This window comes from Pistacia vera, unplaced genomic scaffold (assembly GCF_008641045.1).
Source record: "Pistacia vera cultivar Batoury unplaced genomic scaffold, PisVer_v2 Contig405, whole genome shotgun sequence".
Classification (NCBI taxonomy): domain Eukaryota; kingdom Viridiplantae; phylum Streptophyta; class Magnoliopsida; order Sapindales; family Anacardiaceae; genus Pistacia; species Pistacia vera.
The window spans coordinates 904993-1049171 of NW_022196230.1; the positions used below are offsets into that span (position 1 = coordinate 904993).

General features: G+C 36.3%; 1 protein-coding gene and 2 long non-coding RNA genes across 3 annotated transcripts; all 3 read right to left on the minus strand.

The window, feature by feature from the left end:
* Window positions 1-674: 674 nt before the first annotated feature.
* LOC116142202 lies at window positions 675-3181 on the minus strand. The gene is made up of 3 exons (XR_004129966.1): window positions 1975-3181; window positions 1345-1633; window positions 675-754 (listed from the first exon to the last, which is right to left on the minus strand). It is a non-coding gene; the product is annotated as an uncharacterized LOC116142202 (long non-coding RNA).
* A 36998-nt stretch (window positions 3182-40179) lies between these two features.
* On the minus strand, window positions 40180-40938 carry LOC116142116 (pentatricopeptide repeat-containing protein At1g62680, mitochondrial-like). Its single transcript, XM_031427563.1, has 3 exons — window positions 40771-40938; window positions 40611-40619; window positions 40180-40518 (listed from the first exon to the last, which is right to left on the minus strand). The coding sequence occupies exons 1-3, from the start codon at window positions 40936-40938 to the stop codon at window positions 40180-40182; spliced, it is 516 nt and encodes a 171-aa protein (XP_031283423.1).
* A 10423-nt stretch (window positions 40939-51361) lies between these two features.
* Window positions 51362-118027, minus strand: LOC116142174. Its single transcript, XR_004129962.1, has 3 exons — window positions 118001-118027; window positions 51594-51698; window positions 51362-51485 (listed from the first exon to the last, which is right to left on the minus strand). It is a non-coding gene; the product is annotated as an uncharacterized LOC116142174 (long non-coding RNA).
* Window positions 118028-144179: the final 26152 nt, after the last annotated feature.

The following is a 144179-nucleotide window of genomic DNA, read 5'->3' on the forward strand; positions in this document are numbered from 1 at the left end:
AACTGTTTACTTTATTGGTTCATTTTTGATACATTAAAACTAATAACTGATAAATGAACTAATACCATGAACTAATAATTGTTCTAATATTGTAAAACAGAAAATTGATCTGATACTATAAAACTAATAACTGATACTGAACTGATCATAAATGTTAACTGATACATTAACAGATATGACCGGCACATATCAAGTGATTAAACAGTCAAATATACACCCCTCTTAATAAAGAACTTTTGTTATGAATGTGCTTCCTAGTTCCTATAACATTGTAATCTCTGTTATGACCTTTATTTCTTGCAAAATTTGGAAACAATGGTACCCATCAAAACTAAATTCAGAAAATAGTTACAATAATAGGATGACTAATAGTTGAACCATATAATTTACATAAACACTTTAAATGTTTTCTTTTAAAATACAACTCACTAACTGACATAAAATTGCATGACAGTAATAAGTCACAAGAACTAATGAATTATGGAAACATCTTCTAGCAAGTGTAATACAAGAGTGACTGTAAAAAAAACCTTTTTAAGTGTTTTCTCATCCGATACCTTTAGGAGGTGGGCAACTTTGCAGAATCCTGCATGATATCTATTCAGACATTCTTCATTTATTGTTGGTTTCATCCCATTCCTACAAGGTTTTGGCCTTGTAATATTCCATTTCCTATATGGCCAACGAATGCATGTAATTTAGCGCTCTAAAACAATCAATGGTGGTCCAAGCTTCAGGAGTTTAGAAAAAATAACTACGCAGAAAACAGTAATGAGTCAGTCAATTATCAGGAACAAATAGTTCCGGAGCAGATATTTTTCAGTGTAAATTATGCAGAATGTAAAGTTTCCATTGTAGTTGGCAGAAATTTATCCTAAAGGCAGTAACCTGACGATACAGGACGTAAAGGAAGGACGCAAAAGGGTATTTAGTCCTTATCTTCTACATTTTAGGATCGAGTATTTGAGTCCTTGGTATCCCTTTCCTGATTTCCCCTCTTAACCTATTAATTTCTCTCTATCACCCTATATAGAATCCTATATTATCTATCTATGATATTCTTCTCCCCCTCCTCACCTAAGCAGCAAAAATATTATCTACTAGACATTATAACTACCGCAGTTTTGTCCAACATTTCACAACATCAAGAATCTACTAGAAAATGGTAAAACGGTACATCCACCAAAAAAAAAAAAAAAATGAACTAACAAAACAGATGATGAAATGAAATCTATACAGATTTGAGATAGATTTAGATCTAAAAAGCACAAACTCATACCTTAGTTAACAGCCTATTAACTAAGCTATAAGATAACAACTTTAAATAAACTTAGAGGTTCTTACACAAGTGCATTTTCAGACCATGCTACTTCATAGATTTCAATGGAAATTTGAAATCCCATATCGACCAAATCTCCATGATTATCGTTATAGCAACTGCATATGTAACACCAGACCATATTTTTCTTGACTGCAATGTTGTCATTTTAACTGTTCCAACAGTTAGATCCCATTGGCTGGCCCCTGTTCTGCATCCATATTCTTTAAGATATTCTGGTGAAAAACCTTCTCTAATGCTCTTTGTGCTTTGCCTTCATCAACTATCGCTGAAAGAGCACATGCTCGTGCATAACTACATTAGAGACACGCCTGGTAAGTTCCAATCTTATCAGATATGAACTAAAAATGAGAAACAGAAACATGTGAAACACCAAATAAATCAAGATTTATCAGGCCTAGATAATTGAGAATATCAATTGTTGAAATATAAAATAAGAAATAGAATTATTCTCTTTGTAATATAGGAAATAGAATTATAATAGGAATAGGAAATATAATTATAATAGGAATGTAACAATTTACTTCCTAGATTAGTTTTTTCTTTTTACTATAAATTCATTGTACATTTCATTATGAAATAGAAGAAAAATATTTCTCCACATCAATGAATGAAGTTAATCAGTTGCAACATACCATTGTCCAGTAAACTGATTAGCTTGAATAGATGAACTTGAGCGGCTACCATTATTGTCGTAGTTGAAGTAAGAACCATTCCACAATTCCTCATATACAACTTTTGCTTACTAAAATTTACACCAAAAATAATCCTCAAACCTTTAAGATCTACTACATGTGCAAATCCCAACGCAACCTGTAATGCTGCCACCTCCAATATATGTACTTACAACAGTGACAGATCATGTATCATATGTCTGATCAAGAAAACTATCATTCTCAATCATCCCATCACCATCCCTATCAAATTCGAACAGATAAAAGTGTTTATTGAATCTTCTGCTTACCATAACCAATATAGAGCATTTGGGCAGCTGGATGAACTTTTGCAGGATTCTGCTCTGAAAAAAAGTTTAATACTCACTAAAGTTTTATCAAGTAAACTTCAATTTCGCTTTTGGACCAGAAATTGAGGAAGCTTGTTCAAACATTCACTATAATTTTCGGCCTTCATTAGTAACAACATGACTAAGGACATTGTACATTCAGTCGGCTTCACATTTTTCTCCCCCATCTTTTGAAGGAGTTCAACAACTTTTGGTATCTCATTATTCCTGAGGAAACAAGACATAAGCGTATTAAATGTGACTACATTTGGAGCACAACCTCTTTCCTCCATATATGACAACAACTCGTTTGCCATTTCTAGTGCTCCATTTTTACACATCCCATTGATCAAAATGCTATATGTTACAACGTTTGGCACCAGGTTTCCATGAAGAGAAAATTTCTAAAATAGGTCCCAAGCAGTTTCGAATCTCCCTGTTTTACATAATCCATCAATGAGGGAACTCAAACCTTCAATGCCAACTGCAAACTTATTAATTACTAGAGTATTAAACATTTCCAATGCTTCCAAAACACATCCATTCTTGCAAAGTCCATCAATGAAAATGTTATATGTCCAGGAATCAGGGAAAACATCGTTAAGTCGATCTCACCAACCAAATTCCGTGCATCTTTCACCTTAGCTATAAGAAAAAAGCCAGTTAACAAGGTGGTATATGTAATCACATTAGGCCTAATTCCTTTTGAAATCATCTCCCGATAAAGACTAAGAGCTTCATTGACTTCTTTATTCTTGCAATACCAATTGATTAAAGTAGTGTAGCAAACAACATCAGGTCTATACCCCTTTCTAGTTATAGTATCAAACAACTTCTTTGCATCACCAATTCTATCTGCCAAGCAATATAACCGTCCTTTGAGACGTATGACCCAGGAAGAATAACTTGATCGAGCCAAAACTCCACTTAGAAAATTTGGCAACAGCTTCTTATCCACATGCTGTAGCACATCTTAGGTTCTTCATGCTCCTCGTTCTTAGAATAACCAAGATATCATCAATAAACACCACTATAATCGATCAAGACAATCCTGAAACACCCGTTCATTAAGTCCATAAAGACTATGGGGCATTGGTTACCTAAAAGGCATCACACAAAATCATAATGCCCATATTTGGTCGAAACTTCTTGCGCATATCTTGCTCTGCAACCCTTCTCTGGTGATAACCTGACCTCAAATCAATCTTTGAAACAACGCTGCTCCTTTCAACTGTAAAACAAATCATCTATCAAGGTACGATATTTATTCTTCATGTTACTTTAGTCTCTCTGTAATCTATACAATCTGTAGAGATCCATCTTCTTCTTCAAATAAAATTGGAGACACCCCAAGAGATGGCTAGGTCAATAACTTTGTCTAAGAGTTCTAAGCTGCTTTTTCAATTCCTGAAGTTCAGCTGGGCTCTGGTAAGGGCTTTAGAAATTGGTGTTGTCCCTGGTGCTAGTTCAATTGAATTCTACTTCTCTTTCGAAGGTAAACCACAATCTTTCGGAAATACATCAAAAAACTCTCGTACTATGGCACATTCTAATTCTGTTGTTGGGACATCATTACTGCACTACATGAGCAATATACCCCAACACACCCTTTTAGCATCTTTCTGCCTTACATTCTAATTAACATACTAGCTGGTGACCCTCCCAAAATTACTTATCACCATCATCAAGATTAAATCTTGTTTCTTCTTGACAATCAATCCTACTCCAAATCTCCCTAGGAAATCCATGCCCAAAATAACATCAAAATCGGGCATATCAACACTATAAATCCACTGGCACTTTTTTCCATGGATCACTACAACTCCCCTGAAGCATCTCTTGAGTTCCACACTAACACCATCTTAATCTATCTTATGGGACAATCCACTATAATAGGTTTCAAACCTAATCTCCTTTAAAATCCATGTGTAATAAATGAATGTGTGGCTCCAAATCAATTAATGCATAAGGGGAATGAGTGAAATAATAATTGACCAGACTACGGATGGCTAGCTTCAGCTTCACTCTAAGCTACTGTAAACACTAGCATTATACCTCTAGTGTCTGCGTGCGGGTGCAGGAGGGTCTTGCAATCTCTCATATGCCCTGCTACCAATCTATACATACATTTCACCAAATCTCTAAGACACTCCCATAATGATTCTTCCACACTTCTGGCACTGGGGAACTTCAGTTCTCGCCTTTTATTCTCCAATCCCTCATGTTCTTCTTGGTTGAAACTTTTTCTTATTTCCACCTCTATTAGTGGGGGCATCAGCCTCTATCTCTCTATGGACAGAAGGTGGAACACTAGGGGTACTACTGATAGAGTGCTGGGTTAGCTTATTCACAATATTTCGCCGTAAGGCTCGTCTAAAGCTTCACTATGTCTAAGGGGTGGCACCGCCATCACATCTCGCTATTCTGGTTTCAAGCCCAGCACACTTATCTCTCTCAATTCGGTGTACTCACTACACCTGGCGCAAACCTTGCCAGGGAATTAAATTTACAAAATTTCTTTCACTAAACTAGTCCCCTTTGCAAATGATAAACTCCTGAACCTTTTCATGAACTCGATAACTGTTATATTTTTGCCTCAAACAATCTTCTGAAATCTCCCCAGTCATCGAGGCTATATCTGAGTATCCTCCATCATTCCCCATATAGGCATCACCCTAAAAGGAAGCTTGCATACTGATCTTCTCCGGTCTTCATAGGGAAAAGGTGTCGTCGTACGCTCCCATATCTAAACCACTCGTCTGCCACTATTGGGTCGTCGTACCCTGAATCTGACGCTGATGTTGATAGCAACCCATATATCGGTTCATACATTCTACACCACGGGGTACCGCCTCTTCTCTCTCTCTCTCTGGGTGTCGGTCAATACTGGGTCTTAACTCTCTCCGGTACATCCCCGTTCTCTACAAGACTTATTGTAATACTAGGTTCCTCGCTTCATCAAGGACAGGGGAGTAGATTCTGAGGGTTGGAAGGTTCACCCTACTCATTGCCTTCTTATGCCTCTCGTTTCTACGTCTCATCTACATAACACCAACACTTTTAGTCAACTCAATTAACTCATCTACTAAAGTAAGGAAAGAAATAACTACAACGGTCGACTACGAATCGTCAATGGGGGAGAGGCACACTTGTCAAATCCCAAACCTTTGCTGTAATACCAAAAATGTAATACTCTTTCTCTAGCTAGTATATCTAAAATAACAGTAAACTCACTAAATATATATAAAAATTACAGTAGATGATATAAATAATAGCCCATAACTTTTTTCTTTATACAAATCTTTATATATATAATAAGTCACAAACATCACGCGGTGTGCAAAACCCTTCCGCTTCTTGACGTGCCAAGCGACCCACATCTTACACCTGCAAAACATTGAAAACAAGGGGTGAGCACTAATTGCTCAGTAAGTGAAAGCCTATGCTACTCTTCTCTCTCTTTGTTCACATTCTGAATTTCTTTCCTTACTCACACTCTCTGTTCTTCTCTATTCTTATTCTCACTACTCATGGTAGTAGGCATGGTATCATGCATAGGTATGTGCAAATGCACAAATGCATAGGTGTGCATTTTCTTTTCTTCTTTTCTGTTTCTTTTCTCTGTATTTCTTTCTTTTTTCTTTCTTTTCTATCTTTCTTTCTTCTATCTCTTCCTTCTATTCTTTCTTTCTTTCTATTCTTTCTTCTTTTTTTCTTTCCTTGCCGATCGGACCGGTGAGGCATGGATTTGGAACCCTGCCGTGTGGTTTATTCTCTAATTCTGGGTAGTCCTCATCCACATGCACTTCTAACGGACTGTAAAATTCTTCTTTCTGTTCTGAGCGCTCACTAAAGGACGTGCATGCGGCTATGTCACTCAGGTTCCCATCGCAACAACCTTCTCTTCTTTTATCTTTTTACATTCTTAAATAAAATTCAGATTTGAACTTCTTATATTTCTAATTTCTTTCTATTGTTTCTTTAACTTTAATGTTCATATGCTCTTTAATGCTCTTATGAGTATATGCTGTGATGGCTCATTTTTATATTCTTTCTAAATTCACATGTTTGGATGCAATAATGCATGGAATGTAAACATGTCATTTTCTACCATCTACAAACTCATCAAGATAACAAATAATACTCATACATGCACTTCTCTTTGACATTTCATCAAACAATTTATATGCCACATCAACTCTAATTTGGTTACACTTCTACCTCTCTTCTAAGCCACCAAAATTTGGATAAAACACACCAAGATTAACGTCAAACCTGTCCAGGATTCACACCCATAAATTCTACTCCAATTCTTCCATAATTCATCCAAATCTTCAAACATCAAGTACACAACACTACTTCTCATTGATAAATTCACCTCATTCAACATCCATTCCATCAACAATTCTTCATATATAGCACATACATGCATAAAAAAAATTTCTACACACATATTATTCAATCATAACTAGGGTTGGATTTACTTACTTAGATGTGAGCAATCCAACACTTTTAGTCTTCTTGACCACACTCTTTTTCTTAACTCCTATGAACACAAATCTAAGAATCAACACTTTAAAATTAAATCTCATATCTTAGTGCAAGATCTTACCTAAGGATGCTTGAGATTGAAATTCCACAAAAATAAACAAGATTTATGATTCCTTAAAAAATTGAAAATTTGAGAGAACTTGGGTGGTAAGTGGCGTAATGGAGGAGAGAAATGGCTGGGGTTTCATTCTTCAACTCTTATATAAAAAATATATTTTAGTTTCCATTTTACCCTTTCACTTTCTATGAAATTCATCTATGTCCCTTAGTCAATTACCATAATGCCCTCATTTTATTGCATCTCCATGAAATTCTATCTCTTTTCACTCCCCACTTTTTCAACTAATTATGAGTGAAAAGACATTTTACCCTATAAATTTAAGGCATTTTCTTCAACTTGTTCAAGTAACTTTAACAAAATTCACTAGGGTATAAGGGCTAGTAAGCTACTTACCTCTGGGGGCTTACATAAAATTAGTTAGTCCTATTTCCTTGGCATAACATAAGGAAAAAAAAAAAATAGAGAAAACAAGTAAAATAAAATAAGAAAATAAACTAAATTAGACTTAAATTTACAGGAAAATTATCTTACATATATCCATTTTGAAAAGAAGCAAATTATTTGGTATTGTTGTATTTCTCGATGTAAAAAAGGCTAACCTCTATTAAAAATTGCACCACATAATTGGAACAAAACTCCATTAGCGGTAGAATTGTTAGTTTCCAAACCTAAGGTGACAGGGTAGTAAACCAAATTGTCTAATTATAAAAAATTATATAATAGGACTTATTTTTTCTTGACAAATATATATAACAAAATAGAAAAAAGACAAAAGGTAAATATTTGTTTCTTTTATGTTATATTATTCATTTTTATAGTATTTCATATTTTTCTTTGAAAGAAAACTCTTTAGTACCAAATCCTTTTTGAAACAAAATGGTACATATCATAAATTCAAATGGAAATATGCATATATAGTCTATGGTGATAATCCTCAGTTTACATCATTACATCGGCGGTGACATGCAAAATGAAATGTCGCATGAACCAACCTCAAATGAAATCTTGTTAGCACGCCTGTGATGCCCCAAAAACTCACTGAATAGATGTTTTGTAAAACATTTTTTTCTTATATTTTTTGAAATAATGTCTATGTGATTATGGTACATTATTTGATTTATTTCTTAAAAACTGATATTAATAAACTAAGTATATTACATTTTCTCTGATTCTTTTTTTTAATGTCTATATGGTACTGAAACTATTATTATTAACTGTTTACTTATTAGTTATTTATGATACATTAACTAATAATTGATAAATGATCTATACCATAAACTAAATATATAATAAAAAAAATAGAACACGACAAAAGGTAAAAGATTTTTCTTTTATGTATATATTCATTTTATTATAGTATTTCATATTTTTCTTGAAAAAAACTCTTTATTACAATCCTTTTTGAAAACAAAATAATGCATATCATAAATCAGATGGAAATATGCATATAAAGTCTATGGGTGATTAGCAGCTGTGGGTCGGGTCACCCACGGCACGACACAAAAAAAGCACAGCCACTAGAGGCACGACACGAAAAAAACACGCATAGCCGACAGAAAATGTGGCCGTGCACGAGCCTTAAAAAAGCCTGTGGCCACACAGCATAGCACAAAAAAATAATAATAAATTAAAAAAATTAATAGTTATTTTTTAAATGTGTTGAAGCCATTATGTATGTAAAGATTGGGTCAGCAGATTTCAAGCTTCAAAATCGTGTTTGGAAGATATATTTGAAGATTTTAAGAATTTAGAAATTAATGAAAATGAAGATTTAATAATTCTAATCCTAATTTCAAGTTTGTATTTGTAATTTATAATTATAACTAAATAATAAAAAGTGTGAATTCAATTAATATTTCAGTGTCTCATTATTTATTATTATATTCATAATGATTATATTTTTAATTAATATAATACAAAATGTCACTAATATAACATATAAATATTTTAAAAATAATAATTATATAATCAAAAATTACCATTATTTATAAATATTAAAATTAAATATTTTTACAAGCACTGGACCGGCCCATGGCAGCCCAAAGCATGGCACATATAACGGCCGCCTGGGCTTTCAATTTGTGGGCCGCACGACGGGCACAAACTATGGGCCTTGGCACGACCGCCCACGCACAATGGCTTTGAATTTTTAGACACGGCACGACCCACCACCACTCTAGGGTAACCCTAATGAGCAAAATCATTACTGAGCATACATGCTGCAAATGAAGCTTACCCAACCGAGCGAAAATCACTACTCAACACGTTCTTGTGTTGACCTAAATTACTCAATGAATAAATGATTTTGTAAAATATTTTTTCTTTATCTTAATTTTCTGAAAATTTCTCTGTAATTATGGTAAATTATCTGAATTATTTCTTATAAACTGATATTAATAACTAGAGATATATTATATATTTTCTGATTATCTCTAATGTCTAGTATCTAGTACTAAACTATTATTATTAACTGTTTCTTTATTAGTTCATTTTGATACATTAAAACTAATACTGATAAATGAACTGATACCATGAACTAATAATTGTTCTAATATTGTAAAACAGAAATTGATCTGATACTATAAAACTAATAACTTAGAATGATCATAAATGTTAATGATACATTAATATTATCAGCACATATCAAGTGATTAAACAATCAAACATACACCCCTCTTAATAGACTTTTGTTATGAATGTGCTTCCTATTCCTAAACATTGTAATCTCTGTTATGACCTTTATTTCTTGCAAAATTTGGAAACAATGGTTACCCATCAAAACTAAATTCGAAAATAGTTACAAGAATATGACTAATTTGAACATATAATTTACATAAACATTTCAAATGTTTTCTTTTAAATACAACTCATTAACTGCATAAAATTGCAGACAGTAATAAGTCACAAAAACCAATCATTATGGAAACATCTTGCAGTGATACAAGAGTGCTGTAAAAAAACCTAATGTTTTCTCATCCGATACCTTTAGGAGGTGGCAACTTTGCAGAATCCTGCATGATCTATTCAGACATTCTTCATTTATTGTTGGTTTCATCCCATTCCTACAAGGTTTTGGCCTTGTAAATCCATTGCCCATATGGCCAACGAATGCATGTAATTTAGCGCTTCTCTCTATCACAGTCTTCCTCCACTTTTCATCCCCTAATGCCTCACGTATCGGTGCTGGGACCTTCACAATTGAGAGATTAGTGGTGAATGCCAAAAAATCATCTACCAACTTATCGTATGCCACATACTTAGCAATAGGATGCAACGTACAGGATCTAACACCCTTCCTTAGAGCAATAGGTAAATGTAAATCATCATGCCCTAATTTAGACTCATCAAAAGATAGTTCTTCCTTACCTTGTGACTGTGAATCACTGGTTTCTTCTAGTTGGGATGATTGCTCATGCAGATCATTAGGTTTCCTTCCATTTTGATAGTCAGTTCTTCTAGAATAACATTGAAGACCCAACTTATTTAATCTCTCCATACCTCCCCTTGGTTCCAATCTTTCCTAAGAGTTTGGTTTACCAAGAGTCGGCTATATAGTTAGAGTAGGACCTAAATTGGTAGGCTGACTATGAGACTAACTCATCCTTATGGGACTAGGCTGACCTATAAGAACCTAACCTGAATTAGGCTAACTAGGAGACTAACTCATTCTTATAGGACTAGGCTGACCTATAGGAAACTAGGTGACTTTGAACTTTGACCTGGACTGGGAGACTACTGAGACTGACTCAAGTGTGGTTGTAAGGGTAACACTACTTCCCACGAATGACCTCCACAATCTCTCAAATTCTCCCCTGAAGGGAAGTGGGAAAGAATGGATGTGACTCAAAAAATGTAACATCACTATAGACATATAATTTTCTCTTTATAAAGCAATAGCACTAATAGTCTTTCTGTGTGGGAGAGTATCCACGCGACATACATTTAATGGCCCTAGAGTCTAGCTTTTCTCTATTAGGAGACATAACATGTACAAAAGCAGTACATCCAAAAACTTTTACGGTAAAGTATTTAAGATCCTACAACTAGGAAAGATCTTTAGCAAAGTCTCAAGAGGTGTATGAAAATCAAGAATTCTAGTAGGTACTCTATTTATCAAATATGCAGCTATTAAAATCGTATTACTCCAAAAATACTTAAGTACATTCAAGGTAAACATTAAGACTCTAGCTACCTCTAATAGGTGCCTATTCTTTCTTTCGCTATCCCATTTTGTTGAGGGGTATTAACACAAGAGCTTTGATGAAAAATCTCGTGATGTAATAGGTAGTTTCCTAGAATAGAGTAAAAATATTCCTTACCATTATCAATCTGTAAAACCTGGATTTTTTTCTCAAAACTGAGTTTCAACTGTTGAATGAAAGTTTTTGAACAATTGACCTGTTTCAAACTTGTTTTTCATCAAGTATACCCAACATACTCTAGTGTGATCATCAATAAACGTAATGAACCCCTTTTGAGTCTTGGAAGGCCTGTGATAAAATCCATTGATATACTTTCCCATTTCCATTTAGGAATGCTGAGTGGCTGAAGCAAACTTGATGGTCTTTGGTGTTCTGCTTTCACCTGTTGACAAACCAAATACTTAATCACATAATCTCCAATATCTCTCTTCATACCTGGCCACCAATAACTTTTCTTTAAATCTTGATACATCTTGGTTCCTCCAGGATGAATAGTATATGATGTATCATGAGCCTCTACAAGAATCTTTCTCTTTAACTCAGCATCTTGGGGAATGCATATACGATTCCAAAAATGGAGGACACCATCTAACAGGTGAAATTCTGACATCTTGCCCTTAATCACTTGTTGACATACTTTCTGACACCACTTATCAACAACCTGTTTTTCTTTAATCTCTTCTAGCAAAGTAGGCTGAATGTTTAACCTGGCAAGCCTTCCTGGTATCACCACTATTTGGTCCTTTATCAACTCTCCTAATAACTCTTTCTGTCTTGTGAGTTGAGACAAGTAGGCCTCTCTACTCAAGGCATCAGCTACTATATTGGCTTTTCAAGGTTGATACTTAATTTCACAATCATAATCCTTTCCAACTCTAACCATCTCCTCTGCCTCATATTCAACTCTCTTTGGGTGAAGAAGTACTTCAAACTCTTATGATCGTATAAATGTTACTCTTTGCTCCATACAAATAATGCCTCCATATTTTCAATGCAAAAACTACAACAGCCAACTCTAGATCATGCGTAAGGTTTCTCGTCTTATACTCTTTTAATTGTCAAGAAGCATAGGCTATTACTCTACCCAACTGCATCAATACTGCACCAAGTCCTTGAAATGAGGCATCTGTATAAATATCATAATCTACAACCTCCTGTGGTAACATAAGAATAGGAGCTGTGGTCAATCTTCTCTTTAACTCTTGAAAACTTTCTTCACAGGCATTCGACCATATGAAAGGTGTTCTCTATTTGGTGAGAGTTGTAAGTAGCTTAGCCAACTAAGCAAACCCTTCTACAAACCGCCTATAGTAACCTACTAGCCCCAAGAAACTTCTAACTTCCTTTACTGTCTTCGACTATTGCCATTCCAAAATTGCCTTTACCTTACTTGGATCCACTGATATACCGTCCTTTGAGACAGTATGACCCAGGAAGATAACTTGATCTAGCCAAAACTCACACTTAGAAAATTTGGCAAACAGCTTCTTATTTCGCAATTGCTGTAGCACAGATCTTAGGCGTTCTTCATGCTCCTCTGCTATCTTAGAATAGACCAAGATATCATCAATAAACACCACTATTAATCGATCAAGACAATCCTGAAACACCCGGTTCATTAAGTCCATAAAGACTATTGGGGCATTGGTTAACCTAAAAGGCATCACCAAAAACTCATAATGCCCATATTTGGTTCGAAAAGCAGTCTTGCCACTATCTTGCTCTGCAACCCTTACTTGGTGATAACCTGACCTCAAATCAATCTTTGAAAACACGGCTGCTCCTTTCAACTGGTAAAACAAATCATCTATACAAGGTAACGGATATTTATTCTTCACTGTTACTTTATTGAACTCTCTGTAATCTATACACATCTGTAGAGATCCATCTTTCTTTTTTACAAATAAAATTGGAACACCCCAAGGAGAATGGCTAGGTCGAATAAAACTTTTGTCTAAGAGTTTTTGAAGCTGCTTTTTCAATTCCTGAAGTTCAGCTGGGGTCATCTGGTAAGGGGCTTTAGAAATTGGTGTTGTCCCTGGTGCTAGTTCAATACTGAATTCTACTTCTCTTTCCGAAGGTAAACTCAGCAAATCTTTCGGAAATACATCTAAAAACTCTCGTACTACTGGCACATTCTGAATCTCTCGTTGTGGGACATCATTACTGTGCACTACATGAGCAATATACCCCAAACACCCTTTTCTTAGCATCTTTCTAGCCTTGACACTTCTAATTAACATACTACGCTGGTGACCCTCACCAAAATTAAACTTATCACCATCATCAAGATTAAATCTTGATTTCTTCTTTTGACAATCAATCTCTACTCCAAATCTCCCTAGGAAATCCATGCCCAAAATAACATCAAAATCGGGCATATCAAACACTATAAAATCCACTGGCTACTTTTTTCCATGGATCACTACGAACTCCCCTGGAAGCATCTCTTGAGTTGCCACACTAACACCATCTAGTAATTCTATCTTAATGGGACAATCCGCTATAATAGGTTTCAAACCTAATCCCTTTAAAATCCTATGTGTAATAAATGAATGTGTGGCTCCAGAATCAATTAATGCATAAAGGGGAACTGAGTGAAATAATAATTGACCAGCAACTACGGATGGGCTAGCTTCAGCTTCACTCTAAGCTACTATAAACACTTGAGCATTAGTACTCTAAGTGTCTGCGTTGCGGGTGCAGGAGGGGCTTTGCAATCTCTCATCATATGCCCTGGCTACCAGTATCTATAACATACATTTCAACCCAAATCTCTAAGACACTCCCAATAATGATTTCTTCCACACTTCTGGCACTGGGGAACTTTAACAGTTCTCGGCCTTTTATTCTACCAATCCCTCATGTTCTTCTTGGCTTGAAATCTTTTCTTATTTCGCACCCCTCTATTAGTGGGGGCATCAGCTCTATCTCTCTATGGAGCAGAAGGTGGAACACTAGGGGCTACTACTGATAGAGTTGCTGGGGTTAGCTTATTCACAAATATTTCTGCCTGTAAGGCTCGGTCTAAAGCTTCACTGCATGTCTAAGGGGGTTAGGCACCGACCATCACATCTCAAGCTACTTCTGGTTTCAGCCCATGCACGAACTTATCTCTCTGCAATTCTGGTGTACTCACTACACCTGGCGCAAACCTTGCCAGGGAATTAAATTTTACCAAATATTCTTTCACTAAACTAGTCCCCTATTGCAAACTGATAAACTCCTGAACCTTTTCATGAACTCGATTAACTGTTATATATTTTGCCTCAAACAATCTTCGAAAATCTCCCCAAGTCATCGAGGCTATATCGTGAGTATCCTCCATCAATTCCCACCATATATGGGCATCACCCCTAAACAGGAAGCTTGCATACTGAATCTTCTCCTGGTCTGTCATAGGGAAAAGTGTCGTCGTACGCTCCACAGATCTAAACCACTCGTCTGCCACTATTGGGTCAGTCGTACTCCTGAACTCTGACGGCTGATGTTGATTAGGCAACCCATATATTGGTTCAATACGATTCTACACCACCGGGGGTACCGGCCTCTTTCTCTTCTCTCTGGGGGTCGGTACAATAACTGGGTTCTTAACTCTCTCCGGTACATATCCCCGATTCTCTACTAAGACTTATTGTATAACACTATGGTTCCTCGCTTCATCAAGGACAAGGGGAGTAGATTCTGATGGGTTGGAAGGTTCACCCGTACTCATTGCCTTCTTATTGCCTGCTCGAGTTCTACGTCTCATCTACATAACACCAACATTTTTAGTCAACTCAATTAACTCATCTACTATAAGTAAGGAAAGAAATAACTTACAACGGTCGACTACGGAATCTCAATGCGGCGAGAGAGGCACACTGTCAAATCCCAAAACCTTTGCTGTAATACCAAAAATGTAATACTCTTTCTCTAGCTAGTATACTCGTAAAATAACAGTAAAACACACTAAATATATATAAGAAAATATACATATAGATGAGTATAAAATAATGGGCCCATAACTAATTTTTCTTTATATACAAATCTTTATATAATATAATAAAGTCACAAAACATCACTCGACAGTGTTGCCAAACCCTTCCGCTTCTTGACGTGCCAAGCGACCACATCTTACATACTACCTACAAAAACATTGAAAACAATGGGGTGAGCACTAATTGCTCAGTAAGTAAAGCCACTATGCTACTCTTCTCTCTCTATTGTTCACATTCTGAATTTCTTTCCTTACATCACACTTCTCTGTTCTTTCTCTATTCTTATTTCTCACTACTCATGATAGTAGGCATGGTATCATGCATAGGTATGATGCAAATGCACAAATGCATAGGATGTGCATTTTCTTTTCTTCTTTTCTGTTTCTTTTCTCTGTATTTCTTTCTTTGTTTCTTTCTTTTCTAGTCTTTCTTTCTTTCTATCCTTTCTTTCCTTTCTATTCTTTCTTTCTTTCTATTCTTTCTTTTCTTTTATTTCTTTCTTGCCGATCGGACACGGTTGAGGCATGGATTTGGAACCCTAGCCGTGTGCGTGTATTCTCTAATTCTGGGTATAGTCCTCATCCACATGCACTTCTAACGGACTGTATAATTCTTCTTTCTGATTTTGAGGCTGCTCACTAAAGGTAGCGTGCATGCGAGGCTATGTCACTCATGGGTTCCCTATCGCAACAACCTTCTCTTCTTTTATCTTTTTACATTTCTTTAAATAAAATTTCAGATTTGAACTTCTTTAATATTTCTAATTTCTTTCTACTTGTTCTTTAACTTTAATGTTCAATATTGCTCTTTAATGCTCTTATGAGTATGTATGCATGTAGATGGGCTCATGTTTATTATTCTTTCTAAATTCACATGTTTGGATGCAATAATGCAATATGGAATGTAAACATGTCATTTTCTACCATCTACAAACTCATCGCAAGATAACAAATAATGATACTCATACATGCACTTCTCTTTGACATTTCATCAAACAATTTATATGCGCACATCAACTCTAATTTGGTTACACTTCTACCTCTCTTCTAAGCCACCAAAATTTGGACTAAAACACACCAAGATTAACGTCAAACCTGTCCAGGATTCACACTCCATAAATTCTACTCCAATTCTTCCATAATTCATCCAGACTCTTGTCAAACATCAAGTACACAAACACTACTTCTCATGGATAAATTCTAACCATCATTCAACATCCATTCCATCAACAATTCTTCATATATAAGCACATACATGCATAAAAAAAAATTGTCTACACAATATTATTCCAATCATAACTAGGGTTGGATTTACTTACCTTAGATGTGAGCAATCCAACACTTTAGTAGTCTTCCTTGACGCAACTCCTTTTCTCTTAACTCCTATGAACACAAATCATAAGAATTCAACACTTTAAAAATTAAATCTCATATCTTAGTGCAACGATCTTACCTAAGGATGCTTGAGATTGAAATTCCACTAAAAATAACTAAGATTTATGAATTTCCTTGAAAAATGATTGAAGAAATTTGAGAGAACTTGGGTGGTAAGTGGCGTGAATGGAGGAGAAGAAATGGCTGGGGTTTCATTCTTCAACTCTTGATATAACAAAATATTATTTATAGTTTGCCATTTTACCCTTTCACTTTCTATAAAATTTCATCATGTCCCTTAGTCAATTACCATAATGCCCTCATTTTATTGCATTCTCCATGAAATTCTATCTCTTTTCACTCCCCACTTTTTCAACTAATTATGAGTGAAAAGATCATTTTACCCCTAATTAAATTTTAAGGCATTTTCTTCATACTTGTTCAAGATAACTTTAACAAAATTCAACTAAGGGTATAAGGGCATAAGTAAAGCTACGTACCTCATTGTGGGCATTACATAAAATTAGTTATTCCTATTTTCCTATGGCATAACATAAGGAAAAAAAAAAAAATAGAGAAAACAAGTAAAATAAAATAAGAAAATAAACTAAATTAAGATCTTAAATTTATCAGGAAAATTATCTTACATAGTATCCATTTTGAAAAGAAGGCAAATTGTTTTGGTATTGTTGTATTTCTCGGATGTAAAAAAGGCTAACCGTCTATTAAAAATTGCACCATCATTAATTGGAACAAAACTCCATTAGCGGTAGAATTTTTAGTTTCCAAACCTGAGAGGTGACAGGGTAGTAAACCAAAATTGTCTAATTATTAAAAAAATATATTTATTAATCAGGACTTATTTTTTCTTGACAAATATATAATAACAAAAATAGAAAAAAGACAAAAGGTAAATAATTGTTTCTTTTATGTTATAATTATTCATTTTCTTATAGTATTTCATATTTTTCTTTGAAAGAAAACTCTTTAGTACCAAATCCTTTTTCTGAAAACAAAATGGTACATATCAAAAAATCAAATGGAAATATGCATATTATAAGTCTATGGGTGATAATCCTCATGTAGTTTACATCATTACATGCGGCGTGACATGCAAAATGAAATTGTCGCATGAATCCAACCTCAAATGAAAATCGTTGTTTAGCACGGTCCTGTGATGCCCCAAAAATACTCACTGAATAGATGATTTTGTAAAACATTTTTTCTTTGCTTATATTTGTTTGAAAGTAATGTCTATGTGATTATGGTACAATTATTTGATTTATTTCTTATAAACTGATATTAATAAACTAGAGATATATTATACATTTTCTCTGATTCTTTATTTTTAATGTCTAATATATGGTACTGAAACTATTATTATTAACTGTTTACTTTATTAGTTTATTTATGATACATTAAGACTAATAATTGATAAATGATCTGATACCATAAACTAAATATATAATAACAAAAATAGAAACAAGACAAAAGGTAAATAGATTTTTCTTTTATGTTATAATTATTCATTTTATTATAGTATTTCATATTTTTCTCTGAAAGAAAACTCTTTATTACCGAATCCTTTTTTTGAAAACAAAATAATGCATATCATAAATTCAGATGGAAATATGCATATAACAAGTCTATGGGTGATTAGAGCCAGCGGTGGGTCGTGTCAACCCACGGCACGACACAAAAAAAGCACAGCACGATAAGGCACGACACGAAAAAAAGCACGGCATAGCCCGACATGAAAATATTTGGGCCGTGCCACGAGCCTTAAAAAAGCCTGTGGGCCAACACAGCATAGCACAAAAAAAATAATAATAATAAATTAATAAAATTAATAGTTATTTTTTAAAATTGTTGTTGAAGCCATTATGTCAATGAAAGATTGGGTGGCAGCAGATTTCAAGCTTCAAAATCGTGTTGTTGAAGATATATTTGAAGATTTTAAGAATTTAGATATTAATGAAAATGAAGATTCATAATAATTCTTAATCCTAATTTCTAAGTTTGTATTTGTAATTTATAATTATAACTTATAAGTAATAAAAAGTGTTGAAATTCAATTAATATTTCAGTGTCTCATTATTTTATTATATTTCATAATGATTATATATTTTTAATTAATATAAATACAAAATGTCACTAAATATAACATATAAAATATTTTAAAAATAATAATTAATAATAAATCAAAATTACCATTATTTATAAATATTAAAATTAAATATTTTTACAAAGCACATGGGCCGGCCCATGGCACGACCCAAAGCATGGCACGATATTAACGGGCCATGCCATGGGCTTTCAAATTTTGTGGGCCGGCACGACAGGGCACGAAACTATGTGGGCCTTGGCACGACACGGCCCACGGCACAATGGGCTTTGAATTTTTAGACACGGCACGACCCACCACCACCTCTATGGGTGGTAACCGTCATGTAGCATAAATCATTACATGTAGCATGACATGTCAAATGAAGCTGCCGTGTGGACCCAACCTCGAGCGAAAATCACTACTCAACACGATTCTTGTGTTGACCTAAAATTACTCAATGAATAAATAATTTTGTAAAATATTTTTTCTTTACTTACACTTTTCTGAAAATATTGTCTCTGTAATTATGGTATAATTATCTGAATTATTTCTTATAAACTGATATTAATAAACTAGAGATATATTATATATTTTCCCTGATTATGCATTCTTAATGTCTAGTATCTAGTATTGAAACTATTATTATTAACTGTTTACTTTATTAGTTCATTTTTGATACATTAAAACTAATAACTGATAAATGAACTAATACCATGAACTAATAATTGTTCTAATATTGTAAAACAGAAAATTGATCTGATACTATAAAACTAATAACTGATACTGAACTGATCATAAATGTTAACTGATACATTAACAGATATGACCGGCACATATCAAGTGATTAAACAGTCAAATATACACCCCTCTTAATAAAGAACTTTTGTTATGAATGTGCTTCCTACTTCCTATAACATTGTAATCTCTGTTATGACCTTTATTTCTTGACAAAATTTGGAAACAATGGTACCCATCAAAACTAAATTCAGAAAATAGTTACAAGAATAGGATGACTAATTGTTGAACAATATAATTTACATAAACATTTCAAATGTTTTCTTTTAAAATACAACTCATTAACTGGCATAAAATTGCACGACAGTAATAAGTCACAAGAACCAATCAATTATGGAAACATCTTGCAAGTGTAATACAAGAGTGACTGTAAAAAAACCTTTAAATGTTTTCTCATCCGATACCTTTAGGAGGTGGGCAACTTTGCAGAATCCTGCATGATATCTATTCAGACATTCTTCATTTATTGTTGGTTTCATCCCATTCCTACAAGGTTTTGGCCTTGTAAGAGTCCATTGCCTATATGGCCAACGAATGCATGTAATTTAGCGCTCTAAAACAATCAATGGTGGTCCAAGCTTCAGGAGTTTAGAAAAAATAACTACGCAGAAAACAACAATGAGTCAGTCAATTATCAGGAACAAATTGTTTTGGAGCAGATATTTTTCAGTGTAAATTATGCAGAATGTAAAGTTTACAATTGTGGTTAGTAGAAATTTATCCTAAAGCCAGTAACCTGACGATGCAGAATGTAAAGGAAGGACGCAAATGGGTATTTAGTCCTTATCTTCTACATTTTAGGATCGAGTATTTGAGTCCCTTTCCTGATTTCCCCTCTTAACCTATTAATTTCTCTCTATCACCCTATATAGAATCCTATATTATCTATCTATGATATTCTTCTCCCCCTCCATCACCTAAGCAGCAAAAATATTATCTACTAGACATTATAACTACCGCAGTTTTGTCCAACATTTCACAACATCAAGAATCTACTAGAAAATGGTAAAACGGTACATCCACCAAAAAAAAAAAAAAAAAAAAAATGAACTGACAAAACAGATGATGAAATGAAATCTATATAGGTTTGAGATAGATTTAGATCTAAAAAGCACAAACTCATACCTTAGTTAACAGCCTATTAACTAAGCTATAAGATAACTTTAAATAAACTTAGGGGTTTTTACACGAGTGCATTTTCAGACCATGCTGCGTCATAGATTTCAATGGCAATTTGAAATCCCATATCGACCAAATCTCCATGATCATCATTACAGCAACGGCATATGTAACACCAGACCATATTTTTCTTGACTACAATGTTGTCATTTTAACTGTTCCAACAGTTGGATCCCATTGACCGAACCCTGTTCTGCATCCATATTCTTTAAGATATTCTAGTGAAAAACCTTCTCTAATGCTCTTTTTGCTTTGTCTTCATCAACTATCGCTGAAAGAGCACATGCTCGTGCATAACTAAATTAGAGACACGCCTGGTAAGTTCCAATCTTATCAGATCTGAACTAAAAATGAGAAACAAAAACATGTGTAACACTATAAATAAATCAAGATTTATCAGGCCTAGATAGTTGAGAATATCAATGAATGAAGTTAATCAGTTGCAACATACCATTGTCCAGTAAACTGATTAGCTTGAACAAATGAACTTGAGCGGCTACCATTATTGTCGTAGTTGAAGTATGAACCATTCCACAATTCCTCATATACAACTTTTGCTTGCTGAAATTTACACCAAAAATAATCCTCAAACCCTTAGGATCTACAACATGTGCAAATCCCAACACAACCTGCAATGCTGCCACCTCCAATATATGTACTTACAACAGTGACAGATCACGTATCGTATGTCTGATTAGGAAAACTATCATTCTCAATCATCCTATCACCATCCCTATCAAATTCGAACAGATAAAAGTGTTTACTGAACCTTCTACTTACCGTAACCAATATAGAGCATTTGAGCAGTTGGATGAACTTTTGCAGGATTCTGCTCTAAAAAAAAGTTTAATACTCACTAAAGTTTTATCCAGTAAACTTCAATTTTGCTTTTGGACCAGAAATTGAGGAAGCTCGTTCTAACATTCACTATAATTTTCAGCCTTCATTAGTAACTGCATGACTAAGGACATTGTACATTCAATCGGCTTCACAAATTCCTCCGCCATCTAATGAAGGAGTTCAACAACTTTTGGTATCTCATTATTCCTGAGGAAACCAGACATAAGCGTATTAAATGTGACTAAATTTGGAGTACAACCTTTTTCCTCCATATATGACAACAACTCATTTGCCATTTCTAGTGTTCCATTTTTACACAGCCCATTGATCAAAATGCTATATGTTACAACATCTGGCACCAGGTTTCCATGAAGAGAAAATTTCTGAAATAGGTCCCAAGCAGTTTCGAATCTCCCTGTTTTACATAATCCATCAATGAGGGAACTCAAACCTTCAATGCCAACTGCAAACTAATTAATTACTAGAGTATTAAACATTTCCAATGCTTCCAAAACACATCCATTCTTGGAAAGTCCATCAATGAAAATGTTATATGTCCAGGAATCATGGAAAACATCGTTAAGTCACATCTCACCAACTAAATTCTGTGCACCTTTCACCTTAGCTATAAGAAAAAAGCCAGTTAACAAGGTGGTATATGTAATCACATTAGGCCTAATTCCTTTTGAAATCATCTCCCGATAAAGACTAAGAGCTTCATTGACTTCTTTATTCTTGCAATACCAATTGATTAAAGTAGTGTAGCAAACAACATCAGGCCTATACCCCTTTCTAGTTATAGAATCAAACAACTTCTTTGCATCACCAATTCTATCTGCCAAGCAAAACCGTTTATCAAAATGTTATAGGTATAAATGTTAGGAACCACACCTCTCGGATGCTATTTCACATAACGATGTGCATATAAAAATTCAAGGATATGGTTTGTCCTTTTAGAAGTACATGAATAATGTTTCGTATCAATTCATAAGATTATCCGTATTCTATTGCTGAACTCTCTATATTACTACACAGTCTAGTGGCTGCATAGTTAATAGAATAACTCGTTGGTCTTTACCCTCGAAGTTTATCTTGGCGCCTTGAGGTTTAATACTAGTTTAAAAATATACGTCATAATTTCTAAACCTCCTCAACCTCTTTAAGTGCATTTTTGTCATTATCATGAAGCTTCAAAAGCGGTGGACTTGCATATACCTTAACACTTCTGCTCCTCTGTAATGTTCTCCATTAGCTACCCACACTTGTTTTTGTTTTTATATCTTCTACATTCACTCTCTGATCAACCCACAGCTCCACGTCACCTAGCCGGCGCCCCTATATGTATCGCGTCGAGTCCCGCGTTTTGTTTGAATAGTACTCTTATAACATATACTCTCAATTAGGACAGACGAGCAACATTGCGGTTAGTAACAGCAATTTGGGAAGACGACAAGGATAGGGTATCCACCAAAGAGACGTTCAAATTACTAAAACAACAGATTACAAGATTCTGACAACACAGGTTGGTACTAGGCTTTCACTGAGAGACATTTCTAAAATAGCTGGAAGATCGCGGTACAAGTGAGTTTCAGAATTCCCTATTTTACATAATCCATCAAAAGAGGGAATTCAAGCTGTCAAGGTTCAACTACCCCACTCTATTTACGAAAGTATGAACATTTCCACTTCTTCCGAAAAGCACATCATTCTGTGCAAGTCCCCCCCTGCCCCCTGTCTGGCTGTTCCCACCAGGACTCGGTACACCCTTCAGTTGACCCGTTTCAACCCTCCTGTTGTGGCCTCTTTTACAAGCTTCGCTGTCGCGCCCCGGCCCGTGTCACACTTGTTCTTATCCTCCCCTTGGCTCCTCCTTCTCCCCTCTTTGTTCCTCCAGGCCTCACGCCCTCGTGACTTATCTTTCTGCTTGCCCCTACCCTCCTGCTTCCATTCGGTTGGTGCAGCCCCCCCCCCTTCGGTCCGTCTCCCGGTGTGCGTGTCCCCAAGCCTTCCACGCCAGCGAATACGAGTGCCCTTTTTCTGTCTGTTTCCTCGGCCTCTTCTTCGCGGTGCGGTCCCCCCAGCACCCGCCTGGAGCGAAGGCACCCGCAACGGTCGCGGCTTGAACCGGTTTCACCATTCGGCGAGACTCTATTGCACCACTCCATACCGAGACTGGCGACTCACCTTCGACACGCGAGCACACCTATTAAGTACAGCGCCTCTGCCGCTCCGATACAGCGATTGGCACTCACGACATGTGTCCAGACGGAGCCAGACTCGGGTGGCGACCGCGCGTTGCCCTGAGGTCCGCGGTATTGCTGCCAGGCCTCTTGACTGGTAGGTCTACAACACAGTGGGTATACATGGCAAGCAGGCGTGCCTTATTTCTTCACGACGCCATCCCTATGTCCTTCTCCCGGGGTGTCGGGCACGACTGGCTCCTGTCATGTCTTCTTTCCCCTTCTCCTGTTACATGCAGTCTACTTTGAATCTTGGCCCCTTGTCGTCTGCCTCGCGCGTCCCATCTTTGAGGTTTTATGGGTTATCCTCATGCACAACGCCCCCACCTTTTATTGCGCTCCTTTGTCCTACTGTGTATCCTCAGTGAGTGCTCATCGACGCTCCCAGGGGTCTTATCACGGGGACGCATATACGGCGCCGAGCTGCCCTTTTTAGACTACATCCGAGGCCACGGCGTATCATCACGCTGCCGTCCCCCATTGCTTCTGGCTACGTCCTTATGCTTCCGGGACCCCTTGGCGGACTCCCCCCATCACGCGTGATATATTTCACCATTCCCCTCACAGAAGCGTTCCTCGACACACACCCATGACGAGTGTCCTCTTGCAGTCACATCACCTTCCCTTTGCTCCCCATATTCACTTTCGGTGGCCCCACCCCCCAGCTTTCCCTTTCCGCCTGCCGTTCACACCACGGAGCCATCGTACTCTCCTCCACGGGACGAGCCACAGGCCCGCCCCCCGCCTCTGGCCTCTCCCCCGCCCTTTCCCCCCCCTTTTGTTGCCCCAACCCTTGACCTACCCGCTTCCCTGACCCCCCGCGGGCCTCTTCCGTGTTCCCCTTCCACCCCCGCACCCCTGTGCACACCGCCGCCGCCTCAGCGGCACAGGCGAGACACACACCACGTCCGGGAGCCCGGCCGGCCGTCCTGGCGGGCGCCGACGCGCTTGCCCCTTCACATGACCACACCGAGCGAGAACGTCCCTTTCGCCTCTCGTTGTAGTCTGCTTTTTAGCGTAGAAGTCGAAACAAGTCACACCGCTCCCGGCCGGAAAGCGAGTGGCACGGGTCGACCTGCGGAGTTTGGGCGTAACAGGGAGCGGTCCGGCATCGATGTGCAGTGGACACTGCGCCCTTCAGCCTGTAAACCTGCGTCATAGAACCGGAAAAAGGCGGCGACGCGTCCAGCCAGTAGCCCGAAGTTTGGTGATGAGACTAAGGGTAAGGCTAGATACACAGACACTCCTCGTGGAGGGCTACGCAACGAGCGCTACACATCTAATGTCGCGTGATGCCATAGGGACCCCAAGTCCACTAAGAAATCCCCGACAGTCGCACTACCCCGTCTGATGGCCATCCCGCTGCGAATCCGCCGAGTTTAGCCTTTTGGTGTCACAGCTTGTGTCATAGGCAAATCCCCATTCCCAAATGCATGTGCGAAAAGGGGAAGTGGTAGACCAAGACTTCCACACATCGCCCCTCCCTGGGCCGGACGTATAGCCAGCCACGCTGGTTCGAGGCCACCGCGCGCCCTGGACCGCCGCCCTGGGGCCCCCCGTATCATGGGTCGCGGGGGGCATCTCGGGAGCCGGGTGTGCCGTGACGTACCTACAACGAAGGACCACCCGAGCCAACCAAAGCCACCCCTGTTCATGATTACGCAGACACTGAAACACCCGCTCCCGTACCGCTTCGAATGCCAGCAGGCATATCCTTCACCACTCTCCCTGGGCCATCGCCCGTTGGTCCGGTCGAGAATGCCGATGGGGGACGACCCAAGGTGGGAGAGGGTGAAGCCGTATACCGAGTGATTCGGCACGAGAATCGACGCCCCCGGCACCCCTTCGCATACCTTTTTAAGCAGGCTAGGTGTCTCCGGTGGCCCTGAGGGACGGAAGTGCTCGCCCAGTTGCCACAACAGTCCTGTTCTCGAGTTCTGCAGGAGAAAAGTGTCATTGTCGGTAAGCGCAAATCCCATAGATACAGGAATGAGGCTCCTCAGAGTGAAGACAAGCATAGGGTGAGAGAGCAGAGGAGAGTCACGTAGGGCATCGTCAATGACAAGACAAAACCGACGACCAGATGAAGCAAAGGGATGAAGAGATAGTATGAAGTGTGGAGCGGAACAGCGGTATAACGCTAAGAGGCAGAAGGAGAAGAATGACGAGGACGGGACATATTCGCATTCAAGGCTAAAACGTAGAACTTCGCCTCTAAGAACAGGTATTTCAGACCAAAGACCCATTTGTAATTGTCGCAATTTACCACAAGCAAGTGAGATTGCAGGCCGACATTGCTGTTTCACGTACACGAAAACTGAATAGTGGACTCTAGTGGTCCATCTTTATACATTAAGGTTTTCGTCATGAATAAGATAGTAAAATGGAATAGATCTCCGTTAGAATAGAATCAATAGGTACAGAAAAGCAAAGAACCCTAACAGATACAGCTTGCAGATTGAGTATTCAATGTATTTTAGACCAGAATAGACTCAACCACATATATTTTCATGAGTCTGTTGGATCTATCCATTGGTCATTTGTCAATAAAAAGGAACGATGCCATCTAATTGGACTAAATTTCTTAATCTTGGTAAGGTATTAGGCTAGTACCTCATCACAAATTGGATGAAATAAGTGTTCCATAGAAATATTAGAAACTTTACCCCTTTTGAATAAAATGTGTAAACTTGACATATCTGAAAGAAAATTAAAGGGTATGTGATTGATATATATATTTTTGTTACCTCAAAAGGTACTTTGTATAATATGTTATAGAAACATATAAGGCAAAACCTTAGTTTTTTTATAAGAAAGAGAAGTTGCAATACTGTGCTATTATTACATGTAACATGTAACCCAGGACAAACTCACTTCTTAAGGAACATTTCTCTGAACTCATTTTATTGACTTCGGCTTCCACTCACTTCCCCGAATTTTGGATGTGAGGAGGACACCAAGTGGTTGAGTTCCTTGGCATTGCAAATGTGTTCCCCCTTAGCTGAATGTTATCACTATGTATTTAGCAGCATGTGTGGCGCTCTAGACTCCTGAAAATCTGATTACTACTTTTCGTGCCATTTAACCCAGGAGTAAGAAATAAAAGTGTAGAAGTGGGAAACAACAAACATGACAAATGTCTAAGACTACAAACGTTGACACAAACAAACACACACACACAAGTAAATAACAAAGATAAACACTAATCCACTTAGCTACCTTTCCGGGCTCTGCTGGAACAGATTTGTCATATGTGCAATGCTTAGCCATCTTCCCAAGTATTTTTTTTTTGTTCTTATCCTATAGCTGCAAAGGTGTGCCATCATCGCAAAACCACATAGTGAGCCCTGCAAAAATCAATCAGGGATATTATAAATTAGTTATTCAAACGGCCCAAGAGCTCGTCTGTTGTAAACGGAAGCTGGAATATGGATAAATCATTAGTATGGACTATGGTTGAGGTCCTGAAGCATATCACTGCTACAGCAAAATGAAAAATATGCTCTTAGTAGTTACCGTTTTACTTAGAAAATTAGCTTTTACATATTGGGACATTACAGGAACTCCTTTGAGGTTTATTTGGATGCAGATCGTTATGGAGAGGGCTACCATCAGGTCTTAAACCAAACAGTGAACAACTAAATGATTAATTGATTGACAGCAGAAGGAAGAATCAAATTGAAGTTTCATGAGCACCCTGAGAATATGATCAAGAGAATAACTCAATTACAGTTTCATCTCCCTGAGCATCGCCATGCTGATCCCCATCTATTAAAATTAGTTCTTAGGCAATTCTTGGTACATCACATTATGCATACATATGTAAGTTTAAAGGTCCAGCAATGTTAAATAGGATTGAATAGACTATGTCACAGGAAGGTTAGTGGATAGCTTCCCCTTTTCATTTGAAGCATAAAGACAAAGAACATTGACAAATATGATGAGAGAAAAGAGTTAACCCTTTACTTTCCGTGAACTTGTCCAGAATTCAAACAGATTCAACCCCACCAACATCGCTAAAGATTTTTTTCAGATCTTCAAAGTTGCCTAAAAAATTTAAAACCATCAAATTATCTCTCGTATTTGCCGCTTGTCAAAAAGAATAAAAAGCAATCTCTCTGAAGTGCGAGAGAATCTCTACTTGCCCTGAAGTTAAGGTTTGAAAAAATGCAGTACACTCGTGTGTTACTTTGGCTCTTCCAGTGGTGGAGTCTTGATGTGTTCATTTGATGCTCTCAAAATTGGGTTTTGCTTCTCTACTTCGTTTTCTTAGAAGTTCTGTGCTTCCCTTTTTCTCCATGCACTTTGTTTGGGTTTGGCAGTATTTTTCTCTCTTAGCTGAGACGTTCGTTAGTCATGTTGACTATGTTTTACTCTTCCTAACACTTTTCTTATGGACTTCTCTTTCTGATCTATTAGTTCGGAAAGATTGGCTTCCTGCTGTAACCTAAATAGTTGCAGCTCTTCCAAGGGGTGTAATAGAGAAGGGCATCTTAAGCACATGAGTTAAAATAGCAAGGATTGCATACATTCATAAATACCACAAGATGTATCATAATTCAGTAACATCTTAACAAGTGTATGTAACATATGACTAAAAGCTAAATGAAGTAAGCGTTCAACAAACCATACTTAAAATTAACACAATCTCGTGGCTGAACACCACAATCACAACTATAAATATAACATAAATACAAAAAGAATTATAAATTATAAATAGAGCCTATTGTTATAAATTTTAATAGTGTTTTATTTTCGAAAACAAGGAATATAAAGAATTTATGAAAAAAGTTTATAAAATAAGTTGAAATGAGTTTCAAAACAATGTTTTGCATATAATCCTAAAAATAGTGTAAAATAAAACAAGAAAAATATCATTCTTCAGTCATATATGTGTTTTAACTTCAACAAACAATTTTAATACCAGATATTTTTCAAATATTTAAAATATTGAGATAAAGCTTTTATAAATTTTTAATTGTACTTAGTTTTTAAAATTATTTTTAGAATCACAAACCAAACTGGCCCAAATCTCAAAGAGATTTAAAAATAAAAAAATATTTTAATATTTAAAATTTAGAGTAAAACTTTAAATTTTTGTAACTTATTTTTCAAAATTATTTTTGAATCACAAACAAAATGGCCCAAATCTCATAAAGAGATTAAAATACAAAATATATTTTATTAATTAATTAATAATGATGTAGTAAAACTTAAAATTTTAGTATTGTGACTTAATTTTTCAAAATTATTTTGAATTACACAACCAAAACTAGCCCAAATCTCATATAGAGAGATTTTAACATGAAATAAGGAGGAAACAAATCATGATACTTTTTATTTCAATCCTCTCATAAACTAGATAAGACTTAGATAACTCTTAGAATTGCATAATTCTATCTAGAAACCTACACTCCCTCAGCCGGTGATAGATATTATCATTCCCAGCTTGGAAACTAGATAACACAACAACTATCTAGGTAGTCCTTTTGTAAGAATATTTGTTGTCTACGGAACTTGTAGGCAAGTAGGTAAACACAACAACTTATCTTCAATCATTCTTTGATGAAATGTCTATCTATTTCAATGTGCTTGGTCCTATCATGATGCACTAGATTGTGTGCTATCCCAAACGCAACCTTCTTGTAACAGTAAACTCATAGGCTCCGGTACTTTTGATTCAAGTTCTCATGAGATTCTTCTTAGCCATATTAGTTCACAAATCCCAGAGAGCATAGCACGAAACTCAGCTCAGCAGCACTACGTCTAGCTACCACATTCTACTTCTTATGCTTTAGGTTACTAAATTTCCCCAAACAAAAGTGGCAATTAACCTACGGTTGATTTCTATCATCCACAGAACTAGCCTAGTCCGCATCTGTGAATGGTTTACTTTCCGTTCATTCTTTGTTAACCAAAAAATAGCCCTTCCAAGGGTCATTTTAAGGTACCTTAGAATCCTACTCACAGCCCCAAAATGCTTCTCTTGTGGGTTATGTATATGCTAACTCACTACGCTCACCGGAAAGGCTATGTCAGGTCTATATGAGATAGGTATATCAACTTCCCAACAACCTTTGTACCTACTTTATCAAACCAGAGCTCACAACTATTTCCTCAAATTTCAAATTTGGGTCAATAGAGTCTTAACTGGGGTGTGCAAGAATGTAGCAATACTATCTGCCTTCCGTAAATCCAGCAAATATTCTTCTGGGAAGTGAAACTGAAATTCCCTTTTTACTCCTAGCAATCTCCACTACAGAAAATACCTCAACTGCCCAAGTCTTCAATCAGCAAAAATCCCAAGCAAGAGCCTTCTTAACAAGCCTCCATTTCTTCAAAACTATCTCAGCAATAATAATATCGTCTACATAAACAATTAGAATAGTAATCTTACCTACGAGTTTAAGAAGAATCTGATGAGTTGTACCCGAATGTATAGACAACCAGACCATAAACGATAGCCTTTGTGAATTTTCAAACTAGGCTCGTGGAGATGTTTTAGGCCATATAATGATGTCGTCAATTTGCCACATTTTCTATCATTTCCACTTCTTCTAAACCCTCGGTGGCATTTCCATGTATATACTCTTTTGCAAGTTCACCATTCAAAAATGCAGTATTTGTTCAACATATCTGTTTGTTGTAAAGGCCAGTCTAGATGTGTGTGCAAGAGACGAGACGCATCGATAGTATTCAACTTAGCAGACGAAGCAAATATCACCTCATAGTTACTCCATGCAGTTTGAAAATCCCTTACTGCTAGCCTTGCCTTATACCTTTCAACTGTTCCATCTGGCTTATACTTAATAGTAAACACCCACTGCACTCAAGTGTTTTCCCTCTAGGTAACTCAACAGCTCCCAAGTCTTGTTTTTTTCTCAAGAGCCTCCATCTCCTCTATCAAGTCTTCCTCACTTTTCATCCCCAATGCCTCAGTTCGGGGTGGGACCTTCACATGAGAGATTAGTGGTGAATGCCAAAAAAAATCTACCAAATATCGTTGCCACATATTAGCATAGGATGCAACGTAAGGATCTAACACCCTCCTTAGAGCAATAGGTAAAGTAAATCATCATGCAATTTAGACTCATCAAAAGATAGTTCTTCTTACCTTGTGACTGTGAATACTGTTTTTCTAGTTGGATGATGCTCATGCAGATCATTAGGTTTCCTTCCACTTTGATAGTCAGTTCTTCAGATAACATTGAAGACCCCTGATTTAATCTTCCAACCTCCCCTGGGTCCAATCTTTCCTAAGAGTTTGGTTTACCAAGAGTGGCTATATAGTTAGGTAGGACCTAAATTGGTAGGCTGACTAGAGTAACTCATCCTTATGGGACTAGTGACCATAGAACCTAACCCGAATTAGGTACTAGGAGACTAACTTCTTATAGGGATAGGCTGACCTATAGGAACTAGGTGATTTGAACTTTGACCTGGACTGGGAGACTACTGAGACTGACTCAAGTGTGGTGGTAAGGGTAACACTACTTCCCACCAATGACCTCCACAATCTCTCAAATTCTCCCCTGAAGGGAGTGGGAAGAATGGATGTGACTCAAAAAATGTACATCACTTAGACATATAATTTCCTTTATAAGAAAAAGCACTAATAGTCTTTCTGTGTGGGAGATAATCCAGCAGATACATTTAATGGCCCTAGAGTCTAGCTTTCCTCTATTAGGAGACATAACATGTACAAAAGCAGTACATCAAAACACTTTTGGGTAAAGTATTTAGATCCTACAACTAGGAAAGATCTTTAGCAAAGTCTCAAGAGGTGTATGAAAATCAAGAATTCTGTAGGTATCTATTTATCAAATATGCAGTTTAAAATCGATTACTCCAAAATACTTAGTACATTCGGTAAACATTAAGACTCTAGCTACCTCTAATAGGTGCCTATTCTTTCTTTCTGCTATCCATTTTGTTGAGGGTATTAACACAAGACTTGATGAAATCATCGTGATGTAACAGGTAGTTTCCTAGATAGAGTGAAAAATTTCCTACCATTATCATCTGTAAAACTAGATTTTTTCTCAAACTGAGTTTCAACTGTTGATAGAAAGTTTTTGAACAATTGACCTGCTTCAAACTTGTTTTTCATCAAGTATACCCAACAAATCTAGTGTGATCATCAATAAACGTAATGAACCCCTTTTGATCTTGGAAGGCCTGTGATAAAATCCATTGATATACTTTCCATTTCCATTCAGGAATGCTGTAGTGGCTGAGAACAAACTTGAGGTCTTTGGTGTTTGCTTTCACCTGTTGACAAACCAAAACTAGTCAACATACTCCAATATCTCTCTTCATACCTGCCACCAATAACTTTCTTTAATCTTGATACATCTTGGTTCTCTCAGGAAGAATAGATAATGGATAGAGCCTCTACAAGAATCTTTCTCTTTAACTCAGCATCTTGGGGAATGCATACGATTCCAAAATGGAGGACACCATCTAACAGGTGAAATTCTGAATCTTGCCCTAATCACTTGTTGACTTACGTTCTGACACCACTATCAACAACTGTTTTTCTTAATCTCTTCTAGAAAGTAGGCTGAATGTTCACCCGGCAGCCTTCCGGTATCACCACTATTGGTCCTTTATAACTCTCCAATAACTCTTTCTGTCTGTAGTGAGACAAGTAGGGCTTCTACTCAAGGCATCAGACATATATGGCTTTCCAAGGTGATACTTAATATTCACAAACATAATCCTTTCCAACCTTAACCATTCCTCGCCTCATATTCAACTCTCTGGGTGAGAAGTACTTCAAACTCTTATGATCGTATAAATGTTACTCTTTGCTCCATAAAATAATGCCTCCCATATTTCATGCAAAAACTACAACAGCCAACTCTAGATCATGCGTAGGTTATCTCTATATCTTTTAAATGTCAGAAGCATAGGCTATTACTCTACCCAACTCGATCAATACTGCATCAAGTCTGAAATGAGGCATCTGTATAAATATCATAATCTACACTCCTGTGGTAACAAAGAATAGGAGTGTGGTCAATCTTCTCTTTAACTCTTGAAAATTTTTCACAGGCATTCACCATATGAAAGGTGTTCTCTTTGGAGAGTGTAAGGGCTTAGCCAACTGAGCAAACCCTTACAAACCGTATAGTACCTCTAGCCCCAAGAAACTCTAACTTCCTTTACTGTCTTCGGCTATGCCATCCAAAATTGCCTTTACCTACTGGATCCACTGATATACCTCCTTGAGAGTATGCCCAGGAAGAATAATGATCTAGCCAAAACTCACACTTAGAAAATTGGCAAAACTTTTATTCGCAATGCTGTAGACACAATCTTAGGGTTCTTCATGCTCCTCTGCTTCTTAGAATAACCAAGATATCATACATAAACACACATTAATCGATCAAGACAATCCTGAACACCCCGTTCATTAAGTCCATAAAGACTATGGGGCATTGGTTAACCTAAAAGGCCACCAAAAACTATAATGCCCTATTTGGTTCGAAAAGCAGTCTTGACATATCTGCTCTGCAACCCTTACTTGGTGATAACGACTCCAAATCAATCTTTGAAAACACGCTGCTCCTTTCAACTGTAAAAAAAATCATCTATCAGGTAACGGTATTATTCTTCATTGTTACTTTATTGACTCTCTGTAATCATACACATGTAGAGATCCATCTTTTTTTTTACAAATAAAATTGGACACCCCAAGGAGATGGCTAGGTCAATAAAAACTTGTCTAAGAGTTTTTGAAGCTGCTTTTTTCAATTCTGAAGTTTAGCTGGGCATCTGTAAGGGCTTTAGAAATGGTGTTGTCCCTGTGCTAGTTCAATACTGAATTCTACTTCTCTTCGAGGTAACCAGCAAATCTTTCGGAAATCATCTAAAAACTCGTACTACTGGCACATTCTGAATCTCGTGTGGGACATCATTACTTGCACTACATGGCAATATACCCACACACCCTTTTTTGCATCTTTCTGCCTTACATTCTAATTAACATACTGCTGGTGACCTCCCAAAATTAAACTTATCACCATCATCAAGATAAATTTGTTTCTTCTTTTGACAATCAATCTCTACTCCAAATCTCCCTAGGAAATCCATGCCCAAAATAACATCAAAATCGGGCATATCAAACATATAAATCCACTGGCACTTCTTCCATGGATCACTACGACTCCCCTGGAAGCATCTCTTGAGTTCCACACTAACACCATCTAGTAATCTATCTTAATGGGACAATCCACTATAATAGGTTTCAAACCTAATCTCTCTTAAAATCCATGTGTAATAATGAATGTGTGGCTCAGAATCAATAATGCATAAAGGGAACTGAGTGAAATAATAATTGACCAGCAACTACGATGGCTAGCTTCAGCTTCACTCTAAGCTACTTAAACACTTGAGCATTAGTACCTCTAGTGTTGGTGCGGGTGGGAGGGGCTTTGCAATCTCTCATCATATGCCGGCTACCAGATCTATACATACATTTCCCAAATCTCTAAGACACTCCATAATGATTTCTTCCACACTTCTGGCACTGGGAACTTAACAGTTCTCGGCCTTTTATTCTGCCAATCCCTCATGTTCTTTGGTGAAATCTTTTCTTATTTCTCACCTCTATTAGTGGGGGCATCAGTCTATCTCCTATGGAGCAGAAGGTGGAACCTAGGGGTACACTGATAGAGTTGGGGGTTAGCTTATTCACAATATTTCTGCCGTAAGGCTCGTTCAAAGCTTACTATGTCTAGGGGGTGGCACCGACCATCACATCTCGCTATTTCTGGTTTCAGCCCATGCACGAACTTATCTCTCTCATATTGGTACTCACTACACCTGGCGCAAACCTTGCCAGGGAATTAAATTTCACCGAATATTCTTTCACTGAACTACCCCTTGCAAATGATAAACTCCTGAACCTTTTCATGAACTCGATTAACTGTTTATATTCTGCCTCAAACAATCTTCTGAAATCTCCCAAGTCATCGAGGCATATCGTGAGTATCCTCATCAATTCCCACCATATAGGGCATCACCCCTAAAAGGAAGCTTGCATACTGAATCTTCTCCGGTCTGTCATAGGGAAAAGTGTGTCGTACGCTCCAGATCTAAACCACGTCTGCCACTATTGGGTCGTCGTACCCGAATCTGAGGCTGATGTTGATTAGGCAACCCATATATGGTTCAATACGATTCTACACCACCGGGGTACACGGCTTCTCTTCCCTCCTTGGGGTCGGTACAAAACTGGGTCTTAATCTCTCCCGGTACAACCCCGAGTTCTACTAAGACTTTTGTATAACATGAGTCTCGCTTCATCAGGACAAGGGGAGTGATTCTGAGGGTTGGAAGGTTCACCCTACTCATTGCCTTTTACTGCCTCTCGAGTTCTACGTCTCATCTACATAACACCAACACTTTTAGTCAACTCAATAACTCATCTACTAAAGTAAGGAAAGAAATAACTAAAAAGTCGACTAGGAATTCAATGGGCGGAGAGAGCACTGTCAAATCCCAAAACCTTTGTTGTAATACCAAAAATGTTAATACTCTTTCTCTAGCTAGTATACTCTAAAAACAGTAAAACTCACTAAATATATATAAGAAATATACATAGATGAGTATAAAATAATGGGCCCAAACAATTTTCTTATATACAAATCTTATATAATATAATAAAGTCACAAACGATCACTCGAAGTGTTGCCAAACCCTTCCGCTTCTGAGTGCCAAGCGACCAGCATCCTACTACTAGCAAAACATTGAAAACAACGGGGTGAGCACTAATTGCTCAGTAAGTGAAACCGCTATGCTACTCTCTCTCTCCTAGTTCACATTCTGAATTTCTTTCCTTACATCACACTTCTCTGTTCTTTCTCTATTCTTATTTCTCACTACTCATGATAGTAGGCATGGTATCATGCATAGGTATGATGCAAATGCACAAATGCATAGGATGTGCATTTTCTTCTTCTTTTTTCTTTTCTCTGTTTTCTTTTTTGTTTCTTTCTTTTCTGTCTTTCTTTCTTCTTCTTTTTTCCTTTTTCTATTCTTCTTTCATTCTTTCTTTCTTTTATTTCTTTCTTGCATCACCGGTTGAGGCATGGATTTGGAACCCTGCGTGTGAGTGTTCTTAATTCTGGGATACAGTCCTCATCCACATGCACCTAACGGACTGTACAATTCTTCTTTCTGATTTTGAGGCGTCACTAAAGGAGGTGCATGCGGGCTATGTCACTCAGGGTTCCCATCGCAACAACCTTCTCTTTTTATCTTTTTACATTCTTTAAATAAATTTCAGATTTGAACTTCTTTAATATTTCTATTTCTTTCTATTGTCTTACTTAAGTTCAATATGCTTTTAATGCTTTATGAGTATGTAGCATGTGAGGCTCATGTTTATATTCTTTCTAAATTCACATGTTTGGATGCAATATGCAATATGGAATGAACACATGTCATTTCTACCATCTACAAACTCATCCAAGATAACAAATAATATATCCTACATGCACTTCTCTTTGACATTTCATCAAACAATTTATATGCCACATCAACTCAATTTGGTCTACACTTCTACCTCTCTTCTAAGCCACCAAAATTGGATAAACACACCAAGATTAACGTCAAACCTGTCCAGGATTCACACTCCATAAATTCTACTCCAATTCTTCCATAATTCATCCAACTCTTCAAACATCAAGTACACAAACACTACTTTCATGTTAAATTCTACATTCAAACACATTCCATCAAAAATTTTCATATAAGCACATACATGCATAAAAAAATTTCTACACAATATTATTCCAATCATAATAGGGTTGGATTTACTTACCTTAGAGTGAGCAATCCAACACTTTAGGTCTTCCTTGACAAACTCCTTTTCTCTAACTCCTATGAACACAAATCATAGAACAACACTTTAAAATTAAATCTTATCTTAGTGCAAGATCTTACTAAGGATGCTTGGATTGAAATTCCACAAAATAACAAGATCTGAATTCCTTAAAAATGATTGAAGAAATTTGAGAGAACTTGGGTGGTAAGTGGGTGAATGGAGGAGAAGAAATGGCGGGTTTCATTCTTCAACTCTTGATATAACCAATTTATTTATTGTTCCATTTTACCCTTTCACTTTCTATGAAATTCTCATAGTCCCTTAGTCATTACCATAATGCCCTCATTTTATGCATTCTCCATGAAATTCTATCTCTTTTCACTCCCACTTTTTCAACTAATTATGAGTGAAAAGACATTTACCCTAATAAATTTTAAGGCATTTTCTTCATACTTGTTCAAGTAACTTTAACAAAATTAACTAAGGGTATAGGCATAAGTAAAGCTAGTACCTCTGTGGGTTACATAAAATTAGTTAGTCCTATTTTCCTTGGCATAACATAAGGAAAAAAAAAATAGAGAAAACAAGTAAAATAAATAAGAAAATAAACTAAATTAGATCTTAAATTTATCAGGAAAATTATCTTCATAGTATCCATTTTGAAAAGAAGGCAAATTTTTGGTATTGTTGTATTTCTCGGATGTAAAAAAGGTAACCGTCTATTAAAAATTGCACCATCATTAATTGGAACAAAACTCCATTAGCGGTAGAATTGTTAGTTTCCAAACCTCAAGGTGACAGGGTAGTAAACCAAAATTGTCTAATTATTAAAAAAATATATTAATTAGGACTTATTTTTTCTTGACAAATATAATAACAAAAATAGAAAAAGACAAAAGGTAATAAATTGTTTCTTTATGTTATAATTATTCATTTTTTATAGTATTTCATATTTTCTTTTGAAAGAAAACTCTTTAGTACCAAATCCTTTTTCTGAAAACAAAATGGTACATATAAAATCAGGAAATATGCATATATAGTCTATGGGTGATAATCCTCAGGAGTTTACATCAATGCGGCTGACATGCAAAATGAAATGTCGCATGAACCAACCTCAAATGAAAATCTGTTTAGCACGATCCTGTGATGACCCAAAAATACTCACTGAATAGATGATTTTGTAAAACATTTTTTCTTTTCTATATTTTTGAAAATAATGTCTATGTGATTATGGTACAATTATTTGATTATTTCTTATAAACTGATATTAATAAACTAGAGATAATATACATTTCTCCTGATCTTTATTTTTAATGTTAATATATGGTACTGAACTATTATTATTAACTGTTTACTTATTAGTTCATTTATGATACATTAAACTATATTGATAAATGATTGATACCATAAACTAAATATATAATAACAAAAATAGAAACAAGACAAAAGGTAATAGATTTTTCTTTTATGATAATATTCATTTTATTATAGTATTTCATATTTTCTCTGAAAGAAAACTCTTTATTACCAATCCTTTTTTGAAAAAAAATAATGCATATTATAAATCAGATGGAAATATGCATATAAAAGTCTATGGGTGATTAGAGCCGCGGTGGGTCGTGTCACCCACGCACGACACAAAAAGCAGCCGATAAGCACGCACGAAAAAAAGCACGCAAGCCCGACAGAAAATATTTGGGCCGTGCACGGCCTTAAAAAAGCCTGGGCCACACAGCATGCACAAAAAAAAAATAATAATAAATTAATAAAATTAATAGTTATTTTTAAAAGTGTTGAAGCCATTATGTATGAAAGATTGGGTGGCGCAGATTTCAAGCTTCAAAATCGTGTTGTTGAAGATATATTTGAAGTTTAAGAATTTAGAAATTAATGAAAATGAAGATTATAATAATTCTAATTCCTAATTTCTAAGTGTATTTGTAATTTATAATTATAACTTTAAGTAATAAAAAGTGTGAAATTCAATTAATATTCAGTGTCTATATTTATTATATTTCATAATGATAATATTTTAATTAATAAAATACAAAATGTCACTAAATTAACATATAAAATATTTTAAATAATAATTAATAAAAACAAAATTACCATTATTATAATATTTAAATTAAATATTTTACAAAGCACATGGGGCCGGCATGGCATGCCCAAAGCATGGCACATATTAACGGGCGTGCCATGGGCCTTCAAATTTTGTGGGCCGGCACGACAGGGCACAAACTATGTGGGCCTTGGCACGACACGGCCACGGCACATGGATTTGAATTTTTAGACAAGGCACGACCCACACCTCTATGGGTGGTAACCTCATGTGCAGTATACATCATTACATGGCATGCATGAAATGAAGCTGCTGTGTGGACCCAACCTCGAGCGAAAATCACTACCAACACGATCTGTGTGACCTAAAATACTCAAGAATAAATATTTGTAAAATATTTTTTCTTTACTTAACTTTTCTGAAAATATTGTCTCTGTAATTATGGTACATTATCTGAATTATTTCTTAAAACTGATATTAATAAACTAGAGATATATTAATATTTCCGATTATGCATTCTTAATGTCTAGTATCTAGTATAAAACTATTATTATTAACTGTTTACTTTATTAGTTCATTTCTGATACATTAAAACTAATAACTGATAAATGAACTGATCCATGAACTAATAATTGTTCTAATATGTAAAACGAAAATGATCTATATATAAAACTAATAACTGATACTGAATGATCATAATGTTAAGTGATACATTAAAGATATGATCAGCACATATCAAGTGATAAACATCAAACATCCACCTCTTAATAAAGAACTTTTGTTATGAATGCTTCCTATTCCTATAACATGTAATTGTTATGACCTTTATTTCTTCAAAATTTGGAAACAATGGTACCCATCAAAACAAATTCGAAATAGTTACAAGAATGGGACTAATGTTGAACATATAATTTACATAAACATTTCAAATGTTTTCTTTTAAAATACAACTCATTAACTGCATAAAATTGCAGACAGTAATAAGTCACAAGAACCAATCGATTATGGAAACATTCTTGCAAGTGTAATACAAGAGTGCTGTAAAAAACTTAATGTTTTCATCAGATACCTTAGGAGGGGGCTATCATTCTCAATCATCCCCATCACCATCCCTATCAAATTCGAACAGATAAAAGTGTTTACTGAACCTTCTGCTTACCATAACCAATATAGAGCATTTGGGCAGCTGGATGAACTTTTTCAGAATTCTGCTCTAAAAAAAGTTTAATACTCGCTAAAGTTTTATCACGTAAACATCAATTTCACTTTTGGACCGGAAATTGAGGAAGCTCGTTCAAACATCACTATAATTTTTGGCCTTCATCAGTAACTACATGACTAAGGACATTGTACATTCAGTCGGCTTCACATTTCTCCCCACCATTTTATGAAGGAGTTTAACAACTTTTGTTATCTCATTATTCTTGAGAAAACCAAACATAAGCGTAGTAAATGTGACTACATCTGGAGCACGACCTTTTTCCTCCATATATGACAACAACTCATTTGCCATTTCTAATTGTCCATTTTTACACAGCCCATTGATCAAAATGCTATATGTTACAACATCTAGCACCAGGTTTCCATGAAGACAAAACTTCTGAAATAGGTCCTAAGCAGTTTCGAATTTCACTGTTTTACATAATCCATCAATGAGGGAACTCAAACCTTCAATGCTAACTGCAATCGTATTATTTACTAGAGCATTAAACATTTCCAATGCTTCCAAAACACATTCGTTCTTGCAAAGCTCATCAATGACAATGCTATATGTCCAAGAATTAGGAAAAGCATCGTTAAGTTGCATTTCACCAACTAAATTTTGTGCATCTTTCACGTTAGCTATAAGAAAAAAGCCAATTAACAAGGTGCTATATGTAATCACATCAGGCCTAATTCCTTCTGAAATCATCTCTCGATAAAGACTAAGAGCTTCACTGACTTCTTTGTTCTTGCAGTGCCAATTGATTAAAGTATTGTAGCAAACAACATTAGGCCTATACCCCTTTCTAGTTATAGAATCAAACAACTCCCTTGCATCACCAATTCTATCTGCCAAGCAATAACCGTTTATCAAAATGTTGTAAGTACAAATGTGAGGAACCACACCTCTCTGAATCATATATTCCAACAATAGTTTTCTGGCCTTCTTAACCAATCCAACCTTACAAAGACCATCAATTATAGTGTTATAAGTAACAACATTTGGCCTACAAATAACACCAAATTCTTTATTCCCATTAACCATCTCTTCAAGAAACTTAATGGCAACAATTAATTTCCCTGTTTTACACAATCCACCAATCAAAGTGCTGCAAGTGATCTCATTAGGCCTACAACCAACAACAACCATTTGCTTAAACAATTCCATTGATTCCATAATCTTTCTCTCTACACACAGACCTTTAATCAAACAATCAAAAGTCACAGCATTTGGGCTAAAACCTTTCTTAAAAATCGCCCCAAAAATCACAAAACTATCCAAAACCCTTTCAATATTACACAAGCAATTCATCAAAATATGCAAAGATATTTAATCTTGAGACAACCTAGTTGAATTCAACAGCTTATGTAGCAAAATCACTTCATAATAATGCTTCTTCTTAGCTAGTGCGCTAAACAAAGTAGTGAATGATGAAATTGGAGAAATGTGTTTCAAATTAATCATGTAATAAAAAAAGTACAATGCTTCATTTAGAGTAAAGCTACCTGATCAACAATTTTCTTCGAGGAATTTAGCACGTGAGGATCGTTCAACGAGTTTTTTGAAAGAATACAAAACTTCATTTTTGGAGCTTGAAGATGTGAGGTTGTGTAAGTGAGCTAACAAAAATAAAACATTAAATTTCGAGGATGGGTTTTGAGAGATTGAAGACGAATGAAATGGGGATCTGAATCTCAAAGCCATGTATGAATTGAAGAGTGTTTTTGTGTGTCGTTTTTTCCCAAGTAAGGTCACTGCAAAAGGCAAATGCATTAAAGAGAAATGTTTTGACAAATTCCACAAACAGCCTTTAAGGTTTTCAAAATTTCAAACTTATGTCAAGTATTGATCTTTCCTATTCAAACCACCTTTATGATTTCGAAAATTGAAGGTTAAAAATGTAAATCCACGTTCAGGTGTTTTTCGGTTTGAGGTGGTTTTCAACTAAATCCAAAACTATCCAGTTGATCAAACAAACCAATTTATATAAGTATTCAATTTTACCTTTTTTTTAATAAAATTATAAGATTTAAATAAATCATGCTATTGAACTTTGTATTTAATTTACAATGATATATAAAAAAAAAAAAAAAATTCTATTTGTTCTTCAAACTTTTAAATATACCAAAATCGATATTATTTACTAAAGTATGAAACGTTTCCACTTCTTCCGAAACACATCCATTCTTGCAAAGTCTATAAATGAAAATGCAAGTTAACAAATTGTCATTTATAATCGCATTAGGCCTAATTCCTTCTAAAATCTTCTCTTCATAAAGATTAAGAACTTCGTTGACTTCTTTATTCTTGCAACACCATCTGATTAAAGTATTGTAGCAAACAACATTAGGTCCATATCCCTTTCTAGTTAAAACTTCTTCATTTATAAAATCAGTTTTTATGTTGTTTATTAGAAACATTATTAGAGGTGCACCATGAGACAGCAAAGTCAGATTTGAAGTTCATTAGAGACTATACTTCCAATAATAGATGGAATCAATTAGAAAAGAGAAAAAATTTATAGCTATAAGACTTTTTCTATTCTAGTTTTTCAACGTATCATATTCTGCGAGAGAATTAATGAAATATGAGACAGAATCTTGAACTTTTCTCTCAATGTTTTGACATGCTAATTTTTTCAATTAATTTCTCTTATTCAATGGTAGTGGATGGATCATTATGTATTTACTTAACATTCGTTTATTTTTTATTGATTAAATTTTCCATCTTCTCCTCTTTGTTTTTAAGTCAATCCTATGAACCACAAATTTTATGAGATAATTTTAATAATGTTTAACCACGATACTCATAGAAGCCAAGTTAATTTTAAGGGAATCAATGAATTTTAATGTTAAACATTTATAATCAATGTTTGCTTATTGATTAAAATTTTTTTACGTCAACCAAGAACATAACTACTTTTATAACTTCAATAATGTGTAATCAAAATTATTACTATTAATTTAATCTCCTTTATAAAAATATTATTTAAGTGCAAAACATTTAACTTTAAAAATGCATAAACTGATTACTTAACTTTAAACATGCATAAACTGATTACTTATATTAAAAGTAAGAAAGACCACAAGAAATCCTGTTGTGTGTGATTTTTGTCATAAGCTCGAAAGTCTTGGTAGCCCGAAAATCACTAGATCAACTTGATCTCAAGGTCATGGAATCTTGAAGTCCGACTCAACATAACCTCATCACTAGAGGTGGGCAGGGACCAGTCCCAAGCAGGTCCGAGCCTGGGAATGAGGACCCGCACCGGTCCTATGGGCCCAGGACTGGTCCTATGGGCCTAGACAATTTTTTTTCCCCTGATCTTTTTTTATATTTTGGGGGCAAAACGAAATTTTGTAAGGGGTTTTTAGTATTTTTCAAGGATAGATTAGTAAGTTTCTAAAAATATAATTAATTTTAAAAAATAATAAATTAATTAATAGTTAATTTTAATTTTTAACATAAATTCACGTTTCACACATTCACGCTTCACAAATAAACAATTAAATAATTTTTTTAATTAAATTATTCATTTTCACCGTCATCAATATTTACATCATTCAAATCAGTATTCTTAAAGAGTTCGAGTAGTTCGGGATCTTTAAGGTGCTGTTGTAGTCTTCTTTCTGCATGAGTTAAATCTCGTAAACATGTTATCACTTCAATCATCTCATCGGTTAAAGAACATTTTCTGTCTTCAACAATTCGACCACTCGTTGAAAATATTGACTCGGATGCAATTGTAGAAACCGGCACAAATAAAATGCTACATGCCATTTGGGCTACAATGGGGAATCAACTTTCATGTTGATTCCACCACTGAAGAATATCCATATCATGTTGCTCCTTCATCATCATAAAAGACAGATCCACTTGTAGATAGTGATTCAGCTCATTGGGTCCATGTATGTATGAGCTGGAGCTGCTACTTCCGCCATGTTCCACATACGTCCACTTGCTCGATCCTTGACGGAGGGCTACATTAAGGTCCGGATCCTCTCTCCTGAACGTTCCGCTTCCACTTCCACTTCCATTGTACATGTTCTCATATAAAGAAAAAAGCTATCCAATTTTTGTTTAAAGTTAGTCAAATAAGACGTATAATCATGTCCTAAATGCTGGCCTATCTCAGTAATTATACAGTTAACAACATATAATTTAAACCTAGGATCTAAAACAAGGCCTAATCCATATAAGAATGGTATATCTAACCAATATCTCTTATATTTTTCTTCCATATTTAAAACAATTTCACTTAAAATGTTATTATATCTATATTGAGCAAAAGTTTTAGCAATTTGAAATAAAATATCTAACACTAAATTAGTAGTTGGATAATAAATATCACTTAATGTATTAGTAGCATCATAAAAAAATTGAAGAAATTAATAAAAAGGTTCACAAACCGCCCAATCATCATAGCTAACAACTTCCTCTGGACGGTTCTTCCGGTTGACGAAATCTGTAATTTGTTTCGCAGTTGGCAAAGCTTTTTCCAATATCAAGTAGGTAGAGTTCCAACGGATAGGCATGTCTATACATAACTTCAAAGGTCGAACCGGTGGGTCCTCTTGCTTACAATATTTGACGTACTCTTGTCATCTTTTATTGCTACCACCGACGATAAATTCGATAGCTCTGCACACCCTCTCCATCTTCGAATGTATAGCATCTAAACCTACTTTAACTATAAAATTGATGATGTGGCAATCATATCTCTAGTGAAAAAATTTGCCTTCACCACGCGGATCCAATCTCTTTTCAAATAAAGAGATTGTCGCGGTGTTAACAGCTGCATTATCAAGCGTTAACGCTACAACTCTATCAGTTAATAAATATTCTTGGCTAACTGCAAGAATTGTAAAATAAATAGTTTCAGCACTATGTTTTTCATAAAATGGTTTAAAACCTATCATTTTTTGTTGTAAACCCCAATTATGATCTACGAAATGTACTATGACAGTTAAAAAATCAGTTTTTGATCTACAAGCCCATATGTCTGATGTAAGTGCAATAGATATATTCCTAAAATTTTGAAATTTGTTTTTAAGTTTATTATTTATTTTGTTATAAAGTTTTAGTATATTTCTTTTACTTGTAGTATATACTGGACAAAATGTAGTTTTAACCATATGAATAAAAAAAGGATTTTCAGATAAACAAATGGGAGAGTCCGTAGCAACTATATATCTTGTTATTTCCTCTCGTGCAACATGTGCATTGTATTGTCATGTTGAGACGAGTGAGGATTGTGGATTAAAATTAAGTTGAGTTTGAATTTGTCTACCTGATCCCTTGAAGATGCATCGGGCAACTATATTTGGGGGTGCTTTTTTCCCCGTGTCGTCGCATCTTCAAAGTCCCCTTCTCAGCGCCAATAATGGTTCCACAGAAATTACATATCCCACACGATTCTTCCCCCTCCCCATTTGTCTTTGGCTTTTGATTTGGTGAAGTATCGTCATACATCGAACATGACCCTCTTGACGATCGGGGGTTGGGCTATGCCGTGCCCGTTGACTCGCAGCTCGCATGTTTTTGGCTACCACCTCGTCCCGACCGAAATGGGTTGTGGAATTGCAGCTGCTTCCTCTAGAGGAAATGGTGAAAATGGTTAAAAGCCTTCCATTTCTTCGGTGGATGGAACGTAAAACTCATTTGGGGAAGTCATTATATGCCAATCAATCTCTTCACTCCAACTCTCCAATCAATTTCTCATTTAATTTATTTATAATTTATTCATATTATTTATTTATATTATTTGATTTTTTTCTATTTTTCAATATCATCATAATTTCATATTATTATTTATTCTTCATTATATTTATGATAAATAATAAATAATAAAATGAAAGAAATTAAATAATAATATGAAATTATGATGATATAAAATAGAAAAAAAAAAAAAATCAATAATATAAATAATATTGAATAAATTATAATATAAATTAAATGAGAATTTGATTGGAGAGTTGGAGTGGAGAGATTGATGGCGGAATGAAAGATTTTAGAGTTATTTGTAATATAGTTTGTTTAAGAGGGGGGATGAAAAAAAAGAAAGGTTATAATTTATATTATAACCGTTGGGCATGTGGCCGTTGCTAGCAAACGGTTAAAAAAATATATATATATATTAAAACTTTTTTTCTTTTTTCTTTTTTTTATTAATTTGTAAATTTTATTTTAACCCTCGTAATTTATGTTTATTTTAAAATTAGCAGGGGTTTTATGTAATTATGTAGGGGACTATATGAAAAAATCAAAAAGTTTTGGGCCCGGGCCTGGGACTAAGGAGAGGCCCAATGGAGGGTCTAGCCCTCCTCCTTAGCCTGGTCCCGTTTTAGGACCAGGCCTCCTAGGACTGGGTTTCGGGGCTGGGCTTTTGGGCCCCGTCCCAAAGGCCCATCTCTACTCGTCGTTACCATCCAATACAATTGTTCGACAGACTAAAGGATAAGCCTATCTCAAACATCTCGGGAGGGATAAGAACGAATCAATATTTGCGCGATCCTAGGCGCAATCACTAAAATCACGAAATCGCTTACCAAGTCTGATGGCAATCCCGGATTTCTCTCTAATTCCTTTGGTGTAAACTTGTATAAATACCCCTTCCAAATATGAAAAGGGTTAGCAAAGTCCAAATATAAGACTCATGGCGTGAAGTTAGAACACAAGCTGATTCCAAGAGGCGACATGGGAAAGAGCCCATGGGAGAACAAGTTAATATGGTCGCCAGGGGGAATCTCACACTTAGTGACTTGGTACATAAAAGAAATGAAAAATGAAACATAATCATAAATCACTTAAACCCTCTCAAGTACTCCTTAAAATTAAGAAAAATATCAACAAAACCACGAAATAACGTTTAATTCCATTCATGGGGATTATGTAAATATTCCATTCCGAAAATAGAAAGTGAAACAATTAGATCTTTTTTGAAGATTGGTACTAAATCATGATCTACATGTACAAAGCGAAAACCCCATTCTCGATTCCCCGATAAATTTTATGAAAGTATCCAATAGAATCATGAAGAATCTAAGTGAAACAAACATAATCATATAAGATATGGATATTCAATCAAAATAGCCAATAAAATGAATATATCTGTGCGGAAATTTTAATCGGGCGAGCATACTGATAATATTCTTCATATTCTTCCTCAGACATTTTCCAGACCAAGACATTTTTTCACATTTTCCACAATCATGAGATGCAAGGCCATTGCTTTTCAATACACAAACCAATAGTGCTCTAGTGGTCCATCTTTCTGCATTAGGATTTTCATCTATGAAAAATAGTAAATGGATTCTCCGCTAGAATAGAATCAATAGTACAGAAAAGCATAGAACCTAACAGTTGCACTGTGAGTATTCAATGTTATTAAACCAAATAGACCACCAACCCATAATAGTTTTCATGATCTGTTGGATCCTATACCATTGGTCATTTGTCACATAAAAAGGAACTTGATCGCCATCTAATTGACTAAAATTTCTCTAAATCTTGGGGTAAGGTATTGAGGTTATCCTCATCCAAATTGGATGAAATAAGTGTTTCACAGGAAACATATTAGAACTTTACCCTTTTTGAATAAATGGGTATGAATATGACATATCTAAAGAAAATTTACAAGAAGGGTATTGATATATAATTTTGGTCCTCAAATTATCGTTTGTCATAATTGTGTTTACAGAACAAATTAAGGAAAACCTTATGTTTTTCACAAGAAAGAGAAGTTTGTCAATTACTGGCTATTCTAGTTAACATGTAACATATAACCTCAGGAACAAACCTCACTTCTTAAGGATCATTTCTCTGAACTCATTATGTGACTTCGGCTTCCCATCTTCCACTTCCCCGGCTTTTGAATTTGTTGAGGGGACACCAAGTGGTCTGACGTTCCTTGGCATGCAATGTATTCCTCCCCTTCAAATGAATGTTATCACTACGTTTATTAGCACCAAAGTGTGGCGCTTTAGACTCCCTAAAAGTCTGATTACTACTTTGCGCTGCCATTAAACCAGAGGAGTAAGAAAATGAAATGTAGAAGTAATAACAAACGTCTATAGATCGCATTGGACACAAACACACACACACAGTAATAACAAAGATAAAACATAATTCCACTTAGCCTACCATGTTCTCCAAAGGCCCCATGACTAGCAGAATCCTTTCTCTTTGCTTCGGATTTAATCTTGCAATGCTTATCTTCTTCCCAAGAAACATTTTTTGTTCTCTCCTACAGCTGCAGCAAGGTTGTGCATTGGCAAAATCCACATATACCAGCCCTTCAAAAATCGATCAGAGGATTATAAATTAGTATGCAACGGTCCCAGACAGATGCTCTATAGTTAAAGGCAAGCTAGAATATGGGTAAATCTGTATAGGACTATGGCGGGGTCTCCTAAGCATATCACTTGCTATCAAAATGAAAAAAATATGCTCTTACCAATTGGACTCTTTATACCTAGAAAATTAAGCAATTTATCATAATTATGGAATTCAACCCTCGATAGGTTTATTTGAGAGTGCATATCATTTTTAGAAAGGACGTTCATCTTATTGATTGACAGCATGAAAGGAAGAAATCAAATTGAAGTTTCAATGAGCACCCTCGAGAATATGATCAAAGAGAATACACTACATTTACCAGTTTCAATCTCCCTGAAGCACACCATGCTGATCCCCCAGTCTCATTAAAATTAGTCTCTTAGGGCTAATTTCTATGGTACAATCCAATTATGCATACATATGTTCAAGTTTAAAGGTCCGACAATGTTAAATATGATTTGACTATAAGACTAATGTGCACATGGAAGTCAGTGGATGCTTCCTCTTTTTCATTTGAAGCATAAACACAAAGACCATTGACAAATAATGAGTGAGAGGAGAGAGTCATACCCTTGACTTTCTAGTGGACTTGTCCTACAGAATTCAAACAGATTCAACCCCACCAACTTCGCTAAAGGATTTTTTTCAGATCTTCATAAGTTGCAAAAAAAATTTAAACATCAAATTATCTCTCTGTATTTGTTTGTCCGCGTAAAAAGGAATAAAGCAACTCTCTCTGAAGTGCGAGAGAATCTCTACTTGCCCTGAAGTTAAGGTTTGATAAAATGCATACATACTCCTTTGGCTCTTCCACTGGTGGAGTCTTTGATGTGCTGGTCATTGGATGCTCTTCAAACTTGGGTTTTGCTTCTACTTCGTTTTCTTTAGCTAAGTTCTGTGCTCGTCCCTTTTCTTTCCGCACTTTTGTTTGGGTTTTAGGCGTATTTTCTGCCGCTTAGCTAAAGACCGTTCGTCAGTCAGTTCGAATCTGTTTTTCTCTTTCCATTACACTTTTCTTATGTGACTTCTCTTTCTGATCTATTAGTTCAAGAACAGATTTGGCTTCCTGCTGTAACCTAAATAATTGCAGCTCTTCCAAGCGGGGCATAACCTGAGAAAGGGACCAGACAAGCATCTTTACGCATTGAATTAAAATAGCAAGGATTGCATACATTCAATAAATACTAAGCAAATGTATCTAATTCAGACATCTTTAAAAATGTTACGTAACAACTTGATTTAAAAGCTTAAATTGATAGTTACGCATCCACAACAACATACTTAAAATTTAACATAATCTCGTCGCTAAACGCCCACAATCACAACCATAATATAAACAAAAAAAATACAATTTAAATCTAAATAAGAGCCTATTTGATATAAATTTTAAATAGTGTTTTATTTTCGAAAACAAGGACCATAAAGAATTTTATGAAACTACGTTTTTGTTAAAATAAGTTGAAATGTTTTCAAAACAATGTTTTTGCATATAATCCTAAAAATTAGTGTAAAATTAGAAAACAAGAAAAATATCATTTCTTAGTCTTTATATAGTTTTTAACTTCAAAACAATTTTTAAATATCAAACATATTTAAGTATTTAAAATATTGAGATAAAACTTTTAATTGTACCTTAGTTTTTGAAAATTATTTTTTAATCACAAACAAAACTGGCCCAAATCTCATAAAGATTTAAACACAAGACTGTGTGGACCACCTTGCTACAATACTTTATTAAGTTATCACTTAAACTAAAAATTTAAACAGATAGGCATGATCCACCAGTAGTATTTAGGCTCTGACAAGAGAGAAGCAAAGAGTTCATAAATGTACAGAGGCACATAACCACACTCATTTACAAGCACATCTTTTGAGTCATCAAAGACAACTGCTAAGTGGCACATTTTAGTCAAACACATATTGTTACTAGATAAGGTGGACATCGCAACCAGCTAAAATTCATTAGTTAAACACTTCAATTTTTTTTTAATAAATCTATACATACTAATTCTCATAACAATGCAAATGCATCATACACATTGGACTGAAAAAAGAATACGTGATTAATTGGCACTTAAAATAATAAATTAAAACTGCAGCAGGAATGTGTACCTTCTGTGCGCGTAGTCAAAATCTTCAAGTGTCCCTTGTTCTCTCTCAAAACGCAACCTTTGTGGCATATGTCCGAATAACTCTGTTTTTTAGGAAAGAATATATCAACAAATCCAAAAGGCAGTACATAACAATTGAAGAAAGTCACCCTAGAGTTTGGACCCAAAACAATATTTTCATATCATAAAATCAGAACAAGAATGTCGGTAACATTAGATGATGTGTGAGATCATCAATGAGATCATATAATATGAATGGGAGCGGCGGGAGCAGAGAGTTGGGAAACAATCCGATTAAATATAGTAAGGTCAATCAAGATAATGAAAATAACAAGGTTAACTTTACAAACTAAACCCTAAATTGATCATAGAAAAGAGAAAACTTAGATGACTTTATGATGGTCATATAAATTATTTACATCAATAAGTTTTATTTAGCCTATAGCATATTTTGACATGAAACTCGGAAAGTAAAGCTTGAATTAAGAAACTTTTCCTCAAAACATATTGGAAAAAATAAGCAAGTGGAAAAAGATATCAGCCTATTGTGTTTCAAAAACTACTCTGCAACCTATGGTTTAAATGTGATTGCTTCACATATGCCACAATTTCATCAGAGTATCAGTAACTCTAAAGTTTGAAGTTAAAAAAATAAACGTCATGGATTTTCAACTAGCATGATCCCCAGAGATACCGTCATATATCATTTACGTATGATTTGGAAAAATTATTCAAAATGACATATTAAACCATTGTGATTCTGCTGCCCGAGTAATAGGTTGACCTATTGCAAGGCTACTCTCTAAAAATATTCTCAGCGGCAGAGCATGATTCTATGTTAAGAGTTCAAAAGATCTCCATAAATTGCCCTCCTTGATAAAAAACATTTCAACAACCTTGACTTAAGCCATTTGTCTGGTTTCAAATCAGCAACAAAAAGAGAATAAAGATAGAAATGTTTGCATTGCAGATGACAAATATCAATTAATTAAATAAAGCTGCATCGTATATTACTAAAAGCAACAATTTTCAAAAAATAAAAAATTAGGAGGAAAAAACCAGTTTAAAAACTTTCAAATTCAAATCCTGTCCATAAATCAATCTAGAATAATTGAAAGCAAGTAATGTAAAAAGAATTATACCTCTGAACCTGTCCCACTAAATCTTTTACTGTAGCATCTCCTGTAGATGGACCTAGCTTCATTTAAATGTCCCAATTCAATTTCCATAGCTATATAACCTTGCCAGGCTTCCAACATTGACCCGCTGCACAGACAAAAAGCAAGTTATACGGAGAAAATACAAAGATGAATCATAAATCAATCATATTGAACTGTACAGGATAAGAAAGAGAAAGAGATGAATGGGCCAAACCAGGCTCTCCCAAAAGCCACCAGCTGCAGCTTGATCTTTTCCCAAATTTAGCTCCAAATGAGCCCAATAAGCGTACAAATGCAGCAAACCATCTGTATTCTTCATCTTTTGAGATAAGTAATCTGACGCCTGCTGAAAGTATGTAACTTCACAGTTAAGTATTCAAGTATATATAATACATCCAATCATACAAGGCCTGCAATTTCGACGGTACACTAAAGAGACATCAGGCTAATTGTTTATAAACACAAATATTGAAAACATCCATTATATAACAACAATGTACCAGTTGAATATGACATGCAAATTTTATAAATTCACAGATCCATAAAGATATCTTCCATGCATGCAACTCTAATGGTGAATGAGAAATTTTTTAGTAAAGGACACTATTCCATGACAAAACAATTAACAAAGGTAACAATCTAGCAATTAGCAAAAGCCATCTTGGANGTGGATTAAAATTAAGTTGAGTTTGAATTTGTCTACCTGATCCGCTTGAAGATGCATCGGGCAACTATATTATTTGGGGGTGCTTTTTTTCCACGTGTCGTCGCATCGTCAAAGTCCCCTTCTCAGCGCCAATAATGGTTCCACAGAAATTACATATCCCACACGATTCTTCCCCCTCCCCATTTGTCTTTGGCCGTTTTGATTTGGTGAAGTATCGTCATACATCGAACATGACCCTCTTTGACGATCGGGGGGTTGGGCTATGCCCGTGCCCGTTGACTCGCAGCTCGCATGTTTTTGGCTACACCTCGTCCCGACCGAATATGGTTGTGGAATTGCAGCTGCTTCCTCTAGAGGAAATGGTGAAAATGGATTAAAAGCCTTCCATTTCTTCGGTGGATGGAACGTAAAACTCATTTGGGGAAGTCATTATATGCCAATCAATCTCTTCACTCCAACTCTCCAATCAATTTCTCATTTAATTTATATTTATAATTTATTCATATTATTTATTTATATTATTTGATTTTTTTCTATTTTTCAATATCATCATAATTTCATATTATTATTTAATTTCTTTTCATTATAAATTTATGATAAAATAATAAATAATTAAAATGAAAAGAAATTAAATAATAATATGAAATTATGATGATATTGAAAAATAGAAAAAAATCAAATAATATAAATAAATAATATGAATAAATTATAAATATAAATTAAATGAGAAATTGATTGGAGAGTTGGAGTGGAGAGATTGATTGGCATGGAAAAAATGAAAGATTTTAGAGTTATTTGTAATATAGTTGTTTTAGAGGGGGGATGAAAAAAAAAGAAAGGTTATAATTTATATTATAACCGTTGGGCATGTGGCCGTTGCTAGCAAACGGTTAAAAAAATATATATATAATATTAAAACTTTTTTTCTTTTTTCTTTTTTTTATTAATTTTGTAAAATTTTATTTTAACCCTCGTAATTTATGTTTATTTTAAAATTAGCAGGGGGTTTTATGTAATTATGTAGGGGACTATATTGAAAAAATCAAAAAAGTTTTGGGCCCGGGCCTGGGACTAGGAGGAGGGCCCAATGGAGGGTCTAGCCCTCCTCCTTAGGCCTGGTCCCGTTTTAGGACCAGGCCTCCTAGGACTGGGTTTCGGGGCTGGGCTTTTGGGCCCCGTCCCAAATGCCCATCTCTACTCGTCGTTACCATCCAATACAATTGTTCGACAGACTAAAGGATAAGCCTTATCTCAAACATCTCGGGAGGGATAAGAACGAATCAATATTTGCGCGATCCTAGCGCGCAATCACTAAAATCACGAAATCGCTTACCAAGTCTGATGGCAATCCCGGATTTCTCTCTAATTCCTTTGGTGTAAACTTGTATAAATACCCCTTCCAAATATGAAAAAAGGGTTAGCAAAGTCCAAATATAAGACTCATGGGCGTGAAGTTAGAACACAAGCTGATTCCAAGAGGCGACATGGGAAAGAGCCCATGGGAGAACAAGTTAATAATGGTCGCCAGGGGGAATCTCACACTTAGTGACTTGGTACATAAAAGAAATGAAAAATGAAACATAATTCATAAATCACTTAAACCCTCTCAAGTACTCGCTTAAAATTAAGAAAAAATATCATACAAATACCACGAAATAACGTTTAATTCCATTCATGGGGATTATGTAAATATTCCATTCCGAAAATAGAAAGTGAAACAATTAGATCTTTTTTGAAGATTGGTACTAAATCATGATCTAACATGTACAAAGCGAAAACCCCATTCTCGATTCCACGATAAATTTTATGAAAGTATCCAATAGAATCATGAAGAATCTAAGTGAAACAAACATAATCATATAAGATATGGATATTCAATCAAAATAGCCAATAAAAATGAATATATCTGTGCGGAAATTTTAATCGGGCGAGCATACTGATGATATTCTTCATATTCTTCCTCAGACATTTTCCAGACCAAAGACATTTTTTCACATTTTCCACAATCATGAGATGCAAGGCCATTGCTGTTTCAATACACAAACTCAATAGTGCTCTAGTGGTCCATCTTTCTGCATTAGGATTTTCATCTATGATAAATAGTAAAATGGATTCTCCGCTAGAATAGAATCAATAGGTACAGAATAGCATAGAACCTAACAGTTGCACTGTGAGTATTCAATGTTATTTTATACCAAGAATAGACCACCAACCCATAATAGTTTTCATGATCTTGTTTGATCCTATACCATTGGTCATTTGTCACATAAAAAGGAACTTGATCGCCATCTAATTGACTAAAATTTCTCTAAATCTTGGGGTAAGGTATTGAGGTTATCCTCATCACAAATTGGATGAAATAAGTGTTTCACAGGAAACATATTAGAACTTTACCCTTTTTGAATAAAATGGGTATGAATATGACATATCTAGAAGAAAATTTACAAGAAGGGTATTGATATATAATTTTGGTCCTCAAACAGGTATCGTTTGTCATAATTGTGTTTACAGAAACATATTAAGGTAAAACCTTATGTTTTTTATAAGAAAGAGAAGTTTGTCAATTACTGTGCTATTCTAGTTAACATGTAACATATAACCTCAGGAACAAACCTCACTTCTTAAGGATCATTTCTCTGAACTCATTATGTGACTTCGGCTTCCCATCTTCCACTTCCCCGGCTTTTGAATTTGTTGAGGGGACACCAAGTGGTCTGACGTTCCTTGGCATTGCAAATGTATTCCTCCCCTTCAAATGAATGTTATCACTACGTTTATTAGCACCAAAGTGTGGCGCTTTAGACTCCCTAAAAGTCTGATTACTACTTTGCGCTGCCATTTAACCCAGAGGAGTAAGAAAATGAAATGTAGAAGTAATAACAAATGTCTATAGATTGCATTGGACACAAACACACACACACAAGTAATAACAAAGATAAAACATAATTCCACTTAGCCTACCATGTTCTCCAAAGGCCCCATGACTAGCAGAATCCTTTCTCTTTTGCTTCGGATTTAATCTTGCAATGCTTATCTTCTTCCCAAGAAACATTTTTTGTTCTCTCCTACAGCTGCAGCAAGGTGTGCATTGGCAAAATCCACATATACCAGGCCCTTCAAAAATCGATCAGAGGATATTATAAATTAGTATGCAACGGTCCCAGACAGATGCTCTATAGTTAAAGGCAAGCTAGAATATGGGTAAATCTGTATAGGACTATGGCTGGGTCTCCTAAGCATATCACTTGCTATCAAAATGAAAAAAATATGCTCTTAGCCAATTGGACTCTTTATACCTAGAAAATTAAGCAATTTTATCATAATTATGGAATTCAACCCTGCTATAGGTTTATTTGAGAGTGCATAATCATTTTTAGAAAGGACGTTCATCTTAATTGATTGACAGCATGAAAGGAAGAAATCAAATTGAAGTTTCAATGAGCACCCTCGAGAAATATGATCAAAGAGAATACACTACATTTACCAGTTTCAATCTCCCTGAAGCATCAGCCATGCTGATCCCCCAGTCTCATTAAAATTAGTCTCTTAGGGCTAATTTCTATGGTACAATCCACATTATGCATACATATGTTCAAGTTTAAAGGTCCGACAATGTTAAATATGGATTTGACTATAAGACTAATGTGCACATGGAAGGTCTAGTGGATAGCTTCCTCTTTTTCATTTGAAGCATAAAGCACAAAGAACATTGACAAATAATGAGTGAGAGAAAGTGAGTCATACCTTTGACTTTCCAGTGAACTTGTCCTACAGAATTCAAACAGATTCAACCCCACCAACTTCGCTAAAGNTTCCGTTGGTGTTTCAGTGCTGCTAGTGCATGAGGACAAGGTAAACGTTGAATGTCAAGCACTTTACAACTGCAAGTTTTACTAACAAGGTTAACTAGGGCATCCGGACCATAGCCGCGCATAGTGAACTCTTGAGCATTAAGAGGATAGGCAAACAATGCATTTGACAGTTCCATACATTCTCGCAATAATTTTTCAACTGACGGAACAAAGGTTGTAGTAAAATTATCTGACTTCGTACGACGCTCATGGAACCACCGTGACAATGTCCTCTAGATTGCATCAAAAAGTGCAACTATTGGAAACTCTCTTTCTGTTAACAACTTCGAATTTATGGACTCCGCTATATTCGTGGTCATGTCGTCAAACCTTCTTCCAGGAAAGTAAGCTCTACTCCATCGCTCGAAACCAACATCATGCTCAAGATACTTAGCAACTCTATCATCCTTGATCCGGATTTGCTAGAAGTGCTCCTCGAACTCATCAACCCGATAAGCTTTTTTTGCCATATAGTATGTTTGAAGGAGGCCAGCACACTTAAACTTTTGTTTTATGTTCTCACCAAGGTGCCTCATACAGAATTTGTGATATACTTGATGATAAATAGTGGCAATCCCCTTCTTTATAGAGTTATGCCTATCGGATATTATGCACAACTCGTCACTGTCAGGCACTATCGTACGTAATTGTTGAAAAAACCAAGTCCACGACTCGTCATTCTCAGAGTCAACCACACACCATGCAACAAGATATGTGTGATTCTCGCTGTCATGTGTAGTGGCCACCAACAATGTACCTCCATACTTTCCCATCAGAAAGCAACCATCAATAGCCAACACCTTTCTCATGTTTACAAAACCCCTTATAGCAAAACCATAAGCAACAAAAAAATATTTAAACATCATATTACTGTCCCACTTTAAAGTCGTCTTTCTACCTTGGTTTGTCAACTCAAGCATATAACGGTACGCTTCTAATACTGCGTACCCGTGCTCCGGCGTGCCCCTCACAAAATCCTGTGCATGTTGTCTCCCTTTCCAGCATTTCCAGTAACTAACAACATATCCCAACTCTGTGCGCACAAGTCCTTGAATGTCTTTAAGAGATGGACCTTTCCTTTCAACGAACCAACTTGTGACAAATTGTCCAATAACATCAGCGGACGCTTATCAATGCTCACCTAAAATATGTCTCAAACCACAAGTGTGCTCACGGGTATCTGTGCTAAGAATAAATTTTTCCTACTCTGCCAACCTTCTATAATAAACCCGTCACTTGCAGTTTCGGTCATGACATGCAGCCGTCACAGCCAATGAATTTGACTTTTTGGGGATGAACTCAAAATTACCTCTCACGGCAATAAGTTTTGGCTTCCTCACCACTTCCTCTTTGTTGTCAAATAAATACCCTATGCGCAACTCCGATCCATCCGTAAAAAACATGAGCTGATTCACTACTACCTCCAATTGCCCCCTCTGAACCTGCATAAATGACCATAGTGTTCTCTTCCTCACAATCTACGCCTTCTGCATGATCTGTATTTAAAGGAACCTCACAATCTACGCCTTCTGCATGATCTGTATTTAAAGGAATCTCTACATCTATGGGCATCTATGGGGTCCTCCTCCTCAACATTTTCATTTTGTCCCATATCACCAACCTCTTCTACAATGTCCTCTTCACCACCCAATTCACCGTCTACTCTTGATTTTTCAACTAACAAATAAATGGCCTCATAGTTCAAATTAAAACGAGGCAAATCTCCGCTTACTTCCTCGTTATCCCCTTCCTTTGAACAAACTTCCAACTGTTTTTCTACAAAAGAAACCCTTAAAATCGACCTCAAACCATTATCGGCCACATCAATCATATATAACTTCACACTTTNCTTCAAAAACAAATTTTGAATACCAAAAATATTTTCAAATATTTAAAATATTGACATAAAACTTTTTAAATTTTTATTTGTAACTTAGTTTTTCAAAATTATTTTTTAATCACAAACCAAACTGGCCCAAATCTCATAAAGAGATTTAAAATAAAAAATATATATATTTTCAAATATTTAAATACGGAGGTAAAACTTAAAATTTTTAATTGTAACTTGGTTTTTCAAAATTATTTTTGAATCACAAACCAAACTGGCCCAAATCTCATAAAGAGATTTGAAATAAAAAATATATTTTCAAATATTTAAAATACAGAGATAAAACTTAAAATTTTTAATTGTAACTTGGTTTTTCAAAATTATTTTTGAATCACAAACCAAACTGGCCCAAATCTCATAGAGAGATTTAAACACAAGACTATGTGGACCACCTTGCTACAATACTCCATTAAGTTATCACTTAAACTAAAAATTTAAACAGATAGGCAATGATCCACCAGTAGTATTTAAGCTCTAACAAGAGAGAGTTCATAATATGTACAGAGGCACATAAACACAACTCATTTACAAGCACATCATTTGAGGTCGTCAAAGACAACTGCTAATGTGGCACATTGTAGTCAAACACATATGGTTACTAGATAAGGTGAACATTGCAACCAGCTAAAATATCATTAGTTAAACACTTCAATTTTTTCTTTTAATAAATCTATACATACTAATTCTCAATAGCAATGCAAATGCATCATACACATTAGGCTGAAAAAAGAAATACGTGATTAATTGGCACTTAAAACAAATAAATTAAAACTACAGCAGGAATGTGTACCTTTTGTGCAGCGTGGTCAAAATCTTCAAGTGTCCTGTATTCCCTCTCATAACGCAACCAGTTGTGGCATATGTCCTGAATAACTTTGTTTTTTAGGAAAAGAATATATCAACAAATCCAAAAGGCAGTACGTAACAATTGNATAGATGGAATCAATTAGAAGAGAGAAAAAAATTATAGCTATAAGACTTTTCTATTCTAATTTTTCAACGCATCATATTCTGCGAGAGAATTAATGAAATATGAGATAGAATCTTGAACTTTTCTCTCAATATTTTGACATGCTAATTCTTTGAATTAATTTCTCTTATTCAATGGTAGTTGATGGATCATTATATATTTATTTAACATTCGTTTGTTGTTTATTGATTAAATTTTCCATCTTAATCCTATGAACCATAAATTTTATAGCAGGACGACCAACCCAAATATAGCAACATGTAATACATGAGAGATTCAAATCATGACCTCTACTTTAATATCTGTTGTGTGTGATTTTTGTCGTAAGCTAGAAAGTCTCGGTAGCCCGAAAATCAGTAGATCAATGTGATCTCAAGGTCATGGAATCTTGAAGTGTAACTCAACATAACCTCGTCACAACCATTCAATACAGTTGTTCGACAGACTAAGGGATAAGCCTTATCTCGAACATCTTGGGAGGGATAAGAACAAATGAATATCCGCGTGATCCCAGCACGCAATCACTAAAATCACGAAATTACTTTCCAAGTCTGATGGCAATCCCATATTTCTCTCTACTTCCTTTGGTGTAAACTTGTATAAATACCCCTTCCAAATATGCGAAAAGGGTTAGAAAATTCCAAATATGAGACTCATGGGCGTGAAGTTAGAAGACAAGCTGATTCCAAGAGGCGACATTGGAAAGAGCCCATGGGGGAACAAGTTAATAATGGTTGTCGAAGTGAATCTCCCACTTAGTGACTTAGCACATAAAAGAAATGAAAAATGAAACATAATTCATAGATCACTTAAACCCTCTTAAGTACTCGCTAAAAATTAAGAAGGAATATCATACAAATACCATGGAACAATGTTTAACCCTATTCATGGGGATTATGTAAATATTCCATTCCGAAAATAGAAAGTGAAACAATTAGATCTTTTTTGAAGAATGGTACTAATTCATGATCTAACATGTACAAAGCGAAAACCTCATTCTTGATTCTACGAGAAATTTTATGAAAGCATCCAATCGAATCATGAAGAGTCTAAGTGAAACAAACATAATCATATGAGATATGTATATTCATTCAAAACAGATAATAAAAATGAATATATGTGTGCTTAAATTTTAATCGGGCGAGCATACAGATGATATTCTTCATATTCTTCCTTAGACATTTTCCAGACCAAAGACATTTTTTCACATTTTCCAAAAGCATGAGATGCAAGGCCATTGTTGTTTTAGTACACAAACTCAATAGTGCTCTATTGGTCCATCTTTCTGCATTAGGATTTTCATCTATGATAAATAGTAAAATGGATTCTCCACTAGAATTGAATCAATAGGTATAGAAAAGCTAAGAAACTAACAACTACACTGTGAGTATTCAATGTTAATTTAGACCAAGAATAGACCACCAACCCATAATAGTTTTCATGATCTTGTTGGATCCTATACCATTGTCCATTTGTCACATAAAAAGGAATTTGATCGCCATCTAATTGCTAAAATTTCTCTGAATGTTGGGGTGAGGTATTGAGGCTATCCTCATCACAAATTGGATGAAATATATGTTCCACAGGAAACATATTAGAACTTTACCCTTTTGAATAAAATGGGTATAAACTTTGACATATCTGAAAGAAAATTTACAAGAAGGGTATTGATATAGATTGATCTCAATAGCACATATATTTTTCATCCTCAAACAGGTATCTTTTTTCATAACTGTGTTTACATAAACATATTAAGGCAAAACCTCAAGTTTTTTACAAGAAAGAGAAGTTTGTCAATTACTGTGCTATTCTAGTTAACATGTAACATGTAACCCCAGAAACAAACCTCACTTCTTAAGGAACATTTCTCTAAACTCATTATTTGACTTCGGCTCCTCATTATCCACTTCCTTGGCTTTTGGATTTGTCAAGGGGACACCAAGTGGTCTGATGTTCCTTGGCATTGCAAATGTCCTCCTCCCCTTCAGCTGAATGCTATCACTATGTTTATTAGCAGCACAGTGTGGCACTCTAGACCCCCTGAAAGTCTAATTACTACATTGCGCTGCCATTTAACCCAAAATAGTAAGAAAATAAAATGTACAAGTGGGAAACACAAACATGCAAACTTCTATAGACTGCACTACACTGCACAGAAACAAATACACACAGGTAATAACAAAGATAAAACATAATTCCACTTAGCCTACCATGTTCTCCAAAGGCCCTATGACCAGCCGAATCGTTTCTCTTTTGCTTCGGATTTGATCTTGGGATGCTTATTTTCTTCCTAAGAAACATTTTTTGTTCTTTCCTACAGCTACAGCAAGGTGGGCATCATCGGCAAAATCCACATATGCTAGGCCCTTCAAAAATCGATCAGAGGATATTATAAATTATATGCAACGGTCCCATACAGATGCACTACAGTTTAAAGGAAGGCTAAAATATGGGTAAATCTATATGGGACTATGGTTAAGTCTCCTAAGCATATCACTTGCTAGCAAAATGAAAAAATATGCTCTTAGACAGTTAGACTCTTTATAGTTAGAAAATTAAGCAATTTTACCATAATTATGGAATTCAATGCTTCTGCAGTTTTATTTGAGATTGCATAATCGTCTTTGGAAAGGACATTCATCTTAAAACCAAAAGCGTAAGAACTAAATGATTTATTGACTGCATGAAAGGAAGAAATCAAATTGAAGTTTCAGTGAGCACCTTTGAGAAATTTGATCAAAGACAATGGACTGCAATTAGTAGTTTCTATCTCCCTGAAGCATTAAAATTAGTTTCTTAGGGCTAATCTCTGTGGTACAGTCCACATTATGCATACATATATTGAAGTTTAAAGGTCAGGCAATGTTAAATGAGGATTTGACTGTAAGACTGATGTGCACATGGAAGATCCAGTGGTTAGCTTCCCCTTTTTCATTTGAAGCATAAAGCACAAAGAACATTGAAAAATAATGAATGAGAGAAAAAAAAAGTCATACCCTTGACTTTCCGGTGAACTTGTCCTGCAGAATTAGAACAGATTCAACCCTACCAACATCGCTAAAGAATTTTTTCAGATCTTCAGAAGTTGCCTGAACTAAAATTTAAAACCATCAGAATTATCTCTTTATATTTGCCTGTCCAACGTTAAAAAGGAATAAAAAGCAATCTCTCTCTGAAGTGCAAGAGAATCTCTACGTGCCCTAAAGTTAAGGTTTAATAAAAATGCAGTACACTCGTCAGTGTATACTTTGGCTCTTCTAGTGGTGGAGTCTTTGATGTGCTGGTCATTTGGATGCTCCTCAAATTGGGTTTTGCTTCTTCTACTTCGTTTTCTTCATCTAAGTTCTGTGCTCGTCCCTTCTCTTTCCCATGCACTTTGTTTGGGTTTTAGACAGTATTTTTCTGCCAGTTAGCTAGAGACTGTTTGTCAGTCATGTTTGAATCTGTTTTACTCTTTCCATTAACATTTTCTTATGCGACTTCTCTTTCTGATCTATTAGTTCAGAACCAGATTTGGCTTCCTGCTGTAACCTAAATAGTTGCAGCTCTTCCAAGGGGGGTGTAATATGAGAAAGGGAACAAAGACAGGCATCTTTACGCATTGAGTTAAAATAGCAAAGATTGCATACATTCAATAAATACCAAGCAGATGTATCATAATTCAGTAACATCTTTAACAATGTTACGTAACCACTTGACTTAAAAGCTTAAATTGATGGTTAAGCGTTCAACAGCCATACTTAAAATTTANAGCAAAGATCGAACCCAAAGATCACCAACCCAAGGACAATTTTTCCTAGCCTTGGAATGAACATCCCGCATAATATTTCCTACCTGAAGGGAAAAGGAGATGATTAATTGCTAAAATTACAAATACCTGGAACATAAAGAATTGAAAAGAGAAAATATGAGTGAAACTTCAGGGTTTTATCCAAACAACGAGTATAATCAAGCCAGAGATCACTTGATACAGGAAACTCGATAATAGCACGTTCATAAAGAAGTTAAACACGGGCTAGATCTCTAGAAGACTGTTCAAACTTCAAGTAGATCTACAAAAATTTCAAATTAAAATAATAATATTAACACTTTAAAGAAGGAAAAAAAGAAAAAGAAAAAGTAACCTATTGCCACATTGCAAGTTCTTATGTAACCCCCCACCGTTAGGAAAAAAGGAAGAAGAAGAAAAGATCTAAAGTTTACATAAACTTATTACTTATATTAGAAGCAAGAAAGACCATAAGAAATTGAAATTATAATGAAATTTCAATAGCAACTTTGTTGATAAAGAACTTGACCTAAAAGCTTAAGCTTGAAAAGGTAAGGGCAAAACAATGGTATTAAGCTTTGTAATAGGCATCTTCACGTGTTACATAAACCAATCCCAAATTCAGACAGAAAGACCAACCCAAGTATTGTAGGATGTAATAGATGGGCGAATCAAATCATGACCTCTACTTTAATATCATATTAAGTTACCGTTTAAGCTAAATGCTTAAGGTATCATGTAAGAGCCCAGAATTATCATTTAGCTGTCTAAAACAATATCTGATAGTAAATGCCATCTACCATGAATTGTTGAAATCTTTCGGAGTCAGATATATCCTGGCTTCCAATCCGTTCTTCAAAATCAGCTTGAGCATTATACATCTCCAATGCCTTTTCATACGCTGTGGCAACAGTAGAAGGAATCCCATCTAAATCACTTGATTCAACATCTAGAGCAGTTCCCAATTCCACCTTCCAAGACTTGTAGGTGAGAAGGGTTGACCTTACGTTAGGAAGGGGAACAGACAACTGAGGGTGAAATATACTTCAGATGCGCTGAACCTGTTTTTCTTTTTCCTGCAAAAGAGCAGTAATTTTCCAAATGTAAATTTTGAAAACATATATTTTTTCTTGGTACATAGCACTTGATAGGGAAATGAAAGAACAAAATTTATGAACTATACATAATGACAAAAAGAAGAAAAAAGGTTTCTAAAATAAACAGGGCATGCAACTTGAGCCATGGTTCTAGGAAATATAAAGGAAGACCCACAAAAGCGTTATTAACCATAATACCGAACCAGTAGGATGGAATTAAGACTTTAAATAATCAAGTAAATTGATTAATTGAATGCATCCCCGTCAGGCACATATTCTAATAAGTTTCTAATAAATATATTATAAATTATTGCCTTAATGTTTGTCTCATCTATTGTATGGAGAATGGCTTGCTCAAATTCCCTGTATGGTTCCCATATTTTACTGCNGCACTGCCATTTAACCCAAAGGAGTAAGAAAATAAAATGTAGAAGTGGGAAACACAAACATGCAAACGTCTATAGACTGTATTAGACACAAACAAACACACACAAGCAATAACAAAGATAAAACATAATTCCCCTTAACCTACCATGTTCTCTAGAGGCCCCATGACTAGCAAAATCCTTTCTCTTTTGCTTCGGATTTGATCTTGTAATGCTTATCTTCTTCCCAAGAAACATTTGTTTGTTCTTTCCTACAGCTGCAGCAAGGTGTGCATCATCGGCATAATCCATATATGCTAGGCCTTTCAAAAAATCGATCAGAGGATATTATAAATTAGCATGCAATGGTCCCAGACAGGTGCTCTATAGTTAAAGGCAAGCTAGAATATGGGTAAATCTGTATGGGACTATGGTTGAGTCTCCTAAGCATATCACTTGCTATCAAAATGAAAAAAATATGCTCTTAGACAGTTAAGACTCTTTATACTTAGAAAATTAAGCAATTTTACCATAATTATGGAATTCAACCCTTCTGCAGGTTTATTTGAGACTGCCTAATTATCTCTGGAAAGGACATTCATCTTAAAACAAAAAGCGTAAGAACTAAATGATTTATTAACTGCATGAAAGGAAGAAACCAAATTGAAGTTTCAGCGAGCACCCTTGAGAAATTTGATCAAAGAGAATATACTGCATTTAGCAGTTTCAATCTCCCTGAAGCATCAGCCATGCTTATCTGCCAGTCTCATTAAAATTAGTTTCTTAGGGCTAATTTATGTGGTACAGTCCACATTATGCATACATATGTTAAAGTTTAAAGGTCTGGGAATGTTAAATAAGGATTTGACTGTAAGACGGATGTGCACATGGAAGGTCCAGTGGATAGCTTCCTCTTTTTCATTTGAAGCATAAAACACAAAGAACATTGACAAATAATGAATAACAGAAAGAAAGTCATACCCTTGACTTTCCAGTGAACTTGTCCTGTAGAATTCGAATAGATTCAACCCCACCAGCATTGCTAAAGAATTTTTTCAGATCTTCAAAAGTGTGACAGAATCTCTACTTGCCTTGAAGGTAAGGTTTGATAAAAATGCAGTACACTTGTCAGTGTATCCTTTGGCTCTTCCAGTGTTGGAGTCTTTGATTTGTTGGTCATTTGAATGCTTTTCAAACTTGGGTTTTGCTTTTAGTTCTTTTTCTTCAGCTAAGTTATGTGCTCGTCCTTTTTCTTTCCCATGCACTTTGTTTGGGTTTTGGGCAATGTTTTTCTGCCGCTTAGCTGGAGACTGTTTGTCAGTTATGTTCGAATATGTTTTTCTCTTTCCATTAACACTTTTCTTATGTGACTTCTCTTTCTGATCTATTAGTTTAGAAACAGATTTCGCTTTCTACTGTAACCTAAATAATTGCAGCTCTTCCAAGCGGGGTGTAACCTGAGAAAGGCAACAAAGACAAGCATCTTTACGCATTGAGTTAAAATAGCAAGGATTGCACACATTCAGTAAATACTAAGCATATGCATCATAATTCAGTGACATCTTTAACAATGTTACGTAACAGCTTGACTTAAAATCTTAAATTGATAGTTAAGCATCCAACAACCATACTTAAAATTTAACACAATCTCGTGCACTAAACACCCACTATCACAGCCATAAATATAACATAAATATAAATACAAATTTATAATCTAAATAAGAGCCTATTTGATATAAATTTTAAATAGTGTTTTATTTTCGAAAACAAGGANATTACCAACCAAACTGGCCCAAATCTCATATAGAGAGATTTAAATATGAAATCAGGAGAAAACAAATCCTGATAATCTTTTTATTTCAATCTCTTAAACTAGATAAGACTTAGATAACTCTTAAATTGATCATATTCTAATTTAGAAATCCTACACTCCCCCTCAAGCCGGTGAATAGATATTTACCATTCCCAGCTTGAAAACTAGATTAACAAACAACTGTCTAGGCAGTCCTTTTGAACAATAGACCTGCTTCAAACTTGTTTTTCATCAATTATACCCAATATACTCTAGTATGATCATCAATAAACGTAAGGAACCCCTTAGACCCTACAATATTTGCAACTCTAGATGGCCCCCAAATATCACTATGAATTATTAAAAAATCCTATAACTCTTATATTTATGAGCTAGATAAATAGACTTGGTGTATTTTGCAAGTTGACAAGTTTCACACTTTTAAAGAAAATAAACTTTTATTTTTGAATAACAATGGGTAAAATTCTCGTAAATAAGGAAAGCTAGGGTGCCCCAGTCTACTCTTATATCAGGCTATTGGGTTTCAAAAAATACTCCCTTACCTATGGCTTAAATGTGATTGCTTACATATGCCATAATTTCATCAGAGTATCAGTAACTCCAAAGTTTAAAGTTAAAAAACAAACGCCATGGATTTTTGACTAGTAAGACCCCTAGAGATACTATCATATATCATTTACGTATGACATATTAAACCATTGTGATTCTGGTGCCCGAGTAACAAGATGACCTATTGCAAGGCCATTCTCTAAAAATATTCTTAGCTGTAGAGCATGATTCTATATTAAGAGTTCAAAAGATCTCCATAAATTGCCCCACTTGATAAACAACATTTTAACAACCTTAACTTAACACATTTGTCTTGTTTCAACTTCCATCAGCTGCAAAAAGAGAATAAAGAAAGATATGTTTGCATTGCAGATGACAAATATCAATTGATTAAATAAAGCTGCATCGTATACTACTAAAAGCAACAATTTTCCTTTAAAAAAAAAAAAAAAAAAGGAAATGAAAAATTACGAAAAAACCAGTATAGAAACATTCAAATTCAAATTCTGTCCATAAATCAATCTAGTATAATAGAAAGCAAGTAATGTAAAAGAATTATACATCTAAAGCTATCCCACTAAATCTTTTACTGAAGCATCTCCTGTAGATGGACCCGGCTTCATTTAAATGTCCCAATTCAATTTCCATAGTTATATAACCTTGCCAGCTTCCAACATTGACCTACTGCATAGACAAAAAGCAAGTTATACGAAAAAAAATACAAAGATGAATCATAAATCAATCATATTGAACTATACAGGATATGAAAGAGAAAATGATGAATAGGCCAAACCAGATCTTAACCAGGCTCCCCCAAACACCTAGAGCTGCAGCCAAATTTAGCTCCAAACGAGCCCAACAAGCATACAAATGCAGCAAACCCTCTGTATTCTTCATCCGCTGAGGTAAGTAATCTGATGCATGCTGAAAGGAAGAAACTGCACAGTTACGTATTCAAGTATATATAATACATCCAATCATATAGAGCCTACAATTTCGATGGTACACTAAAGAGACATCAGGCTAATTGCTTATAAACACAAATATTGAAGACAACCATTACACAATAACGATGTACCAGTAGAAAATGACATGCCAATTTTATAAATTCACTGATCCATAAAGATATCTTCCGTGCATGCAACTCCAATGCTGAATGAGATTTTTTTTAGCAAAGGACATTATTCCATGACAAAACAATTAACAAAGGTATCAATCTAGTAATTAGCAAAAGCCATCTTGGAGTACCGAGAGTTATGCACTGTAATTTCTACATAAAGTGGTTCATAATGGTCTATAACGACACTGAAAAATGAAGTAAACTAAAAGGACTTTTCGTCAACGGTTAAGCGGTAGAAGCACTTGATAACATTCGTAAGGCTCTATGCTGGGGGACCCTGAAAGAGTTACGACTGCTACAGGTCCACATTTTCCTCAATCTAAAATGCACCATGAATAGAGCTCTACAAATGTCTTTGAGAAGCTCGAGTTCTTGACATAGAGAAAAAACAATGTGCACAAGAAAAAAAATGAACGTATACATATGCGAACCTGAAAACGTTTCCCTGATCAATTGGAAAAAATTTAGTGCTTTCCTCTTAACTCATGGCCAAAAGGAGTTTCATTTGAAAACATCCACTTGAGTGAGGAAGACGTTTAGGGATTGAAACAAAAGAGGCCCGATCTAACAAAGATCCTTTAATGCATAAAACGGGATGAAACAAAAACAAACACAGTGACAAAGGTAGAAGCAAGCCTGCAAATTAGAGAAAAGAGATCCACTTCTCAATGTCGGAAGAAAAAAGTGCCTAGAGGGACTTCTCTCAAAGACCCGGAATATGAGATAAAAATCTTTTAAACAAGAGTAAAACCCTCTACTTTGTAAAAGGAGCAGCATGAAATTCCAACACCAAAATTTGTGAAACGTTCACAGCTCTAAGTACTGAACAATCTCTCATAATTCTTAACAGAATGAAGGGTTAACAGCTGCTGACTGAATGAAATTATAGGAGATATCTCTTTTCTCAAGCGCACAGCAAACGTTCCAAAGTGCGCAAAGATCGAAACCCAAAAGAGCACACACCCAAGACAATTGGTTCCTAGCCTTGGAATGACAATCCGCATAATATTTCCTACCTGACAGGGGGAAAGGAGATGATTTAATTGCTAAAAATTACAAGAACCCGGGAACTAAAGAATGAAAAAAGAGGAAAATCTGAGTGAAACTTCAGGTTTATCCAAAAACAACGAGTATAATCAAGCCAGAGATCATTGAATACAGGAAAATCGATATAATTTATAGCAGTTCATTAAAGAAGTTAAACACGGGGCTAGATCTATAGAAGATGTTAAAAACTAACGTAGCATCTACCAAATTTTCAAATTAAATACTAATATAAACTTTTAAAAAGGAAAAAAAAAAGAAAAGAGAAGAAAAAAGAACCCTATGCCACATTGCAAGTTTTAGTAACCCCCCACCGTTAGAAAAAAAGAAGAAGAAAGAATGAAGAAAGATCTAAAGTTTACATTGAAACTATTACTTATATTAGAGCCAAGAAAGACATAAGAAATTGAAATTATAAAAGAATTCAATACGCAACTTTGTTGATACAAGAACGTGACCTAAAAAGCTAAGCTTGAACCAGGTATAGGGGCAAAAACAATGGTATTAAGCTTTGTAATAGGCATCTTCAACGTGACATAAACAATCACAAAGTCAGACAGAAAGACCAACCCAAAGTATTGTAGGATGTAATTAGATGGCGACTCAATCATGAATCTTACTTAATATCATATTAGTTACCGTTTAAGCTAAATGGCTTAAGGTATCATGTAAGAGGCCCAGAATTATCATTTAGCTGTCTAAAACCCTAATCTGATAGTAAATTGCCATCTACCATGAATTGTTGAAATCTTGCGGAGTCAGATATTTTTTTTTCGGAGTCAGACTATCCTGGTTCCCATCCGTTCTTCAAATCAGCTTGATCATTATACATCTCAATGCCTTGCATCGCTGTGGCAACAGTAGAGGAATCCAATCTAAATCACTTGATTAACATCTAGAGCCAGTTACCAATTCCACATTCAAGACTGTAGGTGAGAAGGGTTGACCTTACGTTAGGGCAGGGAACAGACAACTGAGGGGTGAAATTTTTTACTTCAGATGCCGCGAACCTGTTTTCTGTTCTCTCCAAAAAGAGCAGTAATTTGTCCAAATGAAATTTTTGGAAAAACTATATTTTTTCTTGGTACATAGCACTTGATAGGGAAATGAAAAGAACAAAATTTGGAAAAGTATACAATGACAAAAAAGAAGGAAAAAAGGGTTCTAAAAATTAACCAAGGGCATTGCAACTGAGCCATGGTCTAGGAAAAATATAAAAGAGAAAGACCCACAAAGAAAAGCGTTAGTAACAATATACCGAACCATAGGCAGGAGGCCTGGAATTAAAGGAACTTTACAATAACATATGTTAAAATTGATTAATTGAAATGCCATCCCCGCGTCATGGGTGTGATTTAATAAATGTTATAATTAAGATATTATCAATGATTGCATAAATGGTTGTGTATCTATGTCTGGAGATAATGGTTTGCGCATAATTCCCTGTATGGTTCCCCATTTTTTATGTTTTAGCAACATGACCACCAAAGCAGCCAGTTTTATTAGCACGCCGAGAGATTTATTCCCTTTGGCAATACCATCAGTGTGAAAAAATCACGTAAAGATGGATCTATTCTGCACAAATCTCAGAGCAGTCACACAAAGTGTGAGACAGATTTGCACCAGAACAAGTTCTGCTCGTTCAATTTTAAAGAAAACGACTTAGTGAAAAACAAACTCAAAAGACGGAATCATATTTTATCCCCTGACCACAGAATATGCCAAATTCTGACTGAAAGTAGCAGAACTGGAGTTCCCACAAAAAGTAGGGAAAAAAAGCTGACAACATGCAATTTTTACAACTTCCAAAATGGACTGCCACTTAAAAATAGATTTTCAATTCACCAAGGAAAGCTGAAAAGTTTATCCTTATGCCTAATTTGGTAGAAAAAATTTGATGAGCCATCAAAAAGGAACCATGTGTCTTTAACACCATCCAAATGTAAGAATAATTGAATCTTCGGAATTGCAAAGGCCTTCACAGCATCCTTACCATACAAATGAAAACTAAATGAGCCATGTTGTCATTAGTAATACTTACTGGGATAATTCAGCAGTCAAAAGTCATGATTTGGCAAAGGAATTTTTTTATTCAGAAAGTATTTTAGGAAAATAACTAAAAAAATACCACAAATGAGAATCTTAAGATCACTAGTTTAATCCATAAATCAACGCATAAAAAATTCAAAAAATCCATAAATGATACAAAAAAACTACTAGATAATCAGAAGAAACTCTCTTCATACAATCTTCCAATCCCAGAAATGCTCAAGCCATACAAAGTTTGATGCAGAGATCAGCAAGAAGAAACTACCTTCGCTAGGACCAAAGCGATAAAAACTTAAAGTATAACCAAAGCTTTAGTATCAGTCATGCAGAAAAACAAGAAAATATTCAAAATCTTAAAAATTTAGCTGACGCCCTTTATATTTTTTGCGTGGGGGTAAACTCTCATTCACGAGGTACTTAATGATTTCACATTGAGCTTCCATGTTTTGGGAGAAAATTAATTACTTATACTAAGAGAAATGCGCTTTTGCAAGAGGGCAAGCAGGCTCCATAAAAGCAATGACAAGAGGGAACTCAAAATTTAACAAACAAAATATCAGACAGCCGCCAATATCAAAAAACTAACCTACAACGTTAAACCACCACGACTTCCTACTTGCCAACAATGAAAAAAAAAAAAGGAAGGAAGAAAGAAAAGTTCAAACTTATTCTTTTACCAATTAAGATGGACATTTGCGCTACGGCTCAGTAGATAGAGTAAATAAACTGAGTCATATCGTTTTCACCATTTAAACCCCAAAAGATAATCACTTCCGTCTCCAAAACAAATCCATTTTAAATTTTTCTCTTATTACTTTCTCTCGTAACCTAGAAACCCTTAGCAAAATCAAAAATTTGATCATGAAACCAATAAAAGAACACAAAATGCAAAAACTAAAACATTACCCAGTTGATAGAACTTCATCTCGAGCCCACTCTTGCCACATAAGGAGTCAATGGAAAAAAAAATTCCATTCATAGCTTTCATCTTGTCTAGCTTGGTCGATCTCACCTCTTCCTAAGACCCTTATTACTAAAACCACCAACACAAAACAAAAAAAAAAGCAACACACATGTATTAACAAAAACAAAAATCCAAGAACTGGAGCACTTGAAATGTATATGTCAAATGATAAAAAATACTTTACCAGGACTTCATAGTTGGAGGGCTCTTGGCGAGTGGGACACTACTCAGTTTTGCTGTGCTTCATCTTCGCGGGTCGAGTTGGTCTGCGTCATAACTCTCTCGCGTTGACGCAACACGTAGCGCGTTCGGGCTTCATTGCTGTTGTCCGTGTGGTTTGTACTGTTGGGTACGGACAGCACACACACGTGTTGTGGTTCTATGTTCTGCCTAGGAGAGACGCTCGTCATTTCGCTCGGTGTATTCTGTCAAGTGGGTATCTTAGGCGATGGGGTGTAGCGGGCAGGCAGCCCCCTGTCCATCCCCGTTACCCATTGATAAAGCATGAATTGGTCGCCACGGTGGCGGGGGATTTTTCTCATGACCATCCCCAGCCTGTGGGGATGGAATCACTCCCATCCCCACCCCGATGAATGGGGCTTCACGAGGAATAGTTAATCTAAATTATTATAATTATTTTAATTGTGAGAAACTAGCACGTTAGTAGGTACTATATTTGACTGCTTAATTTCAATATTTAATTTATTAAAAAGGCTGATTTTAAGGTAAGAAAATATAAAATCAACAATTTCTTGTAAAATTAAAATTAAAATTTAAAAAGAAATACATAACTACCACCATAAACTAATTTAATTGTTACTAAGTTAGTGACACTTTTTCTATATAGTATTAAATAGAGGAATTTAGATTCCACATTCTGATGCTTTATGTTGTTGAGGCATTGTAATATTCCACTGAAATAGTTTCATCTACTAAAATTCATAAAATAAATACCCAAAAGAAAATTTTGCTAAGAATTGATATGGATATGGTGAATAACAACAATTTCTTGGAAAAAATTGGACCATGCTCATGGATTTCAAAGCAATAAAATATAAACATCTTTCTGGCTGCAACATAAACCTCATAATATACTCAAATCATCCATTGCGACATAAACCTCATAATATACTCAAATCATCCATTATGACATAAACCTCATAATATATTGGTTTGGTAAATTATAATAATCTAATCAAAATTTTTTGGGCCATGTATTATTATTTTGTGAAATTCACAAAGTAATAATACATATATTTAATTATTATACTCCCTCGTTTAAATTATTTTTCTACAAATTTAATACAAACATCAGAAAGTATTATAAAAGTAGATATCATAAATTTGGATACATTACTTGAAACCATAATTTAAACTCTAATTTTATATACAATCTCGCAAACGGAACCAAAAAAAAAACGTAAAATTCTCAAAAAAGCAGGGCGGGGCTCCACAAGGACGGGGCGAGCTAGGTCAGGTCGGGCCGGGGATTGCACTATCCCCTACCCTGGCCCGTCCTCGAGTGCAAGGATTTTTCTGAGGACCATCCCCGGCCCTATCGCCGAATTTTTCGGGGATTCCCTGCCCCATTCGGGCTGTATCCTCGCAGGGCTGAGGCAAATGCCCATCTCTAAGTGTATTAAAGGGTTAGGTTTATTGCACTGCTACCTAGAGGTTTGGCGTGAAAACTTTTTCCCTAATTTTTAAAAATCACACTTCACCCCCAAATATATATATATATTTTGGCTATTTTTCTTTGGCATAACATAAGGAAAAAAAAAATAAAGAAAACAAATAAAATAAAATAAGAAAATAAACTAAATTAAGATCTTAAATTTATCAGGAAAATTATCTTACATAGTATCCATTTTGAAAAGAAGACAAATTATTTTGGTATTGTTGTATTTTTCAGATGTAAAAAAGACTAACCGTTTATTCAAAATGTCATTCTTATCCTTTTTTAAAACAAAACGATCATAATCGGAAAAAAAGCCATTAGGGGGTACCAATTGTTACGTTTCCAGACACTCGAGAGTGCAAGGGTCTTAACACCAACTAACACAACTGGTTAATAATTTTAAAAAAATAAATAGCTTATCAATTGGACTGTGTTTCTTGGACAACATACTAAACTAGCAAAAACTAGAAACAAAAACAAAAGGTACGAATAGATGTTTTCTTTTATGTTTAAACTATTCATTCTATTATATGATATTCATATTTTTCTTTGAAAGCCAAATATTCTTATACCAAAATTTTTGTTCTGAAAAACCCAAATTGGTGTCTATATATACATATAATGAATATGGAATCCTATGCATATAATAGTCTATAGGTTGATAACACCCCCTAAAGCAGTTACCTCCCCATTACATTTGCGACTGTAATGCCAAAAATGAAACCTATCGCGTGGACCATACCTAACAGGCACAATATTCCTGTTTCCTCCAATTTGTACACCGATTCATGTGATGAACTAACTAAATATTCACAGTCTGAATAGATTGATTTGTTTGAAAACATGTGTTTCGACCTCTTACTTATAATTTCTGAAAAATGAATGGTCTATGTAAACTATGAGGGAATATATTATCTGAAATGTTACTTTTCTTAAACAATCTTTTCATTAATAAACTTTAGAGATCACATCTATTTTTTCTCATTGGCTTCTGTATTTTTAATGCGTCGAAATCTAGGATTGAATTCCTATTATTATTATTACTGTTTAATGTATTAGTTCAGTGCTTATACATTATGTATACGCTAACTGCTAAAGATCTGACCCTCTCATTAAATAATAAATTGTGTCTAATTCTACTTTGTGAAATGTCGAACAATTGAAGCTCCCTTAGAAAACTATTAAACGATCATATAGTTAACTCGATACCCATTACATTATATCCTTTCTTTCTTTTTTTTCCGCTATTCTTCCTTTCTTCACCTTTGATATGCCCTAAGCTTCACATTCAAGTCGGCTAAACATGTCTACAAGCCATTTCGCAAGAAAGAATTTCTTGTGAGAATGCTGCGTCCTCCATGTGTCCCTACTTTAACATTGTATTATTATTGTGTTATAATGCGTCTGTTTGAAACCAGTGGACCAACTATGGTACCCATCAAACTAAATTTTTGAAATACGTCTTCCATACCGATCGGCTAAATAATCGTTGAATCACAATGTATAATCTACATAAGCATTTCAAATGTTTTCTTTTAAAATACAACTCATTACTATACATAAAATTGCATGACGGTAATAAGTCACAAGAACCAATCAATTATGGAAACATCTTCTTGCAAGTGTAATACAAGAGCGACTGTAAAAGACCTTTAAGCGTTTTCTCATCCGATACCTTTAGAAGGCGAGCAACTTTGCAGAATCTTGCACGATATCTATACAGACATTCTTCATTTATTGTTGGTTTCATCCCATTCTTACAAGGTTTTGGCCTTGTAAGAGCCCATTGCCCATATGGCCAGAGGATGCATCTAGCTTAGCACTCTAAAACAATCAATGGTGGTCCAAGCTTCAAGAGTTTAGAAAGAATAACTATGCAGAAAACAATAATGAGTCAGTGAATTATTAGGAACAAATAGTTCTGGAGCAGATAATTATCAGTGTAAATTTTGCAGAATGTAAAGTTTCCAATTGTAATTGGCAGAAAATTATCTAAAGGCAGTAACCGTATGATGCAGGACATAAAAGGAAGGGTGCAACTGGGTATTTAGTCCTTATCTTCGACATTTTAGGATAGAGTATTTGAGTCCCTGGTATCCCTTTCTTGATTTCTCCTCTTAACCTATTAATTTACCTATTAATATTTTTGCTCCTTCTCCATCACCTAAGGAGCAAAAATATTACTACTAGACATCACAACTACCAGAGTTTTGTCCAACATTTCACAACATCAAGAATCTACTAGAAAGCGGTAAAACGGCACATCCACCAAAAATAATAATTAAACTGACAAAACAGATGATGCAATCAAATCTATACAGATTTGAGATAGATTTAGATCTAAAAAACACAAACTCATACCTTAGTTAACAGCCTATAAACTAAGCTATAAGATAACAGCGTTTGATAAACATAGGCGGTTCTTACCCGTGTCAATTTTCAGACCACGCTCCATAAATTTCAATGGCAATTTGAAATCCCATATAGACCAAATCTCCACAATTATCGTTACAGCAACTGCATATGTAACACCATACCATATTTTTCTTGACTGCAATGTTGTCATGTCAGCTGTTCCAACAGGTAGATCCCATTGACCGGGCCCTGTTGTGCATCCATATTCTTTAAGATATTATAGTGAAAAACCTTCTCTAATGCTCTTTTTGCTTTGTCTTCATCAACTATCACTGAAAGGGCACATGCTCGTGCATAACTACATTTGAGACACACCTGGTAAGTTCTAGTCTTATCAGATCTGAACCAAAAAAGAATATATATTGAGAAACAGAAACATGTGAAACACTATAAATAAATCAAGATTTATCAGGCCTAGATATTTGAGAATATCAATGAATGAAGTTAATCAGTTGCAACCTACCATTGTCCAGTAAACTGATTAGCTTGAATAGATGAACTTGAGTGGCTACCATTATTGTCGTAGTTGAAGTAAGAAACATTCCACAATTCCTCATATACAACTTTTGCTTACTGAAATTTATAGCAAAAATAATTCTCAAACCCTTAAGATCTACTACATGTGCAAATCCACACGCAACCTGCAATGCTGCCACCTCCAATATATGTACTTACAACAGAGACAGATCACGTATTGTATGTCTGATCGGGAAAGCTATCATTCTCAATCATCCCCATCACTATCCCTATCAAATTCGAACAAATAAAAGTGTTTACGAAACCTTCTGCTTACTGTAACCAATATAAAGCATTTGGGCAGCTGGATGAACTTTTGCAGGATTCTGCTCCTAAAAAAAGTTTGATACTCGCTAAAGTTTTATCACGTAAACTTCCATTTCGCTTTTGGACAGGAAATTGAGGAAGCTCGTTCAAACATTCACTATAATTTTCGGCCTTCATTAGTAACTGCATGACTAAGGACATTGTACATTTAGTCAGCTTCACATTTCTCTCTACCATCTTATGAAGGAGTCCAACAACTTTTTGTATCTCATTATTCTTGAGGAAACCAAACATAGAGCGTTTTTAGTAAATTGAATACATTTGGAGCACAACTTTTTTCCTCCATATATGACAACAACTATTAGCTATTCTGTTGTCCATTTTACACAGCCATGATCACCAAATTATGTTACAACGTCTGGCACCAGGTTCCATGAAAGAAAATTTCAGAAATAGGTCCAACATTTTCGCACCCTCTGTTTTACACTAATCCCATAGAGGGAATTCAAACCTTCAATGCTAACTGCACACACTTATATTTACTAGACATATTGAACATTTCCATCGCCTTCCAAAACATCATGTTCTTAGCAAGTCCATATGAAGATTGTATAATGTCCAAGAATTAGTGAAACATGTATAAGTCGCATCTCACCAACCTAAATTCCCGACCTCTTTTCACCTTAGACTATAAGAAAAAGCCAGTAAACAAGGTGCACATGTAATCACATAGGCCTAATTCCTTCTAAATCATCTCTCGATAAGATAAGAGCTTCATGACTCTTTATTATGCGATACCAAATTGATTAAAGTAGTATAAGCAAACACATCAAGCCCAGACCGTTTCTAGTTATAGAATCAAAACAACTCCCTTGCATCGCAATTCGATATGCAAGCAAAGAACCGTTTATCAAAATGGTGGAAAGTATAAATGTCAGGAACCACACCTCTCTAAATCGTATGTTACAATAATATGTGTCTAGCCTTGCTCAACCAATCAACCTTACAAAGCATCAATGTAATACTATAAGTAACAAACATTTGGCCGACAAATACAACACCAGATTCTTTATTACCATTACCCATCCTCTCAAGCAACCTTAAGGGCAACACTATTTCTCTGTTTTACAAATACACTAATCAAAGTGTGACAAGTGATCAACATTAGCCATACCACAAACAACAATAATTTCTCTTAAACAATTCCATTGATTCCATAATCCTTCTCTCTACACACAGGACCTTTAATCAAACACTTAAAAGTCATGGCATTTGGGCTTTAAACACTTCTGCAAAATCCCCCCCAAAACCGCCCCACAAAAACTATCAAAACCCCTTCATATTACACAAGCAAATTCATCAAAAAATTCAAAGATCTTAAATAGGAGACAACCCAGTTGAAGTCAATAGCTTATATAGCAAAATCACTTCATAATGATGCTCTTCTTAGCTGGGCACTAACAAGTAGTGAATGAGAAATGGGAGAAAGGGGTTCGATTAATCATGTAATAAAAAAAAGTACATGATCATTCATTTTTTTTTTTTTTTTTTGAGTAAGGCTACCTAAGCAACCATTTTCTTCGAGGAACTTAGCAAGTGAGGATAGTTCAAGGGGTCTTTTGAAAGAATATGAAACTTCCTTTTTGAGCTTGAGATGTGCGGTTGGGTACGTGAGCTAACAAAAATAAAACTCTTTAACTTTCGAAGATGTTTGAGAGGATTGAAGACGACGAAATAGGGATCTGAATCTCAAAGCCATACGAAGAGTGTTTTGTGGGTCCGTTTTCCGAAGGAAGGCCTTGAAAAGGCAAAGCTATAAAGAGAAAGGTTTGACAAATATCACAAACAACCTTTAAGGTTTTCAAATTGCAAACTTATGTTCAGTAATGCAGTCTTTCCTATTCACCCACCATTATGATTTCGAAATATGTTGACTTGAATGTTAAAAATGTAAATCCATTCAGAGGGTTTTTTTCGTTTGACGGTGGTTTTTTACTAAATCCAAAATGTATCAGTTGCTCAACAAACCAATTTTATAAGTAATTCAATTTCCTATATCTTTTTTTTAAAACATTATAAGATTTAAACGAACTTGGTAGTTATGCTTTACCACAATGAGAACCCTATACACCTTTCTATCTGTTTTCTACACTGTTCATCGCCCATACTTTAACTATACCCAAAATCTCTATTATTACAAAGTATGAAACATTTCACTTCTCCGAAACCACATCTTTTCTTGCAAAGTCTATATCATGAAAATGCAAGTTAAACAAATTGTTATTTATAATCACATTGGGCCTAATTCCTCTAAATTTCTCTTTGCATAAAATACTAAGAACTTCGTTGACTTCTTTATTCTTGCATACCATTGATTAAAGTATTGTAGCAGACAAAATTAGGTGCAATATACCTTTATAGTTAAAACTTATTCATTTAATACGATCCTTTTATGTTGTTTTATTAGAGGTGCATCCAAAGGTAGTGAAGTCGGATTTGAAGTTCATTAGAGACACATCTTCAATCATGATGGAATCAATTAGAAGAGAGAGGAAAATTTTTATAGCATAAGACTTTTCTATTTTATTTTTCAACGCATCATATTCTGCGAGAGAATTAAGAAATATGAGATAGAATCTGGAACTTTTCTCTCAATGTTTTCACATGCCTAATTCGTCAATAAATTCTCTTATTCCAGTTGTAGTGGATGGATCAATTATGGATTATTTAACATTAGTTTGTTTTTATGATTAATTCTATCTTCTCGTTTTGTTTTTATGTTAACATAGAAACCACAAAAACACGCTTCATACATGGCTTGAGATTCAGATCCCTATTTCGTTCATCTTCAATATCGCAAAACCATCTCGAAAGGTTAAGTTTTATTTTGTTAGCTACTTACACAAACCCTCACCATCTAAGCCAAGTGAATTTTCAAGGGAATCATGAATTTACTCTGTTAAATATTGTTAATCAGTGTTTGCTTAGTAATTAACAATTTCTGACGTCAATCGAGAATACACCTACTTTTTAGAACTGCATAATGCGTTATCAATGATTACTATTAATTTAATCTCCTTTATAAAAATATATTAAGTGCGACTTTACTTTAAGCAGATAAACTGAGACTTACATTAAAAGCAAGAAAGACCCACAAGAATTGAAAATATAAACGACAATTCAACAATAAATTTTGTGAGAAACAACTTGCTAAAAGCTTAAGCTTAAAAGGTTTAAGCTCGTAAGAGGGCATTACTTCTTGTGTTTATAAACCAAGGCCAATTCAGACAGAAAGACCAAACCCAAATATAGACAGGAGCAATCATGAGAGATTCAAATAATGGACCTCTACTTTAAATCTGTTGTGTGGATTCTTGGGGGGATTTTACTAAAAGGCATTTTAAGTTAAAATTAATTAAAAGGCTATATAGTTTGTACATTTAACTAATGCCTATTTTTTATTAAGCTAATTTAAACATGATTAGGGGTTAAGTAGATTAATGAATGATTGTGTAATTTTTAAAAATAGATATGTCCCCAAAGAGTGAAATTCTTGTAAACAAACCCAAACACATTATTCTACTTCTCCTGCCAGATTAAGCATTCCCCGCCCCATTAAACATCTTTTCCCACACAGATCCTCCTCCTCCTCCTATTCTCCTCGACATGTCATCTAGTATGTGTATCTCCCTGTTTGATTTTTATTTCAATTTACAAAGATTAATGATGGTTGGATGTGGGTTATGATTTTGATTTAGTGTGTAGGTGTTGGGTTGTGTTTGATGTAATGGAAGTTTTAAAAGGAGTGAAATTTGTTGAAAATTTTCTTACCAGTGGGGTAGGGGGGGTCGGTAGCACAGATTGTAGGGGCAGATGACTGAAAATGTGTTCTGGAATGATGGACACTTAAACGATCGGTATGTCCTGGTAATGTAGCAAATAGATCGAGTAAGCGATTCTGGTACGTTGGTAATGCAGCAGATAGATGGCTTAAGCAATCAAGTAGTGATCTGCTAAAAGTTTGGATGTATAGTGATCAGAAAAGGGCATAAGATGATTAAGTGATCATGTTATTTTATACTGGATTGCTTAAGCGGATCCATATATTGTTTTAAGCGATCTAGTAAACGATTTAGACTAGATTGCTTAGTGAGACACCAGATCATCAAGGACTGACAGATACTTTTTAAAATATTGCAACCTTAGACATCCGTTTAAGATTAAGAATATTTTTTTCTTGCATATAGGTAGTTGGCTATATTAGACATGGAAAGTTGTTTTGGGTATTGAATCTTTGGTGAGTGGGGTGGAGAAAAGAAGAACGTAGTTGGAAGTGGATTGGGAAGAGCAAAGAAGTATACCCATTGGTGAGAGCATAGTGGTTAGTTTTGATGAGTTGATTGATGAAATAATTAGAAGAGGTGATTTGTGTTGATCACATAGTGATATAGTTCTGAAGTATGTTGTAATCAAAGTTCCTGAACATTAAAAGGTACCTCTGCGTATTAAAGAGGATGAAAGTGTGAAGTTATATATGATGATGTGGTCGATAAATGGTTCGAGGCCGATTTAGGGTTCTTTTATAGAAAAACTTTGGAAGTTGGTTTAAACGAAGGGGGATAACGAGGAAGTGGGGGGACGATTTTCCTAGTTTTAATTTGAACTACAGAGGGCATTGATTTGTTAGTTTGAAAATTAAGAGTAAGCGGTGAATTCGGTGGGAGGAGGACACTGTAGGAAGTGATGGTCAAGGCGCAGAATGAAAATGATTGAGGAGGAGGACCCTGTATATGTTCCCACAGAGTTGAGATTCTTTAAATACAAATTATGTACAGAAGGTGTAGTTTGGAGGAGGAAACACTATGGTTGTTTATGCAGGTTTAGAGGGGGCAAGAAAGGAGTGAATAAGCTCAGTGTTTTAGGATGGATCGGATGTTGCGCATAGGGTATTGATTGACAAACCCAAAAAGAGGAAGTGGTGAGGAAGCTAAACACTTGCTGCGTGAGAGTTAATTTTGAGTTGATCACCAACAGTCAAATTCATTGGTTGTGCGGTTGCATGTCGTGATGAAGGCAAGTGACGGGTTTATTAGTAGAAGTTGGTGGAGTTTGAAAAATTATTCTTAGCACATTACCCGTGACCACACATTGGTTAGACATAATTTCAGGGTAAGCATCGACCAAGCTCCGCTAAGTTAGTGGACATTGTCAAAAATCAGTTCGTTAAAGGGAAAGGTCCCATCTCCTAAAGACATTTAGAGACTTGTGAAGCGAATCGAGTTGGGATATGCTGTTAGTTACTAGAAATGCTAGAAAGGGAACAAAATGCACACGAATTGGTGAGGGGCACGTCGGAGCATGGGTACGTTATATTAGAAGTGGTACGTTATATGCTTTAAGCTGACCAAACCGGGTAGGAGACGACTTTGAAGTGGGATAGGGATAGATGTTTAAAGATTTTGTTGACTACGGTTATGCTATAAAGGGGTTTTGTAAACCTTGAGAAAGGTTGTTGGCTGTGTGATGGTTGCTTCTGCAGGAAAGTATATGGAGGTACATTGTTGGTGGCCACTGCATAGGAGAGCAGAATCAACAATAGCCTGTGCATGGTATAGGTTGACTCTGAAAAAAAATGACAAGTCATGGACTTGGTTTTTTCAGCAATTACGTACGCTAGTGCTGACAGTGACGAGTTGTGCATAATATCTGATAGGCACAACTATATAGGAAGGGGATTGCCACATTTACCTCAAGCAACAGACGGATCTGGTAGAGGGCAACTTGGTGAGAAATAAAACAAAGTTAATTGTATGACTCCTTAGGACATACGTACATGCGAAAAGCTTACGTTGATACGGTTCGAGGAGCACTTCCAGCAAATCGAAGCAAGTATGCATAGAGTTGCTAGTATCTTGAGCATGTGCTGGTTTCGAGCGATGGAGTAAACGCTACTTTGGAAGAATGTTTGATGTCCTATGACCACAAACATAATGAGCAATAAAGTCGAAGTTGTTAATACAAAGAGAGTTTCCAATAGTTGCCACTTTTTGATGCAATCCAGAGGACATTGTCACGGTGGTTTCCATAAGCGGGTACGGAGTCAGATAATTACTACAACCCGTGTTCCCGTCAACTGAAAATTATTGCCGAGAACGTATAGAACTGTCAAATGCACTGTTTGCCTATCCTTTAATGACTCAAGATCATTGTTGCGCGGCATAGTTCGGATACACTAGTTAACCTTGTTAGTAAATTGTCAGCTGTAAAGTGCCTACATTCAACGGTTACCTTGTCCTCATGCACTGGCAGCACTGATGACACACAACAGAAGAAGCCAGATTTGGTTCAAGAATGTACATGGACTTTGCTTCCTCTTCTGTTATCAATGGCAAATCACTACATATAGCTTATTCAGAAATGATATATCCAGAGTACCTCCAGAAAGGCCGTGGTAGTGCCACCAGAGTTGGCGGAATTATCATCCATAGCCATTCAAGAAGATAGCCAAAGGGAGAAAAAGGTTAGCATTGTTCTATTAGCCTCTGAGGTTCCCCAGAAGAGGAATAAAGTGCTCAATTTGCAAGAACTGGCACAAGAGAAGTGATGTTCCAAAGTAACCACATGCCAGATCCAGGGAAAATTAGGTTCGAAGAAGGATGAAATCAGGGAGTTGCCAAGGCCAAATGTTGATGAGTTATTGTTTTCAATTGATTGAATTTTAATTTTATGTTACCTTGAATAAATCATTCTTTATATTTAGTATTCTTGTTACATGGCTAAATATGTGTTGGTGATTTAGTTGAATAAGGTATCAAAATTGAGGAGAAAGTATGGAAATTAATAGGTGTTAGTAAGGTTAGGTTGTCAAAATTAGGAAAAAGATGGAAATATATATGCCAAGGATCGCTTCCCCCCTTAAGTGACTACGTATATCGCTTAAGCGGACAAAAAGGTTTCATAAAGGATCGCCTTAAGCGAGATCATGGATCATTTAGGGCAATAGTGCACCTGGGCAGATATTGATTATGCCCATCACATGATTGGCGTTAAGCAATCGATGTGATCGGCTTATCGACCAAGTGAAAAGAGAAGAATCGCCTTAAGCGATAACACGGACGACGTAGGCAATCATGCCCTGGGTAGATATTGATTTGCCTCAAACGTGATCGCTAATGATTCTAAAATCATTAAGCGACACTTTGTAAAAGCAAAGAATCGCTTAACGATCGTGCCATCGGGCAGACTATTTGATGTAGAAGAGTAGATGCCCTAGAGCCAATCAATTATTTAGAATTGATCTTTGATAATAATGTTCATACAAAATAAAGGCATTTATTCTATATCGCCGGTAATCATATTATTGCAATATGTATTGATATATGTCCTTAGCAATGGTAGGTAGAACAGTGACGAGGGTATCAATGTCAAATCTGATTAGTGAGAACACATAATGAGCACATATGGTTGGCCATTCTAGAACGGTCCGTAGCCCCAGAATTATTCTGAAAGTAAGGGCACAGATATACGGAAAGGAATCATAGTGTTGAACGACCCGTCGAAAGGCAGGTGAAGGATCTCCATGTCAGGTTGTTTGGTGACAACTGGTGCAACACATGGGGCTTGTTGTTGTGCAGAGTTATACCGCAGCAAGGTCATGGAATGACCCCACCAGAGGATTGCCATACGGCTGGTAACCCCAGTGTCTATGCGAACAAATCCTCTAACGAATGGTGGTGCATGTGATCCTAGAATTTGAGATCACCGGAGGGCCTTGTGCCACCGATTGGTACAGTTTGACACTAGCTAACGCAGTTCTATTCAGAGCGGTTCAGTCGGTGGTGATGCTATATCAAGGAGTGTATAAAGACTATGGTGGATTGACAGAGGATTCATCACTCAAGGTATGGGAGAAGTTATCTCAAGGCGCAATCAATATATGGCAATGACACTAAAACTATGGCAACCGTGGGATTGAGTTGTTGCTTATCAGATTTAATACGGGTCTGGGTCCAGAACTGAATATATAATATCGAGAGTAACGAAGGTTGACAATTCTATGCCTCGCTCACGCGAACACGTATGATGAAAGGAAGATTTTCGGTACCAGATGTTGCAGGTAAATACTTTGCTGAATCCGAAATCTATTCGGGTGCCATGATGCCTTGCTAGGGGCCAATCTGGTTTGTGTATAAGTGAGACGATTTTAATTGGTGTTAATCATGATACTACACTACCGGTCTGATAAGGAGCCTATGGGTCACACACATAGAAGATAATTTAGATCCAAGAGAAAGAAGGGCGTTTTCTTCTTTTGGGCCAAAAGGTATTTGGTAATTTCACGTGCAATTAATTGGCTGAGGTTGTAGCCGTTATTAATTTGTTAGAAAAAATTAAATAAGTTAATTCGTTTACATATCTGTTCGCATATATTTAAATAAATTATAATAGTGTTAAATGTTGTTTAATATATAGATATATATATAATTAAAAATATATTAATTGATTTAATTGAATAATGATGAATTAAATTTAAAAAAATATAAGATCTAAATTGGGAGTGTTTTGCAACATGAGCTGTTTGGGTTGGAGCCCACGCCCATTCCAGGTGGGAAATAGGGCAACTGGTTTGCTATAAAAAGAATAGTGTTTGTGTGTTTTTTTATTTAATTCATTTGCCTTTTTGAAAAACAAAAAGAAAAACACAACACCCCATACACTCTCCCACGGCCTCACTGTCATTGACAAAACAAAACACTTTTGTTTTCTTCTGATTTCTTAAGGCAAAGGGGATCTAGCAAATCCCTTCATTGTCTTGGTGGTATCTCGTGTGGACTTACTTGGTTCGATCCTATACTTGGATCGGTAGAAAAACATGTTCAGAGACAACATTGGATGGAGCCTCCAAACGGTGGGATGAATCTAAACCTGTGGATTTATTTTTACAGGATTCTTAAAAATATAAACTGTAATTTTATGCCTGATTTGGGTTCGAGGAAAAGCCATGGTTTGTAATTCTTGTTTTTCGCTCCCGCAACGGGGCGTTTCCTAACAGTGGTATCGAGCCTAGGGTACTAGATTTCCAGGATGAAGGGTGATACAGTGTTTGTGATAAACATGCTGCCTTGATGAAGTGCCATGAAAAAACCCAGATTTTGTTAAATCTTTAAAAAAATCTGTAAATCCATGTTGAATGAGTGACCCCACAAAAAAAAATGTTAATTGGTTAATAAGTGTGATGAATGTATAGTGGTTAATATCCTGGTTGAACGTATATGCATTTGATTTGATTTGGATTAGTGTTGTACACAAAAATGCAAAAACGCGAAATGTACGATTGGGGATTTCCAAGTCTCGAGCTCGCCGCGGGTGAAGTGCCTCTGTGAAGTATCACGCGGCGAAGATTAAAACGTCACAGCGGACGAAGTCTGTGGCGGCTATAGACCCTAGTAAATCCTCACCGGCGAAGTAGCAGAGGGGAAGCTGAATCTGTAAATCCTCGCCGCAGGCGAAGATAAAAACCTTCGCCGCGCGAAGGCTGAGGCTTTCCCAATTCTGTATTTTCTACAAAGCGCGATAATCTTTAGTTTTTAATAACACTATATAAAGCCAAATGTACATTCTCACAATTTAAGAGGGTAATGAATAATTAACCCAACATTCAAAATTGATGTTTTTGAAATGTATGCTTTTACTTGTTTGTATATGCATGGTGCCCGGGACATGAGCCTTCGACCTAAGGGTGAATGTTTTATTAAATTATTTTGGGTATGATGGCTGTATATTTTAAAATAGGGCATGCGTCCTGTTTTCTCTCCTCTTCGTGAGGTACATTCTTTTCTCATCTCATTCCGAATGTAAACGAGGTTTTCTAAATTTGTTGATGTAAAATTAGTTTAATATTGAGTTTATTGAAATTTAGACTGATGATTTGTAATGTACTTGGAGTCGGAGCAAAGGACGTGGCAACCATACTTGAAGACTCAAGAGTTATCACAAGACCCTAGGTGACCCATGATTCATCTAGGCTCGAGGAGATCGGTTTTAGTTGGGCCAGGTACTGGCACGTTTAATATTTGTTTAGATGGCATGCTAGGTGATGTGAATAAATGCCAAACAAGGTCATTCTAACAAAGATAAAATCTGCTGAGACATTCTGCATAACAAACCCCTCAAACTAAGTATATTAAGCACTGTGCCTTCCATCACCTGGTTTTAATCAAACCACTGTTCGTCGAAAAACTTGTTCGCCAACGCAAGGGTACACTCTACAATGGGTAGGTTGAAAAGGCATTGGAGTTTCCTTAATGGTGATGGGTCGACTTAAAATGACGGTTTGCTTGTCGCCAAAGCGAAGGTTATCAATAAACGGGTCATAGGCATAGTAGACCAGTACACTATTAGTGTACGTGGTGACATGTAGGTCCACTCTACTGATACTGAGAATCACACATTGAGACAATGGTTGGAGCCATGAATTGTGGTGAGGGCTTGTTGGCGTTTTTCTAAACCATTGAGGATTGATAGGGGGAGCTAGCAATTGGGGGATTAAGTTTGTGGCCCTACCTAATCACCCATTTTGGCTTGTTCGCCAAAGCGAAGGTTTGAAATGGGCAGGATGGGATCTCGGGCCACTAGGAAAGCACGGGCTTTCCCGAGGTAATCGTGAGGGCTATTGGCTTGAGTAAAATAGTGGCAGCATAGTTTAATAAAAAAGCCATATTAAATAATAATGAACCTTTATAATAACTTTATCTTTTTGCAATTGTAGATCACCGAAAAGAGCATTAGACTGCGACGACTAATCGAAAAAGAAAAACAGGGGATGGATCCATTTCTCAGACTGGTAATCATAATCTTCGGCTAGACTTAAGTCAGAAAAGAAAGTGTATTCCTTGAAAAAGCCATACATGGCGGAGCCTGATCCTGATGACAATCAGGAAGTTAAGGATACTTATCAAAAGTCCTTGATGATGCTGATTAGCATACAATGCTTGTGTTAGCATCGATGACACCTAGCTGCAAAGCAGCATGAGAAGTATGGATGGTTTCTCCATAATTCTACACCTCAAGAGCTTACAAACAAAATGCTCGACAGAGAGGTAAGTGTCGAAAGGCCGGTTTGGGAGTCATCTGACTGAGGGGGGCCCAAGTTGTCCTCATGTGCTCAGATGATCGGCACTAGAGAGGTTGAGACTTTGGGATGTGGCTTGGAGCAGAATTACAAATGGATTATTCTGCAATCCTGGCTGACTAATATGCCGAGGTCATAATGATTTCATATGAACACGATGGAGGAAAACCCTGTCAGAAATTCTCACATGCTAAGGACTGTAGAGCGCTTGAAAAAGTCCAAGCCGGTTGTATTAGTTCTGCCAGTAAAACAAGGGTAATGGCAAGGGTAAGGCGAAAGGCCAAAACCCAAGCCAAGCCTAAAGGACAGTTGCTCTGGGTCCTGAGAGTGGCTAGGACAAGGGAGGTAGTCTGCTTCTTTTGTGGCAAGCATGGCCACGGAGGAAACACTGCAAGGCTTTCCTCGCAAGCAAGAAAGAAGTCAGAGGCTACGACTCGGGGTAAGGTACTGCATGGATGAGATAACTTCTCTCCCTCAACATCTTGGGTCTGGAACAGGATGTGGTACTCACATTGTACTGATGTGCCAGGGACCTAAGGCAGAGTAGTGTGCTCGCCAAGGGAGAGAGAGGGGACATACGAAGTTGGAAATGGAGCACAGTGGATGCATTTAGCTGGGAGGGAGCTATTGTTTAATCTTGCCTACGGGTTTATTGTTGGAAACTACATAAACTGTTATCCGTACCTTCTATTCTAGGAAATATTATGTCAGTTATCCGTTTTTGGATAATATGGGGTATCATTTTGAGATATCTAATGATTTGGTTGTCCTTTAGTTGGAATGGTATTCTATTTTGCATGCAGGGTAATAATGGATTTATTTTTGATTTAAACAATGAAAGATATTCCAATATGAAACCAAGAAAGCTAAACAAGCGATCAAAACCAAACAATATCTAGCATTGTAGATTGGTATGTTAATAAGACTCGACATTGCAAAACTTCAAAGGGATGGAGTTTTGGCCCCTTTGGATTTCCAGTCATTTGAGGATGCGAGTCATGCCTTTTAGGCACGATGACAAGTCTCCTTCATAGGACAAAGTGAAAGGGCTACTGAATTGTTAGGATCATCCATAGTGATTGTATGTGGTCCACTAACGTGAAGCCAGAGAGTGGATATTCATACTCATTCAGATGTACTGATGATTTCAGTAGATATGGTTATGTCTACCTTATGAGCCATAAAAATCTGAAGCTTTGATAAATTCAAGGAATTTAGGAATGAAGTACAGAAAATATGTTGGAACAAAAGTATTAAAGCTCTTCGGTTCGGATCGAAGAGGTGATAATTAAGCGCGGGGTGGTTGAGTACCTGAAGGGAATATGGATAGTATCACACCACCCCTCCTTGTACACCCCAACACAAAAGGGAGTGTCAGAAAGGAGAATAGGACCTACTTGACAGTGGTTAGGTCCATGATGGTTTTACGTGATTTACCTGGCATTGTTCTGGGGTTAGGACCTAGAGACTCGCGACTCATGTTTTAAACCATGTGTAGTTCAAAGTCTGTAGATATGACACCATATGAATATGGAGTTGGGCGAAAGCCCACTTGGTTATATAAGGATTTGGGGTTGCCAAAGATTTTGTTAAGAAATGACTTCGAACAAGCTAGGCCCAAAATCCTGTAAATGGATATTGGGGGGTACAAAGGGACCAAGGGATACCATTTCTACACCCAGAAGACGCAAAATCTTTGTTGCTCGATATGGTGTCTTCCTAGAAAAGGAACATTTTCTAAGAAGTACTAGTGGGAGAAAAGTAGAACTCGATGAAGTTCTAGAACCACAGATATACTAGACGAAGGACGGGATGATGTACCACAGGAAAGGTTGAGCATCAAGGAGGAGATTACTCCAAAAATTGTGGATCAAAAGCGACCAAATCCAGCCCATTTTTCAACAAACAAACAAACACAAAAATATGCCCTAAACTCAAGCTCAAAGAGGCCAAACACAATGGAAGCAAATGTTGCACTATTGCAATTTAGGCTTAAGACAAGAATGAAACTTCAAGCATTAAAGGAATCCCACCCAACTTGATCGATTCCCACCAAATCTCCTGCCAGACTGGATAAAGAATCTCAATAAGAACGCAAGTTATCCACTGGTTAAACCAAGTTTTTGATAATTTCATGAACAACTTTACAAGGAGAATAGTTGCTGTATATAGGCAATTACAAGGTGGTTAAAAATGATTAAAAAACAAATACATACAAAGAAAAGAAAACTAATTAAATATTACACAAAAAAATTACAAGCCTTCCATCAAAATAAGGCAATACCATTAATGCAAAAAAGGGACATGATCCCTAATTTAGGGTGCATGTCTTAACCACCTATAGTTGAAAAACTCACTTATTAGCCCAAAACTGATCAATGATCCTAATCAAGTCTACTAATAAGGGTGCAAGAGATGGGCCTGAAGATCTTGCAATGGATCCACAAGGGTTCAAGGGACTTTCCCCTTGGGAATGAGAATTGGGCGAATGCGGCTTACTCAACACTTGGGCTTCTCTCTTGGTGGACGTGAGCGGTGTTCCTTTGTTGGGCTTGGACTTGGAATGGTTGGGGCCGAAGTGCTTGGCTCTCTCTCCCCTTGGGACTGCTTGGGCCCGAAGCTCCTCCATGCTTTCCAACTCCACAATCCAAGTGTTTTAGGCTTGGAATGAAATTCTTTGATTCAACCGAATTAACAAGTGTTGTAGGACTTGTAATTCCTTGTCCACTCATGTTTACAAGTGTTTTTAGGACTTGTAAAGTATCCTCCTCCTCGGGTGAGAAGGATTGCCTCAAATCCAAATCGTTCCTCAAGTATGGGCTTAGATCCCTCAAATTGAAGGTGGCCAGGACTACCCCCATACTCACTAGGCAACTCCACCTTTAAGATTATCATTTACCCTCGCAAACAAATCTCAAAAGGTCCATAGCCTAGAGCTAATTTACTCTCCTTTACTTGGAAACCTCTCCTTTATAAGTTGAATCAAACTAAACCCGGTGGAAAAGCTTAGGTTTTCTATGCTGTTGCCTTCTTCTTGATCTTCTCATGCATTCTTCTAGTGAGCTCTCACGGTTTCATGGAGTCTTCATTTTTGCAATTATCATTAGCATTCACACTTGGTCAAAATCAAAGGGGTAGGGAGTGAGATCAAAAGGGATTAAGGGGTTTACTCCATACAACAATCAAAAAGGGAGTGTGACCCGTAGTAGACTAGGGACTCCTATTGTATAGGTAATCAGCATGTGCCAATTGCAATCCCAATCCTTAAATGCGTACTCACTAAACCTTAAGGACATTACCCAACACTTATCACCTTCTTTTTGTTTTGACCATCAGTTTTGCCCGGGTGGTGTGAGGTGCTAAACCTTAATTTTGTCCTAGTTACCCCCTAAACTTCTCAAAAATGACTCAGAATTTTGTATCCTATCGAGACAAGGTCCTCGGAATGCCATGAAGTATCACATTCTCTAAAGAACAATTCGGCAATTGGTGGAGGCATCATGCGTGGTATGGCATGATATGAATGGGCCATTTTTGAGAACCTATCAACCACTACCAGATGGGAATCTTTTCCTTTTGTGTCTAGGCAATGCAACCACAAAATCCATGCTAAGGTCCGCCAAAGGGTGCTCGGCTATGGGAAGGGTAGGTATGGTCCGGCCTGGAATTGAACCTTAGTCTTTGACATGACCCACACGTTCTCAAAGAGCTTGAACCTCCTCTAAACACTTAGGCCAATAAAAAATTCTGCTGTTTCTAAGTTTAGTAACCCCAAAATGGCCGCCAACCAAACACTATGTGCTTCCATCATATTAGTTTCTCTCAAAATACCTTAGGGACACATAATCTTCTACCCTTGAACAAGTACCAGCATGCATAATATTAATTCTCAAAAACAGGTTTCCCACATTAATTATGCATGTTTCATCTCCAAATCTGCCTCATAACCCCAATTTCATTAATTCAAAGCTAGAACTCTAGAATCAAGTAAAAACGTAAGGCATACCTTCTAGAGAGTGCATCGCGACACATTGTGTGAATCTTGCTTGTAACTCAGCACAAAAGAAAAGGATTGGATGAACTCAAACCCATTCAGCATGTCTTGTGTAAGTGTACGCTGCCCATGATGAACCTAAAGCTTGGTGAGGTCCGAATGGAGGACAATTGTTTCGGCCCAAGGGTAATGACTCACTGGTCAAGTGCTTCACTATAGCATAAAACTCCTTATATAAGTGCTATACTTCCGCCTTGAATCACCAAGCTTCTCACTAAAAATATGCTATGGCCTCTTTGGAATGATTCAAAACTGCCCAATGCCAACACCACTGCATCACATTCTACTTTCAACACTTGGTGAAATCGGGTAAGGTAAGGAGGGAGCTTCACAAACTTCTATTTTAATCAACTTAAAAGCTTCATTTGTGCCTTAGTCCACTCAAAAGTCCCTTCTCAAAATTCAGTTATGGGAAGCCATAATGGAACTAAAATTAGGGACAAAAAACCTCGGTAGAAAGAGGCTAAACCATGAAAACTCCCTAACTTGTAATTGAACCAGGTTTAGGCCAATTTTGAATGGTTCACCTTGGCTTCTTTGATCTACCTTTTCCTTCTCCCGAAACTACATAACCCAAGACACCAATTGTTTATAAAAGCTCATTTTTTTTACAAGCTTAGCATACAACTTCTTTTGCCCAATAATTCAAGGCACTAACGCAAGGTGTTCTACAGACTATCCTTACAAGTAATATATTCAATATATCATAAAATATACAACCACCAATTTCAAGGAAAGGTGAGTACCTCATTCTTAAACTCATGAAGGTGCGTGTGCATTTGGAAAAGGCCGAGCAATCACCATCCATTCATACAATCTCCCTTGGTCTTGAATGCCGTTTTCCATCATCCCCTATCTCATTCTATATATGGTAACCAATTCTTAGATCAATTTTTGGAGAAGATGGTTGCACCATGCCAGCTCATCCAACATGTATCCTAACGTGGAAGGGATACCTATACCTTGATAGTTCGATTGATGGCCCGGACATCAATACACATCCGGTAAGTGCCATTCCTTCTGGGGTACAAGCAAGGCGGAACTGAACTAAGGGCGCATTGCTTTCTATCACAAATCCCATGGAAATCAATCCTAACTTGTCTTTGAAGCTCTCTGACTCTTTGGGATGACACCTATATACTGGTCTATTGGAAGAGGTGGCAGGAATCCAAATCCATATGATGTTCTATTCCTAAGTGGTGGCAAACCCCTTGGAACTCACTAGGAAAAAAATTACCACAAATTCATCCAGAGATGGTGAAGTTTGGGTGAACTTAAGGTACTCTCTCTCTTGGGTTGTTCTCGGCTATAAGGAGGGCAATGAGAGGTTTGTGTTTTAGGAAAGCTCTTTCTAATGGGTGCTGATTTAGGAAGAGGGTTTAAGGGTTGGTGCCTTGGATGGTGTTTGGGAAAGTGTTTGGAAGGTGTTGTGAGGGGGGAAGCTTGGATACGGCTTGGGTGGGGGCTAGGTGAACGGGTAATAGGAGTCTTGTGAGCTTGAATGAGTATGTATTCTTGTGGCCATCATGATCCATTCTCTATCATATTGCCATGGCCTTCCCAAGTAAAGATTGCAAGCATCCATGGGATGATATCACAAAGTACATAATCCGATAGCTCCTCCCAATGAGAATGGTTACACTACTTTGCTGGACTATTGTATGGGTCTCCATTACTTAAAACCATTGAGCTGGACGGGTGGAAAGATCCACAACCAGCAGGCCCCAATTTCTCCACAAGTTTGGTGGAAGCAACATTGGTGACAACTCCAACTATCAATGACATGGAACAACTTTCCCTGATAGTGCAACTGTAGGGAACAAGTTCTCATTTGGTTTTTGGGGTTTACTTGAGTATGCAGCAATTCTGAGCATAAAGCATCTCTCACTATCAGCTCTCAATAACCTGCTATTATCACTCTAATCTACTCCCTCTTTCACTAGCATCCTTGGCAAGCATATCTAATCTCATTTAATTTCTCTAAGGCGTCATAACTCTCAGTTTGGACAATTTCCTGGGAAGTGCCATAAACTTGAAACATTTCTTGTCTCAAATCAGGCCGTGGAGCATCTTCCTCACAAAACTGTTCTCCTTGGTGTGTCATTGGCTTTGGTCTTATCATAAGCGTAGGTGCCACATATGTTGGTGTAGGAAGGGGGAAACATTTGGAGTTACTTTGCTAAGAGTTTCTTGGGGGCCAAGGACTCATGTTCTTCAATGCTTTTCAATCCTTGTAGACAGCTTGAAAAATCCCAAAGGAATGGTAAGCTGAACCCGCAAGCTTGTATGCAATGTCCTTACTCAAACCGCCTATGAATATTGCAATTGTATGCTCTTCGCTTCGGGAATATAACTTCTCAACATCAACCCTTCAAACTACCGAATCACTCCTCAACTTTTCTATCGCCTTGACTTAAATTATGGAGCTTAGATTAAAGGTCTGGTTTTGATTAGCGGGCCAAGAATCTTTCTTCAAACACTATCCTCATGTCTACCATGATCTTAATCTAGCCTTCCCTTCTATTTCTCTATCTTCCTTGTATTTTCCCACCACAAGGAGCAGGACGCCTTGAACTTTACTATGGCTACTTCCACTCTTTTCATTAATGTAGCCTTAAATTCAAATACCCGCTTCAATCTTCATGCAACAATCAAGAAGTCATTTGGGTCAAGACTTCCATTGAATCGGGTAAGTCTACTTTAAGACCCCTATCATCATCAAACTTCTCCTCCTTAGGCACTCGGATTCACTAGATGAATCATTACTATCTCCTAGGTTTCCATATACAATGTGTCCTAAGATGGTTCATTGGTGGTAGTGTGGGGACAAGTCCCGTGGGGGTGGTGGTGGGGTTTCCCAAAAGTAGTTGGGTGTTGAAAGGTTGGAAATGTCCTAGACATGTTAACCATCAACTCAATCAGGCTTGACGGGTATCTTTACTTATCAAGTTCTTCTGAATTCTTTTGTGCCAACTTTCACGTAATTGGCGAGGAAGGGACTTGTTTGCCATGAGAATTTATTTTGAAGTTTAGTATTGTGAAACAGTAACTTGGATGAACCAGTAACTTTTTGAAAGTAAAGAAAAATGGAAAATGGGGGGGGGAAAGGCAAGTGTTATGAGTTGGTGATTTGGTTAAGTGTAAGTATTCTGTGAATAGTGTTCTATGAATTAGTGTTTTGTGAATAGTGTTTTTGTGTTAGCTAAGGAATGGTGTTTATGGAGATGAGATTAGGTTATTAATTGTGTTTAGGGTTTAGGGATTGTGTTGGGTTTAGGGTTTTAAGGTTTGCGTTGTAAAGGAATTGGTTTAGTTGATGGGAGGGAATTGGTGCGGGTTTGGGTGAGGTATGGCAAGGTTTGGTTACAGGAATACAAAGTGTTAAGGGATTTTGGTTGGGGAATTAGTGTTTGATGAAATAGGAAAAATTGTTCATTCACTCTGTAACAAGAGAAGTTTTGAAAACACTTAGCGAAAGAAACTCCAAATACGGCATGTATACCAAATCCGGCCACCTTCTTTCAATCAACCGAAACAATCACTACTCCAATTCACACTACAAGCGCTGATACAAAGGATCCAAAATCAGCCATTTTTCAACAAACAAAACAACAAAAAAATTATGCCTAAACTCAAGCTAAATTCGGGCCAAACACTAAATGGAAAAATGTTGCACTTACTTCAAATTTAGGTTTAAGACAAGAATGAACACTGTAAGCATTAAAGGAATTCTCCACCAACTGTGAATCGAGTCACCACCAAATCTCCTTGCCAAGACTTGGATAAAGAAATCTCAATAGAACACAAAGTTCTCTCAATGGTTAAACAAAGTTGTGATAATTTCATAACTAACTGTACAGAGATAAATTGCTTTATATGAGGCAATTACAAGGTTAAAAAAGAGTAAAACAACAAATACATTAAAAGAAAATGAAAAAATACTCAATATTACACAAAATTACAGCCTGCCATTCAAAATTCAGGCCAGACATATTTAAGTGCAAAAAAGGGAAATGATTCCCTAATTATAGGGTTCATGTCTTTTAACCAACCTATTAGTTGAAAAAAAAAATCACTTGATTAGCCCAAAACTTGCTCAATGATCCTAGTACAAGTCTACTAATAAGGTGTGTTGCAGAGATTGGGCCTGAAGATCTGGCAATTGGATCCAATAAGGGTCAAGTGGCCGTTTCCCCTTTGGAATGAGAATGGGCGAATGGGCTTACTTCAAACAATGGGGCTTCTTCTTGGTGGACTTGAGCTTCCTTGTTGGGCTTGGACTTGGAATGGTTTGGGCGAAGTGCTTGGGCTCTCTCTCCCCTTGGGACTTGCTTGCCGGAATCTCCTCCAATGCTTTCCACGACTCCCATCCCAGTGTTTTAGGATGGGAAGGAATTCTTGATTCAAACGAATTAAACAAGTGTTTTAGGACTTGTAATCCTTGTTTCCATCATGTTTAAAAGTGTGTTTAGGGATTTGTAAAACGTATCAGTCAGAACCACTCAGTAGCACAAGGAGCTACGGTAGAATCTGGGAGGAGTAGCCATGAGCTCGAGAGATAAGGTTATCTCGTGAAGCAACATGGGACGTTACTCGTCTATCAAGACGAGAACCAGAACTACCGAAGCCGCTATAGCGGATCCAGATTCCGTTAAATGGCTTAAACCAGAAATTGTGAGATGGACTCCATGTACCAGAACCAAAGTGTGGTCTTTAGTGGAACCACCTGAAGGGGGAAAACCCATTGGGTTGTAAATAGGTCTTCAACACGAAGACTGACATGGATGGCAACATGCCATTACTGATAAAGACCCGGTGGTTGCCAAAGGTGTTTCAAACAAATTCATGGCATTGACGTATGAAGAAACCTTTGCCGGTGCCTGAATGAAATCCATCTGGATATGCGGCAATGCTGATATCATGAGTATTGCGATTGGCAAATGGATGTCAAAACTACTTTCCTGGAACGGAAACCTGGAGGAGGTGTGACAATGGACACAACCTCCATGAGGTTTTCGTTCTGAATAGTCAAGATAATAAGGTATGCAAGGGCAGAGACAATTTATGGACTCAAGCAAAGCTTCAAGAGCTGGAATATTCGTTTTGATGAGGCCGTAAAAAGAAGAATTCGGTTTATCAAAACCGAAGATGAGTCCGGGTTTACAAGAAAGTGAGTGGGAGCGCAGTAGCATTCTAGTGTTGTAGTCGATGACATACTTCTGATCGGGAATGATATAACGAACTTGCAGTCGGTTAAAAAACGGTTATTGAAGTGCTTTCCATGAAAGACTAGGGAAGCAGCCTACATCTTGGAATAAAGATCTATCGTGATAGATCACGAAGCGTTGCTTGGCCTAAGTCAGAGTGCGATATTGACAAGGTACTGAAAGATTCAGTATGAAGAATCCAAGAAGGATTTCTTCCGATGTCCCATGGGTTATCTCTCTAAGGAATTGTGTCCTAACCTAAAACACAAGATGACAGAGATAGGATGAAGAGGTATTCCATGTAAAGCCCGCTTGAGGTAAGGTGTATTGTTTGCCTCTTTCGCCTCATGTGAGTTGTGTTGGTAATATTGTTGATTTCATTAGTATGAGTGTTGTGTGATTAATTTCACTTGAATGGGTTAAAAATGGAAGAAGTGTAGTAGGCCGAGCTTCGACGGCGGCGAAAGAAGAATCTTTGCCACGGCCGAAGAGGTTGTTGGAAACCACCGGGAAACTCTTGGACGGTTTCGCCGCGGCGACTAAGTTTCTGCGCGCGGGACGAGCCGATTTTCATGTGGGTTGAGTTTTAGATATTTTCTTCCTAAGGGCAATTGGACCTTTCTACCCCTGATTAGCAGGAAAAGTGGGAGTTAATTAAGATTTTTCATGGAAAAGTGTTGCTAGGGTGTGAGTTTGTAATGAAGCAAAGGATATAGAGGACTTCCCAAAGAAGAGTAAGGGCAAAATGGGAATGATTGTGTTTATATTTCATTTACAAGGAATTAGAATTAAACAAACCCCTCATTTTCTTCTGCAAAACGCAAACTCTTCATCTTCTTGCCTCTCAACGTCTCTTCCTTTTGATCAAGAATTCAAGGGGTTTTTGAATATGATTTTGAGGTAAAAAGCAACCTAAGGTTCCAAGGTAAGAATATCTACTTAAGTTGTGTTGATTTGGGTGAGTTTTAACCCCATATTGAAGTTGAGGGGTTTCATTCTTTGGTTAAGATGAGAGGAAAGCTCAAGCCTGCAAACAAGTGAAAGGAAGAACTTGTTGACAGTCTCTACCTAACAAGGTTAAGTAAAACAACCCAAGTTGAGATTCATGAAATTTCTTGGATTGGGTTTTGATAGAAATGATGTTATGTCTGTGATGGGCATGTATATGCCATGTAGGGAGTATTATGGAGATTTCATCGCTTGTGAAGTTCACTCTTGCAAATATCGAGAAAGGCGGTGTTGGTCTTGACAGTAGTGAGAGGGTTTGAAGGCGGTGTTATGTGTAATAACCTTGTGGACGTGTCTGTTTGACAGGTTTTCATGGCTGTGTGAAGGGTTTTTCCATTGTTGGATGGTTAAGAAAAGTTTGAGGAAGCATGGCTATAATGAGTTTTATAGTGCATGCAGGAGTGTGTGATTAATGCCTAATAGAGGTTGAGTGTGGAGTAATGAACCGTTAATTCTTGCAACATTGCATGGTGGCATCTCATAAGTGCATGGTGCAAGTTGAACCATCCATAGGCACTAGTTGACATGGAAAAGTGACCTAAGAAATGGAGGAATTGTGTGTGCAAATACCACTAGGAGTTAGCGAGATGGCTTGGTGAGTACAAATACTCTAAGGTGTAGAAGCATGAGGAAAGTACTACATAGATGACATTAGAAGGTAGTATAGTTGGGGATGGTGCGTGTGATCATCACACGACCGTTATGGGAACGGATTGATGCTTTGTGATACATCATACCGAATATAGCCCTGTAGGGATGGTCGATGCTTGTGATCGTTCACCAATGAGTATATAATAGAAATGGGGTAGTGTTGTGATCCTATCCGATTAGTTCATTAGTGAAAGGGGATTGATGCTTTGTGATCATGCATCCCAACAGTTAGTAAGAAACAGGGTTGATGCTTTTGTGATCTCCCCCGATAGTGACTAGAGACGGGTCAAATGCTTGGTGAACGTTACCCAAAAGTCTATGAGGAACGGCGGAGGTGCTAAGGTGATCTTCCCACCACGATAGTTAGAGAATCGGAGTGGGCTTTGTGATCCGTCACCGGTAGTCACTAAGAACGGGTTGGCACTTTGTGAATTCCATCCCGTAGCCATAGAGAGCGAGAGTGTGCTGTGTGAAGCCATCGGCTGTGTACCTCCGGAAGATGAGGACATAGTATTAGTAAGAAACAGAAACAGAATTAGAAAAGGAAAGAATAAGAGTTATACTACGGGGACGACAGTTAGAGGGTTTTACTTATGAGCCATTTTGTTGCTACCCCGTTATTGTTCCTTTGTGGATCAGGCATTAGGTGACGAAGCAGTCGGAGGGAGTCGGGCAAGCGAGGAGAAATGGCTACACTGTTTCCCATGCTTTGTCTTTATAAATTACATTTTTAACAGCACTTCTTTATGTATAAAAGACACTAGGATTATTAATGAAAAAAAACCTTTGGGCCCAATTTTAATGTGTAATTATGCATGCATTGGTTTACTAGTTTTCAGTAGTTGTTACATTCCCTATGCATCAGCAATTGGATCCATCATGTTGCCATGCTATGTACTCGACTTGATGTCTCAGGTGCTTTAGAGCCACTTGTGGTGATATCAATCGGATCCAGGTGTGAGCACACTGGTATGGCTATCAAGAATATTCTTAAGCTACTTTAAAGAGGACAAGGTATGTTCTTGGTTTATGGAGGGGAAGATGAGCTCACGTAAGAGGATTACAGGATGCTAGTTTCCAAACGGACAAAAGACGATGTATGCGATCGCAATCAGGGTGTTGATTGTTTCTCAAGCTGCGGTTTTGCAGTGAGTGGAAGGCTCCAAGCAAAGCACTGTAGCGGACTCACAATGGAGGATGAATATATTGCATCCGTGATTGCCGCCATAATGAGGTAGTGGATTGAAGAAGTTCGCATTGACTTGGTGTGGTTCCTACGATTGTGATCTTATAGACATCTATGGTGACAACAATGGAAGCATTTGCCTCAAGCTAGGGAACCACGGTCTCATCAGAAGTCAGACACCTACTCAGAGATTCCATCGTCATCAGAGAGATAGTTTGATAGGAAAGACTTGAAGATTAGTAAAGTGCATACTGATGGACATCTGAGATCCATGACAAATCAGCGGCTGCTCATGTCAATAGCAGAAGAAGCATGAAAGGCACCTTGAAATCATTTGGTCAGAATCCATGAATGATTGGCTATATGCAAGTGGGAGATGGTTAGGTAGATGCCCTAGAGCCAATCAATTATTGTAGAATTGACCTAATGTTCATTGAATCAATCATAAAAGGCATTTTATTCTAATGGTAGATCATTATTATTGCGAAATGTATTGATTATTCCTTAGAATGGTAGAACCGGTGACTGAGGGTATCAAGTGTTTTCAAATCTTGAGGTGAGAAACCCTATGAGCACATATGGTGGCCATTCTAGAAACGTTAGCTACGCACAGTCATTATTCTAAAGAAGGGCACAGATAATACGGGGTAAGGCTATCATAGTGTTGAAGACCCTGTCGAAAGGCATAGTGAATGATTCACTTGTCAAGGTGTTTGGTGACAATACTGGTGAAACACATGGGTGCTTGTTGTAGGAGATATACGCAGCCAGTTCACTAGAATGACCCACAGAGGATTCCATATGGATGGTAACCCCATGGTCTATGGGAACAAATCCTCTAAGTGAATGTGGTGTATGGATCCTTAGACTTGAGATACACCGGAGTGCCTTGTGCACCGATTGGTACAGTTTGCACTAGCCCATTTTTCTCAACGCGAAGTTCTATTCAGGGGGGGCGAGCGTGTAGTACCGGTGTGGATTGGCATATCAAGAGTGTATCAAGACTATGGTGGATTGACAGAGGATCATCACTCCAGGTTACGGGAGGAGTTATTCACGGCGCAAATTCAGTATATGCAAGACCACTAAAACTATGGGCCACAGTGATTGAGTTGTTGCTAGATCCAGATATATACGAGGTCATGGTCCAGAAAGTGAAATATAATATTGAGAGTAAGAGGGTGACACTTTTCTATGCCTTTGTCTCGTCGAGATAACGTATGATGAAAGGGATTGTATGTCGGTAACCATATCAGTGACAGGGTAGCTACTTTGTGAATTCGAATCATCGGGTGGCTGATGCCTTGCTAGGGGCCAATCTTGGTTTGTGTAAAGTGAGACGATTAATTGCGTTGGTGTAATCGCGATACTAACACTTACCGGTATGATAAGGACGCCTAGGGTCGCCACACATAGAAGACATTAAGATCAAGAAGAAAGAAGGGGTTTTGTCTTCGTTGGGGCAAAAGGGTATTTTGGTAATTCACAGTGCAATTAATTGGTGGAGGTTGTAGCCTTTATTTAATTGTTAGAAAAACATTAAATAAGGAAATTCGGTTTCAAATATATGTTCGCGCATATATTGAAAAATATTATAATGTATGTAAGTTTAATGAGATAATATATGATATATATATATATCATTATAATATATATAATAATTATATATAATAAAATATATATTAATTGATTAATTGAAAATAATGATGAATTAAATTAAAAAAAAAGATATAACTAAGTGGGAGTGTAACGGCAAACATGGGTGTTTGGGTTGCAGCCCAACCCATCCATGTGGAATAGGGCAACTTGGTTTGGCCTATAAAAGGAATAGTGTTTGTTGTATTTAAGGTGAATTAATATTTACCTTTGAAAGAAAAAGAAACAACACCAGTAGCCTTTTACACTGACCCACGCCACTTTCACCCTTTTGATTGAAAAATCAAATCCACCTCATTTCTTCTTGATTTTTAAGGGCCAAGGAGGATCTAGCAAATCCTATCGTGGTTCTTGTTGATGGTTGTCTTCGTGTGGACTTCTTGGGTCTGATCTTACTTGGATCGGTAGCAAACGTTCAGAGACAAGATTGGTGGAGCCTCAAACGTGGGTATGATCTAAACTTTGGTGATTTATTTTTCTGCAGATTCTTATAAAATATAAACTGAAATTTTCTATGCCACGGTGATTTTGGTGTCTAAGGAACGACCAGTTGTAATTTTTGTTGGTTTCCGCTGCGCAACGGGCGTTCCTAAATTAGCCTTGGTCGGTTTAAGAAGGTTACAGCAGTTGTGTGAAAACCTTATTATGATAACAGCAGCCGTTGTCACAGTGAAAAGGTTTCTGAAAATTCTTGGCACTCTTTTGGTCTACAGAGTGCAGAGCAATCTGGTTCAGAGTGAATTTATATATTATGATATCTATTTTAATATACTTCTTGCCAAGAAACTAACAAAAATAATATAACTAACAATAGATCTTCAGTTTCTTAAGCGAGACATTAAATCGCTTAAGCGAGTTATATATGGTTAAGCGAGCCTATATACATACAGACCATGATTTGCTTAAGTGATATCATCAACATGGTATAAGCGATCATGCCTAATTTACTTTGTATGCTACAATAATCATTACTCAAATTCACGCTAGATATTTGGTTAGAGAAGAACGTAGATAACCAGGCAAGATTAGTGGCATATTTCTTCTTCTCTTTCTTCATAACATAAAGGGTGCGTTTGGTTGAACATTCCTATCCAATTCCCCAAAATATTTGGTTGTTTCATATTTAGGAAATATGTAGTATATTGTTTAATCACCCTTTTAACCACTAAGTTTATTAATTTCATTACAATACCCCCAAAAAGAGTTTAAAAATAACAAAACACCCCCACCCACCCATATTTGCCAGATTCGGTAACCACCAGCCAGTGGTAGTGTAATCTGAATCACAACGGCCTCAAACGACCAGAATTGGCGGTAATTCATCTGATGTAGCCTTTTTCGTGCAGATCACACAGTGGATTGGCGAGGCCATTACGTTGACCAATGTCATACCGAGACTCGGACTTTTGCAAACGTCGATGCAGATTGGCCGTAGATCTAGGCTTTTCCGGCCAGAACGTGGTCGATTTGGCCAGAAAAGGCCATATCGACGGCCCTACCAATACCGATTTGCACCCAATATGCATCGTACGCCATTTTCCAAGTGGTGGCTAGAATTGGCACTGTGGGCCAAGTGGGGGTGTTTTTGTAATTTTAAACTTTTTTGGGGGTATTAATGAAATTAATAAAGTTTAAGGGTCTAAAGAATTAAAAATATACTAATATTTCCTAAATAATAAAACAAACAAATATTTTGGAATGGGATTAGGAAATCTTCCAATTAACGACCCTTATGTTAGGGAAAAAGAAGAAGAATATGCCTCACTAAGCTGCATGGTTATCTAGTTCTCTTTACCCAATCTCTAGCCTTGAATTGAGATGATTTTATTGTACAGTATAAAGGAAATTAGGCATGATCGCTTAAGCGACGCGGAATCACTTAAGCTAAAATCATGGCATTATGTATATAGGATCGATTAACCAATATATAATATAAATGGCTTAACGTCTTGTATTTGACAATATTGTACAAAAGGAAAATTCGCTCTTTAAACACAAGCGGGATTTTTGTTAATGTCCACTTAAAACGGACAAGATCTATTGTTATTCTACTATTTTTTAGTAGTTGGCCAAGAAAATAAATGTAAAAAATATAATAATAACGTAAAATTTGAACTTGGAACATACGCTCTGGCCAATCTGTACGACCAAGAGAGTGCTAGATTTTTCAAAAACTTTTTCACTATTGAACAAGGGCTTCCATTGATCACAATAAGATTTCAGCACCAATTGCTGGTAACATTGCTTAAGCGGGACCAAGGCTAAAAGATGTGGATCGCTTAAGTGACTAAGGAATTACTTTCAATATTCTTTTCCAAGTTTATGGCATATGTTTAATATAGACGTAAACATTTGATACAACATATGTTTAATATAGAGTAAAAAGAACATATCTTTAATAAAATATAAAAACGGTCATATTCCACTGAAACGAATCGTAACCCTTATGTGTTATAGACGTAATAACATCTACACCATATGTGTTAAATAGGTACAAGAACTATATGTTTAATTAAAATTTTTTTTGTATAATAACGGTCATGGTCAACTGAACGAATCGTAACCCTATATGTTAATATTAGAGTAACATTATACACATATATTTTAATATAACGTAAACGAACTGATATGGTTTAATTAAAATATAATACCGGTCATGTTCACTAAGGAACGAATGACACCTATATGTTTAAAGATAGCATAATGCTATTACCGATCTTGTGAAATATAATAAAACAAATCCGAAATAACAGGATCGCTAAGCGATGTCTTTTATCGCTTAAGTTGATACTGTGTATTTAGACTAGTCACTAAGAGAGTATGGTGGTGTTTATGATTATCGCTTAACTGATTAGAACCTTTTACACTGGTCGCTTATAGCAATATTCGACACTTAAGGAAAGCAATCCACAAGAATAAAAGGCAGAGAACAATATGCTCAAGAGACAGCTAATCAATTAGCTTTTAAGCGATATTGCTTTTAACTACGGCGCCTTAAGTGATCATGGTCGGAGGCAGATCAAACCTCTACCCAGATCTAAGATCGCTTAAGCGATTTCATGACTTTACTCTTGTGCTTTAAGCGGATTTAGGTCGTTTAGCAATCATGCCGAGGCAGAATCAGCACTGAAGTAGATCTAAGGACGCTTACAACGATCTTGTAGTGCTGATGGATTCAGGCTTTACTTTGTCGCTTTAAGCAATCTTGTTCGGGGCAGAATCAACATCTGTCTGTAGATCGAAGAAGATTAATTGATATTGACTTTTACTCTTGGTCGATCGCGTAAAGCAATCATGTCCGAGACAGATACAGCATACTACCCGATCTAAGATCGCTAAGCAATTCTTGTATCGCCTTCAGAGCGCTTCCTTGCTTTCTCTGGTCGCTTAAGCGATTAAGATCGCTTAACGATTTGCTGAGGCAGAACAGTTTCTGTCTAGATCGAAGATCGTTTAAGGGATTCAGTGCATGACTCTAGCGCTTAAGACGATTTACGAGCGCTTAAACATTTGTTGAGACAGAATCAGCATCATGCCCAGATCAACGATCGCTTTAAGCGATCTTTGTATCCTTAAGCGTTCCGCTTTTATCTGTGGTCGCAATAAGCGATGAGTGTGGCGTTAAGCAATCATTTCTGGGGAAAACCTCTAGGGTCATTAAGCGATATTATGGTCGCTCATCTATCGCGTAAGCGATCATGGCAAAATAGATTTTTCGACTTTTCCCCGGAATTAGTAATAATCTCTGTTACAGAGGCTAATGTCAAATTACCGTTGATTGTGAACATTTAGCACCTCATTCTCCCAAGTTCCGAAAAGAATAAGCAGCAAAAATTACAGTAATTATATCAAGCTAATTCATCACAAATTCAAAATATAAGAGGGAAACAATAAGTTGAAAGTTTAAACTTAAAATCATCCATCTTAGTGCCAAAACACAATAAATCTAAGACATTATTCCAGTTCTGTTGTAAAAAATTTCTACCACCCAGACAATTGCAAAGAAAAACCCAATCCCAAGTACCACTTTTTACATCCATTTCATTCCATACTTCTCATTCCCGCTAGACAGCCCAAGCCACTTGGAAGTTTTCGGAATTCTGTTACTCATCGTCTGCGATCATTTTTTGGTACCAGCCTTGCCAATAGCTTGATTGCAGATGCCTCTCCTGGCCACCAACCTTGATTTTAGATGCCTTCTCGGGGCCACCAGCCTTGATTGCAGATGCCTCCTCTGGACACTGCCTTATTGCAGATGCCTTGGCGGCGCATATTGTACAGCCAGCCACTTTGAGAAGTTTCCCTGCTCAGTGTTTGCCAGCAACCTGCCAAAACTTATTGCCACCCTACAGCCCCGTCCAACTTTTCTAAATTAAAAAAAAAAAAAAAGGTTTTTTAAGGGCAATTTTTAAATGGAAACTTGGGATACTCTAGGGAGTTAAATTGTCTCTCTTCATGAACCCAATATGCTTTTCACCATCTGTTAATGATTTAATCAAACTAAGTTAAAGTCTCACTCGCTTTAATGAATAGAGGGAAGCGAAACAGAGCTTTTATTGTGTGAAAATGTTTGTGTCCAAAGAGGAAAGTTATGGATGTGCAAGAGTTGAGAAGTCACTGAGTCCGTCTCTTTCGGTAAAAATCTATATAAACATGACACCTGCAGCATCGAGACACCAAACCCAAGTATACAACATCAAACATCAACATCACATAAAATACAAAATTCAAAGTCAAACTTCCCATACCTTTTGATTGGGTATGGTCACCAAAAAGAGGATTCCATATCCCATGAAAGATTCAACAGCCCAGCGTCCTAACAGGTGTGCTGCATGTTTCGTTTTCAGTTGTCATCGCGATGTGGTCTGTGAATTGATAAATTACAGGGCATATGCCCCACAATCAGCAATATAATAGGAAGAAGGACATTAGCATTAGAATCAACTTATAGAACAATTGGTTATGTAAATTATTATACAAATATTACAGGACTCATTTGTGGGACGGGCGGATAGCGCTTGAGTGGCCACTTTCGGTTAGTACTTGATCACCGAAGGGTCAAACTCCTGCGGTCACGCACAATAGCCGTGGGAACAACACAAGACAGTGGCTCCAAACTAGGTTTCCACAGCTTGTCGCTCGACAAATAGTTGGGTTGTAGTCAAGGATCTTCAACAACCCTCCTCTAAAAGCGCAACGATGTTATCTAGTGCATATCCTTGAGTTGATTAATGCAGTAGACTCTTTTAACTTTGCCAAACTGTGGCCATATTGGGCACTTTCCCCCGTACATACTGCATGATCATGTCATCAAACTTAAAATCATCAGGGACACAGTCCAAGTATTTTGGCCATTCTTTTCGCTTGGCCTTTTGCGCACCTAACCAATGGCCTTTCATTAAACTGCGATATGTCGTTACTAGCGTTGGCTAAAGGCCCATATCGGTGATGGCACAATTAAGATACAATAGATCACCTTAATGGTCCGTCGTAGCCTTATCAGTGCCAATACTCATCAATGTGCTGCATCAATAAAAACAACATGATAAGTATACAATACCTCATGAGGAAAACATAACCAAAAATAAGGAAAATTAAGCGAAAATAACTCACCAAGTCGTCAAGCCACCTGCCCATCGTCAAACATTTTTCAAACCAGTCCGAGGATAATATCCCAGGTCTTACACTTTACTGGGCATCATTCCAGAGATCATTGTAATAGGCATAGAAGAGTTTTTTTTTTTTCCTCCTCTATTGGCTATACAAATCACCTTTGACTCATTTTCACTTGCCCACTTCTCCTCCTTTCTCCATTTGTAAATCCTGATTCCTTCCCTCCCACCTTACCTCCTCCATATCAATGCCTCACTTCCTCCAGCAACCTCCTTAAACCTCATTATTTTTGCTTTTCCTCCATTTGTTTCTTCATTTTCCTTTCTTTCCATGTGTCACTACTGTAAGGCGATTTGACAAATTGCTCTTTTCAGCTCTCTACTTTCAGCCCAGGTGGCACTTTAACCACCTTCAATACTCCACCAACTTCCTCCTCATTCTACAAAATTTCTCTGCCACCTTATCCACTTTCTCCTTTGCTTTTTCATCCGCTTTCCATCTTCTCAAACCTCTTATAAACGGCGTTGTAAAAACTCTCAAATAGACCATTTATGAGTCAACCACTTCATTCTCTCGACCTTGACGCCTCGGCAAAGCGGTACTTATTGTACCAGTTTTTGAGGCATACGAACCCTTCCTCCCTCTCCTCCTCCTTATCCTCCCTCCCCTACCTATTGGAGCTCATCATTCTCGGATCAACCACATTCTCAAGCAGTGGCCATGCAATTGTCCTCACATGCATGACCCCTTCTAAGTCCGCATCAAGGCAGTCTATCCCTTAACCGCTTTCATCTATAGGGTTAGAAAAATGTGACATAATGTTGTTCACTCACCCCTAGTGCGGTGAGGAAGGGACGGGCAAACTCTTTGCAGTAAGAAACAAAATCAATCAAATTTAAGCGACATTTTATAGCAAGTGCATATTTAAAAGCTTAATCCTTAATCTTACTCGAGCACTTGAATTTCAATGTCTATTGGTTGTAATCCCAATGGATACACTTCTCGACATGCCATCGCAACATCCTAGGAAATTGCTGTCGCACATCCGAAAGTATTATCCTCCCCCTCGACTTAGCGAAGAAGGGACGGCCTCATACATCCAAGGCTACATTGTAAAAAAACAATCCATATCATAATTCAAACACATATATTACAAAAAATATAACAAAAAGTATTAATATTACCTGCATTGCCCATGGGAAGCCAAACAAATTGTATGTGATTGGTCTATTCTTCCCGACCCATTGGGAGTGCTTTAACGCCATGTCTTTTAGTGTGAAGGAACTTCATGGTTCGTTTTAAATGATAACCGTCCCCATGGATAAGCATAAGAAGTCCAAGTGCTTGCAAACATCACCCAATCAATATCAACGGCTTTTGTTGAGTTAGCAGCCTTAGGAGCGAATGTAAGAACAATACCAAGCACAGTTTGAACTTCTATAAAGAGCTTGCCCACCGTTCTTCTAACCTCTCCTTAAATCGCATCCCATAGTAGATGCTTGCCCTGTAAAGCCTGTAGCCAAGGTTCTGGTGCTTACTCTCTTTATTCTTTTTGCTCAACCACATCTGGCAATTCCCCACATCTTAAGCCTATCACCAAGGCATATTCAATCATCCCAAAACGTAGTGGCTTCTATCCACCACGAACCACATTCTTACTTTTTTTTTTTTTTTTTTTGCTTTTTACTACTGCAGCAACATATAATGCACTCCCTGCCCCCAGAAGCCTTTTCCAATTTGTTTGATATCCAAAAAAATGACCGAAACAAGTTCCTTTGAATCGATCTTCACCATTCCTCACTCCCTTTTAAATCCCCTTTATTCTCATAACAAACTTCCCAACTCGACCTTACTGTCACCCTACAGAGAAGTACGGTACCTTATTGCTTAATCTCCACCTGTAGTCTTTATAGTTTACGCTTCGGGAAAAATCTGTACAATAAATATAAACAAATATCAGCAAAAAAACAAACCAAAACAACTAATAGGCTACCAACATACTTTGTAAACAAAGAAAAAGTATCATACAATCAACTTTCAACTAATATTTCATGTGTTATGACAAAAAATAAAAAAGGCTTTTTGTGGTTTCATCGGAGCAGTACTTTATAAGAAAAAGTATCAACTTTTCATTAAAGGAGTCAAGAAAGTAATCTTGGTTTCTAGTTCAAGTAAACCAGCCATGTTCCATTTTATAAAGCCTTGAAAACATTCACATTATTTCTCAATGACATGACAAGAGATTAACGAATTTGCTCTAACATTACCCAAATTGGGATTATCTCTGCACCAAGAGAGCTTCCAGGAAACTGAAAATGGCAGCTTCAGGAGTGGACACTTATCTATTAGTTTAAAATATATTCATTTCGTTACATATCAAAAGTAAATGCCTTTAGTTATGACACTAATTAAAGGAAAAGTAACGTGAATGTAATGTATACTTGCTTTTTGTGGGCGTCCAACAAATGGAACACAAAAAACATAAGATAATGTTGCAATTGGGGCGGATCTCATTAAGAAGTGTTTATTGCTAGAGATAGAAGTGTTCAAGAGACTAGTAACGAAAATGTTGTCCTAATGAAAGCACAATGGTTACGGTCCTTTCCGCTTGTGCTCATTTGGGTTCTCTTGAATTGGGCAACTGGGTCACTCTGGGATGAAGAACATAGACTGGTTACTAATTCATATTGTTAAGCTCTATGCTATGTACTCAAAAAGAGTGAGGTCGAAATGTATTACAATCATAGTAATTTAGAAATTAGCTCTGTAACGAGAGGATTATTACATAATTTAGGAGAAAAAGTAGGAAAAATTGTTTTGACCATTGATTGCTTAAGCGATATATGAGCGACCTCAATATCACTTAAGTGACCAAGAGTTTTCCAGGAATGATCGCATACGCGCACCTCAGAATCGCGAAGCGATCAAGAGTAAAAGCGAGGAATCATCGCTTAAGCTAACTTAGATCTGAGCAGATGTTGATTCTGTCTCGTACAAGGACGTTTAAGCGACTAAGAGTAAAAGTGAGAATGCTTTAAACGATCTTAGATCTAGGTAGATGCTGATTTGCCTGAACAAGATCGCTTAAGCGATCATGAATCGCTTAAGCGACCAAGAGTAAAAGAGGATGAATGCTTAAGCGATACAAAAGTCACTTAAGTGATCTTAGATTGGGCAGATGTGATTCTGCGCAGACATGATCGCTTAAGCGATCCTAAATCACTGAAGCGACAGTAAGAGCAAAGGGATGTTATTTCATGGATATTATGATTGCTGGCTATACTCAAATGAGCCACTACAAAGAAGCATTAATGTTATTTCGGCAAATGCTAGGATCAGATGTACAGCCTAATGATGTCACCTTTTTAGCATTCTTCCAGCTTGTGCTTATTAGGTGCGATGATCTTGGCAAATGGATTCATGCTTACATAGACAAGAACTTCCAAAAACTAACAATATATCCCTTTAGACAAATTTGTTGACATGTACGCCAAATGTAGAAATATAGAGGCAGCAGCACAAGTTTTGACACCATGAGTTCCAAAAGCTTGACTTCACTTTCTAAAACTTAAAAACCAGGCAAACATAATCCCCCCAGAAAATGCAATGACCAAGCAACAACACTAGGCTAAAATCAAGCTAAACCATAGATAAAGCTAATCATCTGTATTTTTCCCCATGTGATAAAGCTAACATATATTTTTGCTATCAATAAGAGAACTCTGAGAAACTTTGAGTGCAGGGGTTATAAAATCAAGTTGACATTGATTGCTTTGGTTGACCCAAGATTTTATAACTGATGGAAGATTGAGGTTGGCCTTGACTTATATCTAGTACTGCTTCGCAAGTCTAAATTGCATCTCTGAGACACGACACTCCAAAATGACCCACAACACTTCCAACAAATCTAAAACCCCTCGGTCCAAGAGGGTTATGCCAAACAAAAATTCCATGTTCTACAAACCCTTGCACAGCAAAATTCCCCCAAATTCACACAAACATCCATTTCTCATCCAATTAAAAAAACAAGTAAAAATATGTACCATTTCTTCGTCGGCTCCTCTCTCGCCTGAATTCTCACCGGCCCTCATCTCTTCAGAACCATTTTGAGATGTTTCTCCGTGTTGTTGTGCCACCATCGTCTCCTCTGCTGTGGACCACCTTAATGATGGGAGATCCACCGGAGCAGCCATTAAAATGCTTGCGCCGCCGAACTTAGGATTCAAAATGGCATGGGTTTTCCTCCTCATGTGAATGTTAGCAATGGTTTTAAGAAAGGAAGCTTTAGGATTGAAAATGGATCAAAAATTGCAGGAATGTGAGACTGTAGTCAGTCGGAAATTGCAGAGAATAGGTTTAGGGTTCGGCAGTCAATTTTTGCTAATACGTTTGATAAGCAATTGAATGGGTGGGCTCATTTTTAAATTTCAAATTTTAATAACTTTCATTAGGAAATGCAGAGATAGGTTTAGGGTTATTGGTCGATTTTTGCCTAATATGTTTAGACTAACGCGATTTGAATGGAGTGGGGTTCATTTTAAATTCCAAAATTAAATAACTTTCATTAATTATTTTTGCCCACATAGTTTGAATCTTTTCATTTAACCCATTTTACAGTTTTAATGAATCCTAATTGTGCCACGTAGCTTTTCTAATTAAAAATTAAATCAAAAAGATTAAATATTTTTAAGGCCATTTTGTTAAATGAAACTGGGATGTCCAAGGAGTTAAATTTTCTTGTGATTTTGTCTAAGCTCGAAAGTCTTGGTAGCCCAGAAATAGTAGATACGATGATCTCAAGGTCATGAATCTTGAAGTCTGACTCAACAAAACTCGTCGCGTAGTCCAATATAGCTGTTCAACAGAATAAGGGATAAGCTTATCTCAACATCTCGGGAGGATAAGAAGATCAATATCTACGCGATCCCAACGCGTAACACTAAAATCACAAAATCGCTTACCAAGTCTGATGGCAATCCAGATTTCTCTTACTCCTTTGGTGTAAATTGTATAAATACCCCTTCCAATATGAGAGAAAGGGGTTAGCAAATTCCAAATATGAGACTCCTGGGCGTGAAGTTAGAAGACAAGCTAATTCCAAGAGGCGACATGGGAAAAAGGCCATGGGGGGGAACAAGTTAATAATGGTCGTCGGGGGGAATCTCGCACTTAGTGACTTAGTCATAAAGAAATCGAAAAATGAAACATAATCATAATCACTTTAAACCCTCTCAAGTACTCACTGAAAATTAAGAAGAATATCATACAAATACCTAGGAACAAATTAATCCATTCATTGGGATTATGTAAATTTCATTTTGAAATAGAAAGTGAAACAATTAGATCTTCTTTGAAGATTGGTACTAATTCATAATCTACATGTACAAAGCGAAACGCATTCTTGATTCTACGAAAAAAATTTATGAAAGCACAATAGAATCATGAAGAGTCTAAGTGAAACAACATAATCATATGGATATGTATCCTTCAAAACAGAAATAAAATGAATTATGTATTAGGGAAATTTTAATCGAGCTGCAGCATACAGATATCTTCTTCATATTCTCCTCAGACATTTGCAGACAAACACATTTTTTTCACTATTCACAGGCATGAGATGCAAGCTTTGCTGTTTCAGTACACAACACTCATAGTGCTCTAGTGGGTCATTCTTTCTGCATTAGGATTTTCAGCTATGACAAATAGTAAAATGGGTCTTGCTAGAATAGAATAATAGGTACGAAAGACAAAGAACCTAACAGTTGCATTGAGTAGCAATGTTATTTTAGACAAGAATAGACCACCAAAAAACCATAATAGTTTCATCATGATTGTTGGATCTATACCATTAGTCATTTGTCATATAAAAAGGAACTAATCACCATCAATTGACTAAAATTTCTCTAATCTGAGGTAGGTTTGAGGCTATCTCTCATCACATTGTATGAAATAAGTGTTCCACAAGAAATATTTAGAACTTTACCCTTTTTGAAAAAGGGATATAAACTTGACAATCTGGAAGAAAATTTACAAGAAGGATACTGATATATATTTTCGTCCTCAAATAGGGTGTTTGTCATAATTGTGTTTACAGAAACATATTAAGACAAAACCTTATGTTTTCTTTTTTTTTATAAGAAAGAAGTTTGTCAATTACTGTGCTATTCTAGTTAACAGGTAACTCAGGAACACACCTCACTTATTTAAAATCATTTCTCTGAACTCATTATTTGACTTCGGCTCTATCTTCCACTTCCCGGCTTTTGATTTGGTCGAGGGGACACCAGGTGGTGAACGTCCTTGGCATTGCAAATGGTTCCTCCCCTTCAACTGAAGTTATCACACGTTATTAGCCACAGAGTGTGGTGCTCTAGACTCCCTGAAAGTGATTACTATTTTGCGCTGCCATTTAACCCAAAGAGTAAGAAAATAAAATGTAGAAGTAGGAAACACAAACATGCAAATGTCTATAGACGCATTGGACACAAAATAACACACACAAGTAATAACAAAGATAAAACATAATTCACTTAGCCTACCATGTTCTTAGAGGCCCTATGACCAGCAGAATCCTTTCTCTTTTGCTTCGGATTTGATCTTGCAATGCTATCTTCTTCCCAAGAAACATTTGTTTGTTATTTCCTACAGCTGCAGCAAGATGTGCATCAGGCAAAAATCCACATATGCCAGGCCCTTCAAAAATCGATTAGAGGATAGTATAAATAGTATGCAATGGTCCCAGACAGATGCTCTGCAGTTAAAAGCAAGCTGGAATATGGGTAAATCTATAGGGATATGGTTGAGTCTCAGCATACATTTGCTATCAAAATGAAAAAAAAATATAGCTTTTAGACAGTAAGACCTTTATACTCTAGAAAATTCAGCAATTTTACCAAAATTATGGAATTCAACCCTTCTGCAGGTTTATTTGAGACTACCTAATCGTCTCTGGAAAGGACATTCATCTTAAAACCAAAAGCATAAGAACTAAATGATTTATTGACTGCATGAAAGAAAGAAATCAAAATTGAGTTTCAGCAAAGCACCCTTGAGAAATTGATCAAAGAGAATATACTGCATTTAGCAGTTTCAATCCCCTGAAGCATCGGCCATGCTGATCTCCAGTCTCATTAAAATAGTTTTTAGGGCTAATTTCTGGTGGTATAGTCCACATTATGCATACATATGTGAAGTTAAAGGTCAGGCAATGTTAAATAAGGATTGATGTAAGACTGATGTGCACATGGAAGGTCTAGTGGATAGCTTCCCTTTTTTCATTTGAAGCATAAAGCCCAAAGAACGTTGACAAATAAATGAATGACAGAAAGAGAGTCATACCCTTGACTTTCCAGTGAACATTGTCCTGTAGAATTTGAATAGATTCAACCCCGCGCAACATGCCTAAAGAATTTTTTCAGATCTTCAGAAGTGCGAGAGAATCTCTACTTGCCTTGAAGTTAAGGATTGACAAATAATGAATGACAGAAGAGAGTCATACCTTGACTTTCCAGTGAACTTGTCCTGCAAAATTCGAATAGATTCAACCCCACCAACATTGCTAAAGAATTTTTTCAGATCTTCAGAAGTGCAGAGAATCTCTACTTGCCTTGAAGTTAAGGTTTGATAAAAATGCCAACACACTTGTCAGTATCCTTTGGCTCTTCCAGTGGGGAGAAGTCTTTGATGTGCTGGTCATTGGATGCTCTTCAAACTTGGGTTTGCTTCTACTTCGTTTTCTTCAGCTACGTTCTATGCTGTCCCTTTTCTTCCCATGCACTTTGTTGGGTTTGGGCAGTATTTTTCTACCGCTAGCTGGAGGAGATGTTCGTCAGTCATGTTCAAAAACTGTTTTTCTCTTTCCATTAAACACTTTCTTATGTGACTTCTCTTTCTGATCTATTAGTTCAGGAACAGATTTGGCTTCCTACTGTAACCTAAATAATTGCAGCTCTTCCAAGCGGGGTGTAACCTGAGAAAGGGAACAAAGACAAGCATCTTTAGCATTAAGTTAAAATAGCAAGGATTGCACACATTCAATAAATACTAAGCAGATGTATCATAATTCAGTGACATCTTTAACAATGTTATGTAACAACTTGACTTAAAAGATTAAATTGATAGTTAAGCATCCAACAACCATACTTAAAATTTAACACAATCTCGGGCGCTGAACACCACAATCACAACCATAAATATAACATAAATACAAATACAAATTCATAATCTAAATAAGAGCCTATTTGATATAAACTTTAAATAGTGTTTTATTTCGAAAACAAGGAATATAAGGAATTTTATGAAAATATGTTTTTATTAAATAAGTTGAAAGGTTTTCAAAACAATGTTTTTGCATATAATCCTAAAAATAGTGTAAAATTAGGAAAACAAGAAAAATATCATTTCTCAGTCTTTATATAGTTTTTAACTTGAAAAAACAATTTTTGTATACCAAATTATTTTCAAATATTTAAAATATTGACATAAAACTTTTAAAATTTTAATTGTAACTTAGTTTTTCAAAATTTTTGAATCCAAACCAAATTGGCCCAAAATCTCATAGGGAGATTTAAACACAGACTATGTGGACCACCTGCTACAGTACTCAATTAAGTTATCACTTAAACTAAAAATTTAAACAAATAGGCAATGATCCACCAGTAGTATTTAAGCTCTAACAAGAGAGAAGCAAAGAGTTCATAATATGTACAGAGGCACATAAACACAGCTCATTTACAAGCACATCATTTGAGGTCATCAAAGACAACAGCTAAAGTGGCACATTTAGTCAAAACACAGATGGTTACTAGATAAGGCAAACATCGCAACCAAGCTAAATATCAGTAGTTAAAAATTCAATTGTTTTTTGATAAAATCTATACATACTAATTCTCAATAGCAATGCAAATGCATCATACACATTAGATTGAAAAAAGAAATACGTGATTAACTGGCATTAAAACAAATAAATTAAAACTGCAGCAGGAATGTGTACCTTATGCAGCGTGGTCAAAATCTTCAAGTGTCCGTATTCCCTCCAAAAGCAACAGTTGTGGCATATGTCTGAATAACTCTGTTTTTAAGGAAAAGAATATTTCAACAAATCCAACCCTGGAGTTGTGGACCCAAAAACAATATTTTCAATATCATAAATCAAGAAGCAAGAATTGTCAGTAACTTAGATGATGTCGTGAGATCATCAATTAGATCATATAATATGAAATGAGTGGGCAGCGGAGTAGAGAGTTGGGAAACAATTCGATTAAATATAGTAAGGCCAATAAAGATAAGATGAAAATAACAAGGTTAACTTTATCAAACTAAACCCTAAATTGATCATAGAAAAGAGAGAACTTAGATGACTTTATGATAGGTCATATAAATTATTACATCAATAAGTTTTCTTAACTATAGCATATTTTGACATGAAACTCTAAAAGTAAAGCTTGAACTAAGAAACTTTCTTTAAACAAATTGGAAAAAAAAAAGCCAAGTGGAAAAAGATATCAGCCTATTGTGTTTCAAAAACAACTTTGCTACCTATGATTTAAATGTGATTGCTTCATATATGCCACAATTCATCAGAGTATCAGTAACTCTAAAGTTTGAAGTTAAAAAAATAAACGTCATGGATTTTCAATTAGCATGATACTAGAGATACTGTCATATATCATTTACGTATGATTTGAAAAAATTATTCAAAATGGACATATTAAACCATTGTGATTCTGGTGCCCGAGTAGCAGGTTGACCATTGCAAGGCTACACTCTAAAAATATTCTCAGCTGCAGAGCATGATTCTATGTTAAGAGTTCAAAAGATCTCTATAAATTGCCTCCTGATAAACAACATTTTTTAACAACTTGACTTAAGCCATTTGTCTGGTTTCAGCTTCCATTAGCAACAAAAAGAGAATAAAGATAGAAGTGTTTGCATTGCAGATGACAAATATCAATGATTAAATAAAGCACATTGGTATACTACTAAAAGCAACAATTTTCCCAAAAAAAAAAAAATGAGAAGGAAGGAGAAAAAAAACCAGTTTAAAAACTTTCAAATTAAAATCCTGTCCATAAATCAATCTAGAATAATGAAAGCAAGTAATGTAAAAGAAGTATACCTTGAACCTGTCCCACTAAATCTTTACTGAAGCATCTCTAAGATGGCACATAGCTTCATTTAAATGTCCCAATTCAATTTTCATAGCATATAACCTTACCAGGCTTCTGATATTGACCTGCTGCACAGACAAAAAGCAAGTTATACGGAAAAAAAAATACAAAGATGAATCATAAATCAATCATATTGAACTATACGGATAAGAAAGAGAAAATGATGAATGGGCCAAACCAGATCTTAACCAGGCTCTCCAAAAAGGCCCGAGCTGCAACTTGATATTTTCCCAATTTAGCTCCAAATGAGCCCAATAAGCGTACAAATGCAACAAACCATCTGTATTCTTCATCTGTTGAGAGAAGTAATCAGACGCCCCTGAAATGAAGAAACTCACAGTTAAGTATTAAGTATATATAGTACATCCAATCATACAGGGCCTGCAATTTCAATGGTACACTAAAGAGACATCAGGCTAATTGTTTATAAACACAAAATTGAAGACAACCATTACACAAGAAGTAGAAAATGACATGCCAATTTATAAATTCATAGATCCATAAAGATATCTTCCGTGCATGCAACTCCAATGCTGAATGAGAAATGTTTAGCAAAGGACACTATTCCATGACAAAACAATTAACAAAGGGAACAATCTAGCAATTAGCAAAAGCCATCTTGGAGTATCGAGAGTTAGCACTGTAACTTACATAAAGTGGTCATAATGGTACTATAACAGCACACTAAATGAAGTAAATTAAAAGACTTTTCTTCAGAGTCTAAGGGTAGAAGCACTTGATACACATTCATAAGGATCTATGCCTGGACCCTGAAAGAGTAGACTAGCTACAAGGTCAACATTTTCTTCATCTAAAATTCACCATGAATAGAGCATCTACAAATATCTTTGAGAAGCTTCAAGTTCTTGACATCGAGTAAAACAAAATTTAACAAGGAAAAATGAATAGTATACATATGCGAACCTGAAACGTTTCCCTTGTCAATGAAAATTCAGTGCATCCTCTTCTGCTCAGGCAAAAGGATCTTCATCTTAAACCATCCACTCAAGTGAGGAATAAGTTTAGGTACTGAAACAAAGAGAGGTCCAATTAACAAAGATCTTTAATGCATAAACAGTAGATGAAACAATAACAAGTTACAAAAGAGTAGTAACTCAAGCCTGCAAATTAGAGAAAAGATATCTTTACTCCTCAATGGTCGAAAAAAGTGCATAGAAGGGACTTCTCAAAGACGAATATGATATAAAAATCTTTTTAAACAAGAGTAAACCTTTATACTTGTAAAAGTGAGCAGAATGAAATTCCAACACTAAAGTTTGTGAAACTTCATTGCTCTTAAGCTACTTATAACAATCTCCATAATTCTCAACAGATGAAGGGTAACAACTGAAACTTACAGTAGATATCTCTTTCTCAGGCACACGGCAACGTTCCAAAGCGAGCAAAGATCGAACCAAAGATCACCAACCTAAGGACAATTTTTCTAGCCTTGGAATGAACATCACGCACAATATTTCCTACCTGAAGGGAAAAAAGAGATGATAATTGGTAAAATCCAAATACCTGGAACATAAAGAATTGAAAAGAGAAAATATGAGGTGAAACCTTCAAGGTTTATCCAAATAGCGAGTATAATCAAGCCAGAGATCACTTGATACAGGAAACTCGGTAATAGCATGTCTAGAGAAGTTGAAACATGGACTGGATCTTAGAAGACTATTCAAACTTCAAGTAGATCTGGCAAAAATTTCAAATTAAAATAATAGTATTAACACTTTAGAGAAGGAAAAAAAAAAAAAAAAGTAACCTATTGCCACATTGCAAGTTCTTATGCAACCCCCCACCTCAGGAAAAGAAGAAGAAGAGAAGATCTAAAGTTTACATAAACTGATTACTTATATTAGAAGCAAGAAAGACCATAAGAAATTGAAGTTATAAGAAATTTCAAAAGAAATTGTTGTAAAACAACTCGACCTAAAAGCTTAAGCTTGAAAAGGTAAGGGCACAACAATGGATTAAGCTTTGTAACAGGCATCTTCACGTGTTACTAAACCAATCCAATTTCAGACAGAAAAGACCAACCCAAGTATAGCAGGATGTAATAGATGGGAGACTCAAATCATGACCTCTACTTTAATATATTAAGTTACCGTTTAACCTAACTGCTTAAGGTATCATGTAAAGCCAAGCATTATCATGTAGTGTCTAAAACAATATCTGATAGTAATGCCATATACCATGAATTGTTGAAATTTTTGGAGTCAGATATATCTGCTTTGCAATCCGTTCTTCAAAATCAGCTCAACCTTATACATCTCCAATGCCTTTTCATACGCTGTGGCAACAGTAGAGGAATCCATCTAAATCACCTGATTCAACATCTAGAGCAGTCCCCAGTTCCACTCCTAAGACTTGTAGGTGAGAAGGGTGACCTTATGTTAGCAAAGGGAACAAACAACTGACAGTGAAATATACTTCGGATGCGCTGAACCTGTTTTTCTTTTCCTGCAAAAGAGCAGTAATTTCCAAATGTAAATTTTGAAAACAGATACTTTTTCTTGGTACATAACACTTCATAGGGAAATGAAAGAACAAAATTTATGAACTATAATAATGACAAAGAGAAGAAAAAAGGTTTCTAAAATAAACAGGGCATGCAACTTGAGCCATGGTTCTAGGAAATATATAGGAAGACCCACAAAAGCGTTATTAACCATAATACCAAACCAGTAGGGGAATAAGACTTTAAATAATCAAGTAATGATTAATAGAATGCATCCCCTTCAGGCAAATATTCTTATAAGTTTCGATTATATATATATAAATTATCACTTAATGTTGGTCTCATCTATCGTATGGAGAATGGCCTGCTCAAATTCCTGTATGGTTCCATATTTTACTGCCATAGAAACATGCACACTAGCAGCAGTTATAGCACGCTCGAAGAGATTTCTCCCTTCGCAATACCATCAGGTGAAAATTCACGTACATATGGATCATATTCTTGCACAAATCTCAAGCAGTCACACCAAAGTGAGACAGACTGCACCAGAACAAGTTCAGTCGTTCAATTTTAAAGAATGCTTAGTTAAGGAACTCCAAAGAACGGAATTAATATTTTTATCCCCTGATTCCTCATATATGCAATACTGACTGAAAGTAGCAAGAACTTGATTTCCCACAAAAAGTAGGGAAAAAGATGACAACAATGCAATTAAAACTTCTAAAATGTACTGCCACTTAAAAAAATAGATTTCCATTCCCAAGACTTTGAAAAAGTTTATCCTATCGCCTAATTTGGTAGAAAATTTGATGATGCATCACAAAAGGAACCATGCGTCTTTAAACATCATCACAAATGTAAGAATATTGATATCCATTCTGAATTGCAAGGCCTATAATCATCTCTACCATACAAATGAAACTCATGAGCCATTTGTCATTAGTAATTACTTTTGGAATAATTTAGCCAGTCAAAAGTCATTGATCTGGCAAGCTGAATTTTTTATCAAAAAGGTATTTTTAGGAAAATAACTAAAAATACACAAATGAGAATTCTTAAGATCACTATGTTTAATCCATAAATCAACGCAATAAAGTAATTCAAAATTCATAATGATAACAAAAACCTACCAGATAATCAAAAAACTCCTCTTTCATAAATCTTCCAATCCCGAGAAATGCCTCAGGTCTGCAAAGTTGAAGCAAAGAATCAGCAAGAAAACTACCTCAGCTAGATAAAGCGATAAAATCTTAAAGTATACCCAAAGCTTTAGTATCAGTCATGCAGAACAAGAAAAGATCAAATTCTTAAAAATTTGGCGACCCCCTTTTATTTTTTGCTTTGGGGGGTAACGGTCATCAGGAGGTACAGTTACTGGTTTCAACATTGAGCTTCTGTTTTGGAGAAAAACTAATATACACACTAAGAGATGAGTTTGCAAGAGGGCAAGCAGGCCTGTCCATAAAAGCCAATGACAAGAGGGAACTCAAAATCTATAAACAAAACAAAACATTAGACAGCCGCAAATTATCAAAAACCAACCTCCAAGTCAACCATCACTGCTTCGTACTTGCGACATACGAAAAAAAAAAAAAAAGGGCTCAAAACTTCATTTCTTTAAATCAATTAAGCCGACATTTGAGCTAAGGCTCAGTAGATAGAAGTCACATAAACTTGAATTCAACATAGTTTTCACCATTTAAACCCAAAAGATAATCACTTCTCCTTTCAAACAAATCCATTTAATTTTCTTCTTATACTTTCTCTCGTTAAAACATAAACCTTAAGCGATCAAAATTTAATATGAAGCCAATAACAAGAACACAAAATGAAAAAACTGAAACATACCTAGTTGAAATAGAAGCTCATCTCGAACCACTCTTGCCACATAACAAGAGTCAATGGAAGTTTCACCATGCAAGATAAATCTAGTCCCTTTTGCCCCATCAAAGCCGATCTTTGTGGATTGCCCAAATCAAGCGCAGCTCTTGCTGACAAATTTGTTCGTTTATTCTCTTAGATGGGCATACAAATGAAGCGATACGCTCTTCCGTAAAATGATTGTATCATATTATCATACACTTGTTTAACAGTATCATAAAGACCACATCATATTGCACTTATTCAATATCAACAAAAAACAAGTGCCTTAGTACATAAAGGAAACGGAAAATGAAAATAATTCATAAATCAATTCAATAAACCCTCTCAAGCACTTGCTTAAAAAAGGAGGAATCTTCATACAAATACCATGGAAAAACGTTTAATCTAAATCATGGGGATTATGTAAATATTCCATTCCAAAAATATAAAGTGAAACAATTAGGTCTTTTTTTAAGAATGGTACTAATAATCAAGATCTAACATGTACAAAAGTGAAAACCTCATTCTCGATTCTGTGAGAATTTTTAGGAAAGCATCCAACAGAATCACGAAGAGTTTTAAGTGAAACAAACATTACATACGAGATATAGATATTCATTCAAAACAGACAATAAAAATGAATATACATGTGCGGAAATTTAATCGGCTAAGCATACAGATGATATTCTCTATTCTTCCTTAGATATTTTCCAAACCAAAGACATTTTCACATTTTCCACAGCATGAGATGCAAGGCCATTGCTTTTCGTCCTCAAACAGGTATCGTTGGTCATAATTGTGTTGTACAGAAACATATTAAGGCAAAACCTTATGTTTTTTTTTTTGTAAGAAAGGGAAATTTGTTAATTACTGTTCTATTCTAGTTAACATGTAACATGTAACCCCAGGAACAAACCTCACTTCTTAAGGAACATTTCTCTGAACTATTATTGACTTCAGCTCTCATCTTCCACTTCCTCGAATTTGGATTTGTCAAGGTCACACCAAGTGGTCTGACATTCCTTGGCATTGCAAATGTGTTACACCCCTTCAGCTGAATGTTATCACTACGTTTATTAGCAGCATAGTGTGGCGCTCTAGAGTCCCTAAAAGTCTGATTCTATTCTGTGTTGCCATTTAAACCAAAGGAGTAAGAAAATAAAATGTAGAAGTGGGAAACACAAACATGCAAACGTCTATAGACTGCATTACACACAAACACACACACACACACAAATAATAACAAAGATAAAACCTGATTCCACTTGGCCTACCATTTCTCCAGAGGCCCTACAACCAGCAGAATCCTTTCTCTTTTGCTTCAAAAATTGATCTTGCAATGCTTATCTCTCCCAACAAACATTTGTTTGTTCTTTTCTATAGCTGCAGTGAGGTGGCATCATCGGCAAAATCCATATATGCCAGGCCCTTCAAAAATCGACCAGAGGATATTATAATTAGTATGCAACGATTCCAGACATAGGGCAAGCTGGAATATGGGTAAATCTGTATGGGACTATGGGGAGTCTCCTAAGCATATCACTTGCTATCAAAAGAAGAAATATGCTCTTAGACAGTTAGTCTTTATACTTAGAAAATTAAGCAATTTACCATAATTATGGAATTAAACCCTTCTGCAGGCTGATTGTGACGAGTATCGTCTCTGGCAAGACATTCATCTTAAAACCAAAAGCGTAAGAACTAAATGATTATTGACAGCATGAAAGGAGGTAATCAAATTGAAGTTTTAGTGAGCACCCTTGAGAAATTGATCAAAGAGAATGGACTGCATTTAGCAATTTCTATTCCCCAAAGCATCAGTATGCTGATCTCCCAGTCTCATTAAAGTTAGTTTCTTAGGGCTAATTTCTGTGGTACAGTCCACATTATGCGTACATATGTTGAAGTTTAAAGGTCAGGCAATGCTAAATAAGGATTGACTGCAAGACTGACCTGCACATGGAAGGTCCAGTGGATAGCTTTCCCTTTTTTCATTTGAAGCATAACGCACAAAGAACATTGACAAATAATGAATGAGAGAAAGAGAGTCATACCCTGACTTTCCGGCTTGTCCTGCAGAATTCGACTAGATTAAACCACACCAACATTGGTAAAGATTTTTTTCAGATCTTCAGAAGTTGCCTGAAAAAAATTTAAAACCATTAGAATTATCTCTAGTATTTGTCTATCTGCGTTACTACCTTTAGGATAAAAATAAATTTATCCTAAAGACAGTAACCTGATGATGCAGGATGTAAAGGAAGGATGCAAATGGGTATTTAGTCCTTATCTTCTACATTTTAGGATTGAGTATTTGAGTCCTTGGTATCCGTTTCTTGATTCTCCTCTTAACCATTATTCTCTCTATCACCCTATATACAATCCTATATTATCTATCTATGATATTCTTCTCCCCCTCCAAACACTAAGGAGCAAAATATTATCAACTAGACATTATAACTACCAAAGTTTTGTCCAACATTCACAACATCAAGAATCTACTAGAAAATGGTTAAACGTACATCGACCAAAAAAAATAAATGAACTGACAAAACAGATGATGAAATGAAATCTATACAGATTTGAGATAGATTTAGATCTAAACAAACAAACTTATACCTTAATTAACAGCTATTAACTAAGCTATAAGATAACAGCTTTAAATAAACTTAAGGGTTCTTACACGAGTGCATTTCAGACCACGCTGCTTCATAGATTCAATGGCAATTTGAAATCCCATATCGAACAAATCCCCACGATCACGTTACAGCAACTGCATATGTAACATCAAACCATATTTTTTGACTGCAAGTGTCATTTAACTGTTCCAATAGGTAGATCCCATTGACCGCCCCTATTGTGCATCCATTCTTTAGATATTGTTAGAGTCATGAAAGTGACTCTATTTTGGTGATAAAAAATACCCCATGTGTGATTTAATGAAGCATATTGAGATAATTAAAGAATTTATGAATTATCACGAAAATTGCTTCCTAATATTTTTCTTATGAATTAACGTGTTTGGAATGATTTTGGAAAGTATATGAGTTATATTAGATTGTGGTTTATGGATTAAGGGTGATTTTGTCTCATTTATGCTATTTAGGGGGTAAAATGTCATGTTTAAGGGGCGATTTTGTCACTTTTCAATTATGCAGGGACCAAAGTGAGATTTTAATTTTGTTCTATAAAAGAAGACAAAAAGTCGCAGATCCAGGAGGCTGTTCACCCAGTTTTCGGCGACCCTTCGTCTCCCTCCGGCGACGATTCATCCCCTTGCACCGATCCATCATCAGCCACGCAAGCCGCCACCGTGAAACACGCACCGTCGCGACGCTTCATCTTCCTATCGCGACGTTTCATCTTCCCGGCCAGTTTTGGCCGTTTTCCGATGACGTTACAGCTCCCAAGGTAGATCTTCATTCCCCATAGCCGGATCTAGCATTTCCAAGCTTCAGCCGCCGCGGAAAACTGCCGGAATCTGCGGTTTGTTCGTCGCGCCTCTTCATCTTCCAGGCCAGATCTTGCTCATTTCCGGTGACTTCTCACTTCCCCAGGACCTGATCGAACAACCCCATCACCAGAGCTTTCCATTGGTACATTCGGATCCCATTTCCGCCACCGTTTTCTGGAGACCCACCGGAAAATTAACGTTTTCCGACGAACCACGGTGTTCGTATTCCGGGCTGTCCGTGGGTCGTTTTTGCCCCTTCTTCACATCATATCGCTATCGGTTACCTCCTCTTCACCTGATCAGCTCCGTTTCCACTGTTTCAGCCTCGTCATCACCACCATGAGCGGTTGAGTTCCCAGTTATCTGTTACGGTGTAGACGAGATCGAGATTGACTCCACTGATTCCTTATCAGCTCTCGACTAGGTGGATGAGCCCAAATGTTGGATATTGGTTAGTTTCTTGTATTCAGATTATATTTGTTTTCGTTTTAGTTTGTCTGCGATACTTTAATATATTCTGATACTAGACGTGTTGAATTGATAATGTCCATTGAGAACGTTTATGATATATAACTTTTCGCATAATTGAATGTCGGTTTGAGATTATTGAATGTTGATATGACTTTAAATTGCTTCGGTACTGATTACAATCAAGTTGTAGTAGCGTTTAATATCATTTTTACTGGAATGCATTTATTGTGTAATTAGTTGATTGGGTGATACAGGTTGATAGGTTGACTTGTTAACATTGTACCAACTAGTGGTGTTTAAGGGTTTAGCATTTTTCGGTTAGTCAATGATAGTCTTAACCAATCGATCTGTAACTAAGACGACGGGGAGACAGGATAGATTATGCCTAGATTGCCGGGAGTATTTTTATTGATTTGCCTAGCCTTATAGGATTAGGAAATTGAAGAGCGAGGAGAGGAATGTGAGAGTTGGTCTTGAGTCAAACGAACCGTAGCGACAACGCTTTTAATATTGTGTTTTAGTTAGCAATTCATTTAATGCTTTAATTTCTACAAGTAATTAGTTCTTAGTTTTAATCAATCATTTTGCCAATTCTCTTTCGTTAACTTAAATATACATTAGGTCGTTAGTCTGCTCTCTATGGATTCGACCTTGCTTACAGCTAACTACGGTACTTAGGTTTAATTTGTGACCGTGACGACCGGTCTAACAAAATTTGGCGCCGTTGCCGGGGAGCAACGTGCTTTGACTTTGTGTGGTGTTGGTGTTATAAATACTTTTAGTCTAATTTTTCTATGTTCTTAATTTTCATTAGGACAGTTTCATTCGTGTTTTTTTATTTTGCAGGAAGATCGCAATTGGGGAAACGTTGCAGTGTGTCATATGCCTCAAAGTTTAAGCATGACCGATTGTGATATTTTCTAATCTTTTAGCTTTAGTTCTTTTTGTTGTTAATCATTTGTGTGATGTTTGCATGTTTCGTGTTCATTTTGTTTGCATGTTGTTTAGTTGGCATATTTGTTTTTTTATAGGATTTAGTTTTTAATTAGTAATAATTTCTTTTTGTTTGACTGTTAGTTTTGTTGTTATTTTGTGGATTTTTTTTTTTTTGTTTTTTTTAGGGTGTTATCATATTTAGCATTATTTTTCTTATTGTGGTATTTGAATTTGCTTTTGTTCTTTTTCTTTTCTTTTATTTAATTTTGATGTTGTGGTTGTTGGTGGAACCTTTGGTACACTTGTGATGAATGCTGGGTAGATAGTCATATCAACCAATTTTTGTACCCTTGGATTGAAAATAGAAAGCACGTAGGATGGATGATAATCTGTCCCATGCAAACCATCTAGCTTCTAGGATTCCTATCATAGGGCAACGCCTAGGAATGGTGGCATTTATGAGTTTTCTCCTTTGGACGATATAGACTCCAAGTTGGAGTCTTTAGCCTACAATTTGACATGTTCATATCCATACATGGGCAAGCTTCTAGGCAACCACCTCCCGGTAGGACAAGTCAGGATGTCTTTTCTATGCCTTCAGATCTTTTAGCTGTTGAGTACACATTTGAGGAACCAACTCCTACACTTTTGAGGAGCATGTGCAAGATGCACAAGGTTTCCAGAGACGGAATGATCCGTATTCGAACACATTTGATAGTGAGTGGCATAAACATCCTCATTTTGCATGGAAGAAGAACAATCTCAGAATGTCTCCCATAATATGCCATATAGTTCTACATCAACGGGCAATTATTGGGACATGTATTCGGTCCAACCAACCACCCAACCTAGGATCCACCTCCCGTCCAATAGCCTACTCTCGAGCCCAGTCCTAGAATCAATGATGGCTCAAATGCTCCAAACCATGCAAGAACCAAAAGATGACATGAATGCTAGGTTCAATGACTTAGGCAGCATTATCAGATATTACATTCCTATTCCCAATCTATTAGTAAGCTAGAGACCCAAATAGGTCAAATAGTGAAGCGGTTTATAAGAGAGAGGAATGCCATTTGCCGAGTCAAGTTGTTGATAATCCCAATGGTACACCTCACCAGATGGGGTGTCATGAACAAGCTAGGCTTGAGGGAATTATATGCTGAGTTTGGAGGAGAGAAGAGAGCTTAGAGGGAAACCAAGCCAAGAGGAGTGGAGAGAACCAACTATAGAGTTAGGTGTGCCAAGACATGAAAACGAGGAAGTTGGGAGGAAAGAACCATCCCCGCATTTGACATGCCAATAGAACCTTGTCCTCAAACCTAGAGTCAAATAATGCGTCCAACATTAAGAAAACTACTAGGATGGGAAATGGGTGAGCTGTTTAGACAAGGGCTAATTGGTATTCCACTTCTAGATGCCATTAAGCTCAACCTGGCTATGCCAAGTTCTTAAAAGACTTGTGCACAAGGGAAAGGGCGTATTAAATTCAAATATGCCTTCTGGGACCTGTGATACCCTACTTGTTGTTGAATGGTGAGGGTCATGTAAGGCACCGCCAACGTTTCAACCACCTTGAACTTGGTGTTTGCATTTAGTCGGCTGAAGACTTTAAACTTAGCGCTTGTGGGAGGCAAACCACCTTTTTAAATTTGTTTTTATTGCTTTTATGTTTTTATTGTTTTGTCTTTGCGGAATTGCCATGTTGGAACTTATTAACTAGTCTAAGGCTTCGTTACGCATGCTCCACAAACCCGTTGGTGACAATCCCACCATTGTTCCTGGGTGTATCTCTCCACCTGATATGCTGTTATTGTTAGATTCTTGTTTCTCAAATAGTTGGACGATTTTGATGTTATTGATCATATTGCCATTTGAGATCATTTGATGCTAAGTTGGGGAGGATGTTTGTAGTTGTGGGTCATTGAGGACAATGACATTTTAAGTTGGGGAGTGTTGATTGATTTTATTTTTGTGGAGTATGTTGTTGATCATATTTTTGGGAAGTGTTGTTGATGATGCTTTCGTGGAGATTGTGATATTTTTGTGAAGTATTGTTGATGATGCTTTTATGGAGATTGCGTGTGAATGGATTGTGCATCATATTTTCTGGCATGATGTGTTGTGTTTTGTTGAAAAATGTTGAATCGTACTCTTATAAGTCCAAAAGTGGTGTAAAGGGAACTAAAGTGAGTATTTTTAAAATTTTCATAAATTCATGCATATCACCATTTTAGAAGCAATGAGGGTGATAGTTGAAAGGTTTTGTGAGGTTTTTGAAAATTGGTTTGTTGCAACATGGTTTTAAACATTGCACTATGTTCTGTTTTGTGCTAGGTTTGTCCATAATTGTGGTTAGACACGTTTGTGTAAATGTCATGTGTTTTAGTGTTTATGCAAGTCTCCACATACTTTACATGCCATAGAGCAAAGTTTCATTTTTATCTTGCGTGTGTTAAAAGTGCTTCAATGTTGCTTGATGATTGTTTTTTATTGTAGCCTAGTTGACTCGAGTGGAGTACGCCCGAGGGGTGTTCTACACACCTAATCCCTAAAGCTATAGCTTGGAAGCAGTTGGCCTAAAGCTCGTGTACATGGGTCCTCTAGAAAGCTTAAGAAGTCATTACATAGATCATGAGCTAAAAAAAAAAAAAAAAAAAAAGAAATAAAGTCTTGGCTTGTAGCCTAGTTGGTTTGGGTGAGTAAGTCCGAGGAGTGTTTTACATTTAGTGCCCTATAGCCGTTTAGTTTGGGAGTCATGACCTAAAGCCGTTACACGGACCTTCTAGAAAGCTTAAGAAGTTAAGACAAGAAAAAAAAAAGTGATGAATGAAAAAGAAATTATATGTCAAACCTTGTGTGGAAAATGAGCATTAGTTGCGTGTACATAAGTTGGGGAGTTTTGCATGATATTTTAACATTGTAATATGAATATGAAATGTGTGTTTGAGAAACTTGAATAGAGATAGGCAAATCTTGACAGAAACTTAGTTCTTTATTAGGATTGTGTTATTTACTTGTTATGTTCAAATTCTTCATTACCTTTTGATGAATATCTGGTTGTGTTGTGAATATGGTTGTGTATGGTTTGTGAGAATGTGAAAGAGTTCTTTAACTTTACTCGAGGACGAGCAAAAAGAGTAAGTTGGAGAGTGTGTTAGAGTATGAAAGTGACTATTTGGGTGATAAAATGCCACATGTGGATTTAATTGAAGTATATTGAGATAATTAAAGATTTATGAATTTATTCACGAAAATCGCTTCCTAATATATTCTTATGAATTTAACGTGTTTGGAAGATTTTGGAAAGTATATGAGTTGATATTAGGTTGTGGTTTATGGATTAAGGGTGATTTTGTCTCATTATGTTGTTTAGGGGGTAAAATGTCATGTTTTAAGGGGCTGATTTGTCACTTTTCAATATGCAGGGACCAAGTGAGATTTATAGTTTGTTCTAAAAGAAGACAAAAAGTCGCAGATCCAGGAGGCTGTTCACCCATTTTTCCAGCGAACCTTCATTCCTCCGGCGACGATCATCTCCCTTGCACCGATCCATCATCAGCCACCGCAAGCCGCCACGTGAAACACGCACCCGCACCCGCACCCGCCGCGATGATGTTTGTCTTCCCGCAGTTTGGCCGTTTTCCAGTGACGTTCCAGGCCCCAAGGGTAGATCCATTCCATAGCTGGATCTAGCATTTCCAAGCTTCAGCCACCGCGAAAAACACGGAATCCGCGGGTTTGCCGTCGTGCCTCTTATCTTTCAGGCCAGATCTTGCTCATTTCCGGCGGATTCTCACCTCCCCAGGACTGATCTAAACTCCCCATCACCAGAGCTTTCATTGGTACCTCGGATCCCATTTCTGCCACCGTTTCCGGAGATCCGCCGGAAAATTAACGTTTTCTGGCGAACCGCGGCTGTTCGTATTCGGGCTGTCCGTGGGGCGTTTTTGCCCTTCTTCACATCATCACTGGCGGTTACCTCCTCTTCACCATGATCAGCTCTTGTTCCACTGTTTGCCTCCGTCATCACCACCAGAGCAGCTGAGTTCCCGGTTGTCCGTTACGGTGTAGGCGAGATCGAGATTGACTCCACTGATCTCCTATCAGCTGATAGTTGGATGAGCCCGAATGTTGGATATTTGGTTAAGTTTCTTGTATTCAGATTATATTTGTTTTCGTTTCAGTTGTTTGCGATACTTTAATATATTCTGATACTCGACGTGTTGAATGATAATGCATGAGAACGTTTATTGATATAAACTTTTCGCATAATTGAATGTCGGTTTGAGATTATTGAATGTTGATTATGACTTTAATTGCCTCGGTACTGATTGCAATCAAGTTGTAGTAGCGTTTAATACATTTTTCCTAGGAATGCATTTATTGTGTAATTAGTTGATGGGTGATACAGGTTGATAGGTTGTACTTGTAACATTGTACCAACTAGTGGTGTTTAAGGGCTTAGCATTTTTCGGTTAGTGAATGATAGTCTTTAAACAATCGATCTGTAACTAAGACGAGGGGAGACAGGATAGATTATGCCTAGATTGCCGAGAGATATTTTTATTGATTTGCCTAGCCTTGTAGGATTAGGAAATTGAAGAGCGAGAAGAGGAATTGTGAGAGTTGGTCTTGAGTCAAACCGAGCTCGTAGCGACAACGCTTTTAATATTGTGTTTTAGTTAGCAATTATTTAATGCTTTTAATTTCCTGCAAGTAATTAGTTTCTAGTTTTAATCAATCATTTTGCCAATTTCTCTTCGTTAACTCAAATATACATTAGGTCGTTAGTCTTGTTCTCTGTGGATTCGACCTTGTTTACGCTAACTACGGTACTTAGGTTTAATTTTGTGACGTGACGATCGGTCTAACAGATATTCTTGGGAAAAACCTTTTCTAATGCTCTTTTTGCTTTGTCTTCATCAACTATCGCTGAAAGAGCACATGCTTGTGCATAACTACATTAGAGACACATATGGTAAGTTTAGTCTTATCAGATCTGAACTAAAAAAGAATATATTGAGAAACAAAAACGTGTGAAACACTATAAATAAATCAAGATTTATAGGCTAGATAATTGAGAATATCACATGAATGAAGTTAATCAGTTGCAACATACCATTGGCAATCAATGATTAGCTTGAATAGATGAACTTGAGCGGCTACCGTTATTGTCGTAGTTGAAGTAAGAACCATTCCACAATTCCTCTATACACCTTTGCTTACTGAAATTTACACCAAAAATAATCCTCAAACCCTAAGATCTACTACATGTTCAAATCCAAACGCAACTGCAATGCTGCCACCTCCAATATATGTACTTACAACATAGACAGATCACGTATCGTATGTCTGATCAGGAAAGCTATCATTCTCAATCATCCCCATCACCATCCTATCAAATTCGAACAGATAAAAGTGTTTACTGAACCTTCTGCTTACCGTAACCATATAGAATTGGGTAGCTGGATGAACTTTTGTAGGATTCTGCTCTGGAAAAAAAGTTAATACTCACTAAATTTTTATCACGTAAACATCAATTTCGCTTTTGGATCGGAAATTGAGGAAGCTGTTCAAACATTCACTATAATTTTTGGCCTTCATTAGTAACAACATGAATAAGGACATTGTACATTCAGTCGGCTTCACATTTCTCTCCACCATTATGAAGGAGTTCAACAACTTTTGGTATCTCATTATTCTGAGGAAACCAAACATAAGCGTAGTAATGTGACTACATCTGGAGCACAACCTTTTTCCTCCATATATGACAACAACTCATTTGCCATTTCTAGTATCCATTTTTACACAGCCCATTGATCAAAATGCTATATGTTGCAACATCTGGCACTAGGTTTCCATGAAGAGAAAACTTCTGAAATAGGTCCCAAGCAGTTTCGAATCTCCTGTTTTACATAATCCATCAATGAGGGAATTCAAACCTTCAATGCTAACTGCAAACTTATTATTTACAAGAGCATTAAACATTTCCAATGCTTCCAAAACACATCCGTTCTTGCAAAGTCCATTAATGAAAATGCTATATGTCCAAGAATTAGGAAAAACATCGTTAAGTCGCATCTCACCAACTAAATTCTGTGCATCTTTCACCTAGCTATAAGAAAACAGCCAATTAACAAGGTGCTATATGAATCACATCAGGCCTAATTCCTTCTAAATCATCTCTCGATAAAGACTAGAGCTTCATTGACTTCTTTATTCTTGCAATACAATTGATTAAAGTAGTGTAGCAAACAACATCAGGCCTATACCCTTTCTAGTTATAGAATCAAACAACTCCCTTGCATCACCACTATCTGCTAAGCAATAACGTTTATCAAAATGTTGTAGGTATAAATGTCAGGAACCACACCTCTCTGAATCATATGTTCCAACAATAGTTGTCTAGCCTTCTCAACCAATCCAGCCTTACAAAGACCATCAATTATAGTATTTAAGTAACAACATCTGGCCTACAAATAACACCAGATTTCTTATTCCCATTAACCATCTCTTCAAGCAACTTAATGGCAACACTTATCATCCCTGATTTACACAATCCACCAATCAAAGTGTTGCAAGTGATCACATCAGCCCTACAACCAACAGCAACCATTTGCTTAGACAATTCATTGATTCATAATCTTTCTCTCTGCACAGAGACCTTTAATAAAACAATTAAAAGTCACGGCTTTTGGCTAAAACCCTTCTTCAAAATCCCCTAAAAACCGCAAAACTATCCAAAACCCTTTCAAATATACATAAGCAATTCATCAAAATATGCAAAGATATAAATCTGGAGACAACCCAGTTGAATTCACACAGCTATATAGCGAAATCACTTCATAATAATGCTTCTTCTTAGCTAGTGCACTAAACAAAGTAGTAAATGATGAAATTGGAGGAAGGGGTTTCGAAAAATCATATAATAAAAAAAGTACAATGCTTCATTTAGAGTAAAGCTACTGATGGACAATTTTCTTCGAGGAATTTAGCAAGTGAGGATCGTTCAAGGCGTTTTTTGAAAGAATACGAAACTTCATTTTGGAGCTTGAAGATGTGAGGTGTGTAAGTGAGCTAACAAAATAAAACATTAACTTTCGAAGATGGGTTTGAGAGCGAAGACGAACGAAATGGGGATCTGAATCCCAAAGCCATGTATGAGGAGTGTTTTTGTGGGTCGTATTTTTCCGAAGTTAGGTCATTCAAAAAGGCAAATGCATTAAAGAGAAATGTTTTGACAAATCTCACAAACAGCCTTTAAGGTTTTCAAAATTGCAAACTTATGTCAAGTATCTATCTTTCCTATTCAAACCACCTTTATGATTTCGAAAATTGTTCACTTGAAGGTTAAAAATGTAAATCCATGTTCAGGTGTTTTTCGATTTGAGGTGGTTTTCTACTAAATCCAAAATTATCCGGTTGATCAAACAAACCAATTTATATAAGTATTCATTTATGTTTTTTTTAATAAAATGATAAGATTTAAATAAATCTTGCTATTGAACTTTGTATTTAATTTACAATGATATATAATTTTTTTTTTTATTTGTTCTTCAAACTTTTAAATATACCAAAATCGATATTTCACATAATCGAATGTGATATATTAAAAATTCAAAGGGTATTGTTTTTTACCATTTAGAAGTTACATGAATAATGTTTCGTTATCTTGTTAATAAGATTATTACGCTAATTATATTGCTGAAATATCTATAGTACTAAAATAATAGTACATATAGTTTAATATAATTACTAGTTTTGTATTATACAATAGAGTTATATTGATAGTCTTGAGGTTTAATATAATAAAAATAATCAAATTTATAAAATACTAAAAATCTGTACTGTTAAATTATAAGGGTTAAAATAATAGAATCAGGGCAATTTAATAAATATTTATTAATTTTATAGATATATGTTGTAGCAGACTAATAGTTTATTAATAACAAGGGAAATTTTATTATTTCAAAAATCTTAAATGAATTTATGTAATTATAGTGAAGCTCAAAGGAGTTGACTTGATGTCCTTAACATTTTATGATAATATTGTAATGTTCTATATTAGCTTATCCGCAACGTGTACTATACATTAACATATATGATCAGCACATATCAAGTGATTAGACAGTCGCACATACACCTATCTCAATAAAAAGCTTCCGTTATGAATGTGCTTCTTATAACATCGTAATCTCTATTATGACCCCAACTGCTTTTAAAATTTGGAAACAATGGTATCCATCAAAACTAAATTCTAAAAACAGTTATAAAATTTCTGACAACAATGTTTGGCACTAGGCTTTCAATGAGAGAAATTTCTAAAAGAAACGAAAAATGAAACTGTAATGCCCACATCGGGTACGTAGTTTTACTTATGTCCAAATACTCTTAGTTAAATTTTATTAAAGCTACCTTAAACAAGTGTGAAGAAAATTCCTTAAACTTTCATTAGGGGTAAAATGGTCTTTTCACTCATAATTAGTTGAAAATGTGGGGAGTGAAAAGAGATAGAATTTCATGGAAAATGTAATAAAATGAGGGCATTATGGTAATTGACTAAGGGACATAGATGAAATTTTATAAAAAGTGTAATGGCAAAATGGGAAACTATAAATAATATTATGTTATATCAAGAATTGAAGAGTGAAACCCTAGCCACTTCTTCTCCTCTTTCATGCCACTTACCACTCAAATTCTCTCAATTTCTTCAATTCTTTTTCAAGGGAAATTTATAGATTTTGGGTACTTTTTAGTGGATTTTCAATCTCAAGCATCTTTAGGTAAGATTCTTGCACTAAGAAGTGAGTTTTAATTTTTAAAGTGTTGAATTTTGATGATTTGTGTTCATAGGATTTAAGAGAAAGAGAGTTGGATCAAAGAAGTTTTTTAAAGTGTTGGATTGCTCACATATAAGGTAAGTAAATCATACCCTAAGTATGATTTAAGTAATATTGCGTAGAGAATTTCTTTTATGCATATATGTGTTTTATATGAAAAATTGTTGATGGATTTGGTGTTGAATGATGATTAGAACTTATCCATGAGAAGTAGTGTTTGTGTATGATACTTGATGTGAGCTTGGATGAAATTTGGAAGAATTGGAGTAAAAATTTTAGAGTGTACATTTTGGACAGGTTTGGCGTTAAGATAGAGGATTTTATTCCAAATTTTTGGTGGCTTAGAAAAGAGGTAGAAGTGTAGCCAAATTATAGTTGATTTGTGCACATGAATTGTTTGATGACAAGTCCAAGAGAAGTGCATGTATGAGTATGAGTATGATTATGGGTTACTTTGGATTGAGTTTGTAGATGGTAGAGAATGACATGTTTGCATTCCATATTGCATTATTGCATCTAAACATGTGAATTTAAAAAGAATTATAAGCATGAACCCATCTACATGTATACATACTCATGAGAGCATGAAAAAGCATTAAAGAATATTAAAGAGTAAACAGAAGGAAATGAGAATATTAAAGAAATTCAAATCTGAATTTTTATTTAAAGAAGTGTAAAAAGATAAAAAGAAGAGAAGGTTGTTGCGATGGGGAGCCCGTGAGTGACATAGCCCCACATGCATGCCGTCTTTAGTGAGCGGCTTCAGAATTTAGAAAGAAGAATTGTACAGTTTGTTAGAAGTGCGTGTGGATGAGGACTGTACCCAGAATTAGAGAATTCACTCACAAGGCCAAGGTTCCAAATCCATGCCTCAACAGAGTCCGATCGGCAAGAAAAAAAAGAATAGAAAGAAAGAAAGACTAGAAAAGAAAGAAAGAAAGAAAGAAATACAGAAAAGAAACAAAAAACATAATAAGAAAAATAGAAAAGAAAATGCACATTTTATACATTTGTGCATTTGCATCATATATATGCATAATACCATGCCCATTATCTTGAGTAGTGGGAAATTAGAATAGAGAAAGAGCAGAGAGAAATAGAGAAAGAATAGAGAAAGAACAGGGAAAGAATAGAGGGAAAAACAAAGAAAGAAAGAGAGAAAAACGGAGTAAGAGTAGAGAAAGAATAGAGAAGAATGGAGAAGTGTAAAGTAAGGAAAGAAATTCAAAATTTAAGCAACGGAGAGAGAAAGGTAGCATAGCGGGATTACTTACTGAGCAATTAGTGCTCACCCCATTGTTTTCAATGTTTTTGTAGGTAATAGGTGAGATGTGGTCACTCGGAATGTCACGCAGTGGAAGGGTTAGGCTACACTGTCAAGTTACTATTTTGAGACTTTATTATATTATGTAAAGATTTGTATATAAAGCAAAATTAAATATGGGCCCATAATTTTATACTCGTTTATATGTATAAATTCGTGTGTATATATATAAAGTGACTTTTAATTGTTATTTTATGAATATACTAACTAGAAATAAAGTATTATAGAAACATAATTCATAGATCACTTAAACCAAGCCCAAATTCAGACAGAAAGACCAACCTAAATATAGCACGATGTAATACATTGGATATTCAAATCATGACCTCTACTTTAATATCTATTGTGTGTGATTTTTGTTGCAAGCTCGAAAGTCTCGGTAGCCTGGAAATCAGTAGATCAACATGATCTCAAGATCATGGAATCTTCAACTTTGACTTAGCATAACCTCGTCGCGACCGTCCAATACAGCTGTTCGACAAACTAAGGGATAAGCCTTATCTCGAACATCTCGGGAGGGATAAGAACGAATCAATATCTGCGCGATCCCAATGCGCAATCCCTAAAATCACGAAATCGCTTGCCAAGTCTGATGGCAATCCCAGATTTCTCTCTACTTCCTTTGGTGTAAACTTGTATAAATACCCCTTCCAAATATGAGAAAGGGGTTAGCAAATTCCAAATATGAGACTCATGGGCGTGAAGTTAGAAGACAAGCTGATTCCGGGAGGCGACATGGGAAAGAGGCCATGGGGAAACAAGTTAATAATGGTCGTCGGGGGAAATCTCGCACTTAGTGACTTAGTACATAAAAGAAACGAAAAATGAAACATAATTCATAGATCACTTAAACCCTCTCAAGTACTCACTTGAAATTAAGAAGGAATATCATACAAATACCATAGAAAAACGTTTAATCCTATTCATGGGGATTATGTAAATATTTCATTCCGAAAATAGAAAGTGAAACAATTAGATCTTCTTTGAAGATTGGTACTAATTCATGATCTAACATGTACAAAGTGAAAACCTCATTCTCAATTCTACAAGAAATTTTATGAAAGCATCCAGTAGAATCATGAAGAGTCTAAGTGAAACAAACATAATCATATGAGATATGGATATTCATTCAAAATAGACTTTAAAAATGAATATATGTGTGCGGAAATTTTAATCAGGCAAGCATACAAATGATATTCTTCATATTCTTCCTCAGACATTTTCTAGACCAAAGACATTTTTTCACATTTTCTACAAGCAGGAGATGCAAGGCCATTGCTGTTTCAGTGCACAAACTCAATAGTGCTCTAGTGTTCCATCTTTCTGCATTAGGATTTTCATCTATGACAAATAGTAAAATGGATTCTCCGCTAGAATAGAATCAATAGGTACAGAAAAGGAAAGAACCTAACAGTTGCATCATGAGTATTCAATGTTATTTTAGACTAAGAACAGACCACCAACCCATAATAGTTTTCATGATCTTGTTGGGTCCTATACCATTGGTCATTTGTCACATAAAAAGGAACTTGATCGTAATCTAATTGGCTAAAATTTCTCTAAATCACGGGGTACGGTATTAAGGCTATCCTCATCACAAATTGGATGAAATATATGTTCCACAGGAAACATATTAGAACTTTACCCTTTTGAATAAAATCGGTATAAACTTTGACATATCTGGAAGAAAATTTACAAGAAGGGTATTGATATAGATTGATCTCAATAGCACATATATTTTTTGTCCTCAAACAAGTATCTTTTGTCATAACTGTGTTTACAGAAATATATTAAGGCAAAACCTTAACGTTTTTCATAAGAAAGAGAAGTTTGTCAATTACTATGCCATTCTAGTTAACATGTAACATGTAACCCCAGGAACAAACCTCACTTCTTAAGGAACATTTCTCTGAACTCATTATTTGACTTCAGCTTCTCAACTTCCACTTCCCTGGCTTTTGGATTTGTCGAGGGCACACCAAACGGTCTAACGTTCCTTGGCATTACAAATATGTTCCTCCCCTTCAGCTGAATGCTATCACTACGTTTATTAGCAGCATAGTGTGCCGCTCTAGACTCCCTGAAAGTCTGATTACTACTTTGCGCTGCCATTTAACACAAAGGAGTAAGAAAATGAAAGGTAGAAGTGGGAAACACAAACATGCAAACGTCTATAGACTGCATTACATATAAACAAACACACACAAGTAATAACAAAGATAAAACATAATTCCACTTAGCCTACCATGTTCTCCAGAGGCCCCATGACTAGCAAAATCCTTTCTTTTTTGCTTCGGATTTGATCTTGCAATGCTTATCTTCTTCCCAAGAAACATTTTTTGTTCTTTCCTACAGCTGCAGCAACATCGCTAAAGAATTTTTTTAGATCTTCAGAAGTTGCCTGAAAAAAATTTAGAACCATTAGAATTATCTCTCTGTATTTGCCTGTCTAGTGTTAAAAAAGAAATCTCTCTCTAAAGTGCTAGAAAATCTCTACTTGCTCTGAAGTTAAGGTTTGATAAAAATGCAATATAGTACACTCATCAGTGTATACTTTGGCTCTTCCAGTGGCGGAATCTTTGATGTGCTGGTCATTTGGATGCTCTTCAAACTTGGGTTTTGCTTCTTCTACTTTGTTTTCTTTAGCTAAGTTTTGTGCTCGTCCCTTTTCTTTCCCATGCACTTTGTTTAGGTTTTGGGTAGTATTTTTCTGCCGCTTAGCTGGAGACTGTTCGTCAGTCATGTTTGAATCTGTTTTATTCTTTCCACTAACACTTTTCTCATGCGACTTCTCTTTCTAATCTATTAATTTAGGAACAGATTTGGCTTCCTGCTATAACCTAAATAGTTGCAGCTCTTCCAAGCAGCGTGTAATCTGAGAAAGGGAACAAAGACAAGCATCTTTACACATTGAGTTAAAATAGCAAGATTGCATGAATTAAATAAATACCAAGCAGATGTATCATAATTCAGCAACATCTTTAACAATGTTACGTAACAAGTTGACTTAAAAGCTTAAATTGATAGTTAAGCATTCAACAACCATACCTGAAATTTAATAAAATCTCATGAGCTGAACAGCCATAATCACAACCATGAATATAACATAAGTACGTATAAAATTTTATAATCTAAATAAGAGCCTAGTTGTTATAAATTTTAAATAGTGTTTTATTTTCGAAAACAAGGAATATGAGGAATTTTATGAAAATAGCTTTTATTAAAATAAGTTAAATGTTTTAAAAAGCAATGTTTTTGCATATAATCCTAAAAATTAGTGTAAAATTAGAAAACAAGAAAAATATCATTTCTCAGTCTTTATATAGTTTTTAACTTCAAAAACAATTTTTAGTACCAGATATATTTTCAAATATTTAAAATATTGAGATAAAGCTTTTAAAATTTTTAATTGTAACTTAGTTTTTTAAAATTATTTTTGAATCACAAACCAAATTTGTTCTAATTTCATTAATAGATTTTAAATACAAAATATATTTTCAAATATTTAAAATTTAGAGATAAAACTTTAAAATTTTTAATTGTAACCTAGTTTTTCAAAATTATTTTTGAATTACAAACCAAACTGTCCCAAATCTCATATAGAGAGATTTAAACATGAAATCAGGAGAAAACAAATCCTAATAATCTTTTTATTTCAATCTCTTAAAACTGGATAAGACTTAGATAACTCTTAAATTGATCATATTCTAATCTAGAAATCCTACACTCCCCCTCAAGCCGGTGAATAGATATTTATCATTCCCAACTTGGAAACTAGATTAACAAACAACTGTCTAGGCAGTCTTTTTGTAAGAATATATGCTGTCTGCTAACTTGTAGGCAAGTAGGTAACACACAACATCTTATCTTCTATCTTCTCTTTGATGAAATGTCTATCTATTTCAATGTGCTTAGTCCTATCATGATGCACTGAATTGTGTGGTATCCCAATCGCAACCTTGTTGTCACAGTACAACCTTATAGGCTCCGCACTTTTGATTTCAAGCTCTCCCGAGACTCTTCTTAGCCATATTAGTTCACAAATCCCATGAGTCATAGCACGAAACTCAGCCTCAACACTACTTCTAGCTACCACGTTCTGCTTCTTACTTCTCTAGGTTACTAAATTTCCCCAAACAAAGGTGCAATAACCTAAGGTCGATCTTCTATCATCCACAGAACTAGCCCAGTCCACATCTGTGAATGCTTCTACTTTCCTTTCATTCTTTTTACCAAAAAATAGCCCCTTCCCAGGGGCCATTTTAAGGTACTGTAGAATCCTACTCACAACCTCAAAATGCTTCTCTTGTGAGTTATGCATATGCTGACTCACTACACTCACTGGAAATGCTATGTCAAGTCTAGTATGAGATAGGTATATCAACTTCCCAACCAGCCTTTGATACATACCTTTATCAACCAGAGCATCACAACTCATTTTCTCAAATTTCAGATTTGGTTCAATGGGAGTCTCAGCAGGCTTGCAACCTAGCATACCTATCTCCTTCAGTAAATCCAACATATATTTTCTTTGTGAAACTGAAATTCCCTTTTTACTCTTAGCAATCTCCATACCAAGAAACTACCTCAACTACCCCAAGTCTTTCAATTCAAAATCCCGAGCAAGAACTTTCTTAACAGCCTCCATTTCTTCAAAACTATCTCCAGTAATAATAATATCATCTACATAAACAATTAGAATAGTAATATTACCTACAGAGATTTTAAGGCATAATGTATGATCAATCTGCCCTCGAGTAAAACCATACCTCTTAACAGCCTTTGTGAATTTTTCAAACTAGGCTTGTGGAGACTGTTTTAGACCATATAATGATTTCTTCAATTTGCACACTTTTCCGTCCTTTCCACTCCCTTCAAACCCTGGTGGCATTTCCATGTATACCTCTTTTGCAAGTTCACCATTCAAAAACGCGTTTTTTCACATCTAGTTATTGTAGAGGCCAGTCTAGATTTGTTGTAAGAGGCGAGCACCCTGATAGTGTTCAACTTAGCCATCGGAGCAAAGGTCACCTCATAGTCTACTCCATAGGTTTGCTTAAATCCTCTTGCCGCCAGCCTTGCCTTATACCTTTCAACTGTTCCATCTGCCTTATACTTAATAGTAAACATCCATTTGCAGCTCACAGTTGTTTTCCCTTCAGGTAAACTCACCAGCTCCCAAGTCTTGTTTTTTTCTCAAGAGCCTCCATCTCCTCTATCACAGTCTTCCTCCACTTTTCATCCCCTAATGCCTCATGTACCGGTGCTGGAACCTTCATAGTTGAGAGATTAGTGGTGAATGCCAAAAAATCATCTGCCAACTTATCGTATGCCACATATTTAGCAATAGGATGCAAAGTATAGGATCTAACACCGTGCAATAGGTAAATGTAAATCATCATGCCTTGATTTAAACTGATCAGAATATAGTTCTTCCTTACCTTGTGACTGTGAATCACTAGTTTCTTCCAATTGGGATGATTGCTCATGCAGAACATTAGGTTTCCTTCCACATTCATAGTCAGTTCTTCGAGAATAACATTGGAGACCTGACTGATTTAATCTCTTCAGACCTCCCTCTGGTTCCAATCTTTCTTGAGAGTTTGGTTTATCAAGAGTGGGCTATATAGTTAGAGTAAGACATAAATTGGTAGGCTGACTACAAGACTGACTCATCCTTATGGGACTAGGCTAACCTATAGGAACCTAACCTGAACTAGGTTGACTAGGAGACTGACTCATTCTTATAGGACTAGGCTAGCCTAAAGGAAACTAGGTGACTTTGAACTCTGACCTGGACTAGGAGACTATTGAGACTGACTCAAGTGTGGTTGTAAGGGTAACACTACTTCCCACGATTGACCTTCACAATCTCTCAAATTCTCCCCTAAAGGGAAGTGGTAAAGAATGGATATGACTAAGAAAATGTAACATCACTAGAGACATATAATTTTCTCTTTACGAGACAATAGCACTAATAGTCTTTATGTGTCGGAGAATATCCAAGGAAGAAACATTTAATGGCTCTGGAGTCTAGCTTTCCTCTATTAGGAGACATAATGTACAAAAGTAGTACATCCAAACACCTTTAAGGGTAAAGTATTTAGGATCCTACAACTAGGAAAGATCTTTAGCAAAGTCTCAAGAAGTGTATGAAAATCCAGAATTCTAGTAGGTAATCTATTTATCAAATATGCAGCTGTTAAAATTATATGACTCCAAAAATACTTGGGTACAGTCATAAGACTCTAGCTACCTCTAATAGGTGCCTATTCTTTCTTTCAGCTATCCCATTTTGTTGAGGGGTATTGACACAAGAGCTTTGATGTACAATCCCGTGATGTAACAAGTAGTTTCCTAGGATAGAGTGAAAATATTCCTTACCATTATCAGTTCATAAAACCTGGATTTTTTCTTGAAACTGAGTTTCAACCCTTGAATGAAAGTTTTTGAACAATTGACATGCTTCAAACTTGTTTTTCATCAAGTATACCCAACATACTCTAGTGTGATCATCAATAAACGTAATGAACCACTTAGACCTTACAATATTTGTAACTCTAGATGGCCCCCACATATCACTATGAATTATTAAAAAAGCCTAGAACTCTTACATTTATGAGCTAGATAAATAGACTTGGTGTATTTTGCAAGTTGACAAGTTTCACACTTAAAAGAAAATAAACTTTTATTTCTGAATAACAATGGGTACAATTTTCGTAAATAAGGAAAGCTAGGGTGTCCTTGTCTACTCTTATATCAACCTATTGGGTTTCAAAAAATACTCCACTACCTATGGCTTAAATGTGATTGGTTCATATATGCCATAATTTCATCATAGTATCAATAACTCCACAGTTTAAAGTTAAAAAAATAAACATCATGGATTTTCAACTAGCATGACCCCTAGAGATACTGTCATATATCATTTACATATGTTGAAGTTTAAAGGTCAGGCAATGTTAAATAAAGATTTGACTGTAAGACTATGTGCACATGGAAGGTCCAGTGGATAGCTTTCCCTTTTTCATTTGAAGCATAATACACAAAGAACATTGTCAAATAATGAATGAGAGAAAGAGAGTCATACCCTTGACTTTCCGGTGAAACTGTCCTGCAGAATTCGAACAGATTAAACTCCACCAACATTGCTAAAGAATTTTTTCAGATCTTCAGAAGTTGCCTGAAAAAAAATTAAAACAATTAGAATTATCTCTCTATATTTGCCTATCCAGCGTTAAAAAACAATAAAAAGCAATCTCTCTTTGAAGTGTGAGAGAATCTCTACTTGCCCTGAAGTTAAGGTTTGATAAAAACGCAGTAGACTCGTCAGTGTATACTTTGGCTCTTCCAATGGTGGAGTCTTTGATGTGCTGGTCATTTGGATGCTCTTCAAACTTGGGTTTTGCCTTCTACTTTGTTTTGGTCAGCTAAATTCTGTACTCGTCCTTTTTCTTTCCCATGTACTTTGTTTGGGTTTTAGGCAGTATTTTTCTGCCACTTAGCTAGAGATTGTTTGTCAGTCATGTTTCAATCTATTTTACTATTTCCATTAACACTTTTCTTATGCAGGCAAGTAGGCTTTCTATAAAAGCAATGACAAGTAGGAACTCAAAATCTATAGACAAACAAAATATCAGACAACCGCAAATTATCGAAAACTAACCTCCCAAGTCAACCATCACTGCTTCCTAGTTGCAACATGTGAAAAAAACAAATAGAAAGAAGAAGCTCAAAACTTCATTTCTTTT

What these genes read in the sequence shown, in the direction of transcription:
- LOC116142116 (XM_031427563.1), bottom strand. Translation starts at nt 40,938, where the DNA reads ATGGAATTGTTTAAGCAAATGGTTGTTGTTGGTTGTAGGCCTAATGAG.